This window comes from Lampetra fluviatilis (genome assembly GCF_964198595.1).
Source record: "Lampetra fluviatilis chromosome 45 unlocalized genomic scaffold, kcLamFluv1.1 SUPER_45_unloc_2, whole genome shotgun sequence".
NCBI classification, from domain to species: Eukaryota; Metazoa; Chordata; class Hyperoartia; order Petromyzontiformes; family Petromyzontidae; genus Lampetra; species Lampetra fluviatilis.
Window position 1 is genome coordinate 78,812 of NW_027620426.1, and position 144,179 is coordinate 222,990.

The following is a 144,179-nucleotide window of genomic DNA, read 5'->3' on the forward strand; positions in this document are numbered from 1 at the left end:
CAGTGTTGTAGGCTACATTTTTAAAAATTATATCCATTTACTGTCCAAGTTATATTTAACAGTATCATGCCTTAGTGCTACTAAAAATGATTGCATTATCTGTATTTTTCATAGACGTTGGTGTCATCATTGCTGCTATTACGGCTGGCGTTCTAGGTTCGGCATTTTTTGGTGGAGTTGTTTATCTCGCTTATTGGTGGAGACGCCGACGACGTAACGGTAAGAGGTTAAACTTGTAAAGCTGTTTTTACTGTCCGATGTTGTCATAGCTGGATTTGTGGAGGAAGGATATTTTACATTTAAATGTTAAACATTATAGGCACAAGTGTAGAGTTGACAAAATATACGCTAAATTTTCAGTTGTGGCCATCCTAGGATGTTTGAATTTATTTTGCACCGCACGTAGTCAACCGTGCAAATCGGAGGTGCGGGGAGAAGGACAGCAAACTACAAACACAGAAAGCAGTTCTAAAGAAATACATTTTCCATTTAGACGTTATAACATTATTAGAATGTACATCAATAGTTACTGGCTATATAGAACTTAACTGGATTGTTGCTGTTCTGTTTGGTTTATTGTCCTTCCCCCACACCTCTGATAACCAACGATTGGCAATGCACGGTGCTAAAGAAGTTCACCATACATACAGAGCTACCTTGCAAAAGACATGCCTTGTCACAATGGGCCCTGACATGGCTTAAATAAAATGCGCGTGTATGTGAAGAAATCTTGATGAATATTACAGCCCTCTCCACTAAATCTACTCTCTTTCTCTCTCCAGATGCAGCAAGCAGAAAGAAAGCACTGGAAGAAGTAAAGTCTCTCTGTCTGAACGGTGTCCATAAGAACGGAACAGTGCAACAACCACAACCAAGAGATAAATTAGAAACATTTAATGAGCAGGGAGAAGACCAAGAACAATGCCAACTAAAAGAGAAAACTATCGACGATGACCCGGCATAGGATCTGCATTTAGATCACGCTTGACTTGTCAATATGATCAAATGTAAAGAATTGGTTTATAGAAGAAACTACCAGAGAAACATTCCACAAATAAATAAATAAACCAACTTAATGAGGGAAGATTAGGGTATCAGGGAGGGTGGAAATGGGATAAAGGGCAGGGGGGGGATAAAGAAAAAACCCCAAAACATTTTGTGCATTTATACCATCCCCATACCTTACCAAGAACCGCTCTCCCTTTTATCCACTCCCCTCCGGTCACTGTTTGCCAGCTATCCGATCCGACCGGCTTATCTTAAGTTCACCACGAAGGTGTGACCATCACCTCGCCCTCAAATTCCTTCTCCTTTCCCTTCAACGTGCCGCTCAGATGTTTCATGCTCAACATGTGCAGGACGTGTGTTACGCCACTGTTTCCATGAATGGGGGCTCGTGGTCTTTCCAGTTGGCCAGCATGGTCTTCCTAGCTATATTACGTTAAAGGTCTGAAGTCGGGCAATTCGATCATCACGATTCATGGGAACGATTATATCTTAGTGAGAACGGTTAAAATGCACTTATGACTAAAGTACTTATGCAATTGTAATGTTCTTGGAGGGAGACGGAGTCTTCGTAGAGGCAACGCTTTATTTTAGCAAACAGTTTACACTAATCCCTAACACAAAGGGGTAATGGCCCCTTCCACCCACAACCTGGGGAGGTACAGCCTCCGGGCTATCGTACCTACGACTCTCCCTACTCTATCCCTCCGGCTAGCTAAACCTAGGGGAGGCTGACCCACCGCTGGCCCGGTGGGTCCCTGACCACTGGCCCGTCCGGACCTGGCCCTCACAAGGGCATCAGGCCGAGGGAACCTCGGGGTCCTGACCCCACGACCACTGGCACAGCACTGAGCCCCGGACCTTAGAAGGACGTCGGCGGCTTGGGGTCCAGGGTCTTCTTCTTTTTCAGGCGGCTTCTGGCTTCGGCTTGAGACGACTGACTCGCGCTCTCAGGGACCCGCCTTATATACTCTCTCTCCCTGAGGGGCGGGGCTCTGGGGGATCGTAGCTCCTGCCAGCCCCCTCCCCTCAGAGGGGTTCCAACCGCCGTTGGCCCGACCGGTCTGGACCAGTTTTCACCCCTCCCCCTGGTTGTGGCGCGTGTGTGTCAATCATGACCACCACACAATTATAATATATTTTTATTCACTATATTTTGATCTGTATTATTCGCGCCATTACCAATTACCCCATCAAAGCCCTTGTATATAAATCGGTGGTATATATCATGTGCAGACTCGTTGTGTAGTGTATAGTGGTGCATTGTATAGGCGACGAGTCTGCACTTATGATGCGCAAACTCGTCGCGTGATGGCGCTGCTTTGCTCTTCTGCCGAATGCGTATGTACAGTACTCTACATTATAGCCCATCTGTCTGCAGCTGCACCGAGAGCGAACACAGCAGCAGCGTCTGTCTTTTCGCTACGCTCTTCACTTCTTTGTAAATATTTATTTATTTCGCCTTTCGCTATGACGTCTGGAGCAGAGGAAATGAGATGTCCATGCAGTAGCGAGCGGTCGTAGGTGTAGGGGGGTCGCCCGTAGCGAGAGGTATAACCTGATTGTGATGGACAACATTCACACAGATGTGATGCTCAATGTTGCACACTTAAAATGTCACGTTTTATAGTGGTGGTATTTTTTCTGCAACGTATTTTTGATTACATCGTCATATTTACAATTAATTGGCACGTTGTTTATTTGACAAACACCTTACTAATTGGCTGTAGTGGTGGCGGGTTTAACGACGCATTTATATTTATGTTATCTAACCCAACAAAAAAAAAACCTCATGGATAATATTGGTCGGGAAAGCCCGGCTTCTACTACGCGTTTAAATATATATAACTCTTAAGATCACGGATGTATCTACGTTATGTATAGCAGCAGCGAAATAATCGGATTGGTCCATAGACACACACCTTCTCTCTCCTCACAACCCACATTGAGTGATAGAGCATTTTGAGCTGTGTGTGTGTAGAGTTGTGATCTTATGAAAACCAGTTTAGAGCATTTGGCTGCCGCTATAAATGTCCACGTGATAAGCCACTGCGTTGACCTGCTATCATTTGTGCTGGGTGAGTCGCTTCTGAAAAATAGCTACGTATAGCTCAGTGGGGCCTTACCTGTCAAGTTAAAAAGTTTAGTTTTAGCTAACCCATACCTTGTGTAGCACTTCCGCAGTATATCTCACGATTTCCTCAATGTCGGATTTCTGATCACTGTTAATTTTATGCCGTGTTTTAAAGTATTTTATGCTTCTATGAATAAAGCTTGCTTGAATAGTTATTCAACTACAGTTCACTCACATGGGATGCTCATATTAGCACGGTTGACTACAAACGGTGTTGCGAAGGATGATGGTGGTGATGTTGAGGAGGTGCCTGCATGAAGAAGTGGGGGATGTTGACGGTGGTTTTGGTGATGATGTGGCCGTCTGGAATGTTACTTCACACAACTACGTATGGTGCCAAGCAAGTAAAACAAAGCAGACGCACATTAGTGGGTTAGTGCTGAGTGGGGGAGTGGCTAACCATCAGGACAAAGACGGTGGTCACTGCATCGCGCGGCGCTTTCAGATGCGCTTCTGCGGACATCTGGAACGCTCCAATATTAGGAAGCCACTTGAGCTATGCACTTTTACATCATCATCTAAGATTGACAAACTAATTTCTTTAGAACTGCTTATTGTTGTTGTGTTTAGTTTGTGGTCCATCACCCACACCTCCGATTAGCACGGTTGGCTACGTACGGTACCAAAGATGTTCAACATACATACATACATGTGTAATAAAGCTCTTGGAGATGACTTCTGGAATCAGTCTTTTATTCACTTAGGTTACAGTTACGTCACGCTGCTGATAGGCAACGTGAAGTGGACAGATAGACCGAGATAGACCGAGAGAGACGCATTGCCACGTGGCAACTCGGAACCCCGCTCCCGCGTGGCCCCTTTCTCCGTTCGTTCCCGTTCTGACCACGTGTCGTTCCTCTCTACCCCTATTTAATACCCGGGTAACGTGGTACGCTTCAGCCAATCCTCGTTAGCCTGCATCGAATCTTCCAGGCTCCCTGTCAGCTCCCGGGACCACGCCTCTGACTCATCTCCCCATTGGCTGAGGCCAAAGCCAGCAGAACCAATCCTTATAGCTGTCACCTTTCCATCACGTCAGGGCCATGCCCCCAGGCGTCCCCCCATTGGCTGTAAACCAGGACCGGCAGAGCCAATCACCATGACGAGTTGTGATACGTCAGTGAGCCGGATATAGCCTCATATTACACATGGGTTGGCGAGTGGGTGGTTGGGTGAGTGGATGGGTGAGTGGGTGAGTGGATGGGTGAGTGGGTGAGTGGATGGGTGAGTGGGTAAGTGAATGGGTGAGTGGATGAGTGGTAACCATCAGGACAAAGACAGTCATTGAATCATCACGTGGCGCTTTCTGATGCGCTGCTTCTGCGGCCGTCTGGAACGCTCTTCCTCCTGTATTGGGAAGCCACTGGAGCTATGCTGCACTTTTACATCATCATCTAGTTGAAAACTAATTTCTTTATGATTAGTTACATATGGTGTAAAAGAAGTACCAAATACGTACATACTATACTAAATGAGTGTTTGGTGCAGTGGTGTGAATAAGCAATCCCCACTGGGGAGACAAAGGCCGCCGTGCGTGGTGCTGGCCACCCACCCCCTCGTGTGCCGGTCCGACCTTCATTGGGCGTTGCTACTCACTAACAGCATGTGCCCCTACTATATAAGGCTACACAGGGGATCTTTGTCTTTGTGCAAGTCTATGGCGTATCTACACTGCCCTCTGCTGCCTACGATCGGGATAAACAGGTTTGAAATTAAATACAACAAACACTTTTTTTCTTTTAGCAAGTAAGGCTAAAATACAACTTAAACACTGAACTAAACAGACTCTTTATCAGAAGCGACCTGGCCATCACAAATGATAGCTCAACCAAGTGGCTTATCGCGTGGAAATGTATAGCAGTAGCCAAAACGCATAAGACTCAGAGACCCATAGAGAGCACTGAGATCCTAAGACTCACGTAGCACCATAGAGACCCATAATAATCTAAACGTTTGATGTTAATTCTAAATGTGCAGGCGAGAGAAATAACATCTGGCAGGGTCCGGGGTGGAACCCACGACCTCCTGCATACCAGGCGAGGTAGTTAACATCTCCTATCCACCATGGTGCCCCATTGACTAAGCTCCAATCACGTTCATCATCATCCGCCATGGTCAATCCAATGCTGGATGCAGTGCACCGAATGCTCACCATACGGTGCTGAAACATTCAAATCGTGACTTTAAAACGCTAAGCTGCTCGTTGCGTATATTATGGGTTTTTGTTAAATACGAGTGTAAAAAGCTATTGTAATATTCTTGGTTCTTTTGGTAAAGTCACGGAGAAGGGAAATAATAAAAATAAAACAATACAATTCTCTCTGTCTCTCTCTATGCCTTATAAAAAAACGCCACTTAAAATGTATTATTTTATTATTTCCCTTCTACGTGAATTTACTGAAAGAACCAAGAATATGAATCCCTGCAGTCACTAAAGCTTTAAATCGAAGAGCTATTGTAATGTATACTCTTTGGTTAAAAAATATAGGCAATATTTTACTGTATTTTCTCCTGCCTCGGCAGCTCTCGCTAGACTGTTTCACCTGAGGATGATGGCTTGTGTTGCGATCGAAACGTCGTGATCTATTATTTATTCTACCTACGTGACTTTACCGAAAGAAGCAAAGTGTATGGATTCCTGCAGTCACGAAAGCTTAAAATCACTACTGTAATGTACTTACATTGAGTGAAGTGTAAACTTTCTTCAGCACGATAACAATAATGTACAACTTGCATTAACTAAGCGATTAGACGCAATATCTAGACATTACGTTTAACTATTTAAATTGACACGATATTTAGACATTATAACGTTTAACTATTTAAATTAAACACCATATTTAGACATTATGTTTAACTATTTAAATTGACACGATATTTAGACATTATAACGTTTAACTATTTAAATTAAACACGATATTTAGACATAATGTTAAACTATTTTAATTGACACGATATTTAGACATTATAACGTTAAACTATTTAAATTAAACACCATATTTAGACATGTTTAACTATTTAAATTGACACGATATTTAGACATTATAACGTTTAACTATTTAAATTAAACACGATATTTAGACTTTATAATATTTAACCATTTAAATTGACACGATATTTAGACATTATAACGTTTAACTATTAAAAAAAACACGATAATTAGACATTATAACGTTTAACTATTTAAATTAAACACGATATTTAGACATTATAATGTTAAACTATTTAAATTGACACGATATTTAGACATCATAACGTTTAACTATTTAAATTAAACACGATATTTAGACATAATGTTAAACTATTTCAATTGACACGATATTTAGACTTTATAACCTTTAACTATTTTAATTGACACGATATTTAGACATTATAACGTTAAACTATTTAAATTAAACACCATATTTAGACATTATGTTTAACTATTTAAATTGACACGATATTTAGACATTATAACGTTTAACTATTTAAATTAAACACAAAATGTAGACTTTATAATATTTAACCATTTAAATTGACACGATATTTAGACATTATAACGTTTAACTATTAAAAAAAAACACGATAATTAGACATTATAACGTTTAACTATTTAAATTAAACACGATATTTAGACATTATAATGTTAAACTATTTAAATTGACACGATATTTAGACATTATAACGTTTAACTATTTAAATTGGCACGATAATTAGACATTAAAACGTTTAACTATTTAAATTGACACGATATCTAGACATTATTACGTTTAACTATTTAAATTGACACGCTATTTAGACATTATAATGTTAAACTATTTAAATTAAACACGACATTTAGACATTATAACGTGTAACTATTTACATTAAACACGATGTTTATACATTAAAACGTTTAACTATTTAAAGTGACACGATATCTACACATTATAACGTATAATTATTTAAATTGACTCGATATTTAGACATTCTAATGTTTAACTATTTAAATTGACACGATATCTAGACATTATGTTTAACTATTTAAATTAAACACGATATCTAGACATTATAATTTAAAATCATTATAATTTTACCTCACGAAATCTTCGCCGTTTAAGTGTTTCAAAGCCTGTAAAATAAAAACCAACACAAGACATCGACGACGCTCACGAAACTAAAACATTTAATAAGAAAAACTAAATAATTTAAGCTAAAAACACAAATTTATAAAACGCAACACTTTAACATTATCACCGTTACAGTCGTCAATGTCACCTCACAAACTTAACTCCCTTTGCCCTGTAATCAGACAAAGCCGCCTCTATAACTAAACACAACTTGTTCGCTTTAATCGCCGACGTTAACTCTTAACGAATTTAACAATTTTAACTTTTATAATCCTTAACTCGCTAAAGCAACGTGAACAACCTCGCTGCAGGAATCGATTCGTTTCAACTTCCCCCCAAATCGATTCCACACGCAAGCCGCATTGAAGCGATGAAATCGAATCACGAATCGATTCCACGCGAAAACCCAATTGAAACGATAGAATCGATTCGCTCAGATTAAATCGACCGCCATCGATTCCTGAGCGTGAGGTGCGGGGGGTTGTTTTTCCCGCCAAAACTACGACAGGTGCCACGTGACTTGCCCCGTTATAAACCTTAAAGTTGTAATTATCTGATCGTTTTGTGCATTTATAATTACAAGTCACCTCATAGTTTGTAATTAAATGGGTTAAGATGCACATTTCAATGCATTTTTTGTTGATATCTGAGATTTCATTTTTTTTACAGTACATCAATTATACACTGATTATCGTATTATTGAGTGCGTTTATAAGTGCAACTTACCTCTATTTGTATTTAAACGGCTTAAATTGTACATTTCGAAGGGCGTTTTGTTCATATGTACGATTTATTAAACATACTCTTCACATATATACTGCCTATTAAATTATACCGCAATTACCACGTCATCTTGTGCACTTATATTTACAAGTTACCTTGTTATTAAACGGATTAACCCATTTTATGAGGTAACTCGAGATTATAAATTCACAAAACGATGAGATAATTACAACTTTGTGGTTTATCGAGGGGTATGAGGCAAGTGACACCTGTTGTAGTTTTGGCGGGAAAAATAAGCAATTATTTTATGTACAGTAGAGGAATATTTAGTCTTTTAATCAAAACAAAGAGCTCTACGCAATGTACCACTTGGTAACATTTAATTGCAAACTATGAGGTAAGTTGTAATTATAAATGCACGAAACGATCAGGCAATGACAGAAACAAATGTTAAATGCTGTACACGATTACATTTTAAAACATCTCATGAACAAAAAGCACATCGCAATGTGCACCTTAAAGTTTTCTTGAAGTGTGAATTGTTTTAAAAGTTAGATTCACAAAGAGTTTAATGATTAATAAACATTAAGCAGCACGTTCAACATGTGAGCGTTAAGGTAGTGAAAGTACAGTACAACATTGCCTTAGTTTATCGTTGTGTATATACAAGACGTGAATTTATTAGTTTAAATCGCACATTATATACAAAACACCCCTCGCAATACACAATTAACATTTATAATTAACAATTTAGACAAGTTGTAATTATAAGTGTACAAAACGAGCAGACAATGACAATACATAATTTTATAACCTAAAAATATCTCACAAACAAAACTCGCATCACAATGTGCATCTTAAGCCATTTAATGACGAATTATGAGGTAACTTGTAACTATAAACGCACAAAACGATCAGATAATTGTAACTTTAGGGGGTTTAAAGAGGGCACCTGTTGCAGTTTTGGCGGGAAAAATAAAAAAAATCTCCGCTCAGAAATCGATTCCACGTCGCTTAAATCAACGCCATTCGAATCCATTGCATCAATGGGGATCTGCGTGGAATCGATTGGTTATTCGATTCCATTGCTTCAAAGGGGCTGGCACGTGGAATCGATTCATCATTCGATTCCATAGCTTCAAAGGGGATTGCTTGTGGAATCGATTGGTGCAGACTTAGACGAATCGATTCTGTCGTGAGTTGTTGAGGGGAGCTTACGGGAGTTAAGGATTATAAAAGTTAAAATTGTTAAATTCGTGACGAGTTAACTTCGGCGATTAAAGCGAACAAGTTGTCGTGTTTGGTTATAGAAGCGGCTTCGTCTGCTTACAGGGCAAAGGGATTTAAGTTTGCGACGTGAAGTTTGCGAGGTGACATTGACGACTGTAACGGTGTGAGGTAATCTGTGATAATGATAAAGTGTTGCGTTTTATAAATTGTTTAGTTTTTAGCTTAAATCATTTAGGGTTGTGAGCGTCGTCAAGGTCGTATTTTTATTTTACAGGTTTTGAAGAACGTTTAAGCGGCCAAGATTTCGTGAGGTAAAAATTTTCTTGATTTTAAATTATAATGTCTAAATATGGCGTTTAATTTAAATAGTTACAGATTATAATGTCTAGATGTGTCTAATTTAAATAGTTATACATGTTTAGATGTCGTGTCTAATTTAAATAGTTACACATTGTGTAGATATCGTGTCTAATTTAAATAGTTACACATTGTGTAGATATCGTGTCTAATTAAAATAGTTAAACATAATGTCTAGATGTGTCTAATTTAAATAGTTATACATTGTGTAGATATCGTGTCTAATTTAATTAGTTATACATTATAATGTCTAGATGTCTAATTTAAATAGTTACACATTGTGTAGATATCGTGTCTAATTTAAATAGTTACAGATTATAATGTCTAGATGTGTCTTAATTTAAATAGTTATACATTATAATGTCTAGATGTGTCTAATTTAAATAGTTACACATTATGTCTAAATATCGCGTCTAATCGCTTAGTTAGTGCAAGTTGTACATTATTGTTATCGTGCTAAAGAAAGTTTACACTTCACTCTGTGTAAATACATTACAATAGCTTATCAGACTCCTATTTTTTAATAAGATAATAGACTTAACTAGCAGCTTTAGCGTTTCAAAGTCACGATTTCAATGTTACAGCACCGTATGGTGAGCAATCAGTGCACTGCATCCAGCAGTGGATTGACCATGGCTGATGATGATGATGGTGACTGTGTGGAGGTTAATCAGTGGGTTAGATCCCAGACCCTGTGAGATGTTAACTACCTCGCCTGGTATGCAGGAGGTCGTGGGTTAGATCCCAGACCCTGTGAGATGTTAACTACCTCGCCTGGTATGCAGGAGGTCGTGGGTTAGATCCCGGATCCTGTGAGATGTTAACTACCTCGCCTGGTATGCAGGAGGTCGTGGGTTAGATCCCGGATCCTGTGAGATGTTAACTACCTCGCCTGGTGTGCAGGAGGTCGTGGGTTAGACCCCGGATTCTGTGAGATGTTAACTACCTCGCCTGGTGTGCAGGAGGTCGTGGGTTAGACCACGGATCCTGTGAGATGTTAACTACCTCGCCTCGTATGCAGGAGGTCGTGGGTTAGATCCCAGACCCTGTGAGATGTTAACTACCCCGCCTGGTATGCAGGAGGTCGTGGGTTAGACCACGGATCCTGTGAGATGTTAACTACCTCGCCTGGTGTGCAGGAGGTTGTGAGTTAGACCCCGGATTCTGTGGGATGTTAACTACCTCGCCTGGTATGCAGGAGGTCGTGGGTTAGACCACGGATTCTGTGAGATGTCAACTACCTCGCCATGTATGCAGGAGGTCGTGGGTTAGACCCCGGATTCTGTGAGATGTTAACTACCTCACATGGTATGCAGGAGGTCGTGGGTTCGATCCCGGATCCTGAGAGATGTTAATTACCTCGCCTGGTATGCAGGAGGTCGTGGGTTAGACCCCGGATTCTGTGAGATGTTAACTACCTCGCCTCGTATGCAGGAGGTCGTGGGTTCGATCCCAGACCCTGCGAGATGTTAACTACCTCGCCTGGTATACAGGAGGTTGTCTTTTGATTTTAACCCTGCGAGATGTTATTTCTCTCGCCTCCACATTTAGAATTAACATCACACGTTCAGATTATTACGGGTTTATGTAGGTCTCATCGGTGCTTACGTGAGTCTTAGGATCTCAGTGCTCTCTATGGGTCTCTGATTCTATGCTTATTGGCTCCTGCTGTACATTTCCACGCGATAAGCCACTTGGTTGAGCTATCATTTGTGATGGCCAGATCGCTTCTGATATAAAGAAGCTGTTTAGTTCAGTGTTTAAGTTGTATTTTAGCCTTACTTGCTAAAAGAAAAAAAGTGTTTGTTTCGACTTAAAGCTTTCGTGACTGCAGGGATTCATCTTCTTGGTTCTTTCGGTAAAGTCACGTAGAAGGGAAGTAATAAAATAATAAAAATAAAACATAATAAAACCCCTCGCCAAACCTCCTACGCATTTCACAAGTAGTACTAATCGCATATCTGCATTTCCTATAAATATGCTAAATTCTTCTTGATATGCAAATTATTTTGTCAAGACGCTCTTCGCCCCTCCATCCCAGCATAAATTGTCGCTCCAAGCCTGGGGCTTGTCATTCAGACTCTGCCTTCTCGACAGACCTGTTCTCCACCTGAAGACGGCTGCTTGCGTTGTGACCGAAACGTCGTGAGAATTGTTTTATTATGTTTTATTCTTATTATTTTATTATTTCCATTCTACGTGACTTTACCGAAAGAACCAAGAAGAAAAAAGTGTTTGTTGTATTTAATTTCAAACCTGTTTATCCCGATGGTAGGCAGCAGAGGGCAGTGTAGATACGCCATAGACTTGCACAAAGACAAAGATCCCCTGTGTAGCCTTATACAGTAGGGGCAAGTGCTGTTAGTGAGTGGCAACGCCCAATGAAGGTCGGACCGGCACACGAGGGGGTGGGTGGCCAGCACCACGCACGGCCGCCTTTGTCTCCCCCAGTGGCGATGCTTATTCACACCACTGCACCAGACACTCATTTAGTATAGTACGTACGTATTTTGTACTTCTTTTACACCATATGTAACTAATCATAAAGAAATTCGTTTTCAATCTAGATGATGTAAAAGTGCAGCATAGATCCAGTGGCTTCCTAATAACGGAAGGAAGAGCGTTCCAGACGGCCGCAGAATCAGCGCATCAGAAAGCGCCACGTGATGATTCAATGACTGTCTTTGTCCTGATGGTTAGCCACTCATCCACTCACCTACACACTTAACCACTCACCTAGTCACTTACCCACCCACAAATCCACTCGCCAACCCATGTGTGTATGTATGTTCAACATCTTTGGTACCGTACGTAGCCAACCGTGCTGGTGAAGGACCACAAACTAAACAAAACAACAACAATAAGCAGTTCTAAAGAAATTAGAATGCCAATTTCGATTTAAAGCTTTCGTGACTGCAGGGGTTCATCTTCTTGGTTCTTTTGGTAAAGTCACGTAGAAGGGAAATAATAAAATAATAAAAAATAAAACATAATAAAATAATTCTCACGACGTTTCAGCCACAACGCAAGCAGCCGTCCTCAGGTGAAGACCAGGTCTGTCGGGGAGACAGTGTCTGAATGACGCTGTCTCCCCGTCTGAATGACGCTGTCTCCCCGACAGACCTGGTCTTCACCTGAGGACGGCCGAAACGTCGTGAGAATTATTTTATTTTTTATTTTTATTATTTTATTACTTCCCTTCTAGAATGTCAATCTTAGATGACGATGTAAAAGTGTATATCACCAGTGGCTTCCTAATGTTGGAGGAGCGTTCCAGGTGTCCGCAGAAGCGCATCTGAAAGCGTCGCGCGATGCGGTGACCACCGTCTTTGTCCTCATGGTTAGCCACTCACCCACTCAGCACTAACCCACTAATGTACGTATCCTTTGTTTTACTTGCTTGGCACCATACGTAGTTGTGAAGTAACTAACCACAACAACAAACAGTTCTCTTAGTGCGGCCTGGAAGCGTATTATTAAATTAATACAATTACAATTCCTTATACGGGAAACAAATACCAATGAATAACAATTGAATGATTACCAATCTATATAATTACAATACCCTCCCCCTCTTTGCCTCGAATCACTGCACCAGATTGAATTGAATTAAATGATGACGTCACCCTGATGCTGCTCTTTTTAAGACCGGAAGCAACAGGAGAGTTTCACCATCTTTGCCCGATGAAGCTGATTGTAATTATCAGCGAAACGTCGCACTACTCAAATTTTAAAATGCTGTTGATTCTCTCTTCAGCACACGGGTGGGCTAAAGAAGTGAATTATTTTGTCGTTTGAAAAACGTTACACATTTTTTACTGTTTGGCCGTGTCGGGTGGTGGAGGGTTACGACACATTTATAAATAACGCGATCTGACGCAAAAGAACCTATATTATGAGTTCTAGATAAATGAGTTTGTCAGGCCTAGATGATGATTTAAAAGTGCATCATAGCTCCCCAGTGGTTTCCTAATATCGGATGGGAAGAGCATTCCAGACGGTCACATCATTAACATCACCGCCACCACCACCACCACCACTATCATGTACGTACAATTAACTTCTTTTGCACCATACGTAGCAAACCGCGCAAATCGGGAGGTGCGTGGGAAGGACAACAAACTAAATGCAACAACAGGTAGGGAAGTATATGGTGCAGTGTTGAGTCTATGGGTAGTGTTGATTCTATGGGTAGTGTTGATTCTACAGGCAGTGTTGATTCTATGGGTAGTGTTCAGTCTATGGGTAGTGATGAGTCTATGGGTGGTGTCGAGTCTATGAGCGGTGTTGATTCTATGGGTAGTGTTGAGTCTATGGGCAGTGTTGATTCTATGGGTAGTGTTCAGTCTATGGGTAGTGTTGAGTCTATGGGCAGTGTTGAGTCTATGGGCAGTGTTGAGTCTATGGGTAGTGTTGAGTCTATGGGTAGTGTTGAGTCTATGGGTAGTGTTGAAATGCTACGGAGTACAGGTAGTCCCCGAGTTACGATGGTCCGACTTACGATATTTCGATTTCACGATGGCGATACGACAAAATTGTAAAATATTTTAAATTTCGCGCGGCAGGCAAACGCAGCAGCAGCGTACGAGGTACGATGTTGTACGTTGGAACGCTGCCGGGATGTACGCATCTCCCGCCTTGTGTGGTGCAGATAGGATTGTTTCCTGACTAAACTTGCTATTAAATTGCAGTTCATATAGGTAGGCTAAGACTTTACCTTGTTTTTACTTTACATTTTACTGTGCAATACAGTATTGTCATTAATAAATACATACAGTATATCGTTTATACAGTACGGTACTGTAAATTGCTCTGTTTTGCTAAATTATCACCATTCTTTAAGACTCCTGGGTAGGCTAGGCCGTCTTAGACTTACGATAGTTTTGACTTACGATGGGGTCGTCGTAACGCATCCCCATCATAAGTAGAGGACTACCTGTAGTTCTATAAAGAAATGAATTGTCAATCTAGATGATGATTATTTAAAAGTGTATGATAGCTTCCAGGGGCTTCCTAATATTGGAAGAGCGTTCCAGACGGCCACATCATCATCATCACCAACACCATCACAACCATCACAAATCACCACCGTCAACATCCCCCACTTCTATTTAAAGCTTTCGTGACTGCAGGGATTCATCTTCTTGGTTCTTTCGGTAAAGTCACGTAGAAGGGAAATAATAAAAAAAATATTATAAAATAATTCTCACGACGTTTCTTCACCTGAGGACGGCTGCTTGCGTTGAAGACCTGTCTTCCCGACAGACCTGTTCTTCACCTGAGGACGGCTGCTTGCATTGTGGCCGAAACGTCGTGAGAATTATTTTATTATGTTTTATTTTTATTATTTTATTATTTCCCTTCTACGTGACTACCGAAAGAACCAAGAAGATGAATCCCCCACTTTCTCATCATGCAGGCACCTCATCATCACCACCACCACCACCATTATGTAGTGTAAGACGAAGGCTTTCACGACCAATATCCATGGGAGGTTTTTTTCGGGGTTAGACTGCATAAATATAAATGTGTCGTACTCCAATTATTGTAGGTTTACTCTCCAACACATCAGTGTGCTGAACTATTATCTAATTGGCACGTTTTGTATGTGACAAGCCCCTTAATAATTGGCTGTATCGGGTGATGGCGGGTTTAATAACACACATTTATATTTGCACAATTTTACCCAAAAAAACCCTCTGCATCATCATGTTTGTACATACGTAAAACTTCTTTCGCACAGTATGCAGCCAACCGCGCTAACTGGAGCATCCCACGTGAGTGAACTGCAGTTGAACAACTAATGAAGCAATCTTTATTATTAAAAACATTAATAAAACAAACACAGGGCGTACAATTAACACGGCTATCGGAAATCCAGCATTGAGACAATCATCAACTATGATTCTAGGCGTTTACAACAACTTTATACACACACACAAGCCAAAATGTTCTATCACTCAATGTGGGTTGCAGGGACTCCGGGAGAGAGCAGGGGAGTGCCTCGGCACCAATAAGAATGTTTATCTGCTGCTATACATTTCCTTTCATAGATACATTAGTGACCTAAGAGTTACATCTATTTAACACATAGTAGTAGGGCTTTCTCGACTAATGTTATCCATAAACGGGTTTCTTTGGGTTAAATTGCGTAAATATAAATGCATATATTTAAACCCGACACAGCTAATTAGTAAAGGGTTTGTCACGTAAACAGAACGTGCCAATTAGTTACGAGTTACAGCACTAGTTTATAGTGTAGTATACTAGTTCAGCACTAACCGGTTGTGTTGGAGAGCAAACCCACTACGACATTTACAATTGGACACATATTTACGTGATCTAATCCAACACACAAAAAAAACATCTTATCGATATATATTATTTATTACCAGGCAAGGCTCCACTAAGCTACACAGCTCATTTTTCAGAAGCGAGGTGGCTATCTTGAATGGTCGCAGCCGAGTGGATTCTTCAAATAGAAATATCTCGCAGTGGCCAAATACTCTTAATCATCTAACTTAAAAACACCACTTATCATACTCTTCGGTTCTTACGGAAAAGTCACGTAGGTATAAAATAAAATAAACCACGACGTTTCGGGCGCAACACAAGCGTCGTGATTTATTTTATTTTATACCTACGTGCCTTTACCGAACGAAACAGAAGAGTATGGATACGAAAGCTTCAAATCAAGATTGAAGCACTTATCAGTTATTATAGACCAATTCAAACCTTATTGGTCACCCCATGACCTTTATACATCTCAACGTTCATCCTACAAAGTTGCATCACAAGGGAGAAACACAATTAAATAGACACTTTTTTGCCCGTATCGGGACCCGAAAACTCAATTTCCCTGTACAAGAATACGGGTAAACTGTATGGGTTGAGAGCTATGCTTGATTTACATTGCCTGTGCATCGACTGTCTCCTCATCTGAGCTAGTAGTTGTGCACAATTGGCATTGCCAGATCTAGCCCTCCTCGAATCGATATCCGGACACTCCACGGAAGATGTTGGGGACATTTCGATTTAGATCTTTCGTGACTTGCAGGGATTCATCTTCTTGGTTCTTTTGGTAAAGTCACGTAGAAGGGAAATAATTAAAATATAACATAATAAAATACAATTCTCACGACGTTTCGGCCACAACGCAAGCAGCCGTCCTCAGGTGAAGAACAGGTCTGTCGGAAAGACAGCGTCTGAATGACAGACCTGTTCTTCACCTGACGACCGCTGCTTGCGTTGTGGCCGAAACGTCGTGAGATTTGTATTTTATTATGTTTTATTTTTATTATTTCCCTTCTACGTGACTTTACCAAAAGAATCAAGAAGATGAATCCCTGCAGTCACGAAAGCTTTAAATGGAAATTGCTGAATGTGATACATGATGCGATACATTTCTTTTTAAATATTGCAAGCAAGCAATCACCATCTTCTAGAGAGTATCTGGCGACATTTAAATCATGCGACATTGAACATCACGTGAAGCGTTCGTGTTTTATCCATCACGATCGGGTTATCGCTCTTAAACAAAATACAGTTAGGCTCGCGATTATCCGCGCGTGCGGTTGATCCGATTTGCGAATGAACCGGCGCACACAGATTTTGACATAAATTACAATGTAAATATCGCGGATAAGGTTTTTTTTTTTGGATAATAAAAAAAATTAACCCATTAAAACAAAGTTTTTCACTATAAATCCTTTATATGCGTGGCATCGGTTTCATGTTATTATTAATTTCTGTTTTTCTTGAGTAAGAGTTTCATTTTTATCACATTGGTATTTTAAATTATTATGAAAAAAGTGTCAAATTTTGGAAAAAAAAATTCCCAAAAATAAATTGTCACGCACAACGAGTCGGTGTGCAAAATGTCAGCTCGATTGGATCACGGGAAGTGGGTTAAAAAACGACCGAAAGATTTGCACGGTCGTAAGTGCGCAAGCAAGCAAGTGAACTTAATATAAAGGATTTAAAAATGTCTGGATTACAGGCAGACCTCGCTTAGCACCACTACTCGCAAAACTGTTTGTTCCTTACAGAAGTGAGCGTGAGCCGAGATCGGCACTAACAGGGTGCCACTGTACCGTTGTGAGTTTGGGGATTAGCATGTTTCCAACGACATTATTTCTTAAGTGTGCGGCTTCAGTAGACCTCGCTTAGCACTGCTACTCGACGCATTCGTTCATCGTTCCCGTGAGATGGGAGCGCTAACTGAAATCGGCGCTAACGGAGGGGGCAGGGTTTCTATAAACTCTATTTAAGACCGGAAGCAACAGGAGAGCTTCACCATTCTTGCCCGATGAAGCTGATTGTAATTATCAGCGAAACGTCGTACTACTCAAATTTAAAATGCTGTTGATTCTCTCTTCAGCACACCGGTGGGCTAAAGAAGTAAATTAATTTGTCCTTTGAAAACGTGACACATTTTTTACTGTTTGGCCGTGTTGGGTGGTGGAGGGTTACGACACATTTATAAATAACGCGATCTGACCAAAAAAACTATATTATGAATAATGTTGGTCGCGAAAGCCTACGTGTTAAAATAAACTAAACTATCAACTATTTTTTATTTTACCAAGTAAGGCACTACCGAGCTTTTTCAGAAGCGACCTGCCATAAGAAACGCTAGCAGCTCAACGAAGTGGCTTATCATCACATGGAAATTTACAGTAGCCAAATAGTCTTAGAAACGCATGTTTATAAATGTGAAGGGAAAACCCAGAGGACCCGGAGAAAAATCCATGCGACTACCATGGGGAGAGACACACGCAAACTCCAAATATGCAGCAGGTGTCAGGGTCACGGGATCGAACCCACGACTTCCTGCATACCAGGTGATGGAATTAACATCTTCCTAGCCACCGTGGCATCCATTGTATACGTGGGGCATAGCGTTCCAACTTGGCGTTATTTATCTCGTACAAGCGATTTGTATACGAGGGCTTCGATGTGGGCTATCGGTAATAGTGCCAATAACACTGGTCAACAAAAAAACTAAATTTTTTTTCTGGCCTGGATTTTTGCAGCTGTTTTAGACTAATTTCAGGGTGCTGATTCCAAATCTGATTTCAGATTTGCTCTATCACATCTCATTTTTATGCTATCGGCATACCCCATTTTCATTGATTTTACCCGAAATTAACTCTGTCACTTATGATTGCAAGTTGTTGCGAGTCAGTGACTGCTTTAGTGTTAAAATATGGTGCTGTATTTTTAGGATAGTGTGTTTATAATAACATTTTATGTAGATATCCACATTTATATAATATTTTTCTTCTGCAGTTTTTATTGAAAATGCAATATTTAATATCTCAAAAACCTGATGTGATAGACAAAAACGGATGCCAGTTTTGTAATCAGCACCCCAAAATTACCTTCAAACCGTTGGAATAACTTATGCCAGAAAAAGTGTGTTGACCAGTGTAATAATACAGGTAGGAAACTATAATCTCATGAATAAGAATTGTTTTCATTATTATAACATATGTACCGTACTCTTATGTGCATTCTAACTGTACTAATACACAATCGCTACCACAAATCGTGATAATCAAATAGTGGTGGGGGTGGTAGTGGGGTTCTGGTTGGCTCTGAAGTCATGCCTCACTCTCTTTGGCTGAGTGAATGATGGGGGCCGGGGTGGGGGGGACGTTTCCTCGTTCGTAAGAGCTTTGTAGATTTTTTTTATTTCCTCGTTTTTTAGTTTCTTAAACATTATTGGTTTAAATAATCTCCAGGACAAAAGAGCGCTCGTAACGAATCGGTGTTCCACACGATTGCGCGATAAGCGAGGGCTTCCCTGTATTCGATTTTTGTACATGTTTAGTTAACGGTTTCAGAAGTGCCCTGGCCATCACAAATGATAGACAATCAACCAGAAGTGGCTCATATCATCATCACCACGTGAATATTTACAGCAACCAAATACCTAGAGACCCATAGATTAAACGCAACTAATCTTACTAATAGGGTTTTTCCCCTTTTTTCTGACAACAAAACTGACACCTTTTGCAAGGAATCATGCTTACATTAACCACAATACTTGCAGTCAAATGCAAACAAAAAACAATACTCTGATAATTTATGCATTGTCTTTGAAACTGATTGGTCCACACCAGAGACAGCTTTCTTTAGAGCCTAGTCTCATATGGTGTTCGACGAGATGACGCCAAAAGGCGCACAGTTCAAAGACAACGCACTACCAGAGTAATGAGAGCTCGGGGTGAGCAGCTACATCATGGGACCTTCCTTTGCCAGTACCAAAATATACTAATAGGGTTTTGCCCCTTTTTTCTCGCAACAAAAAGGTGTCAGTTTTGTTGCCAGAAAAAAGGGGAAAAACCCTATTAGTATATTTTGGTACTGGCAAAGGAGGTCCCATGATGGAACTAATCTTGTTATTTTACCAGGTGTGAGGCCCCACTGAGCTATGACGTAGCTCTTGTTCAGGGAGCGACTTGGCAATCACAAATGATAGCAGAACAACGAGAAGTGGCTGATATCATCAACACGTGGGCATTTACAGCAGTATCCCAATACTCTTTAATCGCCTCATTCACCGGAGTGTTTTGCGTTATCCGAGTTTTAAACTGGGCCGAACTCCCCCTTTTACCCCCCCCCCGTCTCCCATATAACCCTCATCTCATGGAGAATCGGCTGCAAAGACAAAGCCAGCAACCTCAGCTTTGGTAGGGACCACACCATCCGTTTGCCCCGGTATAATCATAAAATACTTAACCCCCCTTTCCCATTACCGATGACGTCTTGCAAGTTTGCAGGGTGGCTGTGTGGGTATTTATTGTTTATTGTAACGTTCTGACCCCCGTGCCCATCCCGAATCGCCAGCGGGCTCCGTTGTTAAAATATAAATAGCGTTAGTAAAATATAAATAGTTTGGTTAGTTTTCTAAGACATTGTTACTCACCGCAGAGAGAAGCGTAGTGGCACGGAATGCCCCATCACAACAATAGCCAGCGCCAAGAACTGTGCCACACGCGTGCACATGCACGCTGTCGAGTCGTCCTTGTGGGACGAGCCTTCGGTGTACTGATAAAAGTTATATGACGTACGTCATCGTAATGGAACCGGGAGATAAAGTGTGAGGTTAAATATTTGAGGCGGCTTTTGTGCTCGCAAACGGTGACATCGTCCACTGCCACTTGATAAAGTCAAACCTAAAACTATAAACATTTTTTGATGTTTAACCAGATAGATGAAAGGCTCCCCGCCCCCAAACTGAGCTACGTGACTTTTTTCAGTAGTGATCCAGCCATCACGAAGGATAGCTCAACCAAGTGGCTTATCCTCGAGTGGATATTCAGAGTAGCAGCCAAATGCTCTTATTAAACTCGCAGAGATGTTCACTATGAGACCTCCTTCACCAGTGGCAAAATATAGTATTAGGTTTTTACCCTTTAACAGATGACGCCTTTTGGCGTCATCTGGTCCAACACCAATGGAGACTAGGCTCTAAGAAAAGCTGTCTCGGGTGTGGACCAATCAACTTCAAGGACAGTGCATATCATTATCATCATCAGAGTTGTTTCTTTTTGTTTGCATTTTGACTGCTTGTGTTGTGGTTATTGCAAACATGATGCCTTGTATAAAGGTGTTAGTTTTGTATCAGTTTAAAGGGTAAAAACCTAATACTACGCAGAGATGTTGATTCTAAATGTGGAAGAGGAAAACCGAAAGACCCGGAAGAAAAAATATCCACGCAGTAACCACCACGGGGAGAGAGAGAGATGCACAGGCTCCAAATATAATTAAAAGTGAATAAAAGTAACAATGGAAATAAAATAAAATAATAAATCATGACGTTTCGGAGGCAAAACAAGTCTCCGTTATCAGGTGGGACCGTCACAGCCAGATTTGATGTATTGATATGTATTGATATTGATGTATTGATATGTATTGATACAGCAAATCTGGCTGTGACGGTCCCACCTGATGACGGAGACTTGTGTTGCCTCCGAAACGTCGTGATTTATTATTTTATTTTATTTCCATTGTTACTTTTATTCACTTTTAATTAAATTTTTTACCTACGTGACTTTACCGAAAAAACCTAAGAGTATCATCGTTAGGGTCGGGATCGAACCCGCGGGGACCTCCTGTATTCCAGGCGAGGCAGTTAACATCTCCGGGCCACACACCCTCTCCGAGTTCCCAAATTTTAAAAGGGGGAGAATGTTTTGACCTCAAATGTTGTGGCAGTGAGGTAACATGGCAACTGCAGACCGGATGCACACTGGGGCCACTATAAGCTGCATGGCACCGATTTATACAACTCAAGTTTTGGAATCGTCATATTGAACGTTTGTTTCGGGTAGACCTTTAGAACTGCTCTTCGTGTTTGGAGTTTTTCCCTATTTTTAGCACGGTTTGGCTCCATACGCCGCCAAAGAAGTTCAACGTGCACGTGTCCTTAGACCAATCGTGGCCAATGAAATACAAGTTGTCACTGGGGCAAATATGAAAAATCGATTATAAAAAAAAAATCTGTTTCTGTAAAACTGGAATGTTGAATTAGCGAGGTTTTAATTTTTTTTGGAACAATTTTGTGCGATGTTCTGCTGGAAATCGATCAACGTGACATCCTGCTAAAAGGTCGGTTTGTCCCCATCCGCCCGCCCGCCCGCCACCTCCCGATTAGCGTGGTTGACTACATATGATACCCAAAGAAGGTCAACGTACGCAAGTACTTTCGCTGAATTTTCCATAAAGTACGCCTCATTTTATAACTGCCCCTGATGGGAATGATGGTGGAGGGACTGCCCATGGTCAATCCCACCCGCACGCCTGCATCCGCGCGTGCGACTTGCTAACCTGTGCACGCCCATTGTAGTTTCGGTGACACAAATATATTCCTGCATAGTGAAGGTATATATTTTTTGGATTAAATTGTGTTAAATATAAATGCGTGCCGTTGAACCCACTACCGCCACCACCAATCAACACACAGGCATTCAATTTAGTTTACTTAGTTTGGTGCACTAAACCGGTTGTTGTGTGTGTTGGAGAGTAGTAAACGCACAAGAACGTTTTACAATTCGAGTTAGCTGGTGTGCGACGTTTCACCAGTCATTACAACAACAACCAGCAGCTTCATTGGGAAATTTGCCAGAATTGTGTTGACACAACTAACCCCTTACCGATTGGCTGTCGGGTGGTGGCGGCGGTGTTTAACGAAACCACATTTATATTTACGCCATCTAACCCATGAAAAAATCCTTTATTACGAATATATTCATGTGCTCATACCGGTTTCACCTTCATTACGGCTCATCAGTACAGTTTAGCCCCGTTGCCCTACCACCACAATGGTGAGTAGCTCGTGTAAACTGTGGCCTCTGTTTGCACATAGTCACTTTAAGATGTTTTTTATTCTTAGGTTTTTTCGGTAAAAAAAAAAACCTAAGAATATGATTCCTTGCAGTCACGAAAGCTTCAAATCTAGAATTAAGATGTTTTCTTGTGCATGTTTTTTGTTTGTTGCGGTTGCACCCGATTCAAGAGCCGAATGGCTCACAGAGCTATACCTAATAAATAAACTTTGAACTTTGCCTCAAGACGCGGTGGCTGGGAGATGTTTACTACCTTGCCTGGTATGCAAGAGGTCGTGGGTTCTATCCCGACCCCTGACGCCTGCTGCTGTATATTTTGAATGCGTGTCTCTCACCCCGTGGTGGTCGCGTGGATTTTTTCCTCGCGGGTCCTCCAACACCACGTAACACACCCAACTCCAAAATGGTGCTTTGGTTCAGCTTCACAGCTAAAGAGAGATGCCAGTTTGTGTTTTCTCTTGTTTAGTTTATTCTGTGAAATACACCTCACCCTTTTAACCATCTTCGTCATCATCATCATCGTTTTTGGCGTATTTTTTTAGTATTTCGTCAAACCTCTTCTGGCAGTCCTCGCTCAGCTTGTGCAAACGGCACTCATCCATAGCCTTTAGAAGGGCGGCAAATGTGGCTTTCCTACCCTTCACCTGCAACCACTTGTACAACATCTTGTAGTTTTGCTCCTCCACGTTGTTTTTGTAATCGTGCTGGATCCTTTCAACGTCTGTTTCCGGAAGACCGGCGTTCCTCATCACGTTCACGAAGGCCACCGCTGAGCTGTCAGCTCGAGCCTTGTGGATTTCCACGAGGTGTTCCTCTGCAAAGGGGAAATGCGTTTGGGTGAAACTCTTGTCACAAACGTTATTGTCAAAAAATGGCCGCCTTTTTTTGTTGGGGGGCTGGTGGTAAGAGGTTGAGACGACCGAAACGAATGTTGAGAACTTGGCTATCCGCAATTTTTTTTTGGCCGTCCGCGAATGGAATTTGGAACTCTGCACGATTGCTGCATCGAGAGAGAAAGAGAAAGTGATGAGAGAGATAGATAATGACGAGAGATAAAGCGATGAGAGCTAAAGTGATTAAATAAAATCATCAGAAAAAGAGATGAGAGAGAACTTCTCAAAAGCTTTAATAGAAGGCATCTGACAGCTGTTGCACGTACGATATTCGTCGAGCCAACATCGGCGAAATTTGCTCTTCACACGAGCATCTCCAAAACGTGTCTCTTTCCGAATACCGAGGGAATAACTGTCAAACCGTACCTCTCCATAACAAAGGCTCACCCTCTTAAGCCTCACCTTACCATATGAATAAAAAGTGTGCTGTACTTGGCCCTTCCCCCCTCTCCAACCATTATATAAACGGAGTGGTAGCTCCTGCAATCTCTCATTTACTTGATACAGCTGTCGTGGCTGTGACGGTTCCACCTGAAGACGGAAGCTTGTGTTGCCTCCGAAAATTCGTGATTTTTATTTTTACTTTTATTAATTTTAATGTTTTACCTACGTGACTTCACCGAAAAAACCCTAAGAATATGAATCCTTGCAGTCACGAAAGCTTCAAATCTAGAAATAACTGTCAAGTTAAATTGTTTTACTTACCCGTGACGGGTATGTTATATCTTGAATAGTCAGTTGGTTGCACCTGCGGGATAAAAACGACGCACGAGAGCTGCGGTAAATCGAAACGATGCAGAGAAACATCTCCAGAACCGTTCTTACTAATCGGAGACGGTGGTGCACAAGCGACGATCTTGGGTCGTACGGCCGGTGTAGATGCAAAGCACACAAACAACTACAATAATGTCACATGCAGGTGGTCAAGCCCAGCAGATAACCGCGTCAGGAGTAGCAAGTGGAGTACAGTGATACCTCGGTTCACGAACGCTTCTGTTCACGAACAACTCGGTTCACGAACAGAAAAGTTCATAAAAATATGCTCCGGTTCACGAACTCCGCTTCGGTTCACGAACAGGAGCCGCGGCCATTTTAATGCTATTTCCAGGTTGTCACATGGTCGTGACTTCCTGTAGGAAGATCGTGGAGAGAAGAAGAGACACAGAAAGAAGTACTGTGAGTACTGTGAAGACACTTTCAGTGACTTTTTGCTTTTTGGTGTGCTTTTTAGCACATACAGTACTGTACTTTACTACTGTACTGTACAATACTGTACTTACTGTATTGTACAGTTCACCCGTTTGAGTGCTTACTGAAGTCATCTCAAGCAAGGTTAGTGTTCTGTCTTTATACATTACTATACTGTACAGTACTAATGTGTATTGTAATTTGTTTCATATTTTTGTGCTTCAAAAACCAAAAAAAAAGGTCAGAACGGATTAACTGGATTTACATTGAACCCTATGGGAAAATGTGCCTCGGTTCACGACCAATTCAGTTCGAGACCAGAGTCAGTTCACGAATTAAGTTCGTGAACCGAGGTATCACTGTAGTATTATCATCGCCATGATGATGTCTAACTTCCGTATTTGTGGATCGGGGCGTTATTGCGTCATCAAATATTGTACTACGCTCCCTGCTCTGGATGACCACTGGAGAGTTTTTAATCTTCCATTTGTGCATCGGGTATCCGCGTCATCTTCTAATGTTGTGGTTTGTGCAATTGGATTATGCCGTTTAGGGGTGTGGACCATGATCAGCACGCGGGTCCAAAAAGTGCCTTGCGTGTCACTTCAAGTGATGATGAAGGACGTTGTTGAGGTCCCCCCCCCCGTGAATGGGGAAGGCAAGAAACAAAAAATACACGCGACCACCATGGGGAGAGAGAGGGAGATGCAGGCTTGACATATACAGCAGCAGGCATTGTCAGGGTCAGGTGATAGAACCCACAACCTCTTCCATACCAGGCGAGGTAGTTAACATCTCCCTAGCCACCGTGGCAAGTTACAACGACAAACACGACAAAAACTGATAGGAGTGCAAATTATCGTAAATGGTAATCAAGTCAACAAATAGTAAATAAGGACAAATTGATAATTGGTTTTTTACCCTTCTATCTGGCAACAAAACTGACACCTTTTTTACAAGGAGTCATGTTTACATAGACCACAATACCTGCAGTCATAATGCAAACAAAAAACATAACTCTGATAATGTGCACTGTCCTTGAAGTTGATTGGTTCACACCTGAGACAGCTTTCCTTAGAGCCTAGTCTCACATGGGTTGGACCAGATGACGCCAAAAGGCGCACAACTCAAAGACAATGCACCATCAGATTATGAGAGCTCGGGGTAAGCATTTACACCATTGGAACCTCATTTGCCAGTAAAAATATGATAATTGGTTTTTTACCCTTCTATCTGTATCTATCTTGTAAAAAAAGGTGTCAGTTTTGTTGCCAGATAGAAGGGTAAAACACCAATTATCATTTTTTTACTGGCAAATGAGGATCCAATGGTGTAAAGGACAAATTGCATAAGTGCATACATTCCTGGCGGTCGTTCAACCATGAATGCAAGCTTAGGGCAAGGCAACCCAGCAGGAGGCCTCGACCACAGACGTGCCGCGGAAGGACCCTCCTGGACAGACAAACCAGCCGTGACACTGCAGGAGGCAGCGGACTCTGCTCTGGGTGGGCCTACCACGGCTGCGGGGACCCCTGGCCCCGCCGCCCCTCCAACCCCACCACAGACACGGTTGCGGGACGCCCTGGACTCTGTTCCTTCGGGGGAACGGGACCTTCGCGTTGGCGGGCCTCCAATAGCGACAGGCGGTTTTGATCCTGTCGCTCCTAAAACCCCGTCGCGTTCTCGGTCTGCAGGGGGGCCGCCGCTCGTCTGGGACGGGCCGGCGACCCGCACGCGTTCGAAGTCCCTTTCTTTTCGTTGATTGTTCTCGTTCTTGTTGTTATTGTTATATTCGTTGTATTCTCCGTTGTCTGTTCAGGGCTGATGGTTGGTGGTCGCTCGCATTACTGTTTCAGCCGAGGACGGCTGGAAATTTCTCTACGGGGGAGGGTGGTGTAATGCGAGCGTAAACGGCCTCGCGGATATGACGTAACAGGTGGGAGGAGTTGGGTCACGTGGGGAGAGAGGAGAGCTTTTAAGGGCAGGAACCGGAAGGGCTGGAGGAGAGTATGGGAATAAGGACAGGAGGAGGCCACGCAGGGCAGGAGGTGGAAAGTGGCGCGATCGCCACAGGTCGAGACTCGGCACCGTTGGCCAGCGGTGTCCGGGCACGGAGGAGACGGAGAGCCAGCAGCGGGGCTGCAAGGAGGGCAGCCGTGGGGCTGCAGGTCGGGGACAGAGAGGCTGAGTGAAGAGCCAGCAGCGGGGCTGCATAGTGAGGCGGCAGCAAGGGTGCAGGAGCGACGGCAGCAGTGGGGCTGTCGAGCGGGAGACGGAGGAGACACTGAGCGAGACGCCGTGCGGGCAAAGTTGTACGAACCACAATAAAGGACAACGGAGACAGACCCAGTGCGAGAGTAATTTATTACACTGGTGTCAGAAGTGAAACGGCATGTCAAAACAGCTCAGAAGAAAGAATATCCCCGCACCATCGTCTGCTACATCTTCCGACGACGACGACCTTCCTCAGGCAGTGGGGCTGCCAACAATGGAGGAGGAAATCTAAGCGGGAACGAGTGGTGGGCCGGGGGTGCAAGAGGTCGCCACGTCGGTGGATCCGCCCACGCCGGGGGACGCTGACCAGCGATGAAGACAGATGGCGGCCCAGCTGGAGACTTTGAAGACCGTCTTCGCGCAACTGTGCGACCTCGTCACGCCGGCGACGGCGTCGGGGAGGCCCGGGGGTGATCGACAGACCGCGGCCTTGCCTGCGCCGCCAGCGCCCTTTGCCACGCGGCGCGAGGACGCCATCTTGGGCGTGGCAGGGGAAGAACCACGGGAAGCCGACATCTTGCGCCCTCTTCTTGGTTCTTTCGGTAAAGTCACGTAGAAGGGAAGAAGGGAAGTAATAAAATAATTTTTATTATTTTATTACTTCCCTTCTACGTGACTTTACCGAAAGAACCAAGAAGATGAATCCCTGCAGTCACGAAAGCTTTAAATCGAAATCTTGCGCCCTCCGCGGCGGGAAGCCGCCATCTTTGACACGTTGCGGTGCGACGCCATCTTGAATATGCCACGCGACGCGCCGTCTGCGGAGGACGGCGGAGCGAGGACCCGCAGCCGTCACTTGACAACAGTTAAAGAATTTTCGATTGGAGGCCATTGGAGTGCATTCACCTGCAGATTTTTGGCGGCGGTGCGCTCCGCCAGATGGACTGACGCAGACGCCCTGGAAGTTCTGCCAACTCTTCTAGACGATGAGTCGGTCAGATTTTTCCGTTCCATCAAGGCCGAGAAAAAGAAGACACTGAGAGGGGTTTTTGACGAGATGGCGGATGCGTACGAGCCACCGGATGACGCTCACCAACAATTAGTTCAGCGCCAGCGGGCACCCGAAGAGTCGCCGGTGGCATACAGGGGTGTTGTCTTGGAATTGGCCATGGCCGCATACCCTGAGACGGAGCCTGACCTACTGGCACCCCTGATTTTTGGCAAAATGCTTGAGCTGTCGAGAGATTTGGGGATCCCTATGCCGGTGTGCGGTCATGAGAAGCTGACGTCTCGGGCGGCTGCGAAGTGTTTGGATGCCCAGTTTAATCTGCGCCGTTGGAAGCAGGTAACAGCGTGGATGGGGGGGCCCATCGTGGAAGGGGGTGCCATGGGTTGGGATCCCAAGAGGGCGGTGTATGTTCCTGACGGGGGGGGCCCGCAGGAATTGACGGCCGCCTCTGCGCAGTGGCCGGCCCGCGGAGGACCGGGGCCGCGATCTGCGCCGCCGACTCGGGAGCGTCGGGATGGGGGGAGTGCTGTGCGTCGTAATGACGTCGAGTGCTTCCGCTGCGGTCGCAAAGGCCACTACGCCAGGGATTGCTGGGCCCGTATCCCGGGGCCGCCTCAGCAGAAGGCCTCGACCACAGACGTGCCGCGGAAGGACCCTCCTGGACAGACAAACCAGCCGTGACACTGCAGGAGGCAGCGGACTCTGCTCTGGGTGGGCCTACCATGGCTGCGGGGACACCTGGCCCCGCCGCCCCTCCAACCCCACCACAGACACGGTTGCGGGACGCCCCGGACTCTGGTCCTTCGGGGGAACGGGACCTTCGAGTTGGCGGGCCTCCAATAGTGACAGGCGGTTTTGATCCTGTCGCTCCTAAAACCCCGTCGCGTTCTCAGGTCTGCAGGGGGGCCGCCGCTCGTCTGGGACGGGCCGGCGACCCGCACGCGTTCGAAGTCCCTTTCTTTTCGTTGATTGTTGTTCTCGTTCTTGTTGTTATTGTTATATTCGTTGTATTCTCCGTTGTCTGTTCAGGGCTGATGGTTGGTGGTCGCTCGCATTACTTGTTCTGTTTCAGCCGAGGACGGCTGAAATTTTCTCTACGGGGGAGGGTGGTGTAATGCGAGCGTAAACGACCTCGCAGATATAACGTAACAGGTGGGAGGAGTTGGGTCACGTGGGGAGAGAGGAGAGCTTTTAAGGGCAGGAACCGGAAGGGCTGGAGGAGAGTGTGGGAATAAGGACAGGAGGAGGCCACGCAGGGCAGGAGGTGGAAAGTGGCGCGATCGCCACAGGTCGAGACTCGGCACCGTTGGCCAGCGGTGTCCGGGCACGGAGGAGACGGAGAGCCAGCAGCGGGGCTGCAAGGAGGGCAACCGTGGGGCTGCAGGTCGGGGACAGAGAGGCTGAGTGAAGAGCCAGCAGCGGGGCTGCATAGTGAGGCGGCAGCAAGGCTGCAGGAGCGACGGCAGCAGTGGGGCTGTCGAGCGGGAGACGGAGGAGACACTGAGCGAGACGCCGTGCGGGCAAAGTTGTACGAACCACAATAAAGGACAACGGAGACAGACCCATTGCAAGAGTCATTTATTACAAATACATACGGTATATAGTTTATACAGTACGGTACTGTAAATTGCTCTGTTTTGCTAAATTATCACCATTCTTTAAGACCCCTGGGTAGGCTAGACCATTTTGACGTACGATATTTTCGACTTACGATGGGGTCGTCGTAACGCATCTCTATCGTAAGTCGGGGACTACCTGTATTCCAGAGGTCGCAACCGGGTACCCGATACCCGTACCCTACCCGATACCCGGCTACCCGTACCCGGCCGGGTACGGGTACCCATTTGCGACCCTGGTGCGGCCGGGTACGGGTAGGCCGTGAGTCACTGGTGAGTCACCGTTTGTCACTCATTTCCCAACGTCTTGTCTCTTCTCACAATTCAAGTTCCTAGAATCAACCCACCCGCGCCTGCAACATGGCTTCATCCCAGAGGTCGCAATCGGGTACCCGATACCCGTACCCTACCCGTACGGGTACGGCCGGGTATGGGTACGGGTAACCCGTTTGCGACCCTGGTGCGGCCGGGTACGGGTAAGGAATCAAAACCCGTTTGCGACCTCTGCTGTATTCTCATGCAGGCGCAAGAGGGGAATCTCTGGATTGCTTACCAACTGACTGACGATCCCATTACTGCAAACGACATCGTGAAGGAGCGGCTCATGCTGTGCTTGGTTGTTGACAATGTTGTCTTGCCTGCTCGCGGATACATTTTCCATTACCTCCATCGGAACATTGCAACTTACTGGAATGTCTGTGGATAAACAAGAGGAGGAGAAAGGACATTTCAGAATTCCCTGGAATCGGAATCGGAGATATTTTTTCCATCCTGGAGAAATCCGATGAGCTATGAAGCTCTTTTTCAAAGATGTCCAGGATGGGGCACGGGGTCAGAACATTTTTTTACGTGTGCATGTTGGACTTCTTTGACACCGTACATAGCCAGCCATGCTAATCGGCGGTGTGGGGGAAGAACAACTAACTAAACACAACAACAAAAAGCAGTTCTAAAGAAATTAGTTTTCAATTTAGTACACAAGGGAGCCCCGACTTTTATGACCTTTCTGAGTCAGTTAAACCCCCCACAGTAACGATCAAAACTCGTATCCACAAACGCCTAATGACTGCTACCGACACCGAGGCGACTTGCGACAAGTCTGCGCAGACTCGTAGTGTATCGTTTAATGTCTAGTGTAGTGTACTGTATAGTGTAGTGTGTATAGTAGTTTAGTGTGTAGCAGTGCAGTGTATAGTCATTCAGACTCTGTCTTCTCGACAGACCTGTTCTTCACCTGAGGACGGCTGCTTGCGTTGTGGTGAGAATTATTTTATGATGTTTTATTTTTATTATTTTATTATTTCACTTCTACGTGACTTTACCGAAAGAACCAAGAAGGTGAATCCCTGCAGTCACGAAAGCTTTAAATCGAAGTGTATAGTGGTTTAGTGTATAGTGTAATGTATAGCAGTGTAGTATTTATATTGAACTTCTTTTTCACCATACGTAGCCAACCGCATAAATTGGGAGTTACTTACCGCGTCGTCGGCGTTTCCTCATCAGGAAATAACAAGCCACTGCTGCTGCGATTAAAAGACACACGCCGCCAACAGCACCGCCGATGGCAATCGGAAGGGTGGATCCATCAGATACTTGGAAATCTGTGAAAAACGCACGCACACACGCACAGAAAAACACGCCCGTTTAAAAAGGAGGGGCCATTTGTGAATCAGGCATTGTTGGGGTTGCACCAGCGTATGAACCCACGACCTGTATACCAGGCAAGCGAGTTTACATCTTCTTGGTTCTTTCGGTAAAGTCACGTAGAAGGGAAGTAATAAAATAATAAAAATAAAACATAATAAAATTATTCTCACGACGTTTTGGCCACAACGTAAGCAGCCGTCCTCAGGTGAAGACCAGGTCTGTCGGGGAGACAGCTTCTGAAGACGCCGTCTTCCTGACAGACCTGTTCTTCACCTGAGGACGGCTGCTTGCGTTGTAGCCGAAACGTCGTGAGAATTATTTTATTATGTTTTATTTGTATTATTTTATTACTTCCCTTCTACGTGACTTTAACGAAAGAACCAAGAAGATGAATCCCTGCAGTCACGAAAGCTTTAAATCGGAGTTTACATCTCCTAGCCACAGTGGCCCTATTCGGGGGTGATACGTGTTTTGGGGGTGATACGTGTTTTTGGGGTGAGCCGGTTTGCTATGTACAGTGCGAAAGAAGTTCTACATATATCCAGTCACCCACCCACATTTCTCACCCACTCACCCACTCACCCACATACCTCCAATTAGCGTGGTTGGCTACGTACGGTGAGAAAGAAGTCCTCAGTGCGTATGCGCATACCTGCGGTGGTGGCCTGTGGCCTGCAAAAGTGTTCACCCTCCGGTTTGTAGAATTCCGGCATACACGTGCAGACCCTGTCCGAAGATGCGCTGCACGGACTCACTTCCACCTCGTCTGTGGACGGTGGGGAAAGAAAGCGAAAAGAAGGGGAGCAAGGGGTTTGACAACATCGCCGCCACCACCACTGTCATCGTCGTTGCCATTGTAGCCCGTTGTTCTATAACGATAGATTTTTTCTCCTCACGACGGGAATTGTGAGATAAAGTAAGCCCTCGGTTCAGCGGATCATTCAACGGTTCTCGGATTTAACGGATAAAATGTGTCTTCTTGGTTCTTTCGGTAAAGTCACGTAGAAGGGAAATAATAAAATAATAAAAATAAACACTAAAATACAATTCCCACGACGTTTCGGCCACAACGCAAGCATCCGTCCTCAGGTGAAGAACAGGTCTGTCGGAAAGACAGTGTCTGAATGAAACACCACCAGGCTTGGCAGCGTATATTTAAGCTAGGTTAGAGGAGGAAGGGCGCCTTGACGGCTGCTTGCGTTGTGGCCAAAACGTCGTGAGAATTGTATTTGATGTTTAATTTTTATTATTTTATTATTTCCCTTCTTCGTGACTTTACCGAAAGAACCAAGAAGATGAATCCCTGCAGTCACGAAAGCTTTAAATCGAAAAGACAAAATCTGCTCAATTGGAGTTTTTTTTTTGTCCGAAGATTGGACGACGACAAGGAGGGACGTCTCCTCAAGCAGCGGAACAAGACCGGTCACGGGGGAATCTGTCCGTTCAATATTCGCTTCTTCCCCTCAACAGCCGCACAGTGTTTATTACACCACACGTGGGTTTTTTCTTGTTTAAAATCGGTCAAAATTGGAGACATAAAAGTGGGAAATGAGTTGTTACATTTGCAGCACTTTGGTTTTTAAAAATATATTTGACAGCACAGCATCGGGGTATTCCTAACATCGCAGCAAAGGTGACCGACGATCGCTGGACACTTGGGACGGTTTCAACAGAACGGGTTTCTATGGCCTCAATGAGACATCTCCTTTACCAGTGGCAAAATAAAGTAGTAGGTTTTTACCCTTTAAACTGGTACAAAACTGACACCTTTATACAAGGCGTCATGTTTGCAATAACCACAACACAAGCAGTCAAAATGCAAACAAAAAGAAACAACTCTGATAATGATATGCATTATCAGAGTTGTTTCTTTTTGTTTGCCCCTCCGGGGGGGGCGGGCGCTGTTAGCCTTTTGCGTGTCGTCTGCTGGCTTTTGCGTTCTTTTTGCAAACTTAAACTTTATACAAAATGTAACTATAAAATTTTTTGGGAAATTTATGGTGTTCAAATATAAAATACATAAATTTTATACAGTATTGTACATAGATTTTATGCATTTCTGAGTTACTAAACTTTTTGTGTGTCGTCTGCGGCTTTCGCAAAACTAAAAAAAAAAAATCCCATTTTATTTCTTAAGCCGACCCCGCGATATATCGAAACCGCGATGGGGAAAGTCGCGATGCAGAAGGGTCGACTGTACAACTACCTTCATCTTACACGCGTGACATTGATTCTAAACGTGGAGGGGAAAAACTGGAGGTCCTGGAGAAAAATCCACGCGACCACCACGGGGAAAAATAAAGACGTGCAAACTCCACAAATACACAGCAGCAGGCGTCAGGGTCGGGGTCGAACTCACGACCTCCTGCATACCAGGCAGAGGTCGCAAACGGGTTTTGATTCCTTACCCGTATCCGTACTCGGCCGCACCAGGGTCGCAAACGGGTACCCGATACCCGTACCCTACCCGTACCCGGCCGGGTACGGGTAGGGTACGGGTATCGGGTACCCGATTGCGACCTCTGGGACGAAGCCATGTTGCAGGCGCGGGTGGGTTGATTCTAGGAACTTGAATTGTGAGAAGAGACAAGACGTTGGGAAATGAGTGACAAACAGTTACTCACCAGTGACTCACGGTCTACCCGTACCCGGCCGTTCCAGGGTCACAAACGGGTACCCGGCTACCCGTACCCGGCTGGGTACGGGTAGCCGGGTATCGGGTAGGGTACGGGTATCGGGTACCCGGTTGCGACCTCTGATACCAGGCGAGGTAGTTAATATCTCGCAGGGTCGGGATCGAACCCACGACCTCCTCCATACCAGGCGAGGTGGTTAACATCTCTTGGCCACTGTTGATGCTCCCTACATAATTGCCACAAGGCTCAATTTCGGCGGAAGGAATGGTTGTGAATCACCTAATTCGCAGGGCTTGCATTTGAAGCATTTTTCAGAGTAGTTTTCGATCGCCGTAAAGAAACCGCCGGGACAAGCTTCGCAGTTGGACGTGCTTCCTTGCGTGGGGCATTCTTTTTCCAGGAACCTACCTGGGGAGATGGGAAGGAGGGGGGAGAAAGCAGAAAAATGGGAATGCACGTTACGTTAACGGTTGCGTTTTTAACCCTTGTCCCCATTGGGGTGAGCGTGTGCGTTGTGAGATATAGAGAGAAAGTCATGGGAGACGGAGAGAGAAATTGATGAGAGACACGTTGATGAGAGTGAGGCAAAGTGGTGAGATAATTTTCACGTATATTTAATAGCTTATTTAGGTATTTATTTTCAGGTAATTAATTGAAAAGGCCTTTGTAGAAACTTAATTTGGAGCTTTCGTGACTGCAAGAATTACTCTTTGGTTCTTTCGGTAAAGTCACGTATGAAGAGAAAATACTAAATTAAATACTAGCATACGATGTTTCGATTGCAACACAAGCAATCGTCATCAGGTATAAATGCAATAGAAACACTAATCTAGTGTACTTAGAAATGTAATGTAATACAACAGAGTCGGATAACATGACAGTCAACACCCTAGCTGGTTTATTACGTTCTTCCTGAGAATGCTAAATTTGAGAGAGAGATAAAACACAGAACCAGAGACATATAGACTAACATATGTCTCTACTTATCTGTCTCTACTTATATGTCTGTTTATATGTCTCTGGTTCTGTGTTTTATCTCTCTCTCAAATTTAGCATTCTCAGGAAGAACGTAATCAACCAGGTAGGGTGTGGACTGTTATGTTATCCGACTCTGTTATATTACATTACATTTCTAAGTATACTAGATTTGTGTTTCTATTTCACTTATACCTGATGATGATTGCTTGTGTTGCAATCGAGGCTTTTGCAGAGCCAATAACATTACCCGTGAAAAATAAAAAGGTTTCAATTTGTTGCTTGAACATCTTAACACCTCCTGTTTTATTGCCAGAAAGGATAAAACCTAATCTTATTTGTTCATACATTGATACTGCCAAAAAAAGGTCCCATTTCATATAAATGTTGCGTGGTGGTCGTTAAGCCAGCCAGCCGTCGCTATCGCCGTTGCCAGACACAGCCAATTTAGGCAGGGGTTACAAAACGTTCCAATTAGTTACTGCTGGTGAAATTAGTTACTGCTGGTAGAATATAAAATAGTCTTCTTGGTTCTTTCGGTAAACTCACGTAGAAGGGAAGTAATAAAATAATAAAAATAAAACGTAATAAAATAATTCTCACGACGTTTCGGCCACAACGCAAGCAGCCGTCCTCAGGTGAAGATCAGGGATTCAAGATGCAAGCTCTTAAATACATTTAAGAGCTTGCATCTTGAATCCCTGCCTCACTTGATGCAGCAAATCTGGCTGTGACGGTCCCACCTGATGACGCAGACTTGTGTTGCCTCCGAAACGTCGTGATTTTTATTATTTTATTTTCTATTAATTTTAATTTCATTTTTTACCTACGTGACTTTACCGAAAGAACTATGAGTATGAATCCCTGCAGTCACGAAAGCTTCAAATCTAGAATTAAAAGAACAGGTCTGTCGAGAAGACAGTCTGAATTCTACGTGATGACTTTACCGAAAGACCCAAGAAGATGAATCCCTGCAGTCACGAAAGCTTTAAATCGAAATATAAAATAGGTTGAGAGAATATGTCAGGACCCCCCCACCCACCCCGTCCATCCCGTCCATCTGGTTACCTGCCGGACAGAGCTTGCAACAGAAACCACCTTTCGATCTGTATTGGCGGCTGCCGCAGTCTTCCGAGTGGACCGGCAACGTGCCCTGCGGACAGCGGACGAAAAAAAGCGGGCATTGAAAGCGACCACTCGGCATTCGGGAATTTTTCGCACGGCAGAGGTCGCAAACGGGTTTTGATTCCTTACTCGTACCCGGCCGCACCAGGGTCGCAAACGGGTACCCGTACCCGGCCGTACCCTACCCGTACCCGGCTGGGTACGGGTAGGGTACGGCCGGCTGGGTACGGGTAGGGTACCGCACCCCAGAATTACCTTAAAACCGTTGGAATACCTCGTGCCAGAAAAAGTGTGTTGACCAGTGTTATCCGAACCGGGTCCTTGGCCTCAAATGAATTACCTCGTGCAGTGGTGTGCAGTAAACATCGCCACTGGGGAGACAAAGGCGGCCGGGTGTGGTGCTGGCCACCCACCCCCTCGTGTGCCGTTCCGGCCTTCATAGGTGCTCGCTAACAACACTTGCCCCAACAGTCTGTTCAGGCTATAGGGGGGATCTTGGTCTTTGTATCTGTGTGTTTGTGTAATATGAGGATGCACCCGGGGGTAACTGGGTGATAGGCTGTGCCGGCTTCTTGGTTCTTTCGGTAAAGTCACGTAGAAGGGAAGTAATAAACCTCCCGCCCACCTCCTACGCATTTCACAAGTAGTACTAATCACATTCCTGCATTTCCCATAAATATGCTAAATTCCTCTTGATATGCAAATTATTTTGTCGCGGCGCCCTTCCCACCTTCCAACCCAGCTTAATTATACGTTCCAAGCCTGGTGGTGTTTCATTCAGACGCTGTCTCCCCGACAGACCTGGTCTTCACCTGAGGACGGCTGCTTGCGTTGTGGCCGAAACGTCGTGAGAATTGTATTTTATAATGTTTTATTATTATTATTTTATTACTTCCCTTCTACGTGATGACTTTACCCAAAGAACCTAGAAGATGAACATCTAGAAGGTTCCAGGGGTGAGGCTGATGATTGGCTGCGTGGCATCACGTGAGCAACCAGGTGTTATAAGGGGTGGAGAGAGACAGCGCGTGGTCAGTGTGGAGAGGTTTGAGGAGGGACCACGTCTGTGCCTCCGGCCTGCCACGTGGCCGCTGGCTGTCTCCCGAACGCCATTAGCCAGCGGTGTGAGGGAGCGAGGGAAGCGAGCGAACGCCACGCTGTAGTAACGGGGTTAATGGGGAAAATGAACCCAGCGATGTGAGAGACAAGACACGAAAATACGATATCGTCCGGAGTGGGTTTATTACATATTTACATATGTATACATCTCTGTGTGTCTGAATCTGTGTGTATGTATCTCTGTGTGTATCTGTGTGCCCCACCAAAACTAAGCACCTGCCTGGGTATTTTGTGCCACCAAACACCCCACCCCTCAGTTCCCCATAGGTGACAGGGCAGTTGTGGAGAGAGTGGAGAGTTTCCCATACCTGGGCAGTGTGCTCATGACCGGCTCTGGTTTGACAGCAGAGGTCTCACTTCGAATCAGTCGAGCGGCATTATCTTTTCATCGGTTGCGTAACGCTGTGTGGAAGCTACCTGGTCTGTCGCTCCGCACGAAGCTTCGGGTCATCTCGGCCACGGTCATTCCCTCCCTTCTCTACGCTTGTGAAACGTGGACCCCCCCTAATGGAACATCTTCGACCGGTTAGAAACATTTAGGCTGGCCTGCCTACGATCCATCCTGGGTTTAACCTGCAGGCTGGATTGTGTGAGCTCACAAATCCTTGAAAGATCTGGACAAAGTCCCATCGGAGCTCCTCCAGCAGGCAAGGCTGCGTTGGCTGGGTCATGTAGCCCGCATGCCCAGCCACCTAAACACCTTTTGTTCGGCCGGATCGAGGGGGCTAAATGGGCGCGGCACGGACTAGAGAAGAGATGGAGTGATGTGGTACAGGAAGATGTGGAGCTGAGTGGACTTGCCAATGACTGGTACCAGCGGTGTCAAGATTGGCCTCTTTGGAGGAGGCTCGTGAAGGACGCTACTGGGCAGTTGCAGGTAATCGCCCTCCAACAACAACAGAGGGGGGAGGAGCGACGCTCACAACGAGCAGAGCGCCGGGTGGCTAAAGCACAGCAAGTTGGCACAGGAGGGGCCACAGGTGGTGCATCAGCCAGTCATGTCAGTCGACCCGTGGCACCTGGGTCTGCCCCGTGACCTCCTACCAGCAGGCGTTCGACACTTCACGTGGCCTCAACGTGCACATGGCCTGGCACAAGCGTCGTGGTGGCGTCACCGCCACTTACTGGCGAACGGCGGTTGTTGTTGTTGTGTGTGTGTGTGTATCTCCGTGTATCTCTAATGCTGGCCAGCCACCCTCTCTGTGCGTGCCACAGTGCCGACTTTTGTAGGCGCGGCTACTCGCCACTAGATAGTCTGTTACAGGCTAAGCGGGGGACCTTTGTCTTCATATCGGTGTGTGTAGGGGGATGCCGTTACAGCCGTTCTCCTTTCCCAGCCCCGAGACGCGACTCTTGGTCATGGGCGGCACCATCATCTGCAAGGTCAAGATGCAGTACGGCCTCGCCAGCAGGTGATGCCGGATAACCCCCGGGGGGCAGAGATCACAACCGGGTACCCGATACCTGTACCCTACCCGATACCCGGCTACCCGTACCCGGCCGGGTACCCGTTTGCGACCCTGGTGCGGCCGGGTACGGGTAGGCCGTGAGTCACTGGCGAGTCACCGTTTGTCACTCATTTCCCCAATGTCTTGTCTCTTCTCACAATTCACGTTCCTAGAATCAACCCACCATCGCCTGCAACGTGGCTTCATCCCAGAGGTCGCAATCGGGTACCCGATACCCGTACCCTACCCGGTACCCGTTTGCGACCCTGGTGTGGCCGGGTACGGGTAAGGAATCAAAACCTGTTTGCGACCTCTGCCGAGTGGTGGGTGAGGGGGGATTCGAGACCTCTCACTCCTCTATTTTTTTTCTTCTCAATTAATATACTCTTTAAATTTCGATTTAAAGCTTTCGTGACTGCAGGGATTCATCTTCTTGGTTATTTCGGTAAAGTCGCGTAGAAGGGAAATAATATAAAAGAATAAAAATAAAACATAATACAATTCTCACGACGTTTCGATTGCAACACAAGCAATCATCATCAGGTATAAATGAAATAGAAACACAAATCTAGTATACTTCTCTGTGTGTCTCTGTGTGTGTGTCTCTGTGTGTGTCTCTGTGTGTGTCTCTGTGTGTGTCTCTGTGAGTGTGTGTAAAATATTAATACATAATACAAAACAATTGTTTTTTATATGCTTTATTTTTTTATTTAATAATAAAAAAAATAATAAAAATAAAACATCGTAAAATAATACAATTCTCACGATGTTTCGGCCACAACGCAAGCAGCCGTCCTCAGGTGAAGAACACAAGTAGTGACTAATCCCATATCTGCATTTCCCATAAATATGCTAAATTCCTCTTGATATACAAATTCCTTTGTCAAGGCGCTCTTCCCCCTCCAACCCAGCAGCTTAAATATACGCTGCCAAACCTGGTGGTGCTCATTCAGACGCTGTCTTTCCGACAGACCTGTTTTTCACCTGAGGACGGCTGCTTGCGTTGTGGCCGAAACGTCGTGAGAATAATTTTATTATGTTTTATTTTTATTATTTTATTATTTCCCTTCTACGTGATGACTTTACCGAAAGAACCATGAAAAAAAAGGAAGAACATACTCTTTATTATACATGTTAATGTTTGTTTACATTAACTTATTACAGTAACTTATCGGCCTCCTCAAACTCAACAGCGTCAACGTATGAACACATGACTGCAAGGATCCATACTCTTTGGTTCTTTCGGTAAAGTCACGTAGGTGGAAAAATAAAAGAAAAATTTAATTTATTTTTATTTTATATTTTATTTTTCTACCTACGTGACTTTACCGAAAGAACCAAAGAGTATAAACTAAACTATTTCATTGTTTCCAGGTGTAATGCACTTCTGAGCTACCCTGTGTAACTCTTAATCAGAAGCAACCCGGTCATCACACGCAATGATAACAGCTTAACCAAGTGGCTGATGTTATCATCATCATCGCGTGACAATTTATAGCAGCAGCAAAACACATTCTCCTGCGGAGGGAGCTGGTAGGAACGTTGGGTTGCTCGGTCAATGGCCAGGGTCAACGGCGGCGTGGTGTATTCCGCATATATGCCCGACTGTGAGGGCGGGCACAAGCCGGCGTGGGTAGGTTAAACGTTGAGTTTTATAAGGGCACCACGGGGTGACCAGCCCCTCCCCACCCAGCCCCACCCCTCCCACCCTCCCCACCCAGCCCCTCCCCACCCAGCCCCACCCTCCCCACCCAGCCCCTCCCCACCCTCCCCACCCAGCCCCTCCCCACTCTCCCCTCCCCACCCAGCCCCTCCCCACCCTCCCCACCCAGCCCCTCCCCACCCTCCCCACCCAGCCCCTCCCCACCCAGCCCCTCCCCACCCTCCCCACCCACCCCCTCCCCACCCAGCCCCACCCCTCCCCACCCTAGCCCCACCCTCCCCACCCAGCCCCTCCCCTCCCCACCCAGCCCCTCCCCACCCACCCAGCCCCTCCCTCCCCACCCAGCCCCTCCCTGCACGACTGACACAATAATCCCCTGTGGGCTGGTGTAACCAGGAGGTTCCTACCAGTAATACTTTAAATGTATAGGCATACATAGAGACCCATATCAGTACGTAGATATCCATACTAAAACTAAAGCACTTTTATCTTACTGAGCTACTCTGTATAGCTGTGTTTCACAAGCCACCCTGGTCATCACCACACATTAACATCAGCTCAACCAAGTGGACTCGAACAACCACAAACATCTATGCAGTGACGATTGTAAATGTGTGTGTGTGTTGCGTGTGCGTTGCGTGTTTAACCCATGACCAAAACAGAGATCACTGGCGTGCACTCAAAGCCAAACCGCACATCCAGGACGAACTGGAGGTGAGAGTGGGTTATTTAGGGCGTTCACAGAACCTCGGATTATTGTTTTGATTGAAAGCTTTCGTGACTGCAGGGATTCATATTCTTGGTTCTTTCAGTAAAGTCACGTAGAAGGGAAATAATAAAATAATAAAAATAAAATACAATTCTCACGTTTCGATTGCAACACAAGCAATCATCATCAGGTATAAATGAAATAGAAACACAAATTTAGTATACTTAGAAATGTAATGTAATACAACAGAGAGTCAGATAACATAACAGTCAACACCCTATCTGGTTGATTACGTTCTTCCTGAGAATGCTAAATTTGAGAGAGAGAGTCACGAAAGCTCGAAATTAAGTATGTCGGATAATTGTTTTGATTGCAAGCTTTCGTGACTGCAGGGATTCATATTCTTGGTTCTTTCGGTAAAGTCACGTAGAAGGGAATAATATAAAATAATAAAAATAAAACATAATACAATTCTCACGACGTTTCGATTGCAACACAAGCAATCATCATCAGGTATAAATGAAATAGAAACACAAATCTAGTATACTTCTCTGTGTGTCTCTGTGTGTGTGTCTCTGTGTGTGTCTCTGTGTGTGTCTCTGTGTGTGTCTCTGTGAGTGTGTGTCTGTGTCTCTGTGTGTCTGTGTGTCTGTGTGTGCGTGTGTTGTTTGTAACTGCAGGTAGCGATCAGAGTGGTTCTGGCAAACGAAGACGATCTGAAGCCCTTCGTCACGGACAGTTTGAGCGTCTTCCCGTGTATCCCTCTGACGAGAGTCGATGGCTCCCACGGTGAAGATAAATTGTCAACGAGTCTCCCTCAATCAGGGAGAAGAGGGGGGAGGGGGTAAAGAGATTGTAGCAAAATCTTACCGTACACTATACACTACTGTACACTATACACTACACTACTATAAACTACACTACTATACACTACACCATATACCACACAACTATACACTTTCAAGGATTTGTGAGCTCACACAATCCAGCCTGCAGGTTAAACCCAGGATGGATCGTAGGCAGGCCAGCCTAAATGTTTCTAACCGGCAAAGATGTTCCATTACGGGGGTCCACGTTTCGCAAGCGTAGAGAAGGGAGGGAATGACCGTGGCCGAGAAGACCTGAAGCTTCGTGCGGAGTGATAGACCAGGTAGCTTCCACACAGCGTTACGCAACCGATGAAAAGATAATGCCGCTCGACTGATTCAGAGTGAGACCTCTGCTGCTAAACCGGAGCCGGTCATGAGCACACTGCCAAGGTATGGGAAACTCTCCACTTCTCCACAACTGCCCTATCTCCAATTGGGAATTGTGGGGGCGGAGTGTCCGATGGTACAAAATACCCAGGCAGGTGCTTAGTTTTGGTGGGGCTGATGGTAAGGCCCCACCTCTTGGTGGCAAGCTCCAGGTTCAGCAGCAGTGCCTCAAACTCCTCCTCTGAGTGAGCAGCAATCACCAGATCATCGGCATACATAACGTGGTTGAGCAATAGGGAGCCATCCCTTGACAGCACCCGGGCATCAATCACCCTCCCATTATATCTGTACCAAATGGAAATTCCTCCGGTACAGCTACTGAAGGCTTCACGAACTACGCAGTCAAAATAGATGTTAAATAATATGGGAGCCAGAGGACATCCCTGTCGCACCCCAAGGTGTATAGGGAAAGGCTCAGACTCCCGGCCACGTAGTTTTACCCGGGCCCGCTCACCATCATGAAGGTCCTTAATGATCGTGAGCAGAGGGTCAGGGACTCCGAAAGCACGAAGAACAACCCAGAGCCCAGGCCTACTGATGGTATCATAGGCCTTGACCAGGTCAATAAAGGAGAGATGTAGGTCTTGTTGGAATTCCCTACACCTCTGCTGTAGCAGACGGACAGAAAAAATGGCATCTGTGCAGGACCGCTCTTTCCTGAAACCACATTGAGTCTCCGCAAGCCTCTCCTCAGCGTGCCTAGCAAGGCGATGTTGAATAATCCTTGCCAGGACCTTTCCCGGCACCCACACACTCTTCCACCTATTCACCCACTCAACCACCCACTCAACCACCCATTCACTCACACACTTGCCCACACAACTGGCCAACACACCTCCGATTTGTGCCAAAGAAGTTCAACATACATACACATGTGTACCCTTCATTCCGGACGGTAAAATGCCGGATAGCAGACCTTCTTCTTGGTTCTTTTGGTAATGTCGTCACGTAGAATGGAAATAATAAAATAATAAAATATTTCTCACGACGTTTCGGCCACAACGCAAGCAGCCGTCCTCAGGTGGAGAACAGGTCTGTCGAGAAGACAGAGTCTGAATGACACACCCCAGGCTTGGAGCGACTATTTAAGCTGGGATGGAGGGGGGAAGGGCACCTTGACAATAATTTGCATATCAAGAGGAATTTAGCATATTTATGGGAAATGCAGAGATATTTTTATTATTTTATTATTTCCATTCTACGTGACTTTATCGAAAGAACCAAGAAGATGAATCCCTGCAGTCACGAAAGCTTTAACTCGAAAAGCAGACCTGCTGTTAAACTATTATTATTTTACCAGGTTCAAGTTCATGTATTAGGTATAGCCCTGTGAGCCATTCGGCTCTTGAATCGGGTGCAACCGCAACAAACAAAAAACAAAAACATGAACAAAAAACATCTTAAAGTGAATATGTGACTAAGTGCAAACAGAAAATCCAAGAAAAGACAGCAAAATATTGCAGAAAAAAACAACCGTACACCAACGCTGTGTGCAAAAATCCAGTGGGATGCAAGTCAAACAACAACAACAACCATAAGACAACTTAGATTAAGGCCATCAGTCTAACTCTGTACTACAACAAACAAACATGGCTGGCTAAACCAATACATTTTTCGAAATCACCAAAATAAAGCCATGAAAGCAATGAAACAGCGATCATAGGAACTGTGACGGAATTTTCACAGGTGTAAGGTCCCACTGAGTTGTGTAGCTCGCGACCACCTGGCTAATCACAAATTATAACTAACGTGGAAATTCATAGCAGCAGCCAAATAAACGGGTAGTGGCGTCGGTTTCTCAAAATGTGGAGGGGAAAAAAACTGGAGGACTCAGAGAAAAATCCACGGGGAGAGAGAGAGAGAGACGCAGACTCCAAATACATGTAACTGCAGGCATCGTCAGAGTCACGGGATCAAACCCATGACCTGCTGCATAGCAGGCGAGGGAATTAACATCTCGCAGGGTCCGGGATTGAATCCACGACCTCTTGCATAGCAGGCGAGGGAATTAACATCTCGCAGGGTCCGGGATTGAATCCATGACCTCCTGCATACCAGGCAAGGTAGTTAACATCTCGCAGGGTCCGGGATTGAATCCACGACCTCTTGCATAGCAGGTGAGGGAATTAACATCTTGCAGGGTCCAGGATTGAATCCACGACCTCTTGCACACCAGGTGAGGTAGTTAACATCTCGCAGGGTCCGGGAACGAACCTACGACCTCCTTGCACACCAGGCGAGGGAGTTAACATCTCGCAGGGTCCGGGGTCGAACCCACGACCTCCTGCGTACCAGGCAAGGTAGTCAACATCTAGCCTCCGCGTTGTGTTTCTTGACCTGGCGGATTTCACCGCAACCATCACCGCCGCCATCACCGCCACCATCACCACCATTACCATCACCGCCACCATCACCGCCACCATCACTGCCACCATCACCGCCACCATCACCGCCACCATCACCGCCACCATCACCGCCACCATCACCGCCACCATCACCACCACCATCACCGCCACCATCACCACCGTCACCACCACCATCACCACCATCACCGCCACCATCACCGCCACCATCACCACCACCATCACCGCCACCATCACCGCCATCACCGCCATCACCACCGTCACCACCACCATCACCACCATCACCGCCACCATCACCGCCATCACCACCGTCACCACCACCATCACCACCACCATCACCACCACCATCACTGCCGCCATCACCATCACCGCCACCATCACCGCTGCCATCACCGCCACCATCACCGCCACCATCACCACCACCACCACCGCCACCATCACTACCATCACTACCATCACCACCACCATCACCACCATCATCGCCGCCATCACCACCATCATCACCGTCACCATCACCGCCACCATCACCAACACTGCCGCTATCACCACCACCACCGTCACCACCATCACTGCCACCATCATCACCACCACCATCACCACCGTCACCACCACCACCATCACCACCGTCACCATCACCACCGTCACCACCATCACCATCACTGCCGCCATCACCACCACCGCCACCATCACCGCTGCCATCACCGCCACCATCACCGCCACCATCACCGCCACCATCACCGCCACCATCACCGTCACCACCACCACTACGTCCACTGCGTGCGTGTGTAAAAGACAAGCACACGTGGGAGGCCGCGGGGACAATGAAATTTCGTGAGTGCGGCGTCGACCTCAAGTCCCACCCCTGCATGTTCATCATCTACGTGGAGGCGCTGGATGGCTCCCGAGTGCACGGTACCATCACCACCATCACCACCATCACCACCATCACTACCATCATCACCATCACCACTATCACTACCATTACTACCATTACCACCATCACCACCATCACCACTATCATTACCATCACTACCATTACGACCATCACTACCATCACTACTATCACTACCATTACTACCATCACCACCATCACCATTACTACCATTACTACCATCACCACAATCACTACCATCACCACTACCATCACTACCATCACCACCATCACTACCATCACTACTATCACTACCATTACTACCATCACTACCATCACCACCATCATCACTACCATCACCACTATCACTACCATCACCACTATCATCACTACCATCACTACCATTACTACCATCACTACTATCACCACCATCACTACTATCACCACCATCACCACCATCACTACCATCACTACCATTACTACCATCACTACCATTACTACCATTACTACTATCACTACCATTACTACCATCACCACAATCAGTACCATCACAATCGGTACCATCACCACCATCACCACTATCACTACCATCACTACCATCACCACCATCACTACCATCACTACTATCACTACCATTACTACCATCACCACCATCACTACCATCACCACCATCATCACTACCATCACCACTATCACTACCATCACCACTATCATCACTACCATCACTACCATTACTACCATCACTACTATCACCACCATCACTACTATCACCACCATCACCACCATCACTACCATCACTACCATTACTACCATTACTACTATCACTACCATTACTACCATCACCACAATCAGTACCATCACAATCGGTACCATCACCACCATCACCACTATCACTACCATCACTACCATCACCACCATCACTACTATCACTACCATCACTACCATCACCACCATCACTACTATCACCACCATTACTACCATCACCACCATCACCTCTATCACCACTATCACCACCATCACTACCATCACTATCACTACCATCACTACCATTACTACTATCACCACCATTACTACCATCACCACCATCACCACTATCACCACCATCACTACTATCACCACCATCACTACTATCACTACCATTACTACCATCACCACCATCACTACTATCACTACCATTACTACCATCACCACCATCACTACTATCACTACCATTACTACCATCACAATCAGTACCATCACCACAATCGGTACCATCACCACTATTACTACTATCACCACCACCACCACTATCACAACTATCGCCACCATCACTGGCACTACCATCACCACCACTAAAACCACTATCACTACCATCACAACTATCATCACGTCCACTATCACCACCACCACTAAGACCATCACCACTGCCACTTTCACTACCATCACGACTACCACCACGATCAATACCACCTCCACTATCACCACCACCACTATCAGTCTCTATGTATCTCTCTGTATCTATATGGGTCTCTATATGGGTATCTAAGAGTCTCCATATGGGGTATATGGTCTCTGCGGTAAATTAAGTTATTGTTCCACCATTGGAACCTCATTTGCCAGTAAAAATATGATAATTGTTTTTTTACTCTTCTATCTGGCAACAAAACTGACAACTTTTTTACAAGGAGTCATGTTTGCATTGACCACAATACCTGCAGTCATAATTCAAACAAAAAACACACAACTCTGATAATGTATGCACTGTCCTTGAAGTTGATTGGTCCACACCCGAGACAGCTTTCCTTAGAGCCTAGTCTCACATGGTGTTGGACCAGATGACGCCATGTATCTCGGTTCCGTGCTCACACCAACTGCAGTATGACCACCAAACTGGATTGTGATTTTTTTTTTCTTCCATTGGTAACTTTCTTCTCCAGAGAACGGAACGGGCTCAGGAAATCTCGCATCCGCCATCACCGATGATGTCAGTGTGAGTGAGTGAGATGTGTGTGTGAGTGTGAGTGAGTGAGCTGTGTGTGTGAGTGAGTGAGATGTGAGTGTGAGTGAGTGAGCTGTGAGTGTGAGTGAGTGAGGTGTGAGTGAGTGAGATGTGAGTGTGAGTGAGTGAGCTGTGTGTGAGTGAGTGAGATGTGAGTGTGAGTGAGTGAGCTGTGTGTGTGAGTGAGTGAGATGTGTGTGTGAGTGTGAGTGAGTGAGATGTGTGTGTGAGTGTGAGTGAGTGAGCTGTGTGTGTGAGTGTGAGTGAGTGAGCTGTGAGTGTGAGTGAGTGAGCTGTGAGTGTGAGTGAGTGAGCTGTGTGTGAGTGTGTAGGGAGCGGTGGTGTAGTGGTTAATGCTACGATCCTGGCGACCCCGAGTTCAATTCCCGCTCAAGGCCACCAACACCTGTGATAGCGATGATCCGAACCGGTTCCTGGGCCTCCCCTCAGGTCGACTCAGCCTCAAATGAGTACCTGGTGCAGTGGTGTGTAGTGTAGTAAATATCGCCACTGGGGAGACAAAGGCGGTCGGGCTTAGTGCTGGCCACCAGAGGTCACAAACGGGTTTTGATTCCTTATCCGTACCTGGCCGCACCAGGGTCGCAAACGGGTACCCGTACCCGTACCCGGCCGTACCCGTACCCGGCCGGGTACGGGTAGGGTACGGGTATCGGGTACCCGATTGCGACCTCTCGGACGAAGCCATGTTGCAGGCGCGGGTGGGTTGATTCTAGCAACTTGAATTGTGAGAAGAGACAAGACGTTGGGAAATGAGTGACAAACGGTTACTCACCAGTGACTCACGGCCTACCCGTACCCGGCCGCACCAGGGTCGCAAACGGGTACCCGTACCCGGCCGGGTATGGGTAGCCGGGTATCGGGTAGGGTACGGGTATCGGGTACCCGGTTGCGACCTCTGCTGGCCACCCACCCCCTCGTGTGCCGCATTGCTGGCCATCATAGGCGCTGCAACTCATTAACAGCACTTGCCACGACAGTCTGTTCAGGCTATACGAGGGATCTTTGTCTTTGTTTTTCGTGTGACTTCCCTCGTGACAACGAGCGGAGCGCCGGGTGGCTTTAAAAACAGCAAAGTTGGCACAGCAGGGAGCACAGGTGATGCATCTTAGTTGACCCATGGCACCTGCAGGGTCTGTCCCGTGGCCTCCTCGTGCACCGAGCCTGACACAGCAGTAGAAACCATGACACCTGCATGGTCTGTCTCATGACTTCCTCGTGCACCTAGCCTGGCACAACCTATGGGCACCTGTAGGGTCTGTCCCGTGATCTCGTGCCAGCGGGCGTTCGACACTTCACATGGCCTTAACGTGCACCTAGCCTGGCACAGGCGCCGTGGTGATGTCACCGCCACTTGGTGGCGAATGGCGGTTGTAGTTGGTGTGGTCTTGGCTTCCCCTCCCACGCTTTCTCGCCCATCTCCGCCTTTTCGAATCGGAATTGCCAAATTGACAGATCGCTCATTTAAAAAAATAAAATTTTAACCAGCGCAAACATCAAAGGCAGCATCACATAGCTCGGGGTTGGAGCTGTTACACATTATCGTGGGGGGGGGGGGGGCATTTTATACCACAATGTGTGGTTAATGCAGACGTGTGTGTAGTGTGTGTGTGCGGTGTTGCGTATCGTGTATAGTGGTGTAGTGCAGTGCAGTGTGTAGTATTTATACACTACACTGCTATACATTGCACAACTATACTACATTTGCAACTAATTTATTTAGAACTGATTTCGATTTAAAGCTTTCGTGACTGCAGGGATTCATCTTCTTGGTTCTTTCGGTAAAGTCGTCACGTAGAAGGGAAATAATAAAATAATAAAAATAAAACATAATAAAATACAATTTTGTCATAAAATACGTAGAAGGGAAATAATAAAAATAGTAAAATAATAGAAATGCAACGTAAAATAATAAAACATACTAAAATAATAAAACATAATAAAATAATAAAAATAAAACATAATAAAATACAATTCTCACGACGTTTCGGCCACAATGAAAGCAGCCGTCCTCAGGTGAAGAACAGGTCTGTCATTCAGACGCTGTCTGTCCGACAGACCTGTTCTTCACCTGAGGACGGCTGCTTGCGTTGTGGCCGAAACGTCGTGAGAATTATTTTATTATGTTTTATTTTTATTATTGTATTACTTCCCTTCTATTTATAACTGCTTTGTGTTTAGCTTGTTGGCCTTCCTCCACACCTCAAATTTCTGCGGTTGACTTATGTACGGTGCCAAAGAAGTTAATTGTACGTACATGATAGTGGTGGTGGTGGTGATGATGATGGTGGTGGCGGTGATGTTAATGATGTTACCGTCTGGAACGCTCTTCCCATTAGATTTTAGGAAACCGCTGGGGAGCTATGATGCACTTTTAAATCATCATCTAGGCCTGACAAATTAATTTATCTAGAACTGTTTGTTGTTGTGGTTAGTTTGTTATTACCACCTACACCTCCGGTTAGCACGTTTGACTAAGTATGGTGCCAAATAAGTTCAAGACATATCCACCCACTTAACCACCCACTCACTCACCCACACACCTACTCACCCACTCACCTACTCACTCACCCACCTACTCACTCACCCACTCACCCACCTACTCACACATTCACCCACCCATCCATCCACCTACTCACTCAGCCACTCACCCACACACTCACCCACTCACCCACCTTCTCACACACTCACCCACCCATCCATCCACCTACTCACTCACCCACTCACCCACCTACTCACACACTCACCCACCCATCCATCCACCTACTCACTCACCCACTCACCCACCTACTCACACACTCACCCACCCATTCATCCACCTACTCACTCACCCACTCACCGACCTACTCACACACTCACCCACCCATCCATTCACCTAGTCACTCACCCACCTACTCACACACTCACCCACCCATCCATCCACCTAGTCACTCAGCCACTCACCCACACACTCACTCACCCACTCACCCACCTTCTCACACACTCACCCACCCATTCATCCACCTACTCACTCACCCACCTACTCACACACTCACCCACCCACTCACTCACCCACCTACTCACACACTCACCCACCTACTCACTCACCCACCTACTCACACACTCACCCACCCATTCACCCACCTACTCACTCAGCCACTCACCCACACACTCACCCACCCATTCATCCACCTACTCACTCACCCACTCACCCACCTACTCACACACTCACCCACCCATTCACCCACTCACTCAGCCACTCACCCACTCACCCACCTACTCCCACACTCACCCACCCATCCATTCACCTAGTCACTCAGCCACTCACCCACACACCCACCCACTCACCCACCCACTCACTCACCCACTCACCCACCCACTCACTCACCCACTCACCCACCTTCTCACTCACCCACTCACTCACCCACCCACTCACTCACCCACTCACCCACCAACCCACTCACCCACCAACCCACTCACTCACCCACCCACCCACTCACCCACACACTCACTCACCCACTCACCCACTCACTCACCCACCCACTCACTCACCCACTCACCCACCAACCCACTCACTCACCCACCCACCCACTCACCCACACACTCACTCACCCACCCACCCACTCACCCACCCACTCACCCACCCACCCACTCACCCACTCACCCACACACTCACCCACACACCTGCAGTTAGCACGGTTGGCTACGAACATGCACCAAAGATGTTCAACGTACACACACACACGTACGTCGATAATTTATCAAGTTCGTTCTGCGTTTTGCTTCAGGAGACGGACTGTCTTGAGGAGGAGTCTGATGATGATGATGAGGAGGAGGATGACGAGGAGATGCAACGTGAATTGAAACGAAGGAGGAGTGATGAACATGATGACGAAGATGATGACAATGGCAGAGCTTTAACGGTTCGTACAACCTTCACCATCAGCCACGTGAAAGTGATGAGCAACGTGAATTCAAACGGAGGAGCAATGATGATGATGATGGGTGCCATGGTGGCTAGGAGATGTTAAGGCGGCGTTGAAGGTGGTGGTGATGGTGGTGATGGTGGTGGTGATGGTGGCGGTGAAAACCACCAGGTCAGGAAACAAAACCCGTCACCACCCGACACAGCCAACTAGTAAGGGTTGTTACATGAACAGAACGTGCCAATTCGTCACTAGTACAGCACTAGTGTAGAGTAGTGTATAGTGTAGTGTATAGTGTAGTGTATAGTAGTGTAGTGTATAGTGTAGTGTAGTGTATATTGTAGTGTATAGTGTAATGTATAGTGTAGTGTATAGTGTAGTATATAGTCTAGTGTATAGTGTAGTGTATAGTGTAGTGTATAGTGTAGTGTATAGTAGTGTATACTGTAGTGTATAGTAGTGTATAGTGTAGTGTATAGTAGTGTGGTGTAGTGTATAGTAGTGTATAGTGTAGTGTAATGTATAGTGTAGTGTATAGTGTAGTGTATAGTAGTGTAGTATAGTGTGTAGAGTACTGTATAGTGTAGTGTATAGTAGTGTAGTGTATAGTGTAGTGTATAGTAGAGTAGTGTATAATGTAGTGTACAGTAGTGTATAGTAGTGTAGTGTATAGTGTAGTGTAATGTATAGTGTTGTGTATATTGTAGTGTATAGTGTAATGTATAGTGTAGTGTATAGTAGTGTAGTGTATAGTGTAGTGGGTAGTGTATAGTAGTGTAGTGTATAGTAGTGTAGTGTATAGTGTAGTGTATAGTAGTGTAGTGTATAATAGTGTAGTGTATAGTGTAGTGTATAGTAGTGTAGTGTGTAGTGTATAGTAGTGTAGTGTATAGTGTAGTGTGATGTAGTGTATAGTAGTGTAGTATACTAGTACATCACACCAGTATGTTGGAGAGCAAAGCCACAACATTCACAATCTGAGCGCGACGTTTCGCCAGTAATTACAACCAGCTTCATCAGGCGACAGCCAGATTTGTGGAGAAGTCTCTTGCTGTTTCGTTACTTATATAGAAGTGTAGATGTGGTGACCACGATTCTACGCTCTTGCGCAAAGTGGAGGGCGGGGAGATTACTGAGTCAACGTACATAGTGCGTGTGCATGATGCGAGCCCTTTGATGTTGTCCTTCCTGTTTATTGTGAGTATTAAAATAGCCGTACAAACGTTAATCCCTATTGAAGTGCGCTGCCCTTTATAAGGCAGCATATGTCTACACTACCGCTCTCTCTTACAAACAAGAGGCATCCATTTCTGAAGTTCCCCACACATCACACAATGGTGTGTGTTGTCGATAGTGAAACCAAACTCGTGACTAGCCCCACCAGGATTTCCCCTTCACGCTGTGTTCACAAAGGACAAACATCCCCCCCATCTCATGCCTCTTAACAAGCTGTTACTGAGTAGCGAGTTACAGCAGCACCAGGGACGGAATGGCCACCGCCCATACAAAGACACATACACAGAGATACATACAAATACACAGATACACACGGATACAGAGAGATACATACAGAGATGCACAGATACATACACACACAGATACACATACATACAGATACAGAGAGACACACAGATACATACAAATACAGAGATACACACGGATACAGAGAGGTACATACAGAGATGCACAGATACAGAGAGACGCACACGGAGATACATACACAAATACATATACACAAACAGAGATACAAACACATAAATACACACACAGATACACACACACACATACACACAGATGCACATACAAAAAATACAAAGATCTCTCATGTAAAGACTCCCAACAGACTGCAGGGGAAAGTGCTGTTAGTGAATTGCCGTGCCTATGAAGGCTACCACCACTTGTGGCACACACACACAGAGGGGTGAGTGGCCAGCACCACGCCCGTCCAGCCGCATAAAGTGTGCTGTGTACTTTCAAATCGAGATTGAAACTCGTTTCTTTAGAACTGCCGCTTGTTGTTGAGGTTGTAGTCTGTTGTCCTTTCCCCTCGCACCTCTGATTTTGGCGCGATTGGCAACGTACACCAACCCACCCATTCAGTCATTCACACACCCACCCATTCACCCACCCACCCATTCACTCACCGATTCATCCACCCATTCACCCACCCACCCATTCATTCACCCACCCATTCACTCATCCACCCATTCACTCATCCACCCATTCACCCACCCATTCACCCACTTATTCACCCACCCACTTATTCACCCACCCACCCATTCACCCACCCACCCACCCATTCACCCATTCATCCACCCATTCACCCACCCATTCACTCACCCATTCACCCACCCACTTACCCACCCATTCACCCACCCACCCACTCATTCACCCACCCACCCACTCATTCACTCACCCACCCACTCATTCACCCACTCATTCACTCACCCACCCACCCATTCACCCACCCACTCATTCACCCACCCACCCACTGACCCACACACCTCTGATTAGCCACCTATGTAACGTTCTCACCCCGTGACCCCTACCGGCCCATCTGTGAACAAAGAACTTTATAGCTCTTTGTATTCATCCACTTCGCAGTCGACACACTGATCCTGAAGATTCCGTCACTGCGTCCGTTCCCCCCCTTCCTCAGCAGGGGAGTGACTCGTCACGAGCCTCGGAACTCCACTCCACAGGGAGCGGGAGGAGGAGTGGACAGGAGACGATCGCACATGGTGAGTGAGCGTCAGTAGGTACGGTGTGGTGTATAGTAGTGTAGTGCATAGTAGTGTGTAGTGCATAGTAGTGTATAGTAGATTATGTATGTTGAACTTCTTTGGCACCGTACAGAGCCATCCGTGCTAATCGGAGGTGTACGGCTCAGTGAGTGTGCGGCTGGGTGAGTGTGAGAGGTGGCTGAGTGAGTGGGTGAGTAAGTGAGTGGGTGAGTAAGTGTGTGGGTGAGTGTGTGGGTGAGTGTGTGGGTGAGTGTGTGGGTGTGAGAGGTGGCTGAGTGGGTGGGTGGCTGAGTGAATGAGTGTGTGGGTGAGTGTCTGGGTGAGTTGAGTGGGTGAGGGGATAAATATTCTGAACTCTCTGACCCCACCCTGACTGGAACATCTATGAACCAAAAAACATGTTCATGGCTATCTGTGTTAGCAGATGGCCAGGCCACTGCTGCTGCTGCTGCAATCTCCACTCAACGCAGTGACAGGGACGGATGGCACGCACGCTCCGAGATTGTCACGGAACCAGCCAAGGATGGTGCTGATGGTGCTGATGGTGCTGATGGTGGTGATGGTGGTGATGATCTTAAAGCTGTAAGCCAGCTAGGAAGATGGGCCAGAGCCATTTTTGGGTAAGGATTATGGTGATGATGATAACAACAATGATGGTGGTGGTGATGGTGGTCATGGTCGTGGTGCTGGTGATGACGGTGCTGGTGATGGTGCTGATGATGATGGTGGATCCTCAGATGGCTCCTTCCTCACGTTTGGGGTGATGGCTTTGCAGATTGTGTAGTCAGAATATCCATTCTAGATTTGAAGCTTTCGTGACTGCAAGGATTCATATTCTTAGGTTTTTTCGGTAAAGTCACGTAGATAAAATGTTTTAATTAAAATTAATAAAAGTAAAATAAAATAAACAAAATAAAAATCACGGCGTTTCGGAGGCAACACAAACCTCCGTCTTCAGGTGGAACCGTCACAGCACGATAGCTGTATCACTTAAAATTAATAAAATAAAAATCACGACGTTTCGGAGGCAACACAAGCATCCGTCTTCAGGTGGAACCGTCACAGCACGAAAGCTGTATCACTTAAAATTAATAAAAATAAAATTAAAATCACGGCGTTTCGGAGGCAACACAAGCATCCGTCTTCAGGTGGAATCGTCACAGCACGATAGCTGTATCACTTAAAATTAATAAAATAAAAATCACGGCGTTTCGGAGGCAACACAAGCATCCGTCTTCAGGTGGAACCGTCACAGCACGATAGCTGTATCACTTAAAATTAATAAAAATAAAATAAAAATCAGGACGTTTCGGAGGCAACACAAGCACCCGTCTTCAGGTGGAACCGTCACAGCACGAAAGCTGTATCACTTAAAATTAATAAAATAAAAATCAGGACGTTTCGGAGGCAACACAAGCACCCGTCTTCAGGTGGAACCGTCACAGCACGAAAGCTGTATCACTTAAAATTAATAAATAAAAAAATCACGGCGTTTAGGAGGCAACACAAGCCATCCGTCTTCAGGTGGAACCGTCACAGCACGATAGCTGTATCAAGTGATACAGCAATCGTACTTTTATTAAAAAAAATTACCTACGTGACTTTACCGAAAAAACTTAAGAATCGGAATATCCATTTGCCTTGAGAGCTTGGTGTACGTGTTTGCTGTGCCTATCATCCGGGCATAACTGCTACTCGTTTGTATCTAGATTTGAAGCTTTCGTGACTGCAGGAATCCATACTCAATTTGGTTCTTTCGGTAAAGTCACGTAGGTAGATAAAATAAAACAAAATAAATCACGACGTTTCGGGCGCAACACAAGCGCACGTCATCAGGTAGTTTACTTTAGTCTATGGGTCTATCTGGGTCTCTGTGTCTCTGCATTTCTGTGGGTCTCTATGGGTCTGTATGTATCTTCATGATTCTCGGTCTCCCAACGATTATCTAGGTATCTCTGTGGGTCTCTATGTATCTCTCTGGGTCTGTATGTATCTCCATACCAACTCTATGTACAGTATCTCTACGTGTCTCTTAAGGGTCTCTAGGTACCTCTACGCGTTCAAAGTATTTGGTTACTGCTATGAATATCCACGTGATGATGATATCAGCCACTCGATTGAGCTGCTAACATTGAGTGTTGATGGCCAGGTGGCTGCTTCTGATAAAGACCTACACAGCCTTACACCTGGTACAAAAAACACATTCCTACTGCGGAGGGAGCTGGTAGGAACGTTGGGTTGCTCGGTCAATGGCCTGCAGGGTCAACGGCGGCGTGGTGTATTCCGCAAATATGGCCGACTGTGAGGGCGGGCACAAGCCGGCGTGAGTAGGTGAAACGTTGAGTTTTATAAGGGCACCACGGGGTGACCAGCCCCTCCCCCACCTAGCCCCACCCCTCCCACCCCCCACCCAGCCCCACCCTCCCCACCCAGCCCCTCCCCACCCTCCCCACCCAGCCCCTCCCCACCCTCCCCACCCAGCCCCTCCCCACCCTCCCCACCCAGCCCCTCCCCACCCTCCCCACCCAGCCCCTCCCCACCCTCCCCACCCAGCCCCTCCCCACCCTCCCCTCTCCACCCAGCCCCTCCCCACCCTCCCCTCTCCACCCAGCCCCTCCCCACCCTCCCCTCCCCACCCAGCCCCTCCCTCCCCACCCTCCCCTCTCCACCCAGCCCCTCCCCACCCTCCCCTCTCCACCCAGCCCCACCCCTCCCATTTTTTGATGCACGACGGACGGACACAATAATCCCCTGTGGGCTGGTGTAACCAGGAGGTTCCTACCAGTATAAAACAAAGTTTAGTTTTAGTAGTGGCTGATGTCATCGTGCGGACATAGCAGCAGCCAAATACTGTACGTGTGTGTGTAGTGTCTTGTTAATCACTCGGACTGACACGTTGTAACAAGTCGCCTGCTTACACTTTTTTCGATTTAAAGCTTTCGCAACTGCAGGGATTCATATTCTTGGTTCTTTCGGTAAAGTCATCACGTAGAAGGGAAATAATACAACAATACAATTCTCACGACGTTTCGATTGCAACACAAGCAATCATCATCAGGTGTGATCAGGTGTGATGCTGATGGCTTGTGTTGCAATCGAAACGTCGTGAGAATTTTATTGTTTACCGAAAGAACCAAGATTATGCTTACACTTTATTAACCCATTTCTGCACCAGTTGTAGGCACACCTATCGCTATCTAAACGGTCACTTTTCTTGCTAACCTGTTCCCCACTCTTATCTACGTTACACCTCACCTAACCTGCACATAGCAGCTCACCTATCAGCAGCTTCTCCACACAGAGGCTTTGCACACAGCAATTCTACATCTCCACCGCTGTCCCTGGAGCAGAGGTCGCAAGCGGGTTTTGATTCCTTACCCGTACCCGGCCGCACCAGGGTCGCAAACGGGTACCCGTACCCGGCCGGGTACGGGTAGCCAGGTATCGGGTAGGGTACGGGTATCGGGTACCCGATTGCGACCTCTGGGATGAAGCCATGTTGCAGGCGCGGGTGGGTTGATTCTAGGAACTTGAATTGTGAGAAGAGACAAGACGTTGGGAAATGAGTGACAAACGGTGACTCACCAGTGACTCACGGTCTACCCGTACCCGTACCCGGCCGGGTACGGGTAGCCGGGTATCGGGTAGGGTACGGGTATCGGGTACCCGGTTGCAACCTCTGCCCTGGAGCGGCCGCGGCGAGATGTCTTCACTCAGCGACTAATCCTGAGCTCGCGCACGCCCCAGCTTGCATCTACCCCGCTCATCCCGAGCCCTCAAGTGCTTCCTCTCAAGCTGCCGATAATCCGTCGCCAGTTGGCCCATCAATCAACCTCTTTGGCAGCAACCTCAGGTCGCATTCCATGTACCCACTCGACCTCGTTTGCACCCTGTTTCTCTCGTTAATTAGGTGGCGGTTTGCTCGCGCAACTCCATGTTGAATTTCGATTTAAAGCTTTCGTGACTGCAGGGATTCATCTTCTTGGTTCTTTCGGTAAAGTCGTCACGTAGAAGGGAAATAATAAAATAATAAAAATAAAACATAATAAAATAATTCTCACGACGTTTCGGCCACAACGCAAGCAGCCGTCCTCAGGTGAAGAACAGGTCTGTCGGAAAGACAGCGTCTTACATAGACAAAGCTCCCCCATGTAACATTCAGACGCTGTCTTTCCGACAGACCTGTTCTTCTGAACACCACCAAGCTTGGCAGCGTATATTTAAGTATATATTTAAGTATATACGCTGCCAAGCATGGTGGTGCTCATTCAGATGCTGTCTTTCCGACAGACCTGTTCTTCACCTGAGGACGGCTGCTTGCGTTGTGGCCGAAACGTCGTGAGAATTATTTTATTATGTTTTATTTTTATTATTTTATTATTTCCATTCTACGTGATGACTTTACCGAAAGAACCAAGAAGATGGACTCCATGTTGCACGCGCAACTCCATGTTGCATGCGTGTACCTGCTTAGCCCTCAAATGCTCTCGGTCGACTGTGTGTGCGCACCGCGTATTTTACCGCACTACACACATGTATAGGAGACTCAGAGAGAGACCCAGATCCCCATATAGAGACCCAGAGACCCATATAGATACATAGATACCCATATAGATAGACCTACAGACACACATAGAGACCCACAGATATACACAGAGACACACAGAGACCCACAGATATACACATAGACCCACAGATATACAGAGACACAGAGAGACCCACAGATATACACAGAGACACACAGAGACCCACAGATATACACAGAGACACACAGAGACCCACAGATATACACAGACACACACAGAGACCCACAGATATACACAGAGACACACAGACACACAGATATACAGAGACACAGAGAGACCCACAGATATACACAGAGACACACAGAGACACACAGAGACGCACAGATATACAGAGACACAGAGAGACCCACAGACCAAACTAAACTGAGCTAGGCAGCGCTACCAGTGGAAACAATCGTCATCATCACGACGATGTTGACGCTGCTGTTTCTAAGTTTGTGTCGGGTCTTTTCATGCTGCTGCTTGCTGCTAGCGCCTCCCGATCTGCATCAGACGCTGACTCCCAAACCTCCCGGCGTCTTCTCTTGCAGACTCCTCAAGCTGCCGCTGAAGCTGTTTGGATACTGAGGGGGGAAACGCGCAACCGGGGTGAGGGGGAGATCATCATCGGTGGAGTCGAGGAATTTACCGGAGCGTCCGTGTGTGCGTGTGTGTGAGTGTGCGTGGGTACGCGTGAGTGCGTGTGAGCGTGTGTGCATGTGAGTGTGTGTGAGTGTGTATGTGCTTGGGTGTGTGTGAGTGTGTATGCGTGAGTGCGTGAGTACATGCGGATGGATGCGTGCGGGTGCGTGCGTGGGGGCATGTGTGAGCGTGTGAGCATGTGAGTGCGTGTGAGTGTGTGCGTGTGTATGTGTGCGTGGGTGTGTACACGTGAGTGCGTGTGAGCATGTGAGTGTGTGGGCGTGCGGGTGTGTGGGTGTGTGCGTGCGTGTGTACGCGTGAGTGCGTGCGAACGTGCGGGCGTGCGTGAGCGTGTGCGTGCGGGCGTGCGGGAGCGTGGGTGTGTGAGCATCTGGACATGCGTGAGAATGGGTGCGGCTGTGTACATGCGGATGGGTGCGTGCTTGGTGCGTGCGTGGGGGCGGGCGTGTGTGCGTGTGTGCGTGTGTGGCTAAAGCACAGCAGTCATCTCATTCATCTCAGTCGACCCGTGGCACCTGCTGGGTCTGCCCCGTGACCTCCTGCCAGCGGGCGTTCGACACTTCACGTGGTAGCCTCAAGGTGCACATGGCCTGGCACAAGCGTCGTGGTGACGTCACCGCCACTTAGTGGCGAATGGCGGTTGTTGTTGATATGGTGTGCACGTGTGTGTGTATGTGTGGCGTGTATCTGTGTGGGGAGCGGTGGCGCTTCGGTTAGCGCTACGCTGCGCTACGAACCCCGCAGAGGCCCGAGGCTCGATTCCCGCTCATGGCCACAAACACCGGTGACAGCGATTATCTGAACCGGTACCTGGGGCCTCCCCTAGGTCGACTCGGCCTCAAATGAATACCCCGTGCCATGGCGTGTAGTAAACATCGCTAGCACTGGGGGAGAGACAAAGGCGGGCGGGCGTGGTGCTGGCCACCCACCCCCTCTGTGTGTGCCACAGTGCCGGTAGCCTTCATAGGCGCTGCTGCTGCTACTCGCCACTAACAGCACTTGCCCCAGCATTCTGTTCAGGCTACACGGGGGATCTTTGTCTTTGTTGGGGGCGGTTGCCATCTGCCGGTCATCTCAGTCGGTCAACCCATGGCACCTGCAGGGTCTGTCACGTGACCTCCTCCTGCACCGAGCCTCGCACAGCAGCAGTCAACCAATGGGCACCTGCAGGGTCTGTCACGTGACCTCCTCCTGCACCTAGCCTGGCACAGCAGCAGTCAACCAATGGGCACCTGCAGGGTCTGTCACGTGACCTCCTCCTGCACCTAGCCTGGCACAGCAGCAGTCAACCAATGGGCACCTGGAGGGTCTGTCACATGACCTCCTGCACCTAGCCTGGCACAGCAGTCAACCCATGGCACCTGCAGGGTCTGTCACATGACCTCCACCTGCACCTAGCCTGGCACAGCAGCAGTCAACCCATGCCACCTGCAGGATCTGTCCTGTGACCTCCACCTGCACCTAGCCTGGCACAGCAGCAGTCAACCCATGCCACCTGCAGGATCTGTCCCGTGACCTCCTCCTGCACCTAGCCTGGCACAGCAGCAGTCAACCAATGGGCACCTGGAGGGTCTGTCACGTGACCTCCTGTACCTAGCCTGGCACAGCAGTCAACCCATGGCACCCGCAGGGTCTGTCACGTGACCTCCTGCACCTAGCCTGGCACAGCAGCAGTCAACCCATGGGCACCTGCAGGGTCTGTCACGTGACCTCCTCCTGCACCTAGCCTGGCACAGCAGCAGTCAACCAATGGGCACCTGCAGGGTCTGTCACGTGACCTCCTCCTGCACCTAGCCTGGCACAGCAGCAGTCAACCAATGGGCACCTGCAGGGTCTGTCACGTGACCTCCTGCACCTAGCCTGGCACAGCAGCAGTCAACCCATGGCACCTGCAGGGTCTGTTCCGTGACCTCCTGCACCTAGCCTGGCACAGCAGCAGTCAACCAATGGGCACCTGGAGGGTCTGTCACGTGACCTCCACCTGCACCTAGCCTGGCACAGCTGCAGTCAACCCATGGCACCCGCAGGGTCTGTCACGTGACCTCCTGCACCTAGCCTGGCACAGCAGCAGTCAACCCATGGGCACCTGCAGGGTCTGTCACGTGACCTCCTCCTGCACCTAGCCTGGCACAGCAGCTGTCAACCAATGGGCACCTGCAGGGTCTGTCACGTGACCTCCTCCTGCACCTAGCCTGGCACAGCAGCAGTCAACCAATGGGCACCTGCAGGGTCTGTCATGTGACCTCCTCCTGCACCTAGCCTGGCACAGCAGCAGTCAACCCATGGCACCTGCAGGGTCTGTTCCGTGACCTCCTGCACTTAGCCTGGCACAGCAGCAGTCAACCAATGGGCACCTGGAGGGTCTGTCACGTGACCTCCACCTGCACCTAGCCTGGCACAGCTGCAGTCAACCCATGGCACCCGCAGGGTCTGTCACGTGACCTCCTGCACCTAGCCTGGCACAGCAGCAGTCAACCCATGGGCACCTGCAGGGTCTGTCACGTGACCTCCTCCTGCACCTAGCCTGGCACAGCAGCAGTCAACCAATGGGCACCTGCAGGGTCTGTCACGTGACCTCCTCCTGCACCTAGCCTGGCACAGCAGCAGTCAACCAATGGGCACCTGCAGGGTCTGTCACGTGACCTCCTCCTGCACCTAGCCTGGCACAGCAGCAGTCAACCCATGGCACCTGCAGGGTCTGTTCCGTGACCTGCACCTAGCCTGGCACAGCAGCAGTCAACCAATGGGCACCTGGAGGGTCTGTCACGTGACCTCCACCTGCACCTAGCCTGGCACAGCTGCAGTCAACCCATGGCACCTGCATCGTCTGTCCCCTGACCTGCCACTTCACGCGAGTGCTTCTAACGTGCACCTAGCCTGGCACAAGCGCCGTGGTGCCGTCACCGCCACCGAGTGTTGAACGGCGGCGGTTGTTGTTGAAGTTGTAGTTCGTTAGCGCGACGCTTTGTTGATGCGCCGATGTTTGAGTCACGTTCTGAACACCCCCGCCGTGCGTGACCCCCTTGAAATGTGCGATGCAAAAGAGCTTGATAGGTCTTCGGATTTCCTCTGCCTGCAGTCTCAATAAAGATTCTGATGCCTTCTGCTGCTGCTTGGTCTCTGTGGGGTCTGTCTGGTTCTATGTGGGTCTCTGTGTGGGTCTCTATGGGTATCTGTGGGTCTTTGGTTCTATTAGAGTTTATACTGGTAGGAACGAAGTGAACCAGCCTACAATAGATTATATCGTCCGTCCGTGTAGCAACATCGCCCCCTACTGCAAACACTTGGCAGGACCCTACAAAAACCTTTAGACTCAGTGACGCTTTCCTGGCTAAACAAGTGTAACATTCCCTTATAATTCCCTGAGATAGCTTTTATAATTAAAACATTTAAATTAAAAATTAACTCACAGCGGCCTAAAGCCTACAGCTAGGCCTAAAGCCTAGAACTAGGCCTCAAACTCTCCCTTCGTATCGTACCCCCGCATGTGTGAAAGGGAGTTAATGTTTAACAATGTTACATTCCCTGATGTTTTTTTTAAATAGAAACATTTACATTTAAAGCTTTTACATTAATAATTAAAACATTTAAATTAAAAATTAACTCACAGCGGCCTAAAGCCTACAGCTAGGCCTAAAGCCTAGAACTAGGCCTCAAACTCTCCCTTCGTATCGTACCCCCGCGTGTGTGAAGGGAGTTAATGTTTAACAATGTTACATTCCCTGATGTTTTTAAATAGAAACATTTACGTTTAAAGCTTTTACATTAATAATTCAAACATTTAAATTAAAAATTTACTCACAGCGGCCTAAAGCCTACAGCTAGGCCTAAAGCCTAGAACTAGGCCTCAAACTCTCTCTTCGTATCGTCCGATTAGGTGTAGCAACATCGCCCCCTACTGCAAACACTTGGCAGGACCCTACAAAAACCTTTACCCTCAGTGAGGCTTTCCTGGCTAAACAAGTGTAATAATACATTATGTTTATATTCTTTGGTTATTCGTTCCTACCAGCCCACCCCGCAGGGACCTGTTATGGGTATTTGTGTCTCTATTGGGTCTCTGTGGGTCTCTGGTTCTATAGGAGTTTATATGGGTCTTTGTGTCTCTATGGGGTCTGTCTGGTTCTATGTGGGTCTCTGTGAGTATCTGGTTCTATAGGAGTTTCTGTCGGTCTCTGGTTCTAAGTTAATCTCCGTGTCTGTGTGGGCCGCTGGTTCTATCTGTGTTTCTGGTTCTATACGGGTCTCTGGTTCTATATGGGTCTGGTTCTATTCGAGTCTCTGGTTCTATATGGGTCTCTGGTGCTATACGAGTCTCTGGGTCTCTGGTTCTATGAGCCTCTCATTCTAAACAGGTCTCTATGGAGGCTCTAAGTTCAGATGAATTTTGTTGCCCCAAAAAATTCCCAAGTGTCATAAAGGAAACTGACAATCGCACCTTTCATCCGCGCTCGGGCATCGTACAACGCTGATAGTGTGTGCAGCTGTGTGTGTCTTTGTGTGTAGCTGTGTGTGTGTATAGTGGGGAGCGGTAGTGGAGCGGTTAGCGCGCTGCACTACGAACCTGGCGACCCGGGTTCGATTCCCGCTCACGGCCAACACCGGTGACGATTATCTGAACCGGTCCTGGGCCTCAAATGAGTACCTGGTGCGGTGTGTAAACATCGCCACTGGGGAGAGAAAGGCGGCTGGGCGTGGTGCTGGCCACCCACTCACTCGTGTGCCTTGCTGGTGCTGCTACATGCTAACAGCACTTGCCCCAGCCGTCTGTTAAAGGCTATAGGGGGGATCTTTGTCTATATGTGTGTGCTTTATATACACCCGCACAGATAACGCTTTTAGGGCACGCTGACTTTTGCCCACCACCTCCCTAAAGATAAGGTTTCTTTAAGGGCACCTCCGTTTTGCCCGGTTGGCTACGTACGGTGCGAAAGAGATGCGACGTACATACACCGCACTAACCTATCAAAGTAATTCTATAGGTCGCTGATGATACTCCAGATCAGCGTGCATGGAGACAATCCAGAGACTGGGAAAGTGACTGCTGTAAAGCACGGGCTGAGGAAAATCCTGAACAGTGTGCGTGGAATTTTTCGATTTAAAGCTTTCGTGACTGCAGGGATTCATCTTCTTGGTTCTTTCGGTAAAGTCACGTAGAATGGAAATAATAAAATAATACAAATAAACCAATTAAATAATTGTCACGACGTTTCAGCCACAACACAAGCAGCCATCAGGTGAAAACCATGACCTGATTTTCACCTGAGGACGGCTGCTTGCGTTGTGGCCGAAACGTCGTGAGAATTATTTTATTATGTTTTAATTTTATTATTTTATTACTTCCCTTCTACGTGACTTTACCGAAAGAACCAAGAAGATGAAGCCAGAGACTGGCAAAGTCACTGCTGTAGAAGCACGGGCTGAGGAAAATCCTGAACAGCGTGTGTGGAGACAAGCCAGAGACTGCACTGGTCCATGCAGCAGCACGGGCTGAGGAACCACAACATAAAAAAAATTAACCCGTAAAAACAAAGTTTTTCACTATAAATCCTTTATATGCGTGGCGGCTAGAGTCCTCTCGTCCTCTGGCTTGAGATGGCTGCCACCTATGGGTCAGATGATTGCCTGCCACCATTAAGCAATTGGTAATTAAATATAATTTATTTTTTCCTAAAAAGTGTAAAGTTACGGAAAAAATTTTCACGAAAATAAATTGTCGCGCACAACGAGTCTGTGTGCAAAATGTCAGCTCGATTGGATCACGGGAAGTGGGTTAAAAAACGACCGAAAGCTTTGCACGGTCCTAAGCGCGCAAGCAAGCAAGTGAACTTAATATAAAGGATTTGAAAAAACGGTGCCTTAGAGGCAAGTCCGTCACTCAGCTGCAGCAAAGAAGAAACAACCCGGACTGGAACAGCAGCTTTAGCTTACCAACGGAGATCGGATTATTATTAAATTACACTGGTCAACACACTTTTTCTGGCACAAGGTATTCCAACGGTGTTAAGGTAATTTTGGGGTGCCGATTCCAAATCTGGCATCAGTTTTTGTCTATCACGTCAGGTTTTTGAGATATCAAATATTGCATTTTCAATAAAAACTGCGGAAGAAAAATATTAAATAAATGTGGATATCTACATAAAATGATATTATAAACACACCATCCTAAAAATACAGCACCATATTTTAACACTAAAGCAGTCACTGACTCGCAACAACTTGCAATCATAAGTGACAGAGTTAATTTAGGGTAAAATCTATGAAAATGGGGGTATGTCGATAGCATAAAAATGATATGTGATAGAGCAAATCTGAGATCAGATTTGGAATCGGCACCCTGAAATTAGTCTAAAAGAGCTGCAAAAGTCCAGGCCAGAATTTTTTTTGTTGACCACTGAAATCCTTGGTATCTGCTCATACCCTGACCAACATCAGGAAGGATCGATGTTTTTACCCCCGGGTAAAAGCCGGGTACTTCTTGCTAGTACATTACTATACTACTATACACCACTATACACTACACCAATATATGCTACTATACACTACACTGTACATTACACTACTATATACCACACCACTATACTACTATACACTGTATACTACACTATATGCTACTATACACTACACTGTACATTACACTACTATATACCACACCACTATACACTACTATACACTATACTGCTATACACTGTATACTACACTATACAATGCACTACACCATTATACACTACACTACTACACACCACCATTATACACTACCGTACACTACACTATATACTCTGCAGTTCTACAGAAATGAGTTGTCAATCCGGATGATTTAAAAGTGCATCACACCCAGTGAGACTGAGGGAGCGGCTTGTGTGTTTTAGATGTTCTCTGGCCTACGAGAGACATTTGAAAGTGCCCAGCCCAGGTAACATTCACCCCTTTGCTGTGCAGTTGGACAATGGACAGGGGAGTTTTTTTCACATTCCTTACCGTAGTTCTGTCACTTCAGAAGCTATTGACCATGTCAATAATCCTGTGTGTGTCACTGTGTGTAGGTGGTGTATGGTATGTCACTGTGTGAGTGTATGTGTCACTGTGTGTGTGGGTGGTGTGTGGGTGGTGTGTGTCACTGTGTGATGTGTGTGGTATGTATGGTGTGTCACTGTGTGTAGCATGTGTGTGTGGTAGTGTGGTGTGCGTCACTGTGTGTGGGTGGTGTATGGTATGTCACTGTGTGTGTCACTCACTGTGTGATGTGTATGGTGTGTCACTGTGTGGCAAGTGTGTGTGGTAGTCTGGTGTGTGGGTGGTGGTGTGTGTGGTAGTGTGGTGTGTGTGTGAACCCCAGCTGTAAGGGCAGGAAGTTCCCAGAGCGATAAAATGTCATTGCCAGCATCAAAGCGCCTTCCAGTTAGTGCAGGTTTGCTACGTACAGTACTGTGCATAGAAGTCCATCATACACTCACTCACACACTCTCACCCACACCTCTGATGAGCGTGGTTGGCTATGTACGGTGCCAAAGAAGTTCATATACATGGTGTTTAAAAAGATGGACCCGATTTCAAAGCAGTACTGCTTTGAAATCGGTTACATCTTTTTGAAACACCCTGTACACTATACACACTCTACACTCTATACACACTATACACACTCTACACTCTATACACACTACACACACACTATACACTCCACACACTCTATACCAGGGGTCGGCAACCTGCGGCTCCGGAGCCGCATGCGGCTCTTTTGAACCTTGACCGCGGCTCCGGGGCGGATGCTAGCGAGGGGAGGAGGCGCACTGTGACACCTGCTCTGGCGTTGCCGCTGCTGACAGGTCGCCGCTCCGCTCCACACTGCCCGCCCGGTGACAGGCAATAACGTTGCCGTTGCTTTGTCACATGTTTGGAAGAAGTAAAAACCTTCCTGGGCAGCAAAGAGCTCACCTTTGCTGAGCTGGAACAGCCAGAGTGGCTGGAAAAATTACATTTTATGGTAGACATGACAGCACATCTAAACACGCTAAATACAACCCTTCAGGGGAAAGGAGGCACAGCCCTGCACATGCTGGAGGAGGTTTTGGCATTCGAGCGCAAGTTGACAGTGTTTGTCAAAGATTTACAGAGAGGTACACTGTCTCACTTTCCCTCTTTGAGAGAGTTCAAACAAAGTCATGATACGATAAATTTGGAATATTTCAAGTCTGCAATCACCACAATGCAAAGTTCGTTTGGGAAACGATTCTGTGAGTTCAGAGAGGAAAAAACGACATTATCCTTCCCTGTCACTCCCCTGGCGATCGATCCATCCCTATTGAATATGACTGCATTTGCAGGTGTAAGTCAACCTGATCTTGAGATGGAACTGGCCGATATAGCCGACAAAGATATATGGGTGTCCAAGTTCAAATGCTTGACCGCTACTCTTGAGGATGTTGCCCGTCAGAAGGCCATTCTGGCTCAGAATCATAAATGGAGTGATATTGAAAACCTTCCCAAACAGGACAAACTTGTATTCGAAACATGGAATGCCATCCCCAACACTTATATAAACATGAAAAAGTATGCATTTGGAGTCCTGTCGATCTTCGGCTCCACATATGTATGTGAGCAGGTCTTCTCCAACATGAACTATATTAAAAACAAACATCGATCACGCCTCACAGATGACAGCTTGCAAGCCTGTGTGAAAATGAAGGTGACGTCTTACAGCCCTGATGTGCAGACACTGTGCACTGAGGTTCAGGAGCAAAAATCCCATTAACCAGGTAATTTAGCTATTAATTTGCAAAAATATATTTTACATTGTTAAGTGAAAAAGTCCTTTTTTTATTCAGATTGACAGCTGACTGCACGATCCTGTATATAGCAATAAGGTAAGAAACAATATATGCAGTGTTATATTTGTTTTAATAGTTGCAATGGTTTTGCGGCTCCCAGTTTATTTTTTCCTTCGGAAACGGGTCCAAGTGGCTCTTTATGTCTTAAAGGTTGCAGACCCCTGCTCTATACACACTACACACACTACACACTCTATACACTCCACACACTACACACACTACACACACTATACACACTATACACTACACACTCACTATACACTCCACACACTATACACACTCACTATACACTCCACACACTATACACACACACTATACACTCCACACTCACTATACACTACACACACTATACACACTACACACACTACACACACTATACACACTATACACTACACACTCACTATACACTCCACACACTATACACTACACACATTATACATTCCACACACTATACACACTCCACACATTATACATTCCACACACTATACACACTCCACACATTATACACTCCACACACTCTATACACTCTACACACACTACAGACTCTATACACTCTACACACGTAACGTTCTGACCCCGTGCCCCTACCGAACATCTGTGAACAAAGAGCTTCATAGATAATTTAATTCCTCCTGCAACAGACTGCACGAACTTTGATTAGCGGTGTTAGTGTAGCTGGTTAGCGCTACGCTGCACTGCGAACCCGACAGAGACCCAAGTTCGATTCCCGCGAACGGCCACCACCACCACCACCAGTGATTGCGATTATTTGAACAAGTTCATATACATGGTGTTTAAAAAGATGGACCCGATTTCAAAGCAGTACTGCTACACTATACACACTCTATACACTATACACTCTATACACACACTATACACACTACACACACACTACACATTCCACACTCACTATACACTCCACACTCTATACACACTACACACACTATACACACTATACACTCCACACACTATACACTCCACACACTCTATACACACTACACACACACACTATACACTCCACACTCTATACACACTACAAACACTACACACTCTATACACTCCACACACTATACACTCTACACACTACACAATCTACACACTACACACTACAGACTCTATACACTCTACATACGTAACGTTCTGACCCCGTGCCCCTACCGAACATCTGTGAACAAAGAGCTAGGTCGACTCAGCCTCAAATGAGTACCTGGGTGTGGTGTGGCCAACACCACGCCCGGGTATCTTTGTCTCCCCAGTGGCGATGTTTACTACACACTGCACGAGGTACTAATTTGAGGCTCAGTCGACCTAGGGGAGGCCCAGGACCGGTTCAGATAATTGTCGCTGGTGTTGGCTGTGAGCGGGAATCAAACCACGACACTACACAGACACACAGGCGCACACACAAAGACACATGGAGACACACGCACGGGGAGAGAGAGAGATGCAGACTCCACATATACAGCAGGCACCGTCAGGGTCACGGGATCGAACCCACGACCTCCTGCGTACCAGGCGAGGGGACAAAACATCTCGCAGGGTCCGGGATCGAACCCACGAACCTCCTGCATACCGGGCGATGTAGCCAACATCCTGTCAAATCTAGCCTAGAGCCTGGCCAGGCGTACGAGATCCGATTGGGTTCAGACGCATTTCCGAATAAATGTGACTTCAAACGCCGCTGAGAATGCAGCCAGGAACGTCGAGAATGTGGTTCAAAGTCAACCTCAAAAATCCTAAAAATAAAGAAAGACATCATCGCCATCATCATTGTCACCTTCATGAGCTGCTGACTATCAGGCTCAGGCATTCGCACCTCCGGTTAGCGCGGCTGGTTACGTACGGTGCTAAACTATTTCAACATTCACACAAGTACATGCATTTGAATAGCATTCAAGGTATGAAACAATAAAAAATACCCTTTTTGGCAATAAAACAGGCGTTAAGATATTCTTGGTTCTTTCGGTAAAGTCACGTAGAAGGAAAATAAAAAAATATTTGTATTATTTTATTATTTCCCTTCTACGTGACTTTACCGAAAGAACCAAGAATATGAATCCCTGCAGTCACGAAAGCTTTAAATCAAAATTTAAGCGTTAAGATGTTCAAACATCAAACAGAAACATTTGCAAGGAATCATGTCTGCATACACCACACGTACTTGTGGTGAACATGCAAACACAAACACGCTCTGATAATATATGGCATTGTCTTTGAAACTGATTGCCTACACCAACGACAGCCTTCCTGAGGGCCTAGTCTCACCAGTGTCAGACTGGAGGACGCCAAAAGGCGAACAGGTATTTAGAGCATTTCTCTGGGAACGATTCAAAGATTCAATCGCTGCGATTGTGATCCGGTTGTTTGGCGCGCCCTTCGTTCCGTGGACTTCCCGTGCCACTTGCGAGCAAATGGACGCCGTGGTATCTGAGATGTTATCCCCTGCCTGGTATGCAGGAGGTCGTGGGTTCAATCCCGTGACCCGGCAAGATGTTATATCTCTCGCCTGGTATGCAGGAGGTCGTGGGTTCAATCCTGTGACCCGGCAAGATTTTATCTCCCTCGTAGATATGCAGGAGGTCCTGACGATGCCTGCTGCTGTATATTCGGAGTTTGCATGTCTCTCTTCCCGTGGTGGTCGCGTGGAAAGTCAGAATCTGAATCTGAATCAGTATTCATATACTGCGGGAGGAATCTGCTGAGCTATGAATATCCTTGTTCACAGATGGCTCAGTAGATGGCACAGAGTCGGATCGTTATGAGAACAAACACAACACACACAACACACGATAGGAGTGCAAAGTATAGGAGAGGTAAATAAAGCACGCAAAATAAATATACAAACAAAACCCAAACTATTTTTACCAGGTGTAATGCCCCACTGAGTTGCTGAATCGAAATCTGTTTTCAGAAGCGGTACCTGGCCATCAGATGTAATGATAGCAGCTCCAACCAAGTGGCTGATATCATCATCATCACGTGGACATTCATAACAGCATCCAAATAAGCTAAACGCATAGAGACCCATTGACACTCCTAAAGACTCAAAGAGACCCATAGACTAAACGAAACTTGTTTTTATCTAACAACGTGTCAGGCCCGACAGAGCTACTGTTATTGTGTAGCTCTTTCTCAGAAGCAACCCGGCCATCACACAATGATAGCAGCTGAATCAAGTGGACTTGTCCTCTTGGTTCTTTCGGTAAAGTCACGTAGAATGGAAATAATAAAGTAATAAAAATAAAACATAATAAAATAATTCTCACGACGTTTCGGCCACAACGCAAGCAGCCGTCCTCAGGTGAAAACCATGACCTGATTTTCACCTGAGGACGGCTGCTTGCGTTGTGGCCGAAACGTCTTTTATTATTTCCATTCTACGTGATGACTTTACCGAAAGAACCAAGAAGATGAATCCCTGCAGTCACGAAAGCTTTAAATCAAGTGGACTTGGTTGGAGGAGGATTTTTACGAGGATTTCTCCACAACTCTGTGGCTGTTGAATTTCGATTGAAAGCTGTTCGTGACTGCAGGGATTCATCTTCTTGGTTCTTTCGGTAAAGTCGTCACGTAGAAGGACGGATGCTTGCGTTGTGGCCGAAACGTCGTGAGAATCGTATTTTATTATGTTTTATTTTTATTGTTTTATTATTTCCCTTCTACGTATTTTATAATAAAATTGTATTTTATTACGTGAAATTTGTATTACTTTATTATTTACCTTCTATGTATTTAATAATAAAAATGTATTTTATTATGTTTTATTTTTATAATTTTATTTTTTCCGTTCTACGTATTTTATAATAAAATTGTATTTTATTATGTTACATTTTTATTATTTTATTACTTCCCTTCTACGTATTTTATAATAAAATTGTATTTTATTATGTTTTATTTTATTATTTTATTATTTCCCTTCTACGTGACTTTACCGAAAGAACCAAGAAGATCTGTGGCTGTTGCCTGATGTTGCTGCTTGTAATGTCCTGGCGAAACGTCACGGATACTCGAATTGTAAATGTCGTAGTGGGTTTACTCTCCAACACACAACAGTGGACTACACAATATACTAAAATTGAAAACATTTTCATGGGTTTACTCCAACACGCAACCGGCTAATGCAGAACTAGTAACGAATTGGAAAGTTTCGTCTACGTGACAAACCCCTTACTCGTTCGCTGTGGCGGGCTTAACGACACATTTAGATTCTAGATTTGAAGCTTTCGTGACTGCAAGGATTCATATTATTAGGTTTTTTCGGTAAAGTCACGTAGGTAAAAAAGTTAAAATTAATTATTTTACTTTTATTAATTTTAATGTTTTACCTACGTGACTTTACCGAAAACACCTAAGAAGACACATTTAGATTTGCTCGATCTAACCGACAAAAACCTCTTGTGGATAATATTGGTCACGAAGGCCGACGTGAACATTCAACATTTGCACGAACTGTGCGATTGATTGACCACCGAGGGCCGGTTTGGCGGTTGAGTTTTGTGTTGTTATTGAGCCATCCGTGGCAAGATTGGGCAAAGCTTAAGCTGAAGCAACTTTTCACTCGTGGATTAGCGCGCACGCACGCGGTTGCTTACGCAGAGGTTGTGAAAGAAGTTCTACGTATGTACGTGATTGATGGTGGTGGTGATGGTGGTGATGGTTGAATGAGGAGGCTTATCGCTCGGAGGTTCAGAGAGCCGTGTGGCACTGCAAGGATGGGTGGTGGGCACGGGTTGCTGAGGAGATGGAATTTACCTTAGTAGCCCGCGATCACAAAGCACTCCTTAATTCCATCAAAGAAGAAACTTGCAGTGCCACACCTATTACAATTCTTAGGGTAAATAAAGGTGATCTGTTCTCCTAACCCCAGGACCAGTTTTTCTAAGTCTTGGGGGTGGGGAAATCCCTCAGCCCAAAAAACATCTTGGTGCAAAGTGGGGATGACCCTGATGAGGCTGCGGTGCCTCAAATATTGGAAGAAGAAGTCACCCCCTGTGAATGGCTGGCTGAGGTGCCATCTGTTGAGGAAGAACTGAAGGCGATCCAGAGTCTGAGACCAGGAAAGACACCGGGCAGATGATCTCCCAAGCGAAATGCTGAGGGAGGGTGGCGTTTGTGCACAGACTGTCCTACATGACATCATAACAACTGTCTGGACCAAAAAATGGGTTTCGCAGGAATGAAAGGATGCCCTGGTGGTCCCCCCCCCCTCTCTTTAAGAAGGGAGACCCCACACAGACTGTAACAACTACAGGGGCATATCAAATATTCTATTCTCATATTTTGGTACTGGCAAAGGAGTTCCCATAATGTGGGATGGCTCCCTATTTGTTCAGACACGCACAGACATGCCCCTTGTCGCTATGAACCTGCCAGCTATAAATTATAAACTTGTTTTTTTTCTTGGTTCTTTCGGTAAAGTCACGTAGAAGGGAAATAATAAAATAATAAAAATAAAACATAAGAAAATAATTCTCACGACGTTTCGGCCACAACGCAACCAGCTGTCCTCAGGTGAAGAACAGGTCTGTCGGAAAGACAGCGTCTGATTGAACACCACCAGGCTTGGCAGCGTATATTTAAGTTGGGTTGGAGGGGGAAGAGCGCCTTGACAAAGGAATTTGCATATCAAGAGGAATTTAGCATATTTATGGGAAATGCAGATATGGGATTAGTCACTACTTGTGTTCTTCACCTGAGGACGGCTGCTTGCGTTGTGGCCGCAACGTCGTGAGAATTGTATTATTATGTTTTATTTTTATTATTTTATTATTTTCCTTCTACGTGACTTTACCGAAAGAACCAAGAAGATGAATCCCTGCAGTCACGAAAGCTTTAAATCGAACTATAAACTTGTTTTCATTGTTTCCAGGTATAAGGCTCCACTGAGCTGCTAAGCAGCTCTTTGTTTTCAGAAGCATGCCAGGCCACAACAAATTATATTATCATCATCATCATCGTGAAGAAATTCATACCAGCGGCCAAATACTATGAACGCATGGAGATACATAGAGACACAAATACACAGACCCATATAGATATGTAGAGACCTCTACTAAAACGAAACTATCTTTTATTTTACCAGATAAGACCCCACTGAGCTATGTAGCTCTTTATCAGAAGTGACCTGGCCACCATCACGTAGTGATAGCAGTTCAACCACGTGGCTGATATCATCATCATCATCATCACGTGGCAATGTATTGAAGTCAAATACTCTAAACGCATGACGTTGATTGTAAATCTGGAGGGGAAAAACCGGAGGACCCGGAGAAAAATCCACGCAGTGACCACCACGGGGATAGAGAGACGCAGACTCCAGATATGCAGCTGCAGGCATTGTCAGGGTCTGGATTGGAACCCACGACCTCCTGCGTACCAGGCGAGGGAGTTAACATCTACTCTTAGGTTTTTTCCGTAAAGTCGCTTCGGTAAAAAAGAAAATTCAAATTAATAAAAGTAATAATAGGGGGGGAAATTATTTATTATTTTATTATATTATATTATTTTATTTCTATTATTAATTTATTTTTTTACCTACATGACTTTACCGAAAAAACCTAAGAGTATGATTCCTTGCAGTCACGAAAGCTTCAAATCTAGAATGAATAAGACATGTTTATGTATTCGTTAAACTTGTACAAGTAACCAACCATACCAGGCTAGGGAGTTAACATCTCACAGCCACCATGGTGATGGACAGTCAAAGATTCTAGATTTGAAGCTTTCGTGACTGCAAGGATTCATATTCTTAGGTTTTTTCGGTAAAGTCACGTAATTTTAATTTTTTTACCTACCTGGTGACTTTACCGACAAAACCTAAGAATATGACAGTCAAGGATGTTAACGTGTTGCGACAAGACAAAGAGGTAGAGGAAGTAAAGAGATGGAGGCAGTTTCACTTTTTCTCATTCCCCGTTTCCCTTTTCCATCCATTGTGGTGCCACGGTTGCTACGAGACGTTAACCCCCTAGGCTGGTATGCAGGAGGGCGTGGGTTCGATACCGTGACCCTGACTGTGCCTGCTGCTGCTGCTGTATATTTGTAGTAAATGTCTTTCTCTCCCCGTGGTGGTCCCTGGGTGGATTTTTCTCAGGGTCCTCCGGTTAAGTCACGTAGAAGAGAAGTAATAAAATAATTAAAATAAAACATAAAAAATGTAATATCTATTATTATATTATTTTATTATGTTTTCTTTTATAATTTTATTATTTCCCTTCTACGTGATGACTTTACCGAAAGAACCAAGAAGCAGAGGTGGGACAAAGTCATTGTTATGCAAGTCCAAGTCGAGCCGCAAGTCATCAAATTCATGACTCGAGTCTGACTCGAGTCCAAGTCACATGACTCGAGTCCACACCTCATAGGTGGGACAAAGTCATTGTTATGCAAGTCCAAGTCGAGTCGCAAGTCATCAAATTCATGACTCGAGTCTGACTCGAGTCCAAGTCACATGACTCGAGTCCACATCTCATAGGTGGGACAAAGTCATTGTTATGCAAGTCCAAGTCGAGTCGCAAGTCATCAAATTCATGACTCGAGTCTGACTCGAGTCCAAGTCACATGACTCGAGTCCACATCTCATAGGTGGGACAAAGTCATTGTTATGCAAGTCCAAGTCGAGTCGCAAGTCATCAAATTCATGACTCGAGTCTGACTCGAGTCCAAGTCACATGACTCGAGTCCACATCTCATAGGTGGGACAAAGTCATTGTTATGCAAGTCCAAGTCGAGTCGCAAGTCATCAAATTCATGACTCGAGTCTGACTCGAGTCCAAGTCACATGACTCGAGTCCACATCTCATAGGTGGGACAAAGTCATTGTTATGCAAGTCCAAGTCGAGTCGCAAGTCATCAAATTCATGACTCGAGTCTGACTCGAGTCCAAGTCACATGACTCGAGTCCACATCTCATAGGTGGGACAAAGTCATTGTTATGCAAGTCCAAGTCGAGTCGCAAGTCATCAAATTCATGACTCGAGTCTGACTCGAGTCCAAGTCACATGACTCGAGTCCACACCTCTGCCAAGAAGATAGACATCTACAGCTAGAGAGGGTTCAAAGCGGGCCTGGCCACACACACAGACAGACACAGACGTCACGTGACTTGCTGATGGTTCTGAGCTCATCGAGATGAACTTGGACGACCGGAAGATCTCACGGTTCCCATCGCGGTGAGCGGTGGCGCAACGGTTAGCGCTACGGAGACGGACACCACGGAGACCCAAGTTCGCTTCCTGCTCGCGGCCACCACCACCACCACCTCTCAGCGATGATGTGAAGCGGGCCTGAGCCGCCCCTAGGTCGACTCGGCCTCAAATGAGTGCACCTGGCGCCGTGGTGTTTGTGTCTGGGGGAGACAAAGGCGGCTGGGCGTGGTGCTGGCCACCCACCCCCTCTGTGTCACAGTGCCGGTAGCCTCATAGGCACTCCTCACTGCTAACAGCACTTCCTCAAAAGTCTATTACAGGCTATATGTGTGTGTGTGGTGGGTGTGTATGTGTGTATCACCCTGTATAGTTTGTGGTGCTGGCCATTCAGTCCCTCTGTGTGTGTTAAGGTGACGGCCTTCTTAGACACTGCTGCTGCTGCTACTCGTTACAGCTGACAGCCACTTGCCCCTTCAGTCTGTTACAGGCTACACACGGGAGGGGATCTTTGTCTTTGAAGGGTTTATATCTTCCGATCGATATCATCTAGAAATACGCGACAAGAGGTATCATGAGCGAGGGTTTTGATCTGCTTTAATTGCACCAGCTGCCTCTGCTGCTGCTCCACTGGATGCATATATACACACAGCTAAACACACACACAGCTACACACACAGCCACACACACACAGCCACACACACACAGCTACACACACACACAGCTACACACACACAGAGATACACACACACAGCTACACACACACAGCTACACACACACACAGCTACACACACACAGCTACACACACACACAGCTACACACACACAGAGATACACACACACAGCTACACACACACAGCTACACACACAGCTAAACACACACAGCTACACACACAGCCACACGCTCAGCTACACACACACAGATACACACACGCACAGCTACACAAACACACACACACAGCTACACACACACAGCTACACACACAGCTACACACACACAGATACACACACACACAGCTACACAAACACACACACACAGCTACACACACAGCTACACACACAGATACACACACGCACAGCTACACACACAGCTACACACACACACAGCTACAAACACGCCGTGCATGCCTCTCAACCCACCCCTGCCTATTCACGCTTCCAATTACTGCACTGTACACCGATTGCATCATCGCCACCACAGCCATCACCACCATCACCACCACTACCATCACCACTATAACCATCACTACCATCACCACTACAACCACCACAACCACCAGAACCATCACTACCATCACCACCACTACAACCATCACTAACATCTCCTCCATCACCATCACTACCATCACCACCATAACCATTACTACCATCACCACCATCACCACAACCAACACAACCACCACAACCATCACTACCATCACCACCACTACAACCATCACTAACATCACCTCCATCACCATCACTACCATCACCACCATAACCATCACTACTATCACCACCATAACCATCACTACCATAACCATCACTACCACCATAACCATCACTACCACCATAACCATCACTACCATCACCACCATAACCATCACTACCATAACCATCACTACCACCATAACCATCACTACCACCATCACCATCACTAACATCACCACCATAACCATCTGGGCATCTACCCAAGGGCACGGGAATTCCCCTTTCACAAAGTAAATGTCCCTTTCACAATGAGGACTCGGTTTTTCGTGCATGTGCCAGATCGCGTAAATATATAAATGCGTGTCGTGAAACTCAACACCACCATCATCACCACCACCGTCACAACCACCACTCGACACAGCCAATCAGTAAACGAAAGGTGGCCAAATTAGTGAGTTAAGCACACTAACCGGTGTGTGTGTGTGTGTGTTGGGAGAGGAGTTAACCCACAACATCTCACAGGGTCCCGGGATCGAACCCATGCCCTCCTGCGTACCAGGCGAGGTAGTTAACAGATGCTAGCAACCGGTGGTGCCCGACAAAGTCCGGTGCTTTCCTTCGATATCCTAAAACAAACAGTGGATCGTATTTCCATAGCAAGCTGCAATTCTTTGTTGACTCTTTCCACATAAGCCAGCTGCCACAGAGCAGTTTGTTCAGGTGAGTGTCATTACTAAAAACTAAACGATGTTTATTTTTACCAGGTAAATCCCGATGAGCTGTGCAGCTCTTGTTCACAAACCACGTGGCCATCACAAATTACATATCGACCAAAGTGGATGATATCATCATCACGTCGAAATGTATAGCAGCAGCCAATTGCTTATGTGGATTAAAAATGTACGAGGAAAAGCCAGAGGACCCGGATTGTGAGTCTACGGCTCTCCGTATGGTGAGTCAATGGTGACTTTCAAACTCACCGCATCTGAAAGAACCTGGTTTCAGCAAGGTTCAAATTCGGGCAGCTGAAACCGGGATTTGACACCAACAGCATGGTGGCTCCATTCCCCTGACCCAGAGGTGTGGACTCGAGTCATGTGACTTGGACTCGAGTCAGACTCGAGTCATGAATTTGATGACTTGCGACTCGACTTGGACTTGCATAACAATGACTTTGTCCCACCTATGAGATGTGGACTCGAGTCATGTGACTTGGACTCGAGTCAGACTCGAGTCATGAATTTGATGACTTGCGACTCGACTTGGACTTGCATAACAATGACTTTGTCCCACCTCTGCCCTGACCCCTCTTAGCTGCCCGGTCACCTCTTTGCTATTTTGGCGATACAAGCAGTCTCAGACTTACGAACATCCACCCTTATGAACAATCACACTTACGAACACTGGTGTACTACTGCCAATGCGTTCGTATATACAGGATGCTTGGAAAAAATGTGAACATCTTCTTGGTTCTTTCGGTAAAGTCACGTAGAAGGGAAATAATAAAACAATGAAAATTAAACGTAAGATAAAAACATTAAAAGTTACGTAGAAAGGAAATAAAAATAAATTTAAATAAAAACAATAAGATAAAAACATTAAAAGTCACGTAGAAGGGAATAATAAAATTATAAAAATAAAAGGGGGTTTGTCACGTAGACGAAACTTTCCAATTCGTTACTAGTTCTGCATTAGCCGGTTGCGTGTTGGAGTAAACCCATGAAAAAATTAACAATTTTAGTATATTGTGTAGTACACTGTTGTGTGTTGGAGAGTAAACCCACTACGACATTTACAATTCGAGTATCCGTGACGTTTCGCCAGGACATTACAAGCAGCAGCATCAGGCAACAGCCACAGATCTTCTTGGTTCTTTCGGTAAAGTCACGTAGAAGGGAAATAATAAAACAATAAAAACTAAACATAATAAAATACGATTCTCACGACGTTTCGGCCACAACGCAAGCAGCCGTCCTCAGGTGAAGAACAGGTCTGTCGGGGAGACAGCGTCTGTATATATTGTTTTTACCCTTTCTGGCAGTAATGAAACAGGAGTTGTGTTAAGATCTTAACATACAAATCGATGATACAGCTTTTGCAAGGAATCAAGTTACTGCCGCATTCACCACGCACGGTACTCGTGGCAAAACATGCAAACAAACATGGCTCTGATAATAAATGATGCATTGTCTTTGAAACATTGGCCAACACCAGGGACCGCAGCCATCTTTCCGGCCTTGTCTGACCACCAGTGTCAGACCAGAGAGCAATGGCAAAAGGCGAAGAGTACAGAGACAACGCCAAATAGCAGAGGACTCATAGCTTGGGTCAAGCTGTGACATATCTATGGGATAACCTATCTGCCAGCTGTATCAAAATTATGAAAAATAGGAATAGGTTTAAATTTTGATTTAAAGCTTTCGTGACTGCAGGGATTCATCTTTTTGGTTCTTTCGGTAAAGTCATCACGTAGAAGGTAAATAATAAAATAATAAAAATAAAACATAATAAAATAATTCTCACGACGTTTCGGCCACAACGCAAGCAGCCTTCCTCAGGTGAAGAACAGGTCTGTCGGAAAGACAGCGTCTGAATGAGCACCACCAAGACGCTGTCTTTCCGACAGACCTGTGCTTCATCTGAGGACGGCTGCTTGCGTTGTGGCCGAAACGTCGTGAGAATTGTATTTGATGTTTTATTTTTATTATTTTATTATTTCCCTTCTACGTGACTTTACCGAAAGAACCAAGAAGAGGAATAGGTTTGTTTACCCTTTCTGACAATAAAACAGGTGTTGTGTTAAGATGTTCAAACACCAAATAAATTACAGCTTTTACTAGGAATCAAGTTACTACGTTAGCCAACACAGCGATTGTGGCGATCATGCTAACAAACCATGCTCTGATTATAATATACGTGTTGTCTCTGAAACTGATTGGCCTACACCATATACTTGCAAATTTTGGGAGAAGATTATGACCTCTAACATGCCTGTCAACCCCTTACCTTATTACAGACCAATTCAGACCTTATTGGTCACCCCGTGCCCCTGAAAAATCTCAATGTTCATCCTACAAAGTCCCATCACAAGGAATAACACAAACAAATAGACATATTTTTATATGCCCATATTGAAACGGCTGTACACCATATGGGCCTGAAAACTCAATTTCCCCTGTACAAGAGAATCCGGGGTAAACCGTATGGGTTGACAGCTATGCTCTAATGCAGTGGTTCTTAACCTTTTTGGAGGTACCGAACCCCACCAGTTTCATATGCGCATTCACCGAACCCTTATTAATTGGACAAATAAAATATGATTTTTTCAAATGTTTTACTGGTGCACAATCTTATGAGTCGGGTGTGTGTCTTAACCTCTGCCGAACCCCTGAGACTGACTCACCGAACCCCTGGGGTTCGATCGAACCCAGGTTAAGAACCACTGCTCTAATGTATATGTAGTGCCAATACTGTAATCGCAAGGGATCCCAGGCTACTGTTCAAGATGACGTCACGAACGAAAGGAAAAAGAGGGCGGGGCGTGAGAGTTTGGAACTCTTGGGGGGTGGGGTGACGTCACCGGAAGAGGCGGGGCTGTGGGGGGCAACTTCCTGGTGGGATTTGGAGTGGAGTGGTTGCACGCGGCATGTGACACGTGGGCTGAATAAAGAGAAGTTGTGTCATCTCAATCTTCATCTGGTGGACTCATTACATATTTCAGTCTAACACCTAGGAGGCTTTTACGACCAATATTCATCATAGAGGTGATTGTGTAAATATATAAATGTGTCGTTAAATCCGCCACCACCCGACACAGCCAACTAGTAAGGTTTGTCACGTAAACAGAACGTGCCAATTCGTTACTAGTACAGCACACCGGTGTGTAAATGTTGTGGCTTTGCTCTCCAACACATTACTACGAGTGTTGTATATACAATGTAAGAGTGTATATACAATGTAAGAGTGTAGATACAATGTATATAAATGTGCATACATGTTTAATAAAGTACAGTACTGTCGAGTTCATTTTTCAGTAACCATCGGTAGCATCCAGGTCAGATAGAACACCTGAGATTATTTTGGTCACATGCCCTCAGATCCACCGCTGGCAAGCGGTGCGATTCCACTCCTCGCTTCCCGCCCTCGTGCAGTGAACGTAGCGAGTGGCAAAGTGTTGAGTGCGAATCGGGGGGTCCGCGTACCCCGAGACCTGCACTGCACTGCGCCATTTGTCATCGCGCAACAAACCCGTTCGACGAAATCAATAAGTAAGAATTACCCCGTTGCCTGAAGTTGGGGCCGGTGTGTCTGGAATGTATGTATCCACTCGCGAACGAATGGCGAGGCGACCGGCTGTGATGATTCACAAACTGTGGATTGGAGGGGGATCCCCCCCCCCCACCTATGCCACCCAAGTGGGGAATTACTTGAAAAAATTCCCAAAAAGTTTTGGCCGTTTTAACAAGAAGTCATGAAATTTCACCTCTTGCGATCGCGCCAACAGATCCACGAAACTATGTAAATGTTTGTATTTTACCAGGTAAGGCCCACTGAGCTATGTAGATATTTTTTACCCGAAGTGACTTGGCCATCACAAATGAAAGCTCAACGAAGTGACATATATTCATCATCATCATTATTGTCGTTGTGTCGAAATTTCTAACAGCAGCCAAATAACTCGAAACTCATGATCCACAGAGACCCCATAGACACATACAGAGACCCGCAGACTCACACAGACCCAAAACACTCACACAGAGACCCATAGACTCACAAAAACCCACAGACTCGCACAGAGACCCACAGACAGCAACAACTGCCATTCACCAAGTGGCGGTGATGTCACCGCGGTGCTTGTGCCAGGCTATGTGCACTTTATGGCCACGTGAAGTGTCCAACACCCGTTGGCAGGAGGTCCTGGGACAGAACCTGCAGGTGCCATGGGTTGACTGAGATGACTGGCCGAAGCACCACCTGTACCCCGAGCTACCCGGCACTTCTCTGCCCTCCATTGTTGCTGGAGGGTGATTCCCTCCAACTGCCCAGTAGCAGTGTCCTTCACGAGTCTCCTCCACGGAGGCCGATCTTGACACCACTGGTACCGGTCATCGGCAAGTCCACTCAGCTCTACATCCTCTTGTACCACATCACTCAATCTCTTCTGTAGCCCGTGCCGCGCCCACTTACCCCCCTCTATGCAGCCGAACAAAAGCTGTTTCGGCATGCAGTGGGGCCTGGTTAAACCCCAGACGGATCGCAGGCAGGCCAGCCTGAATGTTTCTAACCGGTGAATACTTTCCATTATGGGAGGTTTCACAAGCATAGAGAAGGGAAGGCATAACTATGGCCGAGAAGACCCAAAGCATCGTTCGGAGCGACAGATAGGTAGCTTCTACACAGCATTATGCAGACAATGAAAATATAATTCTGTTCAACCAGAGACGGTCATGAGCACACTGCCCAGGTATGGGAAACTCTGCACTCTGTCCCATCACCAATTTGGAGTTGTGGGGGTGGAGTGTCCGATGGTACAAAATACCCAGGCAGGTGCTTAGTTTTGGTGGGGCTGATGGCAAAACCTTATCTCTTAGTGGCACGCTCCAGGTTGAGCAGCATCTGCTCCAACTCCTCACACAGAGACCCATAGACTCACTCACAGAGACTCACAAAAAATATCCCCCGCGTAGCCTAAACAGACTGTAGGAGCAAGTACTGTTAGCGAGCACCTATGAAGGTCGTCACGGCATACATGGGGATGGCCAGCACTACGCCCGGCCGCCTTTGTCTCCCCAGTGGCGATGTTTACTACACACCGCACCAGGGGAGGCCCAGGACCGGTTCAGATAATCGTCACTGATGTTGGCCGTGAGCGAGAATGGAACGTGGGTCTCCAGGTTCATAGGGCACACTACCGCTCCCCCTCAACAGACACACAGAGACTCACCCACACAGAGACCCACAGACTCACACAAAGAGAATCACTATCACACACTTAGACTCACTCTCACACACACAGAGACTCACCCACACAGAGACCCACAGACCCTCACACACAGACTCACACACACAGAGACTCACAGACTCACCCACACACAGACCCACAGCATCACACAGAGACCCTCACACACAGAGACTCACCCACACAGAGACCCACAGACTCACACACAGACTCTCACACACACAGACTCACTCACACACAGAGACTCACACACACACAGAGACTCACACACACACAGAGACTCACTCACACACAGAGACTCACTCACACACTTAGACTCACACAGAGACTCACACAGAGACTCACACACACACAACAACCGCCATTCGCCACTAAGTGGCGGTGACGTCACCACGACGCTTGTGCCAGGCCATGTGCACCTTGAGGCCACGTGAAGTGTCGAACGCCCGCTGGCAGGAGGTCACGGGGCAGACCCAGGTGCCACGGGTCGACTGACCGAGATGACCGAGATGACTGGCTGATGCACCACCTGTGCCCCCTACTGTACCAACTTGCTGTGCTTTAGCCACCCGGCGCTCCGCTCGTTGTTGTGAGCGTCGCTCCTCCGCCCTCCGTTGTTGTTGGAGGGCGACTGCCTCCAACTGCCCAGTAGCGTCCTTCACGATCCTCCTCCACTGAGGCCGATCTTGACACCGCTGGTACCAGTCATCGGCAAGTCCACTCAGCTCCACATCCTCCTGTACCACATCACTCCATCTCTTCTCTAGCCCGTGCCGCGCCCGTTTAGCCCCCTCGATCCGGCCGAACAAAAGCTGTTTAGGCATGCGGTGGCTAGGCATGCGGGCTACATGACCCAGCCAACGCAGCCTTGCCTGCCGGAGGAGCTCACTGATGGGACTTTGCCCAGATCTTTCAAGGACTTGTGAGCTCCTCACACAATCCAGCCTGGTTAAACCCAGGATGGATCGTAGGCAGGCCAGCCTAAATGTTTCCAACCGGCGAAGATGCTCCACTAGGGGGGTCCACGTTTCGCAAGCGTAGAGAAGGGAGGGAATGACCGTGGCCGAGAAGACCTGAAGCTTCGTGCGGAGCGACAGACCAGGTAGCTTCCACACAGCGTTACGCGACCGATGAAAATATATTGCCGCTCGACTGATTCGGAGTGAGACCTCTGCTGATAAACTGGAGCCGGTCATAAGCACACTGCCCAGGTATGGGAAACTCTCCACTCTCTCCACAACTGCCCCACACACACAGAGACTCACACACACACAGAGACTCACTCACACACAGATACGCACACAGAGACTCACTCACAGAGACTCACTCACATACAGAGCGACTCACACAAACACACTCACACACACAGACTCACCCACAGAGACCCACAGACTCTAACACAGAGACTCACAGACTCTCACACAGAGACTCACCCACACAGAGACCTACAGACTCACTCACACAAAGACCCACAGACCCTCACACACAAACTCACACACACAGAGACTCACAGACTCACCCACACAAAGACCCACATACCCTCACACACAGACTCACACACACAGAGACTCACAGACTCACCCACAGAGAGACCCACAGACACTCGCACACAGACTCACACACATAGAGACTCACAGACTCTCACACACAGAGACCCACAGACTCACCCACACAGAGACCCACAGACTCTCACACACAGAGAGAATCACTATCACACACTTAGACTCACTCTCTCACAGAGACTCTCTCACACAGAGAGTCTCACACACTTAGACCCACAGACTCACACACAGAGACTCTCACACAGATAATCACTCACAGAGACCCACAGCGTCACACACAGAGACTCTCACAGAGACTCACACACACAGAGACTCACAGACTCACCCACATAGAGACCCACAGACTCACACACAGAGACTCTCACTCACACAGACTCACAGACTCACCCACACAGAGGCCCACAGACTCTCACAGAGACTCACCCACACAAAGACCCACAGACTCTCACACAGAGACCCACAGACTCTCACACAGAGACTCTCACTCACACAGAGACTCACCACGAACGCCGCGAGTAGAAGTGCGGTGATGTAATCCGGCAGGCTCGTCATCGTTGTCAATTCCTTTATAGTCGCGAGGCCATCAACCTCGACTTCATCATCGGTGGACGGATCGACCACCGCGCAAGCGAAAGGAAGTGTCCCAGCGTAGACGTGGCTGATGTAGTTCCCCCTTGAGCAACGTGACCTCCCCAATACCACACCCACCATGACCACTCCAATGTGACGCTGCGCCATCTGGCGGGCTGAGTCATGGACCTAACAACTTTTGGTGGTGTTCATTCAGACGCTGTCTTTCCGACAGACCTGTTCTTCACCTGAGGACGGCTGCTTGTGTTGTGGCCGAAACGTCGTGAGAATGATTTTATTGTTTTATTTTTATTATTTTATTATTTCCCTTCTACGTGATGACTTTACCGAAGGAACCAAGAAGATGAATCCCTGCAGTCACGAAAGCTTTAAATCGAAAAGTATATTAGAGGTAATCAAATCACGTCAACAAATACAACGACTACCACACTACGTGGTATGTTAGCAGATGTAAGGCCCCACTAAGGCTGCTGTGTCGTTATTTGCGGCTGATATCATCATCATCACGTGGACATTTATAGCAGCAGCAGCCAAATAATGTAATCTCACACGCATAGGGATACAGAGACCCATAGAGATACATAGAAACGATAAATGCACAGATACCCATAGATATACAGAGACCCATAGAGATACATAGAGACCCATAGCCCCACAGAGAGCCAGGAGATACATAGAGACCCATAGAGATAAGTAGAGACCCATAAGACCCACAGGCACCCATAGACACACAGAGACCCATGTAGATGCACATAGAACAGACATGGGCAAAGTACGGCCCATTGGGCTTTTTATACCGGCCCGCCGAACTTGTCCAAATTTTACCTTCCTCCTGTAATGCCCCAATTTCCCCATTAGATGGCGCACTTTGTGTAATTCAACAAAACAAACAAAACTTAACTCCGAGATCTCTCCGAATTTCACGAGTCCGTTCTAGACCCCACAGTTTTTTAAAAGAGTTTTAAGCACAGAAAACATAATTAAAATATTTGAAAGATCATTAATTATACAAACTTTTCAATAATTTCATTCTTCACTTCGATTTAAATTCTTTAAAACCTTCTTCTCACCAACATTACCACTCATTACCACTTTCTCCGAAGGCAAGTTTGTAAAAGAATACACGGTACAGACAGCAGACATCTTGTGTCCGGAGATCAAAAGCAAATTTGAAAAAGTCAGTTTATCACGCAGGACTGTGACTCGCCGTGTGGAACTGATTGATAAAAATATAGCCAGTCAATTAAACAAAAGTCTGATTCCTTTGAATTATATTTACTAGCACTGGATGAAAGTACGGACGTAAAATACACTGCTCAGCTCCTCATTTTTATCCGAGGCATTGACGATAGTTTTGCGATAACAGAGGAGTTTTTGACCATGGAGTCCCTGAAAGGAGCAACGCGGGGAGAGGACTTGTATAACCAGGTATCTGCTGTCATCGAAAGAATGACACTACCTCGGAGTAAACTTGTCAATGTCACAACGGATGGATCGCCAAATTTAACTGGAAAAAATGTTGGGCTGCTTAAAAGAATCCCGGATAAAGTGAAAGAGGAAAACCCTGTCCAGGATCTTATTTTCCTTCACTGCATCATCCATCAGGAATCCCTGTGTAAGTCTGTATTGCAGCTTAATCATGTCGTGAATCCAGTCGTAAAACTTGTGAACTTTATACGAGCAAGGGGACTTCAGCACCGTCAGTTTATTACGTTCCTGGAGGAAACTGATGCGGATCATCAGGACTTGCTGTACCACTCTCGTGTCCGCTGGTTAAGTTTGGGGAAAGTGTTACAACGAGTGTGGGAGCTGAAAGAGGACATCATCGCATTTTTGGAGTTGATGGGGAAATCTGACGAATTCCCTGAGCTAAGCGACAAGAACTGGCTTAGTGACTTTGCGTTTGCTGTGGACATATTTTCACACATGAATGAGCTGAATGTGAAACTGCAAGGGAAAGATCAGTTTGTTCACGACATGTACAAACATGTGAAAGCCTTCAAATCCAAGCTCACTTTGTTCTCCAGACAAATTGCAAACAAATCTCTCGCTCATTTCTTCCCTCATTACGTTGGTGATACATATTTATATAGATAGATATATTTATATATTTCCAGAAAGTTTCTATTGGGGTTTCTTCTATAAATCAATAATTTACATTTGATCATATTTACAACAGTCAATCGTAACCCAAATGCAGATCACTATGCCGGGTCGTCGTTGATAGTTTGCTCTTTTAGTTGTCGTTCTTGCTCATTAGTTGTTTCTAATTTATCTGTTGGTTGTGGTTGTTGCACTGTTCCGTTCTCATGGACGCCGTTCAGACAGAGAGACACGTTGCTTCTTCCGGTGCTTTTTCTTTTCTGGCTACAGCTGGTGAGAGAGAGAGAAAGTAGAATGAGTGGAGAGGGCGATGGTATTCGTCACGATATCTTCACATACACGCGCATTTTATTTAAGCCATGTTAGGGCCCATTGTGACAAAGCATGTCTTTGCAAAGTTGCTCTGTATGTACGTTGAACTTCTTATGCACCGTACGTTGTCAACCGTTGGTTATTAGAGGTGTGGGGGAAGGACAACAATCTAAACGCAACAGCAACAATCCAGTTTTAAGTTCTATATAGCAGTAACCATTGATGTACATTCTAATAATGGTCTAATGTGTAAATTAAAAATGTATTTCTTTAGAACTGCTTTCTGTGTAGTTTGCTGTCCTCCCCACACCTGCGATTAACACAGCTACGTGCGGTGTGAAATAAATTCAAACATCCTAGGATGGCTAAAACTAAAAATTTAGCGTACATTTTGTCGGCGCTACACTTTTGCCTATAATGTTTAACATTTAATAGTAAAATATCCTTCCTCCCTAAATCCAGCTATGACGACATTGCACAGTAAAACAGCTTTACAAGTTGAACCTCTTACCTATACATTGTCGGTGTATCCACCAATAAGCGAGATAAGCAACTCCAGCAACAAATGCCGAACCTAGAACGCCAACTCCAGCCGCAATAGCAATGACACCAACGTCTAGAAAAAGACGGATAATGCATTAATTTTTAGTAGCACTAAGGTACGATACTGTTAAATATAACTTGTACAGTAAATGCATAGAATGAAAAAAATTAAAGTAGCATACAATACTGTACACATATCCACGCACAGTACTGTGAACAAATCTCGGCACATGTCAAGAATAAAACAAAAAACACAATCACAATTTTAATTGGTAAATGATTTTGGGTTTTCACGTGGGTTCTCACTTGATTTCTCCTGGCAGGAGTCGCTGTTTTCTGGTCGGTAAAATCCAACATCGCAGACGCACTTCCTATTTTGGGTAGCATTGCAATCTCGCTGGATGACCTCATCTGCCAGGAACAAAAACGGGCATTAGTTCGGAGACCCAAGGACACAAGTGTGAAGGAGGTGGTCGAGTTACGTCAGATACTCTGCAGTCAGAATTTAATAATTGAGTGGGGCAAAATTACTTTCACCTCTCGGTACTGAAACTCACGTTGGCCGCAGACTGTGCAGGTTAAGCACCAGGGTTCTTGGTTGTCCCCATCCGTGTACTTGCCATCGAAGCAGGACAGACAGTGGGTGTACCCGTCGTTCGTTGAGCAGTCGTCAGCCATGAAGGTTCCTAAGTGAGGGGGGGGGGGGGAGTAGCGTGAGGTGAGAGGGGAAAGGCAGCGGGGGTGAGTGCATGGAGAATCATGGAAGATGGTTAAACTAAAATCCTAAACGATTTTAAAATTGACGATGTAAGGTCCACTGAGCTATATACAGTTGATCATCGATTGTCCAGCACACGACTATCCGGCTTCCAACATCCGGTGGTCCTGGGCCGATCCGGCAAAACCGCTCTAAAAGCTGTACCAGTCCATGCATGGCAAAAAAAGTATCTCTGCTTGATTTCAGTGTCAAGTATATACATTATACACCACATACAACAAGTTAATGAAAATACTGGACATATATAGATTTTTCGTGACTAATAACTGCAGTAAATAAAAAACAAAATATACAGTGTGATCCGGCAAAAAGTGCGTGTAATTCTGCATTCGCATAAAAGGCAAGTTGTTGAAACAAGAGCGTAGTACTACGTACATCACCCCATGCAGTCATTGGGATTGGAGTGGTAAGTACGGTACGGTAAATACAGTAACGTTTGACAGTAGAACATGTTTATGCAATTTCATATAAAGAAATTTTAAACACGAAGAAAACATACACAACACCTGAAAGCAATGTTATGCAAGAATGTGAAATAATAATATATTTTAAAGAATGTCATGTGGCGTTTTTGAAAATCCGGCACCCCCCCCGAAGCAGCCAGATAATCTATGACCTGGCCACATGATGGCCCAACGAAGTGCCTTATTATGTAGAAATATATATAGCAGCCAAATGTTCGAAACGCATGACGTCAATTGTGACCGGAGGGAACGAAGAAACATCCACGCGACCACAGGGAGAGAGAGACATGCCAACTCGTAATATACAGCAGGCGTCAGGGTCGCGATCAAACCCACAACGTTATGTTTACCTGGCGAGATAGTTAACATCTCCTAGCCACCGCGAGGCCCCATTAGAATAAGAAACTTACCGGCAGGGCAGAGTAGGCAGCACAGACCGGAAATCGACCTGTATCGTCCCTGGGGACAATCAATCTTCGTGCCTGAACAAATCTGCGTACACACACACACAACATGAGGGCAGATTTCATTAATTAATTACGGATGAAATTCGTCTTTGTCACTCAAAGAACAACGCAGTACATTTTCCTCCACAAAACAAATAAGCAGCCACTGCTAGTCCACGGTGACAGGACCGACGTTGGTTTCCGTATCTCGCGGAGATGGCCAGGTGACTCGATAGTTCAGAGATGCCGAGATCCTTTGTTCTATTCTAGGCTCCATCTACCTATGATTAAACTGGGGTTCTCTTAAACTGTGTCAGGGCTTGCTGAGACTCGGTTCGTGACATTTACGTAACAATGCTCTCCAGGAATAACGAAATGGCGTTCTACGGGAGGGTCGCGCTAAGCAAGGTCTGCCTGTATATAAATAAGCAATGTTTCTGTGGCAATGTCCATGCAATTGCCCTTTTGCGAACTGTTTACTACGACGCCTCGCTGGTTGAAGTTTCAAATAAGGTCCTTGGTAGACTACAACTTTTTAAGAATGTGGCAGGGTGGTCCCCCGAACCCCATGGCGTGACCGTATTTCCCTAGTTCTCTTTTCATTACATTGGCTACCGGTCTTGAAACCATTAAAGTTTAAGAGGTTTCTACTAGTTTTCAAAGCCTTACATGGGGCTGGCACCATCGCCATATATTCACGAGCTAATTCATCCATACACCCCCTCAAGGTCGTTAAGATCTGCAAACTAGTGACTACCCCCCACCAGGATTTCCCCTTCACGCTGTGTTCACAAAGAACAAACATCTCCCATCTCATGCAAGCGTCTTAACAGGCTGTTACTGAGTCGCGAGTAACAGCAGCACCAGGGGCGGAATGGCCACCGCCCATACAAAGACACATACACAGAGATATATACAAATACAGAGATACACACATAAACAGAGGTACATATAGAGATAAATACACAGAGATACACAGATGCACACAGATACAGAGATACATACACACATACAGAGAGATACACAGAGATACACAGATATATATAGAGATATACAAAGAAATGCACACACACAGATACAGAGAGATGCACACAGAAATACACACACATATATACATAAATTATGTAATGCTAGCGTATGTGGGATTTCGCCGCCCCAGCCCCTAAGCCAATCAGGCGCCACGAAGCATCGGGGGCAGGGTCTAAGGGCGGAGCCGGGGGGCATTAAGGGAGGGGTATTATCTGGAAGGTTCTTAAGGGGTGTGGCGAAGGGCGGAGTCTGGGTGACGTGGAAAGGAGATATAAGGGGAAGCCGAAAGGGGCTCGGGGTCAGTTGGTGGGAACTGGAAGCTGGGCCACGTCGGGTGTCTCCGCGAGCCATCGGCCATGTGGCAGCGCGGAGACGGCTCCCGGCGTGCCGTCTGCCAGCGGTGCGCGGGAGCGGGGAAGCGCGAGAGCGGCGCGGGGGCGGGGCGTCAGTCAGCGACGTGCCGCGGAGTGACTGAAGGGAGCGGAATGCGAGCTGTCCATAACGAAGAATAAAGAGACGGAGACACAGTCGCTTGTCGTCGACCTGTTTTATTACACATACAACAACCGCCATCTTCTTCTTTCTTATATATAAAAGTCTCCGTGCGTGCGCTTGCGGGGGATTTGGCTCGGACACCCTAAGCCCCGCAGTGGGAATAGGCGATTCTGTTTTCATGTCCGTAAACTTTAAAGTCGTTTAATTAACGATGTTGTGGCATTCTTATTTTAATTATTTACTTCTTGCCCGACATCGACCGTACCAACTGACGACAATTGCCTGGGGGGGGCGGACTCTGCCAAGTGATGCGCGTTCGGTCGAGCTCACGGGGCACATTTTATTTTACGCGTTTAACATGCAATAAATATAGACATAACGCTGCGGATTTTTTTCTTCACAGTCTCATGTCCTTTTCGCCCCCCCCCCCAACACGATGCGTGCAGTTACTGTATAAAGTCCTTAGATATTAATATTAATAAAGTACTTACATAGTATTATTATGACTCGGGCGGGGGGATGGTGGGGGGGGTAGCGGCCCAGCCCGCAGCCTGGCAATGTCTCACCTCCTCCGGCTTGCCAATCGAGGCGAGGCCGCGGGCTCTGCACGGGACTAGGCGTCACCACGCTAATGTAAAGTACAATTTTATTGCATCTTTCGCTAACAACTCAGGTGTATTGTTTACTATTATCAAACTAATACGTTGCCTAAAATTACAATCATAATGTTTGCGTGCAGAAAACTACATTTTCATTCTTAGGTTGTTAAATATTTCCTTTTTTGGTGCGTTTTTATGACGCTGCGATGGTGTACTGCCAGTCTGTGCTGTGGGCTGCTGCCTGCTGATTCATTAATGTTAGTGCACTGCCACTCTATCTACACTGCTAATTTTGCTTTTGCCCATTATGAGTGTATGCCAGTCTATAATCTGTTGCCTGCTTCTTTACCTCACAAAGTGTACTGTGAGCATTTCATGTCGACTGTATCCTGCTTTTTCAGCTGCTGCCTGTATTGCCAGCTTTTTATCTCCACTGTAGCAATTCTTATGTCATTGAGTCGGCGTACTGGCAGTCTATAATCTATAATGTAGCCTGCTTCTCAACTTACCTGTGCCTACTGCTGCTATTTAATGTTCACTTATTTCAGATTATTTCTACTATGCATTGCTATTGTTTCGATTGCTCACATCCCGCAATTTACTGATATGTACTACTGCGATGCTGATAGCTGTGCCATCATCGGGGATTGCTGTGCACGTCGATGTGTGTGTGCGAGTCGATGTGTGTGTTTGAGTCCACATGTGTGTGCGTGTTAGTCGATGTGTGTGCATGGCTCCATGTCAGTGTGTAAGTCAATGTGCGTTTGTGTGTCTATATATGTCAGTCAATGTCCGGCGACGTGAGGATTCCGATTCTAAATACTGGCCTGGAGCCCACTGTCATACAGGCGGGCACAGTACTGGCCCATGCATCGCCCGCGGAAACCGATGTCGGGGGGACGGAGCCCCCGCGGGTTATCACGACTGCCGAGATATGGGGGGGTGATAATGACGGGGAATCGCTGGATGCGCTCTGTGAGGAAAGCCCTGACTTGTCAGTTGTGCAAAGGTCTGCGTTGCGGGTGCTTCTTCTAGAGTTTGCAGACGTGTTTAGCAAACACAAATACGACATTGGCCACACGTCATTGGTCCACCACCACATTGACACGGGAAATGCGGCCCCCATTCGCCAGGACCCCTACAGGTTAAGCCCTGCTGAGAAGGAGCACGTTCGCACCGCGGTCGAGGAAATGCTAGCTGCAGACATCATCGCCCCTTCTACTAGTTTGTGGGGGGCCCGTATTGTCCTCGTCAAAAAGCAGGATGGCACCTTAAGGTTTTGCGTGGACTTTCGGAAGTTTAACAAAGTCTCGGTTGCTGACGCATACCCGTAACCACGTATGGATGACTCCCTGAATGCCTTGTCGGGGACCCGATTCTTTTCTGGCTTTTGGCAGTTGCTGTTAGACGATAGTTCCAAACCAAAAACGGCGTTTAGTACCCCCCAGGGCTTGTTTGAACTCAACCGCCTCCCCATGGGGCTACATTCCAGTCCGGCCACGTTCCAATGGATAATGGAATTAGTTTTAGCAGGGCTCCAGTGGGATTCGTGTCTCATCTACCTTGATGATGTTATTGTTTTTGCACGTACGTTCGAGGAGCACCTGCAGCGGCTGCAAGCAGTTTTCCTTAAAATGAGGGCGGCCGACTTAAAGTTCAAGCCACAGAAATGCCATTTCCTGCAAAAGTCGGTGCGATACCATTACTACCATCACCACCATCACCACAACCAACACAACCACCACAACCATCACTACCATCACCACCACTACAACCATCACTAACATCACCTCCATCACCATCACTACCATCACCACCATAACCATCACTACTATCACCACCACAACCACCACAACCATTATTACCATCACCACCATCACCACCACAACCATCACCACCACTACAACCATCACTACCATAACCACCATAACCATCACTACCATCACCACCACAACCACCACAACCATTCTTACCATCACCACCACAACCATCACCACCACTACAACCATCACTAACATCACCTCCATCACCATCACTACTATCACCACCATAACCATTACTACCATCACCACCATCACCACAACCATCACTACCATCACCACCACTACAACCATCACTAACATCACCTCCATCACCATCACTAACATCACCACCATAACCATCTGGGCATCTACCCAAGGGCACGGAAATTCCCCTTTTACAAAGTAAATGTCCCTTTCACAATGAGGACTCGGTTTTTCGTGCATGTGCCAGATCGCATAAATTAAAAAAATGCGTGTCGTGAAACTCACCACCATCATCACCACCACCGTCACAACCACCACTCGACACAGCCAATCAGTAAACGAAAGGTGGCCAAATTAGTGAGTTAAGCACACTAACCGGTGTGTGTGTGTGTGTTGGGAGAGGAGCTAACCCACAACATCTCACAGGGTCCCGGGATCGAACCCATGCCCTCCTGCGTACCAGGCGAGGTAGTTAACAGATGCTAGCAACCGGTGGTGCCCGACAAAGTCCGGTGGTTTCCTTCGATATCCTAAAACAAACAGTGGATCGTATTTCCATAGCAATCTGCAATTCTTTGTTGATTTTATCCACGTAAGCCAGCTGCCACAGAGCAGTTTTTTCAGGTGAGTGTCATTACTAAAAACTAAACGATGTTTATTTTTACCAGGTAAATCCCGATGAGCTGTGCAGCTCTTGTTCACAAACCACCTGGCCAACACAAATTACATATCGACCAAAGTGGATGATATCATCATCACGTCGAAATGTAAAGCAGCGGCCAATTGCTCAAGTAGATTAAAAATGTACGAGGAAAAGCCGAAGGATCCGGATTGTGAGTCTACGGCTCTCCGTATGGTGAGTCAATGGTGACTTTCAAACTCACCGCATCTGAAAGAACCTGGTTTCAGCAAGGTTCAAATTCGGGCAGCTGAAACCGGGATTTGACACCAATAGCATGGTGGCTCCATTCCCCTGACCCCTCTTAGCTGCCCGGTCACCTCTTTGCTATTTTGGCGATACAAGCAGTCTCAGACTTACGAACATCCACCCTTATGAACAATCACACTTACGAACACTGGTGTACTACTGCCAATGCGTTCATAAATACAGGATGCTTAAAAAAAATGTGAACACTTCTGAGAATTTGCAACAACGCCACAAGAAATGTGCCTCTGGGCTCTGGAGACCACCTGGAGAAGATTGCAGGCGTGCTTGACGATGATGGCGAACACGTGGAGACTGTTTGACTGTTTGAAGGATATTAACATTGCATTTGTTACCATGTTACAGTGTATTTAATATCCGTTCTTTTTCCATGAAAAACGATAGTTCCGTCTAAGTGTTAACATTTTTTCAAAGCAACCTGTATATCTTCTTGGTTCTTTCGGTAAAGTCACGTAGAAGGGAAATAATAAAATAATAAAAATAAAACAATAAAATAATTCTCACGACGTTTCGGCCACAATGCAAGCAGCCGTCCTCAGGTTTTATTATTTCCCTTCTACGTGACATTACCGAAAGAACCAAGAAGAGGAATAGGTTTGTTTACCCTTTCTGACAATAAAACAGGTGTTGTGTTAAGATGTTCAAGCGCCAAATAAATTACAGCTTTTACTAGGAATCAAGTTACTACGTTAACCAACACAGTGATTGTGGCGAACATGCTAACAAACCATGCTCTGATTATAATATACGTGTTGTCTCTGAAACTGATTGGCCTACACCATATACTTGCAAATTTTGGTAGAAGATTGACCTCTAACATGCCTGTCAACCCCTTACCTTATTACAGACCAATTCAGACCTTATTGGTCATCCCGTGCCCCTGAAAAATCTCAATGTTCATCCTATAAAGTCCCATCACAAGGGAGAAACACAAACAAAGACACATATTTTTGTGCCCATATTGAAACGGCTGTACACCATAACGGCTTGAAAACTCAATTTCCCCTGTACAAGAGAATCCGGGGTAAACCGTATGGGTTGCCAGCTATGCTCTAATGTATATGTAGTGCCAATAACTCCCAAGAGATCCCAGGCTACTGTTCAAGATGACGTCACGAACGAAAGGAAAGAGAGGGCGGGGCGTGAGAGTTTGGGAACTCTCAGGGGGGATGGGGGGTGACGTCACCGGAAGAGGCGGGGCTTTGGGGGGCAGCTTCCTGGTGGGATTTGAATTGGAGTGATCGCACGCCAGAGGTCGCAAACGGGTTTTGATTCCTTACCCGTACCCGGCCGCACCAGGGTCGCAAATGGGTACCCGTACCCGGCCGTTCCCTACCCGTACCCTACCCAAAATGAGTGACAAACGGTGACTCACCAGTGACTCACGGCCTACCCGTACCCGGCCGCACCAGGGTCGCAAACGGCTACCCGTACCCGGCCGGGTACGGGTAGCCGGGTAGGGTACGGGTACCGGGTACCCGGTTGCGACCTCTGTCGCACGCGGCATGTGACACGTGGGCTGAATAAAGAGTTGTGTCGTCTCAATCTTCGTCTGGTGGACTCCTTACATATTTCAGTCTAACACCTAGAAGGCTTTTACGACCAATATTCATCATAGAGGTTTGTTTGGGTTAGATCTCGTAAATATAAATGTGTCGTTAAATCCGCCACCACCCGACACAGCGAATTAGTAAGGTTTGTCACGTAAACAGAACGTGCCAATTCGTTACTAGTACAGCACACCGGTGTGTAAATGTTGTGGCTTTGCTCTCCAACACATTACTACGAGTGTTGTATATACAATGTAAGAGTGTAGATACAATGTATATAAATGTACATACATGTTTAATAAAGTACAGTACTGTCGAGTTCATTTTTCAGTAACCATCGGTAGCATCCAGGTCAGATAGAACACCTGAGAATATTTTGGTCACATGCCCTCAGATCCACTGCTGGCAAGCGGTGCGATTCCACTCCTCGCTTCCCGCCCCGTGCGCATGCAGTGAACGTAGCGAGTGGCAAAGTGTTGAGTGCGAATCGGGGGGTCCGCGTACCCCGAGACCTGCACTGCACTATTTGTCATCGCGCAACAAACCCGTTCGACGAAAACAATAAGTAAGAATTACCCCGTTGCCTGAAGTTGGGGCCGGTGTGTCTGGCATGTATGTATCAACTCGCGAACGAATGACGAGGCGACCGGCTGTGATGATTCACAAACTGTGGATTGGAGGGGGATCCCCCCCCCCACCTATGCCACCCAAGTGGGGAATTACTTGAAAAAATTCCCAAAAAGTTTTGGCCGTTTTAACAAGAAGTCATGAAATTTCACCTCTTGCGATCGCGCCAACAGATCCACGAAACTATGTAAATGTTTGTATTTTACCAGGTAAGGCCCACTGAGCTATGTAGATATTTTTTCCCCGAAGTGACTTGGCCATCACAAATGAAAGCTCAACGAAGTGACATATATTCATCTTCATCATCATTATTGTCGTTGTGTCGAAATTTCTAACAGCAGCCAAATAACTCGAAACTCATGATCCACAGAGACCCCATAGACACATACAGAGACCCGCAGACTCACACAGACCCCAAACACTCACACAGAGACCCATAGACTCACAAAAACCCACAGACTCGCACAGAGACCCAGAGACAGCAACAACTGCCATTCGCCAAGTGGCGGTGATGTCACCGCGGTGCTTGTGCCAGGCTATGTGCACTTTATGGCCACGTGAAGTGTCCAACACCCGTTGGCAGGAGGTCCTGGGACAGAACCTGCAGGTGCCATGGGTTGACTGAAATGACTGGCCGAAGCACTACCTGTACCCCGAGCTGCCCGGCACTTCTCTGCCCTCCATTGTTGCTGGAGGGAGACTCCCTCCAACTGCCCAGTAGCAGTGTCCTTCACGAGTCTCCTCCACGGAGGCCGATCTTGACACCACTGGTACCGGTCATCGGCAAGTCTACTCAGCTCTACATCCTCTTGTACCACATCACTCCATCTCTTCTGTAGCCCGTGCCGCGCCCACTTACCCCCCTCTATGCGGCCGAACAAAAGCTGTTTCGGCATGCAGTGGCCTGGTTAAACCCCAGACGGATCGCAGGCAGGCCAGCCTGAATGTTTCTAACCGGTGAATATTTTCCATCAGGGGAGGTTTCACAAGCATAGCGAAGGGAAGGCATAACTATGGCCGAGAAGACCCAAAGCATCGTTCGGAGCGTAAGACAGGTAGCTTCCACACAGCATTATGCAGACAATGAAAAGATAATGCAACTCAACTGATTCGGAGTGAGACCTCTCCTGTCAAATTGGAGCTGGTCATGAGCACACTGCCCAGGTATGGGAAACTCTGCACTCTCTCCACTACTGCCCCACCACCGATTGGGAGTTGTGGGGGTGGAGTGTCCGATAGTACAAAATACCCAGGCAGGTGCTTAGTTTTGGTGGGGCTGATGGTAAGACCTCATCTCTTTGTGGCACGCTCCAGGTTTAGCAGCAGCACCTCCAACTCCTCAGAGTGAGCAGCAATCACCAGTTCATCAGTATACGTAACATGGTTGACCAATAGGGAGCAATCGCTCAATGGCACCCGAGCATCCATCAGCTTCCCATTGTTTCTGTATCAGATGGAATTCCTCTGGTACAGCCATGAAAAGCTTCTTGAACTACGTGGTCAAAAAATATGTAAAATAATGTAGGTGCCAGAGGAGATCCCTGTCGCACCCCAAGGTGAATAGGAAATGGATCCGACTCCTGGCCATGCAGCTTTACCTGGGCCCGCTCACCATTATGAAGGCCCTTAATGATTGTGAGCAGAGAGTCAGGGACTCCTAAAGCACAAAGAACAGCCCAGAGCCCAGGCCTATTGATGGTGTCATAGGCCTTGACCAGGTCAATAAAGCAGAGATGTAGGTCCTGTTGGAATTCCTTACACTTCTGGAGAAAACAGACAAAAACAACTGTTATGTGTGCAGGACCGCCCTGGCCTGAAACTAAATTGGGGCTCCTCAAGCCCCTCTCGTCAGCGTGCCTGGCAAGGCGATTTCGAATAATCCTTGCCAGGACCTTTCCTGGCACACTGAGGAGGGAGATGCCCCTGTAGTTGTTACAGTCTGTGCGGCCCCCCTTCTTAAAGAGGAGGACAACCAGGGCATCCTTCCAATCCTGCAGGATTCATCCAGTGGGCCACACTGTTATGATGAGAATATATATTCTTAGGTTTTTTCGGTAAAGTCACGTAGGTAAAACATCAAAATTAATGAAAATAAAATAAAATAAAAACAAAAATCACGACGTTTCAGAGGCAACACAAGTCTCCGTCATCAGGTGGGACCGTCACAGCCAGATTAGCTGCATCCTGTTGCATCACTTGATGCAGCTAATCTGGCTGTGTCGGTCCCACCTGATGACGGAGACTTGTGTTGCCTCCGAAACGTCGTTATTTTTGTTTTTATTTAATTTTATTTTCATTAATTTTGATGTTTTACCTACGTGACTTTACCGAAAAAACCCAAGAATATGAATCCTTGCAGTCACGAAAGCTTCAAATCTAGAATAAATGAGAATAGGTTTTTTCCCCTTTTTTCTGGCAACAAAACAACCTTTTTACAAGGAATCATGTCTGCATTAACCACAATACTTGTGGTCAGAATGCAAAAAAAACACACTCTGATAATATATGCATTGTCTTTGAAACCGATTGGTCCACACCAGAGACAGCTTTCTTTTGAGCCTCGTCTCAAACGGTGTTAGACCAGAGGACGCCAAAAGGCGTACAGCACAAAGACAACGCACTATCAGAGTAATGAGAGCTCGGGTTGAGCATCTACATCATGGGACCTCTTTTGCCAGTACCAAAATATGAGAATAGGTTTTTTCCCCTTTTTTTGGTGCTGGCAAAGGAGGTCCCATGATGTAGATGTTATTATGTCAGCAGTTCACTTTGGAGATCATCTCTTCCCGGCACTTTTTCTGGTCTCAGATTTTGGATCGCCTTCCATACTTCCTCAACAGATGGTACTTGAGCCAGCCACTCACAGGGGGTGACTGTCTTAAAATATTTTGGGCACCACAGCCTCAGCAGGGTCATCCCCACTTTGCCCCATGATGTTTCTAGGCTGAGGAATTTCTCATCCCCCAGGAGCTCACAGAAATGCTCAGCAAATCAGCAAACCTGTTACTGGGGGTCGGAGATCGGATCACCTTTCTTTCCCCTAAAGATGGTGATAGGTGTGGCTATGCAAGTTACTTTTTTTGATCGCGGCCTACTGCAGCAGACTCCATCTCCTCAGCAATCCGCAACCACCACCCAACCTTGCAGCACATCACGGCTCTCCGAACCTCCGAGCGAAGGCTATGGTAAGCCTCGTAATTCTCTGACGTTGGATGCTGTAGCCGATGAGAGTGGGCCTGTCGCTTTTTCTCAGCCAGCCTGAACACCTGCTCTATCAGCGAGGGTCTCTGGGGAGGTCTGGACCGTATATCCAAAGCAGCCATTGCAGCTGCATTAGCCACAGTCCTAAACCTCGCCCATTTCCCCTCGGCATCAGGAGGAGTGGGGGACGATGTCAACTCCAGCTGCAAGCGATGATGACATTCTTGCTTGCAACTTTCATCAGAGTCCAGGCCACTATGGATTTGAACGGGGTCCTAGAAAGACAAACCACCAATGCAGTGGAGGGATGGCAGATGACAAGCCGATGGTCAGCTCCATGGTAGGTCCAGCAGATATTCATCCTTGGACTCAGCATGCATCCATGTTGTTGTGCGGATGCGCCGATTCCAGAACAGCGTGTTGGTAACTACAATCCCAAGGACTGCACATAAATCTAGCCACATTGTTATTGAGCTGATCTGGCCCTGCCTTCCAATCACTCCAGACCAGGTGCCAGCATCATGACCCACTGGGACATTGAAGTCACCCAACAAGATGACTCTATCCCGAAGGGCCACTTTCGCTAGCACCTGGGACAGCAGGTTATCGAAGGCATCTGACTCATCGGCCTTGCCTGCATCCCTCCACTGATGTTAATCTTCGGTGGGGAGTAACCACGACCACCACTCTTTGCCTCTGATTGATGAGAAGGCGAGCACAAAATAGCCTGAGGCTTACAGCTTCCCACACTTTATTGCCACGCTCCCAAGCATCCTTCATATTTTATTCACAGAGATCCATAAACTCACACGTAGACCCACAGACTCACACAGAGACCCATCGACTCATCACACAGAGACCCATAGACTCACACAGAGACCCATAGATTTGCACGGAGACCCACAGACTCACACGGAGACCCAGGACCGGGTCAGATAATCGTCACTGATGTTGGCCGTGAGCGAGAATTGAACGTGGGTCGCCAGGTTCATAGGGCAGCGCGCTAACCGCTACACTACCGCTCCCCCTTAACAGACACACAGAGACTCACCCACACAGAGACCCACAGCATTACACACAGAACCTCACCCACACAGAGACCCACAGACCCTCACACACAGACTTACACACACAGAGACTCACACACACACAGAGCCTCACCCACACAGAGACCCACAGACTCACACAAAGAGAATCACTATCACACACTTAGACTCACTCTCACACACACAGAGACTCACCCACAGAGACCCACAGACTCTCACACAGAGACTCTCACACAGAGACTCACAGAGACCCACAGCCTCACACACAGAGACTCTCACACACAGAGACCTACAGACTCACACACAGAGACTCTCACACACAGAGACCCACAGACTCACACACAGAGACTCTCACACGCAAAGAATCACTATCACACACTTAGACTCACTCTCACACACACAGAAACTCACTCACACACAGAGACTCGCACACAGAGACTCACTCACATACAGAGCGACTCACACACACATAGACTCGCACACACAGAAACTCACAGACTCACCCACACTTAGACCCACAGACTCACACACAGAGACTCTCACACACACAGAGAGACTCACAGACTCACCCACACAGAGGCCCACAGAGACTCACACACAGAGACTCACAGACTCACCCACACAGAGACCCACAGACTCTCACACAGAGACTCTCACTCACACAGAGACTCACAGACTCACCCACACAGAGGCCCACAGACTCTCACAGAGACTCACCCACACAAAGACCCACAGACTCAAACACAGAGACTCTCACACTCACAGAGACTCACCACGAATGCCGCGAGTAGAAGTGCGGTGATGTAATCCGGCAGTCGGGTCATCGTTGTCAATTCCTTTAGAGTCGCGATGCCATCAACCTCGACTTCATCATCAGTGCATGGCGGTGGATGGCTTGGTCGACCACAAGCGAAAGGAAGTGTACCAGCGTAGACGTGGCTGATGTAGTTCCCCCTTCAGCAACTTGACCTCCAATACCACACCCACCACTTCACTGTGGCAGTCTGCGATTCGGGGTGACGCACCGCCATCTGGCGGGCTGAGTCATGGCCCTAACAGCTTTTCATTTCGGAATGATTATCGTGTCGATGGCTGGAGGAGAAATCCGATGAGCTGCGAAGCTCTTTGTACAAAAATAAAATCACGAAAGGTCCAGTGGAGTGCACGGCGCTTGGAACGTTACGACAACAAACACAACAACAACACGATGGGAGTGCAACAATTTAGTAGAGCATACTCTTTGGTTCTTTCGGTAAAGTCACGTTGGTATAAAATAAATGAAATAACGACGTTTCGACCGCAACACAAGCGATCGTCATCGGGTGGGAAAACCACAGCAAGAATTTTTTTTGCTGAAGTGGGAGAGAGATTCCGTGGTTGAGGTTATATAGGTAGTAGAGTTTTACTCATAAATTGTAAATCTAGGTCTTTTCACGTCTTTTTTATTGCTTTACATGATAATTATAATTGATCCCCGATACAGATTTTGTTGGGGTTAGACCGCGTACATATATAATAATGTGTCGTTAAACCCGCCACCAACCGACACAGCGCACAAGTGACGCCATTACATCCACCCCTCTATTTAAGGAACGAAACCGGTGGACTTCTGCCACAACTGTGGCTGTCGCCCGATAAGGCCGTTTGTGAAATACCGGCGAAACATCACGCTAATCAAGATTGTAAATGCTCGTGGCTTGGCTGTACTTGTGCAATGACCGGTAAATGACCCCAAGCCAATGTGCAGCCTCGCGGCTATTCAAAAAGGCGAACCGAGGTCTCCGATTGGAGGAATGAGGTCTCTGCAGGGATTGGCCAGGAGGCGACGGGCTTTTGAAAGTGATTGGAGGGAAAAGCTTTTAACGAGGATAGGGCCTCATTGCCCCCCTCTATCGCCTTGCCCCACATGCCTCTCTCTGGCCAATGACCTGCTGGCAGACAGGGCTGCTACAACCCCAGATCCCCTTCTCTGCTAGCAACCAGCGCTTTGCGCCATAGTGACTCCTTCCATGGCACTACATTTGTGTTAAACTTGTGATTGATGTCACAAACACCCCTGGAGACGAACTTGCGAGAATTCATCATGGAACCTCTCTTTGCCATATGCTTGGTTCTTTCGGTAAAGTCACGTAGAAGGGAAATAATAAAATAATAAAAATAAAACATAATAACATCAAATTCTCACGACGTTTCGGCCACAATGCAAGCAGCCGTCCTCAGGTGAAGAACAGGTCTGTCGGAAAGACAGCGTCCTAATGAACACTTCTAAGCTTGGCAGCGTTTTTTCCCTTTGTCAGTATCAAAACATAATAGGTTTTTTTCTTCTTGGTTTTTTCGGTAAAGTCAAGTAGAATGGAAATAATAAAAAAAATAAAAGAAAACATAATAAAATAAAATATTTTGTTACGGTTTATTTAATATTATTATTTATTATTTCCATTCTACGTGACTTTACCGAAAGAACCAAGAAGATGAATCTCTGCAGTCACGAAAGATTTAAATCGAAAAATAATAGGTTTTACTGGCAGAAAGGGTGAAACCCCTAATCTTATATTTTGATACTGGCAGGGGAGGTCTCATTATGTAGCTGTTTACCCCGAGCTCTCAATGTCCTGATAGTGCCATTGTCCTTGTGCTGGTTGCCTTCTGGCGTTGTTCTCTGGTCTAACACTGCTTGAAACGAGGCTCTAAAAGTAATATTTAAAAATACTTTTTTTAAAAAACACGCTCTAATGAAATGTACCGTACTCGTAATGCCAGAACTCCACGACTCCAGGAAGTGGCCCCGAAGTTTGCCACAACGTAAGGGACCGTGGTGATTTACAGCCAACGTCAGTTGAGCGTGGACAATTAGACCCAAGCCGAAACATAACATATAAAAAAGATCGTTGAAAAATATTTGAAAAATGTTTAATTATACAATATAGTATTGTCATCAGTATGACATAAGTATACGAAGTTTGCAGTTGATACATTGGGAAGTGGGTTAAAATTGAGTTACAAGATTTGAGGATACGACAACGACAGAGAGTGAGTTCAAAGAAAGCGTGCAAAAATATCGTTTAAAATGTTTTATTTAATTTTTTTATGATAGAATATAGTGTTGTCATCAGTATGACATACGTATACCAAGTTTGCAGGCGATGCCACATTGGGAAGTGGGTTCAAATTGACTCCTCCCCTTCCGGATCGTCAGATCCGGCCTTCCCATACTGCCCTGCTGGCTCCACCCCCATTCACCTTGCTTCCCATTGGAGCCGAGGTGAACGGCGGCCCCTCCCACGCGCCCCCCATACCGAGCTCCCGTTTACGCTCGCACTACAACATTAACGTTTATCTGGAACCTTTAACATTGAATGAAGTATCCATCGCGAGAGGTTGAACTCACCAAGAGCATGCAGAGCAGTGCAGACATCACCAGCAGTCTCACCGCCCCTCCTCGTCCTGACTCATGACGGCCGCAGTGGTTGTGCATCGGGTTGAGCCTGGTTCCATTCTCCATTCGCCCGCGTGTGTATGTGTGTTTATGTGTGTGTGTATGTATGTGTTTGTGTGTGTTTGTGTTTGTGTGTATGTATGTGTGTGTCTCTACGTGTGTGTATGTATATGTGTGTATGTGTGTATGTTTGTATGTGTTTGTGTGTATGTATGTGTTTGTACGTGTATGTGTGTATTTGCATATGTATGTGTGTACGTGTGTGTATATGTATGTGTGTACTTCTTTGGCACCGTACGTAACCAACCACGCTAATCGGAGTGTGTGGGGGTGGGGGGAAGGACAACACATCGTTAGCGTCTTGACTACGTATCCCGTATCTCTCTATCTCCCTGTCTCTCTATATCCCTGTCTCTCTCGCTCTCTCACTATCTCACTCTCTGTCTATCTCTCTGTCTCTATCTCTCTGTCTGTCTTTTTTTACGATCAGAGGAAGCAAGAAGATGCTCGGTGTAGTCGGCACTTTGCTTCGTTCATCATTTCGTAAAAATTGTTTTAAATAATAACTTTGCTTTATGTAAACCCCCACCTCTCGCTCACTCTCCCGCTCACTCTCTCGCTCACTACCTCACTCTCTCTCACTACGCACAAGACAACGCGAACGGGGCAAGACGACGCAGGGTCTGGACTCACCGACAAGCGACTGGCCTTGCGCGGCGCGAGTGATCCCCAAAGCCGGCTGGCTGACTATGCTTAGAACGAATCCGTTCACGATAAACACCATTCAGGGGGATTTGGGGACTTTCAACGAAAGCAATCACTCTCAGTTTCGTTCAATGTTATCTGTCATCGTCACCACTCTGTGGAAATTCCGTGTGCGCATAAAACTCTACGTGGGGGGGTGTGTGTGTCTGTGTGTGAGAGTGTGTCCATCTGCTACAGCCAACAAGACCCATATTTCTGCTGTAATGACCTGGTCAAGGGCTATGATATCATCAGTAGGCCTGGGCTCTGGGTTGTTCTTCGAGCTTTCGGAGTCTCTGACCCTCTGCTCATGATTATCACTGATGTGGCAGTTGTGGAGAGAGTGGAGAGTTTCCCATACCTGGGCAGTGCGCTCATGACCGGCTCCGGTTTAACAGCAGAAGTCTCACTCAGAATCAGTCGAGCGGCATTTTCTTTCCATCAGTTGCGTAACGCTGCGTGGAAGCTACCTGGTCTGTCGCTCCGCACGAAGCTTCAAGTCTTCTCGGCCACGGTCATTCCCTCCCTTCTCTATGCTTGCGAAACGTGTACACCTCTAATGGAGCATCTTCGCCGATTAGAAACATTTAGACTTGCCTGCCTATGATCCAAGTAGCACTAATCCTGTAGCCATCCGAACAGTTTTAATTATTCGTACTTCTCTCAATTTCGATAGATTCTCTAATTAGTCTTGACCAGTAGTAGCTTGTTTTGCACAGAACGTCAACATTATCAAAATAGAAGGGAAATAATAAAATAATAAAAATTAAACATTAAAATAATTCTCACGACGTTTCAGCTACAACGCAAGCAGCCGTCCTCAGGATTTTAAATTTTATTACTTCCCTTCTACGTGACTTTACCGAAATAACCAAGAAGATGAATCCCTGCAGTCACGAAAGCTTTAAATCGAAAAATTATCAAAATCAATTGAGTGTCCTTGTTGGCACGCGTGTTCTGCCACAGCCGACAGTTGTGTTTGGGAGTATTTAACATTTATTTGTTGTTCTTTTAGTCTCATGATGATCATTCGCCCTGTCTGCACAACATAGCATTTGCAATCAATCCGGTGGACACCTTCTGTTGATATCTTTCGGTAAGTCATCTTTAGTACCAGATGTTCGTTTCTGTGTTTTACGTACCGTGCCAAATCTCACTCGGATGTTTTGTTTTTCCAAAAATCTGTCCAGTTTATTAGTTACTCCCACAACGTATGGTATTTGAATGCTTTTAAACACTTGGTCAGTTTCAACGCTCGTGTTATTTTATTTTGGTTTTGCCATTCAGTGCCCCGTCGATTTGCGCATCGTTGTAACCGTTTAATTGCAGCGCCTCGTTAACACGTTTAACTTCACTTCTCAGACGATCGCCATCTGACACTTTCTTAGGCCGATGAATGAGCGTCTTGACGAGAGCGGATTTCTACGCGGGGTGATGTTGTGACTCCGCACTGAGATAGGCGTCGGCGTTCTTTTCATTCTTTCAGTAAAGGCGGTGTGCAGGGGCTTTTCCAAGTGTCACGGCCGCCGCTCCGTTTCCGCGAAAGGTTCCAACAATGAACGGCTCGCATCATTCGCACATGAGGTCATTTATCTGAACGTAATTTACGTATATATATATGTCACGTGGTTGTTGTCCTTCCCCCCCAACCCCCCAAATACCACCTCCAGTTAGCGGAGTTGGCTACGCACAGTGACAATGAAATTCAGCGTAATTACACTATACTATAAACTACACCACTATACACTACTATACACTACTATACACTACACCACTATACACTACACCACTATACACTACTATACACTACTATACACTACACCACTATACACTACACCACTATACACTACACTATACACTACTATACACTACACTATACACTACACTATACACTACTATACACTACACCACTATACACTACACTATACACTACTATACACTACACCACTATACACTACACTATACACTACTATACACTACTATACACTACACTATACACTACACTATACACTACTATACACTACACCACTATACACTACACTATACACTACTATACACTACACCACTATACACTACACTATACACTACTATACACTACACCACTATACACTACTATACACTACACCACTATACACTACACTATACACTACTATACACTACACCACTATACACTACACTATACACTACTATACACTACACCACTATACACTACACCACTATACACTACACTATACACTACTATACACTACACTATACACTACTATACACTACACCACTATACACTACACCACTATACACTACACTACTATACACTACACTACTAGACACTACACTACTATACACTACTATGCTACTATACAATACACTACTATACACTACACCACTATAAACTACACCGCTATACAATACACCGCTATACACTATACCGCTATACACTACACCGCTATGCACTATACCGCTATACATTACACCACTATACACCACACTACTATACACTACACACTACTATACACTACACCACTATACACTACACTACTATACACCACACTACTATACACTACTATACACTACACTACACACTAGTGCTGTATTAGTAAGGAATTGACCACGTTCTGATTATGCGACACTAAGCCTTTCTAATCGGCTGTATCGGGTGGTGGCGCGTTTAACGACGCAACATTTACATATTTACGCGATCTAACCCGAACAAAACCTATATAGGGTGCTTCAAAAAAGATGTTAACACTTTATATGGGACTATCGTTTTTAATGGAAAAATAACGGATACTAAATACTACAACTGTAACGCGACAACAAGTGTAACGTTAATTATGGTAGGAACCACCTGGTTCCACCAGCCCACAGGGGATTATTGTGCCCGTTCGTCGTGCATCCAAAAATGGGAGGGGTCGGGCTGGGTGGAGAGGGGAGGGTGGGGAGGGGGTGGGATGGGGCTGGGTGGGGAGGGTGGGGAGGGTGGGGAGGGGCTGGGTGGGGGGTGGGAGGGTTGGGGCTGGGTGGGGAGGGGCTGGTCACCCCGTGGTGCCCTTATACAACTCAACGTTTAACCTACTCACGCGGCTTGTGCCCGCGCTCACAGTCGGCCATATTTGCGGAATACACCACGCCGCCGTTGACCCTGCAGGCCATTGACCGAGCAACCCAACGTTCCTACCAGCTCCCTCCGCAGGAACGTGTTAGCTTCAACAAGTCAAGGAGCCTCCCACTCATTCCCCATCGTTGTCAACGCACCGCCTGGAATCGTCTCCAGGTGGTCTCCACTTGCTATCGTTGCAAATTCTCACGAAGTGTTGCGGTGTTTTTGAAGCACCCCTGTAATTGTGAAATAAGTATAACCCGTAAAAACAAAGTTTTTCACTCTAAATCCTTTATATGCGTGGCGGATAGAGTCCTTTCGTCCTCTGGCTTGAGATGGCTGCCACCTATGGGTCAGATGATTGTCTGCAGTATTAAACAATTGGTAATTAAATATTTAATTTGTTTTCCCTAAACAGTGTAAAATTTTGGAAAAAAATTTTCACGAACATTAATTGTCTCGCACAACGAGTCTGTGTGCAAAATGTCAGCTCGATTGGATCACGGGAAGTGGGTTAAAAAACGACCGAAAGGTTTGCACGGTCGTAAGCAAGCAAGCAAGCACGCAAGCAAGCAAGCGAACTTAATATAAATGATTTAAAAACCCCCAAATGGTGACGTTAGGCACAGGGTCACGTGTGCCGAGTCACTGTTGTGGACACCGATGAGGAAGTCACGTGGAAGGCTGTGACGCACCATTACACCATCGTCACCGAGAGTGACACACTTGTTGATGTTGAAGTTGTTGTTTTTGGTTTGTTTTACTTCCCCCGCCACCTCGGATTAGCCGCGGTCGGCTACGTAAGGTGCCAAAAAAGTTCAACATTGTACATACATGAGATGAGTCTCTATGGGTATCTGTGCATCTCTATGGTTCTATGCTAGTCTATGGATCTCTGTGGGTCTCTTTGGGTCTATACGATTATCTGGATCTCTGTGGGTCTCTGTTGATCTCTGTGCCAGGCTAGGTGCAGGGGGAGATCACGGGACAGACCCAGCAGGTGCCATGAGTTGACTGCGGCTGTGCCAGGCTAGGTGCAGGAGGAGGTCACGGGACAGACCCTGCAGGTGCCATGGGTCGACTGACTGAGATGACCGACAGATGCACCACCACCTGTACCCCCGACTGTGCCAACTTGCTGCGTTTTAACCGCCCGGTGCTCCGCTCGTTGTTGTGAGCGTCGCTACAACCACCACCACAACAACCACCACCACAACCACAACAACCACCACAACCACAACAACCACCAGCAGCAGCAGCATGGCTTCCGTGCGCAGAGGTCACTCCGACCCGAGACGTCGCCCCTCCCCTCCCTCCCTCCTTCCCCCTCCCTCCTTCTTCCCCTCCCTCCCTCTCCCCCCTCCCTCTCCTCCACCATGTCTTCGAATGACTCGGGCTACAAACTGAAAGAGGAAGTTGGAGGGCGCTCTCTGTCTCTCGCTTTATTGAGAGGTAGAGTGAGAGGCAGGTGAAGGGTGAGAGGTGAGAGAGACAGCGGGATGGAGACACCTGGAGCTTCAACTTCATCCTGACGAAGAGGAACTTCGCTGGGAATCTGTGGTGAGTTTGGAGGTAACTGTGGTGAGTTTGTGTGTATCTGTGGGCCTCTCTGAGTCTATAGGTCTCTCTCTCTCTCTGTGTGTGTGGGTATTTGTGGTGAGTCTATGTGTGGGAATCTGTGATGAGAATCTGTAGTGAGTTTGTGTGTGTCTGTGGGTCTCTTGAGTCTGTGAGTCTCTGTGTGGGTCTGTGGGTCTCTGTGCGAGTTTGTGGGTATCGGTGTGAGTCTGTGGGTCTCTGTGTGTGTCTGTGAGTCTATGTGTGGGTCTGTGGGTCTCTAAAGTCTGTGAGTCTCTGTGTGAGTCTGTGGGAATTTATGGAAATATGTGTTTGTCTGGGTCTTGGTGTTTGTGAGTGTGTGGCTCACTGCGGTGAGTCTGTGTTTATCTGTGGTGAATCTGTGGGTCTCTGTATGAGTATGTGGGTCACTGTGGTGAGTCTGTAGGTCTCTGCCTGAGGCTGTGGGCCTCTGTGGTGAGTTTTTGCGTACATGTGTGTGCCTGTGGTCTCTGTGCGAGTCTGTGGGTCTCTATGCGAGTCTGTGGGTCTCTGTGTGTGTCTGTGGTTATCTCAGGCTATGGGTTTCTGTGCGAGTCTGTGGGTCTCTGTATGAGTCTGTGGGTCTCTGTGTGTCTCTATTCTTATCTGTGTGTGTATGTGGATATCTGTCTCATTCTGTGGGTCTTCGTGTGTGTCTGAGGTTCTCTATGCGAATCTGTGGGTCTATGTGTGTGTCTGTGGGTCTCTGTGTGTATGGATATTTGTGTGAGTCTGTGCGTCTCTGTGTGTATCTATGGGTCTGTGTCTATGTATGTTGACCTTCTTTGACACCGTACGTAGCTAACCGTGTCAATCTGTGGGTCGCTGTAGGTTTCTATGGGTTTCTCTATGGGTTTGTGCAAGTCTGTGGGTCTCTGTGTCTATGGGTCTCTGTGTCTATGGGTCTCTGTGCGTCTCTGTGTGAGTCTGTGGGTCCCTGTGTGAGTCTGTGGGTCTCTGTTGGTCTCTGTGTGAGTCTGTGGGTCTCTGTGTGTGTCTATCGGTATCTATGTGTGTCTGTGGGTATCTATCTGAGTCTATGGGTCGTCGTGTGTGTCTGTGGGTCTCTATGCAAATGTGTGGGTCTCTATGCAAATCTGTGGGTCTATGTGTGTCTGTGGATTTATGTGTGTGTGTCTGGATCTTTGTGTGAGTCTGTGGGTCTCTGTGCAAGTCTGTTGGACTCTCAGTCTATGTGTCTCTGTGTGTGTCTGTCGGTATCTGTGTTTGTCTATTGGTATCTGTCTGAGTCTGTGGGTCTCTATGCGATTCTGTCGGTCTATATGTGTCTGTGGATCTGTGTGCGTGTCTGGATCTTTGTGTGAGTCTGTGGGGTCTCTGTGTTTATGGGTTTCTGTGTGTGTGCGCGTCTGTATATGGGTCTCCGTGCGTCTCTGTGTGAGTATGTGGGTCTCTGTTTGAGTCTGTGGGTCTATGTGTGAGTCTGTAGGTCTCTGTGTGAGTCTGTGGGTCTCTGTGTGAGTCTATGGGTCTCTGTGTGAATCTGTGGGTCTATGTATGAGTCTGTAGGTCTCTGTGCGAGTCTATGGGTCTCTGTGTGAGTCTGTAGGTCTCTGTGTGAGTCTATGGGTCGCTGTGTGAGTCTGTGGGTCTCTGTGTGAGTCTGTGGGTCTATGTGTGAGTCTGTAGGTCTCTGTGTGAGTCTGTGGGTCTCTGTGTGAGTCTATGGGTCTCTGTGTGAATCTGTGGGTCTATGTATGAGTCTGTAGGTCTCTGTGCGAGTCTATGGGTCTCTGTGTGAGTCTGTAGGTCTCTGTGTGAGTCTGTGGGTCTCTGTGTGAATCTGTGGGTCTCTGTGTGAGTCTGTGGGTCTCTGTGTGAGTCTGTGGGTCTCTGTGTGAGTCTGTGGGTCTCTGTGTGAGTCTGTAGGTCTCTGTGTGAATCTGTGGGTCTCTGTGTGAGTCTGTAGGTCTCTGTGTGAGTCTGTAGGTCTCTGTGCGAGTCTGTAGGTCTCTGTGTGAGTCTGTGGGTCTCTGTGTGAGTCTGTGGGTCTCTGTGTGAGTCTGTAGGTCTCTGTGTGAGTCTGTAGGTCTCTGTGTGAGTCTATGGGTCGCTGTGTGAGTCTATGGGTCTCTGTGCGAGTCTAAGTGATGCACGTGTAGAGAGTGCGAGACGTGGTGATCATAGCAATTTCCCTCCCATGGTTCTGCCTCCTGATCGTGAAGTTGTAAAGAAATTAGTTTTCAATTTCGTATCGTGGTGGAGTGTATAGTAGTAGTCTTTAGTGTGCAGTGTATAGTGTATAATCGTGTATATACTAGTGTTATAGTGCAGTGTGTAGTCGTGTAGTGCATAGTGTAGTGTATAGTAGTGTAGTGTATAGTAGTGTATAGTTGGGTAGTATTGTAGTGTATAATAGTGTAGTGTATAGTATTGTAGTGTATAGTATTGTAGTGTATAATAGTGTAGTGTATAGTAGTGTATAGTATTGTAGTGTATAGTAGTGTAGTGTATAGTAATGTATAGTAGTATATAATTTAGTAGTATAGTAGTGTATAATAGTGTAGTGTATAGTAGGGGCAAGTGCTGTTAGTAGTAGTTAGTAGTAGCACCTAAACAGATTTAGTAGTGATAAGTACTCGCTGTTCGCAAGCTGTGAGAGAGCAGTTAGTAAACAACAGAGGTGGGACAAAGTCATTGTTATGCAAGTCCAAGTCGAGTCGCAAGTCATCAAATTCATGACTCGAGTCTGACTCGAGTCCAAGTCACATGACTCGAGTCCACATCTCATAGGTGGGACAAAGTCATTGTTATGCAAGTCCAAGTCGAGTCGCAAGTCATCAAATTCATGACTCGAATCTGACTCGAGTCCAAGTCACATGACTCGAGTCCACACCTCTGGTAAACAAGGTTGTCCCGCTCAATCAAACGGTCAGGGTCAAATGGGGTGAGGTAGGATCCAAACGCCAGATTGGGAAGGACCAATCGGAGGGGTCCACGAGGTGGCTGGGGATTGGTCAACCCGGCCACGAACAGGTATAAAAGCCGGAGCGCTGAGAGCTCTTGGTGAGTTCTGCTACACGAAGACCCAAGTCGGCTGAAGGCAGCTAGGACCCTGGACCAAGCCTTCCAGCCCTTGTCAGGGCTGGGGCTCAGAGTAACCAGTGGTCAGGGGAGATAGGTCCTGGATAGGACCCTGGCTCCCAGCCTTCCCGCCCTTGTGAGAGCGAAGGTCCTGAGCGACCAGAGGTCGGGGACCCGCCGGGCCAGTGGCGGGTCAGTGTGCCTCCCCTAGGTCCCAGCCGGAGGACGCTAGGCTAGCGGGGAGATTAGATAGACAGCAAGTCCGAAGGCTGTACCTTCGTAGAATAGGAGCGAAGAGTGAGTGTGAGCTGTGCAGGGTCAGGAGACTGTGTGTTAAGATAATAAACGGTGTGTGCCATAAAGAAGTTTAGAGTCCGTCCTTTACAACACTACACGGACAAAGATCTTCCGTGTAGCATCTATGAAGGATTAAACTGTAGACGACGGGGTTTGTCGCCAGCACCACGTCCGACCGCCTTTGTCTCCCTAGTGGCAATGTTTACACACCGCACCAGGTACTCATTTGATTGAGGTTGAGTCTACCTAGGGGAGGCCCAGGATTGGTTCAAATAATCGTCACCGGTGTTATCCATGACTAGGAATCGAACCCGGGTCGCCAGGTTCAAAGCGCAGCGCGCTAACTGCTACACTACCGCACACACAGACACACACATAGATACACACAGACACACACAGACACACACAACAACAACCGTCACCGCCACTAAGTGGCGGTGACGTCACCACGACGCTTGTGCCAGGCCAAGTGCACCTTGAGGCCACGTGAAGTGTCGAACGCCCGCTGGCAGGAGGTCACGGGGCAGACCCAGCAAGTGCCACGGGTCGACTGACCGAGATGATCGAGATGACTGGCTGATGCACCACCTGTGCCCCCTCCTGTACCAACTTGCTGTGTTTTAACCACCCGGCACTCCGCTCGTTGTTGTGAGCGTCGCTCCTCCGCCCTCGGTTGTTGTTGGAGGGCGACACACACAGACACAGACACACACAGACACACACAGACGGGGTGGCACTCACGGAACCGTGCGGCATGAAAACAGCAACAACTCAAGGGGTCCCTTTGCGATCTCGTGGTGTGCGCGGTGCGTTGCTCAGGAGAAACGAACTGAAGATGCCCATCGGATCATCATCATGATAAGAAGAAGAGGGAGAAGAGGATGTTGGTGGTTGGTGCTGGTGGTGGTTTCCGAACGGGGGAAGATGCTCACGGCAGTGCTGGCGCTGTGCTGCTGTGTCAGATTGGTGGCTGCGGTAAGAAAAGGGGGGAGGGGTTGATGGTCATGATGATGATGGTCACTGCTATCAGTAGGTGACATTCATCATCATCATGGGCACCACGGTGCCGAGGGAAATGTTAACTCCCTCGCCTGGTGTACAGGAGGTCGTGGGTTCGGTCCCGTGACCCTGACGATACCGGCTGCTGTATATTTGAAGTCTGCATCTCTCTGACTTCCCGTGGTAGTCACTGCGTGGATTTTAGCCGCACCCGGTTAGACAAGTAATTTTAGTTTATACATTTTAGTTTAGAATCCCTCGGAGGTTCCACAACCCAGTGGATATCTAAACAATTAACGAAACTGCTTGATGGCCATGCCTCAGCTCACCGAGGTGTTGTTCTGTGGAATGTTGCGGTAACGGCTCTGAGGGTTTCCCTGTTCGAAACTGCTCTTTCCAGCGTTTGATGGATCGCATGTGTCTGTGTGTGTGTCTGTATCTGTGTGTGTGTCTGTATCTGTGTGTGTGTCTGTGTGTGTGTCTGTATCTGTGTGTGTGTCTGTGTGTGTGTCTGTATCTGTGTGTGTGTCTGTGTGTGTGTCTGTGTGTGTGTCTGTATCTGTGTGTGTGTCTGTGTGTGTGTCTGTATCTGTGTGTGTGTCTGTGTGTGTGTCTGTATCTGTGTGTGTGTCTGTGTGTGTGTCTGTATCTGTGTGTGTGTCTGTGTGTGTGTCTGTGTGTGTGTCTGTATCTGTGTGTGTGTCTGTGTGTGTGTCTGTATCTGTGTGTGTGTCTGTGTGTGTGTCTGTATCTGTGTGTGTGTCTGTGTGTGTGTCTGTATCTGTGTGTGTGTCTGTGTGTGTGTCTGTGTGTGTGTCTGTGTGTGTGTCTGTATCTGTGTGTGTGTCTCTGTGTGTGTCTGTATCTGTGTGTGTGTCTGTGTGTGTGTCTGTATCTGTGTGTGTGTCTGTGTGTGTGTCTGTATCTGTGTGTGTGTCTGTGTGTGTGTCTGTGTGTGTGTCTGTGTGTGTGTCTGTGTGTGTGTCTGTATCTGTGTGTGTGTCTCTGTGTGTGTCTGTATCTGTGTGTGTGTCTGTGTGTGTGTCTGTATCTGTGTGTGTGTCTGTGTGTGTGTCTGTATCTGTGTGTGTGTCTGTGTGTGTGTCTGTATCTGTGTGTGTGTGTCTGTGTGTGTGTCTGTATCTGTGTGTGTGTCTGTGTGTGTGTCTGTATCTGTGTGTGTGTCTGTGTGTGTGTCTGTATCTGTGTGTGTGTCTGTGTGTGTGTCTGTATCTGTGTGTGTGTCTGTGTGTGTGTCTGTATCTGTGTGTGTGTCTGTGTGTGTGTCTGTGTGTGTGTCTGTGTGTGTGTCTGTATCTGTGTGTGTGTCTCTGTGTGTGTCTGTATCTGTGTGTGTGTCTGTGTGTGTGTCTGTATCTGTGTGTGTGTCTGTGTGTGTGTCTGTATCTGTGTGTGTGTCTGTGTGTGTGTCTGTATCTGTGTGTGTGTGTCTGTGTGTGTGTCTGTATCTGTGTGTGTGTCTGTGTGTGTGTCTGTATCTGTGTGTGTGTCTGTGTGTGTGTCTGTATCTGTGTGTGTGTCTGTGTGTGTGTCTGTATCTGTGTGTGTGTCTGTGTGTGTGTCTGTATCTGTGTGTGTGTCTGTGTGTGTGTCTGTATCTGTGTGTGTGTCTGTGTGTGTGTCTGTATCTGTGTGTGTGTCTGTGTGTGTGTCTGTATCTGTGTGTGTGTCTGTGTGTGTGTCTGTATCTGTGTGTGTGTCTGTGTGTGTGTCTGTATCTGTGTGTGTGTCTGTGTGTGTGTCTGTATCTGTGTGTGTGTCTGTGTGTGTGTCTGTATCTGTGTGTGTGTCTGTGTGTGTGTCTGTATCTGTGTGTGTGAGCGGTAGTGTAGTGGTTAGCGCTATTCTGCACTATGAACCAGCGACCCCGGGTTTGATTCCCGCTTTTGGCCAGCACCAGTGATGATTATCTGAATCCGTCCTGGGCCTCCCCTATGTCGACTCAGCCTCAAATGAGTACCTGGTGCGATGTGTATACATCGTCACTAGGGAGACAAAGGCGGCCGGGCGTGGTGTTGGCCACCCACCCCCTCGTGTGCAGTGCCGGCCTTCATAGGTGCTCGCTAACAACACTTGCCCCAAGTCTCTTAAGGCTAAACGGGGATCTTTGTCTTTGTGTATTTGTCTGTGTGTGTGTATGTGTGTGTATGTGTTTTTATGTGGGAGCGGTAGTGTAGTAGTGGTTAGCTCTTCGCTACAAACCCGGCTTCCCGAGTTCGATTCCCGCTCACGGCCACTAACACCAGTGGTAGCGATTATTTGAACTGGTCCTGGGCCTCCCCTACGTCGACTCAGCCTCAAATGAGTACCTGGTGCGATGGTGTATTAACATCACCACTGGGGGAGACAAAGGCGGCCGGGCGTGGTGCTGGCCACCCACCCCCTCTGTGTGTGCCACAGTGCCGGTAGCCTTCATAGGCGCTGCTGCTCGCTAACAGAACTTAATGACGACCACAATGATGGAGTGCGACGACCTCATAACAACAAAGTTACAAACTCACGTAAAGGTCTAATACAATGCACCCTTTTCCTGCCACCCACAGACACCAACAGAGTCTCCGTGCCCTCATGGATTTCACCGGGTGGTAGAAACTGGCCTTTGCTGTGAGCAGTGCAAGCCAGGTAAGAGTAAGGGCAGAGCCAAACACGAAATCGTGCAGTCACGGCATTAAAATAAAGCAGCGCTGTCGTAGACAAAAAAAATTAACCCGTAAAAACAAAGTTTTTCACTATAAATCCTTTATACGCGTGGCGGCTAGAGTCCTCTCGTCTTCTGGCTTGAGATGGCTGCCACCTATGGGTCAGATGATTGCCTGCCAACATTAAGCAATTGATACTTAAATATAATTTATTTTTTCCTAAAAAGTGTAAAATTTAGGAAATTTTTTTTAACGAAAATAAATTGTCACGCACAACGAGTCTGTGTGCAAAATGTCAGGTCGATTGGATCACGGGAAGTGGGTTAAAAAACGACCGAAAGATTTGCACGGTCGTAAGCGCGCAAGCAAGCAAGCAAGTGAACTTAATATAAGGGATTTAAAAAGTTGCCATTTTTGAGGTGTGCATTTGTGAGCAATGGTGGCTAGGGAGATGTTGACTGCCTTGCTTAGTGTGCAGGAGGTCGTGGGTTTGATCCAATGACCCTGAAACCTGTTGCCACGGTGACTAGGGAGATGTTAAGTACCTCGCCTGGTATACAGGAGGTTGTGGCTTCGATTCCCTGACCCTGACGATGCGCTGCTGATGTGTATTTGGAGTCTGCATCTCTCTCGATGCAGTCAGTCGCATTGAGTTCCAGGCACGATTCGCCGATAACCAAATTCGTGAATAACGAGGTGGATGACGATGATGATGAAGATGATATTCTTTGGTTCTTTCGGTAAAGTCACGTATAAAGATAAAATAATAAATTAAATAATAGCATACGACGTTTTGATTGCAACACAAGCAATCATCATCAGGTATAATGAAATAGCGACATAAAATCTAACCAGAAAACTATAGACAGACATATAAGCAGACAGATATCACCAACATGCATAGAGAGAGCAACACAGATACAGAGAGGGGTGATCGTCTCTGTGGGGTGGCCTTAAATAGACAGAGGGGTGCGGAGGCAGAGAGAGGGAGGGGTTAGAGACAAAATGTACATGTCAATGAGTACGAAGAGACGCGTAGTAAAGTACGCAGGCTTAGAGGGAGAAAGAACACACTAAATTAAATAACCTAGCAAAGTATCGAAATGTTATGTAAAACGACACAGAGAGTCGGTTAACACACAATTAACGCATAGCCTGGTCGATTACGTATTTCAAAGATTGCTAAGTTAGAATTTAAGTGTGAAAATTCAAAAGAAAGACAAACATAAAAAACAAGAGGAACGGAGACACACAGACAGAGCAGAACAAAAGAACGACAAAAAACGAGTGTAGAAGATGATGTTTGTTTGTTTGTACCTTTTGCATCTCTCGTCTCTTGCAGGGCAATTCGTTGAGAATAGATGCACGGAAAACAATGGCCCCACGACCTGTGGGGAATGTCCTAATGGATTCTACACGGCAATAGTAAACTACCTATCAGAATGTTTGAAATGCAAGAAATGTGAGGAAGGTAACAACCACTTCCCTCGCGTCTTTATCAATGAGAATTGGCGTTCCTCTAAATGTCCGATTTGAATATACCGAAGCGTATACTAGTGTAGTGTGTTGTAGTGTATAGTAGTGTAGTGTGTAGTAGTGTAGTGTGTAGTAGTGTAGCGTGTAGTAGCGTATAGTAGTGTAGTCTATAGTAGTGTATTGTAGTGTGTAGTATGCAGTACTATATAGTAGTGTAGTGTGTAGTAGTGTATAGTAGTGTAGTGTGTAGTAGTGTAGTGTGTAGTAGTGTAGCGTGTAGTAGTGTATAGTAGTGTAGTCTATAGTAGTGTATATTGTAGTGTGTAGTAGTATGCAGTACTGTATAGTAGTGTAGTGTGTAGTAGTGTATAGCAGTGTAGTGTATAGTAATGTAGTGGTGTTGTAGAAAGTAGTGTAGTTTAGAGTTGTGTCGTGTATTGTATAGTAGTGTAGTGTATAGTAGTGTATAGTGGTGTAGTGTAAAGAAAAGTGAATAGTGTAGTGTATAGTACAGTGTATAGTGTCGTGAATAGTGTAGTGTATGGTGTAGTATATAGTGTAGTGTTTAGTTTAGTGAATAGTGTAGTGTTTGGTGTAGTGTATAGTTTAGTGAATGGTGTAGTGTTTGGTGTAGTGTGTAGTGTAGTGCATGGTGTAGTGTAGTGTTCGTGTAGTTTATGGTGTAGTGAATAGTGTAGTGAATAGTATTGTGATTAGTGGAGTCTGTGGTGTAGTGTATAGTGTACTGTATAGTAGTGTAGTGTATAGTAGTGTTATTAGTGTCGTGTATAGTAGTGTATAGTGTCGTGTATAGTAGTGTATAGTGTATAGTAGTGTAGTGTACTAGTACTATACACTGGTGTGTTTAAGAGCCAAGCCACAACATTTACAATCTGAATACCGTGACGTTTTGCCAGTAATTACAACCAACTTCATCAGGCAACAACCAGATTTGTGGAGAATTTCTCATGTTTATTTCCTTAAATATACGCGTAGATGTGATCAACTGCGTGTGGTATTACCTGCGAGTTGTTATCTCCTTCGCCTGGTATGCAGGAGGTCGTGGGTTCGATCCCGTGGCCCTGACGACGCCTGCTGCTGTATATTTTCCGTTTGTGTCTCTCTCTCTCACCGTGGTGGTCAACACATGGATTTTTCTCCATTTTTCCAACCCGTGTCTCCCCGCACAGACGAGGAAATTGACCAGCCTTGCACCGAGAGCTCCGACACGCTGTGCCGATGTAAAGCCGGTTTCCACAAAGCAGACGATGGCACGTTCTGCGCACAAGATCCAAGCAATGCAACTCCGACCGGTGCACACAGCGGTAAAACGAACGCAGGCTGAGGCCCCCATGCTCACGGTGGCTTAGTTAGATGTTGACTACCTCGTCTGGTGTGCAGGAGGTCGTGGGTTTGATCTGCAACCCTGATACCTGTTGCCACAATGTTAGTGTGATGCTAGCGCCTCTGATGATCACAGTTGGCTAAGAACGTTGCAAAATAAGTTCAACGCACATACATACACAGAGACCCAAAGACACCAATAGACCCACAGATACCCACATAGATACACCTATATTGACTCACATATTACCACAGTCGGCTACGTACGGTGCGAAAGAAGTTCACCGCACATACACACATACACCCACTCACCCACACACCTCCGATTAGCACGGTTGGCTACGTGCAGTTCCAAAGCGGTTTCGGCATTAATTTGAATTACCAAGAGAGGCTTGGATAGCAGCAGTAGCAGGAGCAGCAGAAGCATCCCTTGTTTTGTTATGAAGACGTCGTTACTCACGGCACAGAGAGAGAAACGCAGCAGCATGAACCGGCTGCAGCACGCTGTCTCTCTACGATGGCTGGCACCAAAAACTGTGTCGCACTCACGCAGCCACGCACTCTCCCCTCTCGCATGTGGGGAGCCTCGGCACTTGGCGACGCACCGACAAAAGTAATATTTACATTTTTAGTTTTTCACTTCCGGTTTCCATTTCCGATGACGTACACACACACACGCGCGTGCGCGCATCGCGATGTACACCACGTCATGTCACGTGCATAACTAGAAATGTAACGGGAAGGCAAACTGATGATGGACATCCCGTCACGTACGTCATCGGAATCTAAACGGAATTGGGAGACACATTTACGACGTACATCCACGTATGTGCGTCATCAGACACGTAACGTCACATACGGCAGGTTTTTGTTGTGATTGTTGCTGCATTGAGATTCACCGATTGGCCGACCCGATGACACGGCTTCGGCACGTTTTACTTTTGCAGCCGCCCCTAAATAATACATACAGACAAAGATCACCTGTGTAGCCTATAACACACTGTAGGGGCAAGTGCTGTTAGCGAGCACTTATGAAGGCCGGAACGGTACATGACGAGGTGGGTGGCCAGCACCACGCCCGACCGCCTTTGTCTGTTTACACACCGCACCAGGTACTCATTTAAGGTTGAGACGACCTAGGGGAGGCCCAGAACTAGTTCAGATAATCGGCACTGGTGTTGGCCGTGAGCGGGAATCGAACCCGGGTCGTTGGGTTCATAGCGCAGCGCGCTAACCGCTACACTACTGCCCACTGGCAGGTCACGGGGCAGACCCAGGTGCCATGGGTCGACTGACTGAGATGACTGACCGATGCCCCCTACTGTGCCAACTTTCTGTTTTTTATCCACCCGGCGCTCTGCTCATTGTTGTGAGCATCGCCCCTCTGCCCTCAGTTGTTGCTGGAGGGTGACTACCTACAACTGCCCAGTAGCAGCGTCCTTCGTGAGCTTCCTCCACAGAGGCCGATCTTGACACCGCTTGTGCTAGTAATTGGCAAGCCTACTCAGCTCCACATCCTCTTGTACCATATCACTCCATCTCTTCTCTAGCTCATGCCGTGCCCAGTTAGTTCCCTCTATCTGGCTGAACAAAAGCTCTTTAAGCATGCGGTGGCTGGGCATGCGGGCTACATGACCCAGCCATTGCAGCTTTGCCTGCTGGAGGAGCTTACTAATGGGAATGTTTTCCAGATCTTTCAAGGATATGTGAGCTCCTCACACAATCCAGCCTGATTAAACCCAGGATGGATTGCAGGCATGCCAGACTGAATGTTTCTAACTGGCGCAGATGTTTCATTAGAGGGGTCCACGTTTCACAAGCAGAGAGAAGACCCAAAGCTTTGTGTGGAGCGAAAGACCAGGTAGCTTCCACACAGCATTGTGCAGCCGATGAAAAGATAATGCGGCCAGCTGATTTGGAGTGAGACCTCTGCTGTGTAAACAGGAGCTGGTCATAAGCACACTGCCCAGACATGGTCAACTCTCCACTTTTTCCACAAGTAATCAATCACACAAAATGCCCATACTTAGTTTTGGTGGGGCTGATGGTAAGACCCCACCTCTTAGTGGCACATTTCAGGTTCAGCATCAGTGCCTCCAACTCCTCCTTTGAGTGAGCAGCAATCACCAGATCATCAACATACATAGACACATATACAGACATACACATAGACACATACACAGACATACACATAGACACATATACAGACATACACATAGACACATACAGAGAAACACACAGACACAGAGAGACAGCGACACACACAGACACACACACAACCCTGTGTGCGTCTCTTTTGAAATAGGAGGCAAGACAGCGGGCATTGTGGTGGCCGTGATTCTGCTGCTTGTGGTTGTCGCTGCTGCTGCTGCTGCGTTCATTTACAAGAAGAAGGGTGGAAGATTTCCATGCGGTAAAGTAGCGCGCATTTTCACTGCTGGCATTGCACCTGTAAACTAGAATCGTTATTTATTTATATACTGGAGGAGGAAATCCCAAAAGCCGTGAAGCTCTTCATTGACTTCATGTCCAGTTGGTGCACGGGGTCAGAAAGATGTTTTATTTTTCTTATTTTATTATTTCCATTCTACGTGACTTTACCGAAAGAACCAAGACGATCTTCGGTAGAGTGAACGGGCAATATCAGGGCTGCACACCCTTTTTAACATTTTGCCTGCATTCATTTGATTGTTTTTCTTTTCTCTCTTTCATCCTCCAGAAGGGGAGCCTGGTAACTCTAATCAGCAAGAATCGACTGCATTGGGCCTGCTTAATTCGAAGGCCCCAATCCCTGAGACTGGACCTTCTGCAGGTAAAGATGAACAACAAATCTCGCAGATTGATTCCAAATAAAATGCTCAGGGCCCTGAAAGGATTGGTGAGTGGCTTTTTCAAACTCCAAAATGTCTGCGTGTACACCACCTTGCCTTGCGGACCACGGCTGATATTCGACCACAACCTCTCCAGGCTGAGGCAGTGCAGTTTGGCAAAGGTGGTGAGGAAAGGAAAGGAGGTTACAACGTTTGATTTTTAGGCACACCGACCTCCAGCCACCCACAATGCCTAACAGCGGCCATGATTTTCGCTTGTGATGGAGGAAAGGGCTCGCGAAGGACGCTGCTGCTGCTGGGCAGTGCCAGGCTAGTTGCACAGTTGAGGACGCTTACTTTCGGGGGGACAAGTTGGGAGGGCAGTCGGCCTCCAGCAGCAATAATGGAGGGCGGAGGAGAGAGGAGTGGCAGCCTCTCCTCCACAGTCAACGTTTGAACATTCCTCGTGGCCAGTGACAGTGATTTTTTGTTGTTTGTGGAGGAACTCCTAGAAGAAGGATTCAGTTTCCTGGCTCGGCCAAGTGGTTTGTGGTCAGGATAAGTCGTAGATACCTGTCCCCCAGGGTATCCAGCAAAATATTAATTCGATATTTATAAACTAGTTTAGTGGTCATTGAATCGAAGGTGGAGGGGTTTCCAGCCCCTTGCACCCATCCAGAGCACCCATTTGGCCGCTGTGGTAGCTACAAGTGCCATGAGGGGGGTATAGCCGACAGGAATTGGCCATCCCTCCATGGTATTGCTCACAACCACCACCGTGTTATCGTCCAGTACCACCACAGAGGTAAAGGGTTGCTTTTGCCGGACTCCTCCACTATATATACATGCACACACATAGAAGAGAGACAGAGCAGCACACCAGTAATTACTGTGGCGTCTCCTCCATTAATCACCAGTGGTTCAAGACATGGATGAGTTGGAGGCTGCCAAGCTGATCAGAGGGAAGAGGCCGGAACTGAAGCAGTGGATTGGCAGGGACCCCACGTACCTGCTCGACTACTTGGACCGCAAAGAGTTGATCTCTCGCGACATATACAAGAGGGTCCGCGACATGACGGTGAAAGTGGAGCGCGCCAACTTTTTGATTGACGAGTTCATCGACAGGGACGAGTGCCTCAAGCTCTGGAGGGCTCTCGAAAGCCTACAGAACAAGTACCCCCAGCTGAAGGAGTGGATCTCAACCTGTGCATCGACCATGCCTCACACTTGTGGTAAAGCAATGCAAAACGAAACACGGCTGCTGCTGCTTTGATATTAAAAAAATACGACTGATGTTACGGCTTTGTTGTGTTTGAAACTCATTGGCTTACACCATAGACAGCCTTGTTCATGGCCTTGTCTCTGCACCCATGCAAGACTAGAGAACAAGTACAATGACAATGCAAGCAAACACTGCTTTGACAATAATAATTGTAATAGTAACACACATTGTAGTTTTTGAACTCATTGGCCTCTACACCAGAGATGGCAGACAGCGCTGCCACAGTCGTGGAACCAAAACTCGGGTACCCTCATTGCTAAGAGGCAGACGGGCGCGAAACATCGCCCCGGTGAGTGAACAAAACAAAGCTCGTCACACGATTGACTCCCGTCCGGGTATTGAAAAGTCGAGTTGTTTCGTGCGGTTTGTTTGTTTTGAAGCTTGAGGAATGAAAAAATTAAGATGTATGAAAAATAACAAATAGGTGTGATTTACATATACAACATTGTCTGGCAATAATACAAAACAAGAGGTGGTGTTAAGATGTAATGCATTCTTTTGATGCCTTTTGCAAGATATCATGAAGTAATGCATTAACCCACATACACACATTATACTTGTGGAAAAACATGCAAACATGCTCTGATAATAACAGTGTATGGCATTGTCTTTGAACCCATAGCGGTGTGTTAGTAGACCAGAGAATGCCAAAACGCGAACAGTACAAAGACAATGCCAGTATCAAGATGTTAACTACCTCGCCTGGTAAAAGCAGGACGTCGTGGGTACAATGCCAACCCTGACGCCTGCTGTATATTGGGAGTTTGCATCTCTCTGTCTCTCTCCCCGTGGTGGTCACTGCGTGGATTTCTCTCCAAGTTCTCCAGGTTTTCCTCCCTCCACGTTTAGAATCAACCTCGCGCGTTAAAGAGTATTTGGCTACTATACATTTCCACGTGATAAGCCCACTTTGTTGAGCCGCTATCATTCGTGATGGCCAGGTCGCTTCTGAAAATTTGCTACACAGCTCCGTAGCGGAGCCTTACCTGTGTAATGCGAGCAAGGATTGAGGGGGGCGGAGTTTGGGTCACGTGAGGAGAGGGAGGAGTTAGGGTCACGTGGGGGAGAGGATTTAAGGAGAGAACCGGAAGGGGATCGGGGAGTTGAGACGGAGTGAAACGGGAGGAGGCCACGCTGGGCAGGACGGGGAGGGTGGCGCGATCGCCACGCGTTGGGAGACGTCGGCACCGTCAGCCATCGGTGTCAGGACGCAGAGGGCTAGCGGGCTGTGGAAGGCCAGCTGCAGGGCGGAGCAGCAGTGAGGCTGCAGAACGGAGCAGCAGAGTGGCTGTGGAGTGATCAAAGGAGGAGACGCGGGCCTGAGCGAGGACGCCGTGTGAGCGAGATTCTACGAACCCAAATAAAGGACAACGGAGATCGACACTGAGAAAGAGTCCTTTATTACACCTGTTAAAATAAAAAAAACATTGTTTAGTTTGAGTAAAAATGAAGTATGCAAAATAGCCTCGGTTGAGTGAACATTTTGACTGCATTCGTATTATTTTTTTTATTTTCTCTCGTCCAACCTCCAGACGGGAAGCCTGGTCACTCTAATCAGCCAGACTCGACTGCATTGGATCAAGATGAACAGCAAATCACGCAGATTGATTCCAAACGACATACTCGGGTCCCTGTAATTGGTGAGTTTAGTCTAGTCTATGGGTCTCTATGTATATATATGGGTTTCTGTGTGTCTGTATGGGTCTCTGTGTATCAATATGGGTCTATATGTATCTATTATATGGGTCTATATGTATATATATATGGGTCTCTGTGTATCTATATGGGTCTCTGTGTATCAATATGGGTCTCTGTGCATATATATGGGTCTGCGTCTCGATGTATCTCTGGATTTCAAGTATTTGGCTGCTGCTACAAATGTCCACATGATGATGATATCAGCCACTTGGTTGATCTGCTACAATGTGTGGTGGCCAAGTCGCTTCTGAAAAAGATACTACAAAAAAGCTCAGCAGTGGGGTCTTAGACCTAGTACAAATAAAATCTGTTGTAGCAGCAGTAGTTGCTACGTCAAAAACTCGAACACGCGGTTAATCCGCAAGGCAGATAAACCACACGTGCGGATTATGATCAAGAACCTGGGTAGTGAGATACTGGGTAGTGAGACACTGCTAGTGAGACACTGAGTAGTGAGACACTGGTAGTGAGACACTGAGTAGTGAGACTCTGGGTAGTGAGATACTGGGTAGTGAGACAATGGGTAGCGAGACACTGGGTAATGAGACCCTGGGTAGTGAGACACTAGTTGTGAGACACTGGGTATCAATACACTGGTCGTGAGACACTGGGTAGTCAGACACTGGGTAGTCAGACACTGGGTCGTGAGATACTGGTCGTGAGACACTGGGTAGCGAGACACTGGTCGTGAGACACTGGGTAGTGAGAAACTGGGTAGTGAGAAACTGGGTAGTGAGACACTGGGTAGTGAGACACTCGGTTGTTAGAAACTGGATAGTGAGACACTGCGTAGTGAGACACTGGGTAGTGAGACACTGGGTAGCGAGACACTAGGTTTCGAGACACTGGGTAGTGAGACACTGGGTAGTGAGAAACTGGGTAGTGAGACACTGGGTAGTGAGAAATTGGGTAGCAGAGGTGGGACAAAGTCATTGTTATGCAAGTCCAAGTCGAGTCGCAAGTCATCAAATTCATGACTCGAGTCTGACTCGAGTCCAAGTCACATGACTCGAGTCCACATCTCATAGGTGGGACAAAGTCATTGTTATGCAAGTCCAAGTCGAGTCGCAAGTCATCAAATTCATGACTCGAGTCTGACTCGAGTCCAAGTCACATGACTCGAGTCCACACCTCTGTTGGGTAGTGAGACACTTTTTGTTAGAAACTGGATAGTGAGACACTGGGTAGTGAGACACTGGGTGGTGAGACACTGGTTAGTGAGAAACTGCTAGTGAGACACTGGGTAGTGAGACACTGGGTAGTGAGACACTGGGTGGTGAGACACTGGGTAGCGAGACACTGGGTGGTGAGACACTGGGTAGCGAGACACTGGGTAGCGAGACCCTGGGTAGCGAGACACTGGTAGTGAGACACTGGGTAGTGAGACACTGGGTAGTGAGACACTGGGTGGTGAGACACTGGGTGGTGAGACACTGGTGGTAAGATTCGACCATAAAGAAGGCTGCTGTCTCTGTTATAGACCAATCAGTTTCATAGACAATGCAAGTTTATTATTAGAGCCATATTTGTTTACATGTTCACCACAAGTACCATGTGTGTGGTTAATGCCACTAAGTAACTTTATTCCTCGTAAAAAATAAATGCCGTCTATTTAAGATGTTTGAACATCTTAACACAACTTCTGTCAGAAAGGGTAAAAAAAACATGTTTTTACTTGACAAAGCGTTATAGCTCATCGGATTATGTTTGTTTATTACCACCACCACCAACCCACCCACCCACCACCATCCCCAGACAAGGAGCTGCTGCAGATCCACGAGACGCTGCGGACCAACGACGTCGTCTCGGACTACACCCACGTGATGAGGCTCGCGGGCCTGGCGGATTCCTTCATCAGCGAGGCGAGCGAGAACCACGGGCGGAATGTGAACGAGAGGAACTATGCCATGCTGAAGCACTGGAGGGAGAGCCTGGGCCAAGAGGCCACCTACGGCAGGCTGGCCGAGGCGCTGGACAAGGCCGGCTTTAGTGGAACGGCGGGGATGGTGATGAAGCTGTGCGACAGCTTCGCTAGGCGGGAGGAGGAGGAAGAGTGGCGGGAGGAGGAGGTGCAGGACATACATATAGACTCCTAGAGACACAACAGTATGAAGTGGAGGAGGAGCAGGAGTAGGAGGAGTTGGTGGTGGAGGTCTTCCTCTTTTCGTTTTTCTCGGTATGTGTTGTTCGTTTTATAGTTTTGTAACTTCAACTCTGATGATGGTGACGATGATGGTGGTGCTGATGGTGGTGGTGTTGATGGTGATGTGGTGGTGATGATGATGGTGGTGCTAAGCGGTGGGGATGATGGTGGTGATGGTGGTGGTGGCGGTGATGATGATGATGGTGGTGGTGGTAAGCGGTGGTGCTGGTGGTGGTTTGTAGCTGTGGAGAGCGGTGGTGGTTAGCAGCGTCTACTACAACACTAAAGATGCCCACGAGCTCCTGTATACCAGGCCAGGTAGTTAACATCTCGCCAGGGTCCAGGATCGAACCTACGGCCCTCCTTTATACCAGGCGAGGTAGTTAGCATTTCATAGGGTCCGGGATTGAACCCACGACCTCCTGTGTACCAGGCCAGGTAGTTAACATCTTTGCCAGGGTCCGGGATCAAACCTTTTGCCCTCCAGTATACCAGGCGAGGGAGGTAGCAGCTTCTGCTACAAAAAGGCAAAGAGGGCAGAGTTCGATTGTCGCTCAAGGCCACCACCGACCAACCACTCACCACCTAACCGGGCCTCCCCTAGGTCGGCTCAAGTCTTAAATGAGTTGTCCCTGCTTACTGCGGTGGAGTCGTAGCAGTAGTGGTCATTAAACATCGCCACTGGGGAGAGAGACAAAGGCGGCAGGGCGTGCGTGGCGTGGTGTTGACTAACCCACCCATCCACTCAGGCACCTCGTGGTGCCAGAATACCGACATTCATAAGCACCACTGCTGCTGCTCGCTACTCACTAACAGCCACTTGGGTGAGTGAGTGTGTGGGTGAGTGAGTGGGTGAGTATGTGGGTGAGTGTTTGGATGAGCGAGTGAGTGAGTGTCTGGGTGAGTGTCTGGGTGAGTGTCTGGGTGAGCGAGTGGGTAAGAGAGTGGGTGAGAGAGTGCGGTGCCTCAAATATTGGAAGAAGAAGTCACCCCCTGTGAGTGGCTGGCTGAGGTGCCATCTGTTGAGGAAGTACTGAAGGCGATCCGGAGTCTGAGACCAGGAAAAGCACCGGGGCAGAGATGATCTCCCAAGCGAAATGCTGAGGGAGGGTGGCGTTTGTGCACAGACTGCCCTACATGACATCATAAGAACTGTCTAGACCAGTGGAGGGGATCCACAGGAGTGGAAGGATGCCTTGGTGGTCCCCCTCTTTAAGAAGGTTGACCGCACAGACTGTAACAACTACAGGGGCATCTCACTCCTCAGTGTGCCCGGAAAAGTCTTGGCAAGGATTGTTAAACATCACCTTGCTAGGCATGCTGAGGAGAGGCTTGCTGAGCCCCAATCTGGTTTTGAGAAAGGACGTTCCTGCACAGATGCCATATTTTCTGTCTGTCTCCTACAGCCGAGGTGTAGGGAATTCCCACAAGACCTACATCTCTGCTTTATTGACCTGGTCAAGGCCTATTATACCATCAGTAGGCCTGGGCTCTGGCTTGTTCTTCGTGCTTTCGGAGTCCCTGACCCACTGCTCACGATCATTAAGGACCTTCACCATGGTGAGCGGGCCCGGGTGAAACTACGTGGCTGGGAATCGGAGCCATTCCCTGTTCTCTGGCACCGACATTATTTAACATCTATTTCGACCACGTAGTTCGTGAAGCCTTCAATTGCTGTATGGGAGGAATTTCCATCTGGTACAGATACAATGGGAGGCTGATCGATGGCCAGGTGCGGTCAAGGGATGGCTCCCTATTGCTCAACCATGTTATGTATGCCGATGATCTGGTAATTGCTGCTCACTCAGAGGAGGAGTTGGAGGCGCTGCTGCTGAACCTGGAGCTTGCCACTAAGAGGTGGGGCTTTACCATCAGCCCCACCAAAACTTAAGCACCTGCCTGGATATTTTGTACCATCGGACACTCCACCCCCACAACTCCCAATTGGTGATAGGGCAGTTGTAGAGAGAGTGGAGAGTTTCCCATACCTGGGCAGTGTGCTCATGACCGGCTCTGGTTTAACAGCAGAGGTCTCACTCTGAATCAATCGAGCGGCATTATCTTTTCATCGGTTGCGTAACGCTGCGTGGAAGCTACCTGGTCTGTTGCTCCAAACCAAGCATCAGGTCTGCTCGGCCACAGCCCTTTCTTCTCTATGATTGCAAAACGTGGACCCCCCCTAATGGAACATCTTCGCCGGTTAGAAACATTTAGGCTGGCCTTCCTACGATCCATCCTGGGTTTAACCAGGCAGGATTGTGTGAGGAGCTCACACATCCTTAAATATCTGGACAAAGTCCCAATGGTGAGCTCCTCTGGCAGGCAGGGCTGCTTTGGCTGGGTCATGTAGCCCGCATGCCAAGCCACCGCATGCCTAAACAAGTTTTGTTCAGCCGGATAGATGGGGCTAAACAGGCACGGCATGGGCTGGAGAAGTGATGTGGTACAGGAAGATCAGCCTCTGTGGAGGAGGCTTGTGAAGGATGCTATTGGGCAGTCGGATGCAGTCGCCCTCCAACAACAACGGAGGGCAGAGGAGCGATGCTCACAACAATGAACAGAGCGCCAGGTGGCTAAAGCACAGCAAGTTGGCACAGTAGGGAGCACAGGTGGCGCATTGGCTACTCATCTCAATTTGTCAACCCGTGGCACCTGGATCTGTCCCGTGACCTGCTAGCGGGCGTTCGACACTTCACTTGGCCTCAACGTGTACATATCCTGGCACAAGTGCCACTTAGTGACGAATGGCGGTTTTGTTGTTGTTGAGTGATTGTGTTGGTGAGTGTGTGGGTGAGTGTGTTGGTGAGTGAGTGACTGTCTCCCAAAAACCAACACCTCGTCCACGTAGTGGGAGGTAGTAACAGGTGAAGTACAGGATTGTCTGACAGGGCGAAGTATGGTGGGTGGTGCGACCACCTGGGCCACTTCGGTAACCATGAAGGCCTGTTTGGACTCACCTGGATAAGTGCTGTCTAACGGGGCTCTGGTTAGCCACTTAGGCTAAGGGTGTAAACCCTGAAAACATCCCGGGTGGATATCAAGTGGCTAACGGCCCACCACGGTGGTGTGAATTAGCCACAGTCCAGATGGCCAATGGCATATGGTGGAGAAGCCTTCCAATCGTCTTGGTTTTCTGCCTCACCATTGGACCTAAGCTTGGCTCCTGGTTAAGCCCCGTGCGGTAGGCTGGTGTGCTACACACACTGCGCATACATTAATTCACACACTGGCACCCTCCAGGGACACTGTGTTATCGCACCACCACACTACACACCCAAAGCCCTTGGGCGACTGGCATGTGGCGAGCGGGGGAGGCCTATGCAGCTAGAAGCTCCTAGTAACAAACCAACACCAAGGCGGCAGCTAATAGAAGGTCGTCATGCACTCGGATTAGGCAGGAGTGCATCCCAGCAGCTGTAGCTGTGACTGAGCATCCCACAAGGATCCACTCTGCTCACCCCAATTGGGTTAGGGGGCTAGAAAAGGTACCCTAAACACAGCCTGCCTAGCAACATCCTGTCTGGCTTACCGCGACCAGAGGGAGCATCACTAATTGCGGTCGAAACTAAAATAAATATAACCTATACATTTGTAATACAGGTCGTTGAAGCGACTTCTGGAATCCGGTCTTTATTCGTCTTTCATTACAGCACTCCTTCATGCTGCTGACAGACAGCGTGAGAGGGATAGAAAGAGAGAGACACACGCGGCCACGGCGCGTCTGAAACAGTGAAACAGAGGCTCAGGGAGCTTATGGTGAGTTGCTTTTGAGTTGGGTGCTGAAATCCCGTCGTTAATGTCATAGGGATTTTGGTTGGCAGGACCAGTGGGTTCCTGTCTGTCGTTACTCCCTCCGCTCGATTGCATGCAGCCAGGGGCTGCATTGCGAGTAGGAGCGTGTGAGCGAGGTGTCTTCTCAGCTCGGTCGAGACAGCTGATTGCTACAACACGAGTCTTGGAGAGATACTGCTTTAAATTTCCCCCGCTACGGCTGATGCGTGCGGCGACGCGCAGAGACGTCAGAGGGTGTAAACATGGGACATGGATTGTCCGTTGTGATTCCCAAAGGAGTATACTGCGATACAAATGCGGGGAGAACCGCGGGGATATGCGTGTGCGCGAAGATTGCCTTCGAGCATATGGCCGCCATTTGTACGCACGCGGGAAACCGCGGAGATGTTCGCGTGTTGGGCCGCCATTTTGTACGCGCGCAGGAAACCGCGGAGATGTTCGCGCGTTGGGCCGCCATTTTGGGTGCGCGCGGGGAAACCGTGGGGACGCGGGTCGCGCATGCGCCCGCAATTTTGTACATACACGGGTGGCCTCGGAGATGTGGGGGTTGTATGTGTGAACTATTTCTGGGAAAGAGCAGGCATTGTTTTCTTTGTGCCACGTGGATTTCACATATTTAAAAAAAAATAATTTAGATACTGGGGCAACCCTGAAGTGAGACTTTTTTTTGCCCAGTACATGGGTCAACCGGGAAGCATGGCTTCCTTGACCCGGGATGTTGTACGACATTCAACGTTATACCTTGGGTGCAGCATACTAGCTCGACCTTGAAGCATGCCTTCCTTGAGCCAGTACATGGGTCGACCCTGAAGTGCGACTTCTCGACCTGGGACGTGGGGAGACGTCCAGAATGTTAAGTGGTGTGTGTAGGTGGGTGTTAGACTTTCAGTTTTCGCCCTTTTTCCGTCTGTGGGGTGACACGGTAGCAGAGCGGTGTGAGACCCTGCTATCCATTGGCTGGTTGGGTGATTGATTTGATTATCGGTGTTGGTTGTGCATCTGTAGTGGTGGTGTTGACGTGCGCCGGCTGTGACAGTGATGGATCACGCGGCGGCACGGGGTGCGGGGTTGGGCACGCGTTGGGGGCGTGGTATGGACGCGCGCGCCGGGAGTGACAGATGACGGGCGGCGCGGCGTGGGTGTTGAGGCGCGCTGACACGAGATGGGGAAAAGAGGATCGTAGCCAGCGCCCGGTGATTGGTCGAAGGGGAGGTGCTCGCAGCGACGTCCGCAGGAGGGGTATAAAGGGTTACGCGCAAGAGCACTCGGGGCAGTTAGCCAGTTAAGAGATTACAGACGGAGTGGAAGGGGTAGGGCCCGTGTGGCTCGAAGGCGAGACCGTGGGACCCGAGGTCCGACGCCCATGTGGGTCGGGACTGTGGGACCCAGGGTCGAGACGGACACCCCAGCTGGGTGTGTTCCGAGAAGCTAAGTGGCGTTAGTCGCCGAGTAGCTAAGTGGGCGTTAGTCGCCCGAGTAGATAGTCAAGTAGTAAGTGGGCGTTAGTCGCCCGGGTAGCTAAGTGGCGTTAGTCGCCCGAGTAGCTAAGTGGGCGTTAGTCGCCCGGGTAGCTAAGTGGCGTTAGTCGCCCGTGTAGCTAAGTGGGTGTTGATCACTCGTGTAAATACTGTTGGTTTAAATAAAAGAGTGTGCTACCCGTGAAGTCGTCTCCCGCCGAGTTACTACATTACAACTGGCGTCAGAAGTAAACCTGTCTTCAAGAAGAATGGACACTAGGAAGACTACCCGTACCCACGAGCGAGGTCGGGAAGACGACGGCGTACCGGGGACACCAACCTCGGGAAGAGAGGACGAGGAGTTGCCGCCGATGCAGACCTTTGCAGAGATGGCCGACGCTCCGCTCGCCTCCGACACCAGCCTGCAGGACGCGCACTCCCGGTTGGCGGAGTTGCTGCTCGCCGCCGCTGCAATCTTGGCGGAGATCTCCGTTCCGGCGGGCGAGAAAACGGCTGCGGGGTTGGAGGGAGGAGCGAGGCTGGCGGGATCCCGCCAAAAGGCGCTTCGCGCCAAAAGTTTTGAAGTTGGCGCCGTTTTTGAGGGTCCGCCATCGTTTGGCGGGAAACATGGACACCACGTGGTCGGAGACCCCCACTCAGCGCAGCCCACGTCATCAGCGCGCGCCGGAGCTCTCCATTTTGCGCCTGCAACCGGAGCCGACATTTTCTACAACCACAGCGGGGCGCGGGAAAATCTCTCCGACACCGACGACGATCGGGTCCTCCAGCAAAGATTGCCCGCGCTGTCGGCGTTCAAGGCGGATGGGGGCGACTGGGGAGCCTTCCAACGAAGATTCCTCGCACATCAGGAAATGTCGGGGTGGTCCGACACCACTGCCCTGCGTGCGCTGCCGGCGATGCTCGACGACGACGCGCTTGCAGCCTTCACATCTGCTGCGAGGTCGTCCCGCTCAACGCTCCAGGCCGCACTACACCTGATGGCGAAGGTGTTCGGGCCGCCCTCCACCTGTCGCCACCAGTTCTACGATCGGCGAAAGGCGGTTGGAGAAACGACGCTCGCCTATCGTACGGCGCTGCTCGCGTTGGCGGATGCCGCTTTTCCCCGCATGGACAAGGAGGGGAAGGACGCCATGGTGACGGAGCAGCTGCTGGCGTTGGCTCACAATTTGGGAGTCCCCATTAATGTGGCGGATGAGATGGACATTTGTTCCCTGGGGATCGCCACGAGCATTCACGCCTACGAAGTCCTCAAGCGAAAGTCGACGGTCATCTGTGCATCGGCGGGGAACGAGGAAACGGCCCCCACGGTCACCGAGCCTCAGCCTGCTGCGGCTCGGGAGGAGGCTTTCACCGTATCGAGACCGGGGGACTGGAGAACGGGAGGTCGTTCGCCCACACGCTCATCCCGCAAGCTGGAGCAACCGAAACCTACGACGTCCCTCATCGTCTGCTACAACTGCGGGCTTCGGGGTCACGTCGCGTCCGGGTGCCGGGCTCGGCGTCAGCGCGCCGCGGGACCACGTCCGGACGAGGACCAGGGCCACAAGCCGTCCCAGCTAAACCCGGCAAGTCGCGGCACCTCACACACTCGGTCCGCGCACGGGGCACGTTCGGGTCGCCGCTTGGGGGTGGGGGACCCGTGCATGGGCGCCAGGGGTTCGGTCCGGCGAGAAGGGTTCGTACACGGCCCGAATGCAGTTCAATGGTCCGAATTGGCCCATAGGATGGTGGCTGCGTCGGCCGGGTCGTCCGTGGTGACGGGGTTTATTGACGGGGTTGAGGTCCGGGTGCTTGTGGATACGGGTGCGTCGGCCACTATCATTTCGGACCTTATTTATAACATTCTTCCCGTCCAATGTCGACCCCTTCTGCCTGTAGACGTGCCATTTTACGCGGCGAACGGGGGTTCCTTGGGGATTATCGGCCAGATTCGGGCGTCTATTTCTATTGGCGATATCAAATTGGCGGGTCCTATTTTTGTATCATCATCGCTGGCCGTTCCTTGTTTGCTAGGCACGGACTTTCTGTCTAAAATGCCCATCAAAATTCTTATAGATCAGGCCTGCATCGAGCTTCCATCGGGTCGGCGGGTTGCGTTTTTGACGAGTCCTACTAAGATACGCACGGTTTGTGCGACGGTGCAGGCGTTGGCGACTCGGACCATACGGGTGCCCCCGGGATCGCAAATGTTGGTACCCCTTCGGTTGAGGAAACCCCTCAAGGTGGAAGCGGGGGCACAGGGAGTTCTGTTGGGGCCGTCTAATAGGGCACAAGGGGGCCTCGGTTTGGCGGTAGCTCAGACCATGGTGAGGGGGGACACTGAGCCGTTCGTTATGGTCCTCAATACGGGGTCGCGGCCGGCCGTCATTACGCAGGGAACGGTACTGGCTCACGCCGCGCCGCTTCCCGAAGTGGAACAGCTCGTTGCTCACGCAGATTCGGGTACCGATACGCATCCTCAAAGCGAGGAGGGGACTGAGTGGTTGGACTCGTTGTGTGCGGGGTCTGGTAACTTGTCCAGTGTGCAGTTGGGAGCGTTGCGGGGCTTGCTGCTTGAGTTCGCTGACGTGTTCAGCAGACACAAGTATGATATTGGCTGCACAGACCTTTTGCGCCACCACATAGCTACGGGGGACGCGGCCCCCGTTCGACAGAATCCCTTTCGGCTCAGCCCGGCCGAAAAGGAGCATGTGCAATCGGCGGTTAATGACATGTTGGCGGCAGATATCATTTCGCCCTCCTCCAGTCCGTGGGGGGCTCCCATCGTCCTTGTTAAAAAACAGGACGGATCCTTGCGCTTCTGTGTCGATTTCCGCCGCCTAAACAAAATCTCGATGGCCGATGCTTATCCGCTCCCCAGAATGGATGAGTCGCTGGATGCCTTGGCGGGAGCACAGTTTTTTTCGACGCTAGATTTGCTTTCGGGTTTTTGGCAATTGCCCCTCGATGACGAATCGAAACCTAAAACCGCTTTCCGGACACCGGGTGGCCTATTTGAATTCAATCGTTTGCCCATGGGCTTACATTCCGCTCCCGCCACGTTCCAAAGGCTCATGGAATTGGTTTTGTCAGGTCTCCAATGGGACACCTGCTTGATCTATCTCGATGATATCATCGTTTTCAGCCGGACTTTTGAGGAACACCTCCAGCGGTTGAGAGGGGTGTTCCTCAGGATGCGTTCCGCCAAGCTTAAATTTAAACCGGCTAAATGTTTCCTGCTTCGGGAATCGGTCAGGTACTTGGGCCATATAGTTAGTCGGACAGGGATATCGACAGACCCTGCTAAGACGAAATGCGTCAGCTCGTGGCCAACGCCAACCTCGGTCACTGAAGTCCGCAGCTTCATAGGATTCGCTTCCTATTACCGACGTTTTGTTAAACAGTTTGCCACCATAGCCAGGCCCCTACACGCTTTGACGGCTAAAGGGGTGCGCTTTCACTGGGGGCCCGAGGAGGAGGCTGCCTTCTGCTCCCTTCGTGACGCCTTGGTGCAGGCTCCCCCCCTGTGTTACCCCGATTTTACGCTGCCGTTTTTGCTCGATACGGATGCCAGTGACACGGGTATCGGGGGAGTGCTCTCACAGGTGGTCGGGGGAGTCGAACGGGTGGTCGCCTACGGTAGCAGGGTCCTGTCCCCTGCGGAACAACGCTACTGCGTGACACGGCGTGAATTGCTGGCAATTGTATTTTTCATACAGCAATTCAGGCCGTATCTTTACGGGCGTCATTTTACGGTTCGTACGGACCATGCGGCTCTCCAATACGCGATGCGGGTGGCGCAGCCGTCCGGCCAATTGTCCCGATGGCTGGAGGTCCTCCAGGACTACCAATTCACGACGATTTACCGCAAGGGTTTGCGCCACTCGAATGCGGATGCCTTGTCGCGGTTGCCACCGCGCAATGAATGCGCATGCCTGCTGGGATCGGCGCGGTGTAAACCTCCGGTCGCCGTTTCCGGGGAAGTTGTGCTAGCCGCCACTCACACTACGGGAGTCGACGCTCCCACGGGGAAGGACTCGCTGTTAGCGTTACCTCTCATCGAGTGGGGCCGTCTTCAAATGGCCGACAGCTCCCTACTCACGCTACGTCGGAAGGTTGACGCGTACGAAGGGGGGGAAACACGGCTGGGTTCCTGGGTGTGCAGGCAGGGCCTCTTGATGAAGTGGGACAACATGTCCCGGCGTCACGTGCTCGTTGTGCCTTTTGCCATGCGGGGTAGGGTCGTCCTGGCTGCCCATGAACGACTCATGCATCTGGGTTTTCACAAAACGCTCGCCCTAGTTCAGCGGGACTATTATTGGCCGGGGATGGGCAACGACGTGGCGAACATTCTTAAGGGTTGTGTAGGGTGCAACCAGAGGAAACCGCCACCGGTTGTGGCTAATCCGCCACTGCAATCCATTCAGGTTTCGCGCATAAACGAATTGGTTGCGTTAGACATCTTGGGGCCCTTTCCCGCTACACCCAGGGGAAATAAGTTCCTGCTGGTTGGCGTAGAGTATTTCACACGCTGGCCCATGGCATGGCCACTCGCCAACCAGTCGGCTGCGGCGGTGGCGGACGCCTTTGTCCAAGGTTATGTCATGGACAAGGGCGCCCCCGAACGCTTGCTGACGGATCAAGGGAAAAATTTTGAGAGCAGTTTGTTGCGCGAGGTGTGCGACCTGTTGGGTGCAAAGAAGGTGCGTACCTCCCCGTACCACCCGCAGACTGACGGAATGGTTGAACGTCTGAACAGGACGATTACGTCTATGCTGTGCCAACAGGTCTGCGACGATCAGGTGGATTGGGACTTACAGGTACCGGGGGTACTCGCGGCCTATAGAATGGCCCCTCATGCGGCAACGGGGTTTTCCCCATTTTTTCTTATGTATGGGCGGGAGGCCGATCCGGCCATGGACGTCCAGCTGGGGATTTCCCAGCCACGTGCAAAATCTAAATTGGCAGACCACATCAAGTTTAATATCGCCAGATTGGCTGAAGCGCGAGAGGCTGCGAGATTGAATTCGCGGTCTCGGCAGATCGCGAACGAGAGATTGCATGCACGGAGGGTGCATACGCACGATTGGAAACCAGGCGATAAGGCCTGGCTGCATTGTCCACATGCACCGTTGGCTACGTCCCCCAAATTGTTGAGGCCATGGAGGGGACCGGTGGAAATTGTGCGGGTTGCACGACCCCAGAGTGTACTGATTAAATGGGAAAAACGCCGTTGGTACGTGCACGCCTCCCGACTGAAACCCTACGCGGCACCGCGTGACCCCGCTTTGTGCCGTAGCGACCGGGCGTGTGACGTGACCGTCGACTCGGGGGGGGATGTGTTGCAGGCTGATCCTCACGTGTCTTTACCGGACCCACCCCCAGGTGACTCGGGCTTGACGGCTGCTGACCGTCGGGAGCCGGAACCCCGCTGCACGCGTGGACCCCCGATGCCTGGCCCGTGCCTTCCTGAACTGCCGGAACTATCGGGCGGTCAACCACGTCGGGTGCCGTACGACGGACCGGCTAGGAGGACTCGGGCTAGGACACGACACTTTTTGTGAAAAAAAAAAAAAAAAAAAAAATTTTGGTGTTCCCTCTTTTTCAACCCTGAGCTCGCCGCCGTGTTCCCCCTCTCCCGGGGTAATGTCCCGTTCAAGGGACGCTCGGAAGGAAGGGGACGCTACACGAGCCAAGGAAACACATTTTTTTTTTCCGCATACACATTTATTGTTGTCTCTCGCCTGATTGTATATATTGTTCTGTTGTCGTGGTGGCATTGGTTGATGATTGCGGATGGTAGTGTTCGCGTTGTGTTATGTTGTCACGTTAGTTGTTGTTCTTGTTGTTCTTGTTGTGTTACGGGGCACACAGGGGGAAGGGGGGTTTGTATATTTTTATAGCAGCCGGGTCGGCTGCGAGCTATGTGGTAGGGGGTGATGTAGTGGTGGTGTTGACGTGCGCCGGCTGTGACAGTGATGGATCACGCGGCGGCACGGGGTGCGGGGTTGGGCACGCGTTGGGGGCGTGGTATGGACGCGCGCGCCGGGAGTGACAGATGACGGGCGGCGCGGCGTGGGTGTTGAGGCGCGCTGACACGAGATGGGGAAAAGAGGATCGTAGCCAGCGCCCGGTGATTGGTCGAAGGGGAGGTGCTCGCAGCGACGTCCGCAGGAGGGGTATAAAGGGTTACGCGCAAGAGCACTCGGGGCAGTTAGCCAGTTAAGAGATTACAGACGGAGTGGAAGGGGTAGGGCCCATGTGGCTCGAAGGCGAGACCGTGGGACCCGAGGTCCGACGCCCATGTGGGTCGGGACTGTGGGACCCAGGGTCGAGACGGACACCCCAGCTGGGTGTGTTCCGAGAAGCTAAGTGGCGTTAGTCGCCGAGTAGCTAAGTGGGCGTTAGTCGCCCGAGTAGATAGTCAAGTAGTAAGTGGGCGTTAGTCGCCCGGGTAGCTAAGTGGCGTTAGTCGCCCGAGTAGCTAAGTGGGCGTTAGTCGCCGAGTAGCTAAGTGGGCGTTAGTCGCCCGAGTAGATAGTCGAGTAGTAAGTGGGCGTTAGTCGCCCGGGTAGCTAAGTGGCGTTAGTCGCCGAGTAGCTAAGTGGGCGTTAGTCGCCCGGGTAGCTAAGTGGCGTTAGTCGCCCGTGTAGCTAAGTGGGTGTTGATCACTCGTGTAAATACTGTTGGTTTAAATAAAAGAGTGTGCTACCCGTGAAGTCGTCTCCCGCCGAGTTACTACATTACACATCCAACGCGTCGGAATCTGTGTATTTTTGCTTTTCTTCCTTCTGCCGGGTGGAATACGATCATCTCCACTTCCCTGGGCTGGGTGGCTGGTTGTGTCCGACGAGCTGAGGTGCAGGCTCGTGGTGCTGTGCCTCAGGAGGTGGTTCTTCTCGTCACAGGATTCCTGCACCTGCCACCCTTGGAGTCGCCGGTTGTGCTGACCGGATGTGGACTTGAAGGGGGAAGTGGAGTGCCCGTACATCACTCCTGCTCATCTTGTTGCCCAACTCCTGAGGAGGGGCCGTGGCCTTTTTCAAGTTCCCACAGGACCTTCAAGGAGAGTGTGCTTGCCTCCCCTGGGGGCTCAGCCACGCGAACTCGTTCGAAGATTGGCCGCTGTGCATGACTCTCACACCTTGTTGATTGCCTATGCCATTGTTAAACAGTGACTTTCATATGTCGGTGCGTGCGTACAATTTGCTATGGGTGGGCTGTGCTGAGGGATAAGCGGGTTGACCAGTTCTTCTCGGTGTACATGTGTTGTTGTTGTTCCCCTCGTCCCATACGTTCTTCCTTTTACCCCCTCTCGGTGCGTGTACATATGTTCTCGCGGTAATTATTATCGTCCCCGGTTATTTGTTGATGTTGTTGTTGGAGGCACACTGGTTTTCTGTATTGTCACAGCCGGGACGGCTGTTTTGTTACATGGGGGAGGGTGATGTAATGATTGTGGTATCATTACTGTGTGCACACGTATGACGTCACTGTGCCGGGAGCGTTACTACCATGTGGGTCTACACACACACATGACGTCATCCCGGCTGGAGGCGGGAATGACGTCAGGGCCGGTGCTGGACACGTGACCGGATCCCAGTGGGGGCCGGGTGTCCAGGGGGACCTCGGGGGGCACGTGGACAGCAGGGGGGGGGGGGCGTCGAGAGGGTGCTCGAAGGGAGGCGTGGCCGGGGTGGGGCCCGGGCACGCCGAGCCCCATATAAGCAGCCGCCTCCTCAGGAGGTTCGGGGCTGTTCCTGCGGAGAATGAAGACGCCTCGTGAAGATGCCGAGAAGAGAAGGCCTACAGTGAGCGGACCGCCAGCAGCCACCTGGCTGGGTCACGCTGGAGTAGCTAAGAGACAAGTGTGTGTTAGCTAGGGTAGGTCGGTGGTCACCACCCTATGTGTAGAGTAAGAGTAACTGTTGAGTAACCGTTGTGTTCATTCATAAATGAGTGTTGCCTCCCAAGAAGTGTGTGCGCCTAAATTGAACCCATTACACACCTTTAAGATCAGCACACTAAATCAAAACACAGCTAATACTGTGCAACGGTCATCCAGAGCGAAACATTTTATTTTATTTTAGGCCACTGAATAGCAGTGACAGCTAGGGGTGTACAACTCCTCTAGAGCAGTTTTGAGTGAAGATCTCATAGGTAGTGATTCAAGTTGCAGTTTATTGGCGAGAGCATTCCAGACCCTTGGGGTATCAATAGCAAAGACCCTTCCCCCAGTATTTGGACGGCAATAGGGAATGTGAAGCTGGTAAATGAGCGAAGACCTTAGGTCAAATTTGTTCTTTGAAACAGAGAGGAGATCCAGCAGGTAGTCTCGGATTTTTTTGTGAGTACATCGTGAATAAATTAGATCTGGTGCACAAGCCGTCGAACATTAAGAAATGTTAAGTTTGACCCAATGTCGAGATCATGGTGGTGAGTCCTATATGGGCAGTTCAATGCAAATCTTAAGGCCGAGTGATACATTGAGTCAAGCTTCTTCAGTACAGTACTTGGGGCTGATTTATACACGATGTCACAGTAATCAAGTAGAAGCAGTATGATGGCAAGCTACCCTTTTTGGATGGCAAGGAGACCTGATGGTTCAATGAGCCACTCTGTCTACAGGAAAGCCACCCACACGGATGCTTATCTAAAACCGGATTCCCACCACCATCCATCCCAGAAGAATTCCCTCATCAAGACTCTATATCATAGAGCCCAACACATTTCCAGTGAACTCAAACACGTACGCCAAGCTCTTAAGGCTAATGGTTACTCCGACTACACAATCCGCAAAGCCATCACTCCAACCATCAAGAAGGATCCTGTTGAGGAGCCTTTCAAGACCATCACCTTACCCTACATTGCTGGGTTCACAAAAAAGATCTCCAAAATCCTGATTAAACACAAGATCCAGGTCCGATTCAACACAGTACATAAAATCCGTGATCTGGTACCGTCTGTAAAAGATGTGATTCCAGACATACAGTACCCTGGCGTCTACAAACTAAGTTGCCTCTGTGGTAGCAGTTACATTAGGGAAACCAAACGACACGTCTCAGACCGCATTCGTGAACATAAAGCTGATCTAAAACACGGTAGGACAAACACCTCAGCCGTGGCAGACCACTGTTACAACTCAGTGGGCTCACATGACATTGACTTCTCCAAGACAGAGGTTCTCTGCAAGCCATCTGGCTATCATGAGAGATTCGTTCATGAGGCGATCCACATATACAAACACAGAGACAATTTTAACCGAGAAGATGGATTCAGGCTTAGCAATCATTGGAAGGACGTAATAAACCATTTCGATACACATTAGGGTGAGTTGAATAATACATAGTGTTATATTAAAATGTATAAAGTATAGGGTGGTTTACAGCAATACAGTATATAATTTAATGTTGGGTTTATCTATGGCAGTATATAGTACTGTATATGCTAAGAGAATAAAGTTTAGATGGAAGTATATTATATACTTCTTACGACGTAGAATTGTAATTTATTATTTGTTGTTAGTAACTCAGCTTATTGTAGAGTATAGTAAGTATCAGTTTATATTTTAGTTTTTTATGTAGTTTTTACTTTGGTTTTCTACGTGGTTGTTTGGTAAATGCAGCTACATATCATTAACATTCCTTTCCTTTATTAACGCTGTTCCTTGCGCCCCCCCCGTGTTGCTGTTGATCCTGCATAATGCATGGGCATAATGGGACTTTGAAACCCCTCCGCCCACCTCCTACGCATTGCCCATTGGTATGCTAAATTCCTCTTCATATGCACATTCTTTTGTTAAGGCGCTCCTCCTCGCTACACCTATATAAGCTCCTAGCTTGATAATGTCTCATTCTTCGCCTGAGGACGGCCGCTTGCGTTGTGGCCGAAACGTCGTGAGAATTGTTTTATTATGTTTTATTTTTATTATTTTATTACTTCCCTTCTACGTGACTTTACCGAAAGAACCAAGAAGATGAATCCCTGCAGTCACGAAAGCTTTAAATCGAAAAATTATAATATTTTCTTATTTTAGTATGTTATTATATTATATTATTATGTTTTATTTTTATTTTTTTATTATTTCCCTTCTACGTGACTTTACCGAAAGAACCAAGAAGATGAATCCCTGCAGTCACGAAAGCTTTAAATCGATATATAGGCTATC

The 144,179-nt window shown here is 47.4% G+C and overlaps 3 protein-coding genes and 2 long non-coding RNA genes across 6 annotated transcripts in view; 4 read left to right on the forward strand and 1 right to left on the reverse strand.

Annotated features, from left to right (window-relative positions):
- The window catches only part of LOC144953824 (uncharacterized), a 9,719-nt gene extending 5,927 nt beyond the window's left edge, over nucleotides 1-3,792 (forward strand). Inside the window, exons 5-6 of the long non-coding RNA XR_013640910.1 lie at nucleotides 115-219; nucleotides 783-3,792. This is a non-coding gene — a long non-coding RNA (uncharacterized LOC144953824). The remainder of the gene's footprint in view (nucleotides 1-114; nucleotides 220-782) is intronic.
- An 18,408-nt stretch (nucleotides 3,793-22,200) lies between these two features.
- On the reverse strand, nucleotides 22,201-103,156 carry LOC144953827 (tumor necrosis factor receptor superfamily member 6-like). Of its 2 annotated transcripts, XM_078884476.1 has the most exons (13): nucleotides 102,906-103,156; nucleotides 90,598-90,679; nucleotides 89,503-89,631; nucleotides 89,252-89,356; nucleotides 88,914-89,018; nucleotides 85,898-88,360; nucleotides 36,139-36,223; nucleotides 34,375-34,503; nucleotides 32,112-32,225; nucleotides 31,291-31,413; nucleotides 30,366-30,508; nucleotides 24,491-24,533; nucleotides 22,201-23,706 (listed from the first exon to the last, which is right to left on the reverse strand). In XM_078884476.1, the coding sequence occupies exons 6-13, from the start codon at nucleotides 86,132-86,134 to the stop codon at nucleotides 23,387-23,389; spliced, it is 1,194 nt and encodes a 397-aa protein (XP_078740602.1). In that variant the 5' UTR covers nucleotides 86,135-88,360; nucleotides 88,914-89,018; nucleotides 89,252-89,356; nucleotides 89,503-89,631; nucleotides 90,598-90,679; nucleotides 102,906-103,156; the 3' UTR covers nucleotides 22,201-23,386. The 2 variants fall into 2 exon arrangements, with proteins under 2 accessions (XP_078740602.1, XP_078740604.1); XM_078884478.1 differs by lacking the exons at nucleotides 85,898-88,360; nucleotides 88,914-89,018; nucleotides 89,252-89,356; nucleotides 89,503-89,631; nucleotides 90,598-90,679.
- Nucleotides 38,623-51,404, forward strand: MAJIN (membrane anchored junction protein). Its single transcript, XM_078884481.1, has 5 exons — nucleotides 38,623-38,726; nucleotides 41,088-41,139; nucleotides 41,815-41,890; nucleotides 45,546-45,665; nucleotides 51,388-51,404. The coding sequence occupies exons 1-5, from the start codon at nucleotides 38,623-38,625 to the stop codon at nucleotides 51,402-51,404; spliced, it is 369 nt and encodes a 122-aa protein (XP_078740607.1).
- LOC144953822 (uncharacterized) lies at nucleotides 51,414-59,710 on the forward strand. The gene is made up of 4 exons (XR_013640909.1): nucleotides 51,414-51,522; nucleotides 54,188-54,266; nucleotides 54,694-54,889; nucleotides 59,386-59,710. It is a non-coding gene; the product is annotated as an uncharacterized LOC144953822 (long non-coding RNA).
- A 4,592-nt stretch (nucleotides 103,157-107,748) lies between the features above and the next one.
- Nucleotides 107,749-134,337, forward strand: LOC144953826 (uncharacterized). Its single transcript, XM_078884475.1, has 11 exons — nucleotides 107,749-107,858; nucleotides 110,372-110,969; nucleotides 115,170-115,325; nucleotides 117,914-117,992; nucleotides 119,352-119,480; nucleotides 120,676-120,810; nucleotides 123,135-123,242; nucleotides 123,549-123,641; nucleotides 124,557-124,871; nucleotides 126,454-126,561; nucleotides 128,375-134,337. The coding sequence occupies exons 3-11, from the start codon at nucleotides 115,206-115,208 to the stop codon at nucleotides 128,713-128,715; spliced, it is 1,428 nt and encodes a 475-aa protein (XP_078740601.1). The 5' UTR covers nucleotides 107,749-107,858; nucleotides 110,372-110,969; nucleotides 115,170-115,205; the 3' UTR covers nucleotides 128,716-134,337.
- The last annotated feature ends 9,842 nt before the right edge of the window (nucleotides 134,338-144,179 follow it).

Bases quoted from the DNA above. Each gene is read 5' to 3' on its own strand.
- MAJIN (XM_078884481.1), top strand. From the start codon at position 38,623: ATGCCGTTACAGCCGTTCTCCTTTCCCAGCCCCGAGACGCGACTCTTG. The intron at 38,727-41,087 runs GTGATGCCGGAT...TGACCAAAACAG, and splicing joins CAGTACGGCCTCGCCAGCAG to AGATCACTGGCGTGCACTCA. The intron at 41,891-45,545 runs GTATCCCTCTGA...CGTGTGTAAAAG, and splicing joins CAGTTTGAGCGTCTTCCCGT to ACAAGCACACGTGGGAGGCC.
- LOC144953827 (XM_078884476.1), bottom strand. From the start codon at position 86,134: ATGGCGCAGCGTCACATTGGAGTGGTCATGGTGGGTGTGGTATTGGGG. The intron at 34,504-36,138 runs GTAACCAGATGG...CCATCTCCCCAG, and splicing joins TTGCAAGCTCTGTCCGGCAG to GTAGGTTCCTGGAAAAAGAA. The intron at 23,707-24,490 runs GTAAGTAAAACA...TCCCCTTTGCAG, and splicing joins ATATAACATACCCGTCACGG to AGGAACACCTCGTGGAAATC.
- LOC144953826 (XM_078884475.1), top strand. From the start codon at position 115,206: ATGATAAGAAGAAGAGGGAGAAGAGGATGTTGGTGGTTGGTGCTGGTG. The intron at 120,811-123,134 runs GTAAAACGAACG...CTTTTGAAATAG, and splicing joins TCCGACCGGTGCACACAGCG to GAGGCAAGACAGCGGGCATT. The intron at 123,243-123,548 runs GTAAAGTAGCGC...TTCATCCTCCAG, and splicing joins GGGTGGAAGATTTCCATGCG to AAGGGGAGCCTGGTAACTCT.